We start from the raw sequence: 114,534 nt of genomic DNA, 5'->3' as shown, positions 1-114,534 counted from the left end.
GGCTGAGTAATAAAGAAAGTCCCGACTAAATGTGGAAAGGAAAATACAAATTCAAACAAAACTACAGAAATATAACAATTTTGAAAATGACAAAGTTACCAACATACAAACGGGAATACATCTTTTCCACAATAGTTTCTAAAAGGGTAGATCTCTTTAAAGCAATTTTGTTATCCGACATCACAGGCAATTATTTAATATATTTTAAAAAATATTAGCACAGTGTAAGAGATTAACTAGTGTAACTAATAGCTATGAGCAGTGACTCCCTGTAAACAACAGTGTGACATTGAAAAATGCGTTTCAGTTGTTCTGTATATCCGGAATATCGGTGCCATCTCGAAGTCTCTGCTTTTTAGGAAACGGGACATTTCCAGCTGACACGTATAATTCTGTTTTATACAATGGATTTTGTATTCAAACGCATTGGCTACTTTCCATTTGTTTTGTGTTTTTTACAATGAAAACAAGGAACAGGTGGAGTGAGTTTTGTTTCTAACGACAAGCGGAGAGCAGCAGAAAGTTACAGTAGGGACACGCCCATTGTTTTGATTTGAGAACGGGCCAAACCAAACTAATCACCGCCCTTTTCTCTATTTAATCTAAAAAAATGACTAAAATGTCACCATTTATTGCATTTACAGGTACATTTTGTGTCATAACACAGCCGAATATTAAAGTTTTTAATGATGTGTTTACATGTTAACAAAGTTTGTAGTTTTTAAGCTCCCCCCATATCTGAGTAGGAATGGTTTGGCCCAGGTTTGAACTTTTGGAGCTGGTTTTCAAACGGCACAAACAAACCGACCACTTAAATGTTTCGTCTGTTGAACTCAAAACAAAGTCATTAAAATACCAACACAAGGTAAGTTCAATTCTCAAACGTGACCTATTTTCATTATATTGCACGTTTACGCTTCTGTTGTTGTTGCTGTTTTAAAAAAAAATGTCATATTTAGGTGAGCATTTTTTTTTGCTAATTTTATGCATAGTAAATATAGTTTTTTTTTCTTTAGTGATGGAAAGTATTCCAGTACTGCACTAAAGTATAATTTTGATACACTACCTTTCAAAAGTGTGGGGTCACCCACGCAATTTCCATGTTTTCCATGAAAACTCACACTTTTATTCGTGTGCTAACATAATTGCTCAAAGGTTTTCTAATCATCAATTAGCCTTTCAGCACCATTAGCTAACACAATGTAGCATTAGAACACAGGAGTGATGGTTGCTGGAAATGTTCCTCTGTACCCCTATGGAGATATTCCATTAAAAATCTGCCGTTTACAGCTGGAATAGTTATTTACAATACTAACGATGTCTAGACTGCATTTCTGATGAATTTAATGTTATCTTCATTGAAAATAAGAATCTTTCCAAGTGACTCCAAACTTTTGAATGGTAGTTTATGTATTTCCATTTTCTGTTACTCCAGGTCACTTTAGTTGCAAATAGGTATAGCATCTTTTTTCTCTCTCTATCAATTTATATTAAAAGTAAAAGGTACTTTGCAAATTTAAATGTGCACCAAATGAATAAACTGATTTGTGGATTAAAATGGGCTTTATTGATCCAGGGGGATCTAACTAGCAGCATTTAAAGTCATTGAAATAATACTATAATCCAGTAATACACAGTATTCTGATATTGGCTATTCTGCATAATGAGTAATTTGACTTTTGATTCTTTAAATGTTCGTTTTGATCAGTTGTAACATTATTTATACATTTTAAATAACAATGTTATAGTAAATGTTGTTGTACTTGTATAATGACAATCAAGGCTTTTTATTGTAATATATAGCCGGTAAACGGTTATTTTAGACGGTAAAATTATCTTTTCTGGTCACTTTAATAAACTCGAATAGAGTGCTGGTTAATTCAGATTCCCTTCAATGCTACAAGTAATTATTTTCAACATTAGTTGGTCAACAGATTGTTTTCTCAATTATTTTTTTCCGTTCATTTAAAAAGTGGAAAATGCCTGTACCAGTTTAACCACTTTAATGAGTGATTTAAATGTCTTAGACTGTTGCTGAAATGCCAAATCAGAGAGAGGAGGCCACTGATGATTCCCCCGCTGACCTTCCCTGTCTGGAAAAACTCAACTCTCCTACAGGTATGGAGCTTTATTATGGCCGTTACTGTTTTCAGGCACGTTCAGGGACCACTAGTAATTGAATTATTACCACGGTGGCAGTTTTAATTATCTATGGGTGTGTGTGTCCTGTCTGTGGTGTCAGGGAGCCCACCCACTGCCTCATTATCCAGTCTGATGGAGCTGGAAAATTGTGTTTCCAACCTGAGCCTTGCGCATGAGATACTAGTGAACCGAGACTTCTGCTTCAAACCCAGGAGCCCTCCCACAGGCAGGCAAGAAAAACACCGGCACAGCTTAAAGTGACCTTGGTTATTCCTCAATTAAGTGAGAGTCTAGACTCTTTTGAGCTGTCTTTTAAAACATTTGTCCTCATTTAGCCTGGAAGACAGAGTGACAGAGGTCGTTCACCGGGCGTTTTGGGACAGTCTTCAGGAGCAGCTGAGCAGTGATCCTCCAAACTACAGTCATGCTGTCATACTGCTGCATGAGGTCAAAACTGTAAGTACTGATCCGATACCTCCACTTGGAAGATCAAAACTGAATAACAGAGTACTCATTTTCAGGGTTGAAATTATCCCTTATTTTATTTAGCAACTACACTACCTGTCAAAAGTTTGGACACACCTTCTCATTCAATGCTTTTTACTTATTTGTATTATTTTCTACATTGTGGATTATTACTGAAGATTAACACTTTTTTGTTTACAACATAATCCCATATGCATTCTTTTATAGCTTTAATGTCTTCAGTATCAATCTACAATGTAGAAAATAATTTTTAAAAAAGCATTGAATGAGAAGGTGTCTCCAAACTGTTGACTGGTAGTGTATGTTTTTTTTAATTTGCTACTTGGTTAAGAATTAGTCCTTAAATTGTCAGAAAATCTAAAATCCCAAATTCAGTTCTTCAAATACCTTTTATTCTAACAAAACAAAGCTCGAAGATAATTTGTTTACAGCAATATCAAACTGAGAAAAATCAGCACAACCTAAGATTTAATTTGGTATTTTTGTTTGATAAATGAGTAAAACGTTTTTTAAAATCATCGACATATTACCTAACTCTCTAGTTCAAAAATAATAATAAACCAAATCTCTAAATAAGAGGCAGAAAAATAAGTAAATTTAGCATTTTTTGTGTATGGATGTGGTAACTGGTCAAACTAGCCCAAATCCAATGATTGAACTGCAAATGGAGAAAACTGTGTGGTAAAAACGTCTAGTTTTTTTTTTTTTTAAACAAATGGTACAGTTTTTCCTGATGCTGATAATGAGATATGTCAAATATTATGGAGCTGAACTTCTATATATTTTTCATAACATGTAGATAAAAGGAAGGATAAAATAGAAATTTCCAAACACAAACTACAATAAACACAGCTTTTGTTTCCCGTTAGATGCTTCAATCCCTGCTCATGCCCGGTCATGTCCGACTACGGTCTCAGCTGGATGAGGTGCTGGACATGGAGCTGATCCAGCAGGAGGTCGATCACGGAGCTCTGGACCTCCACAGGCTGGCAGGATTCATCATCAACACCATGGCGTCTTTATGTGCTCCTGTGCGTGACCCAGAGGTCGGAGCACTGCGGGACCTTAAGGAACCTGTGGAGCTCCTGAGGTAGCGCCGCTTTTACAGATTAGGCTTATGTCCGACATGGGCTCAGTAAACCCAGTGACCCATGTATTTCGTTGTGCATTTTAAACAAGTCCAGAGTATGCAGCCAACTGCATTTCTGTATTAGTATCACTGCTTACCCACATTATTGCAACAAACGTCATGTAAATCAAATCTAAATTTGAGGAGTGACCAAGAAGTTCCAATACTGCGCCTATAAAAAAGGACAAAATATGGCCACCTTTGATAGAGGTCTCCTTGTGCACTCATGCACTGCTCCCAGTGCCCACAGTCTCCTAGACTGCAGGAAGGCATCAGGTCAGCAGTGTGACAAAGAGCATGCTTGTTATTTTGTTTGAATTTCATTTGGTTGTGAATTCATCTCCCAGGGTCAGACTGTCGGTGTATAGTTCATGTTCTTCTGTAACTTCTTGAAGTGCACCAATAATCATTGCTCTTCACCAAATGAGGCTGCCCTCTCTGATTTCGTTCCTCTTCCCCAGAATCAAATTCAGGTTGAAGGGTCGCCCCTTTGACACAATCAAGGAGACTGAGTGCACTTTTCACACTGTGCTGGACATGCTTACAGAAGGGGGCTTCCAGGGAGAGATCCAAATGTAGCAGTTGTGCCTGGGGTGGTGTATCGCTGCAGAAGAAAACTAGTTTGAAGGAGATGGCTGCGAAATATCAATCATATTTAGTTTTTGCTTGTTATAGGCAAGGAATCTGACCTTTTTGATTGCACCTCGTATACATTTGCTCATCAATTTTCTACTGAGAAGTGGAGTTTTAATCAAAGTTCAATGCATCTTTTGTTAGTGTGAAAATGGGATGTTCACTTTCTCATTCATACCTGCAGTTACTTCTGATTAAAACTGAACTAAGGATCATGCTTTTCTTATCGTTGCTGCTCAAATTCTGCAAAAACTCAGAGAGGCTAAATTAGTGCATATTTCATGAAACTTTTTAGATAATATAATAATAAAAGCTCTTCCCTCAGGGAGATCCTCCGTGTCCTGGGGCTCATGAAGACCGACATGGTTAACTTCACTATCCAGAGTCTGAGGCCTCATCTCATGCAGCAGGCTGTGCAGTATGAGAGAGCCAAATTCCAGCAGATCCTGGACAACCAGCCAGGTGAGGCGGTTTTAATTCCAGGGTGCTTCAGTCTCCAACTTTTTTTATAGTGTGAGAGTGATCAATGATAAAAGTGACTTTGAGAGTGTATCATTTATGTTCAGTGGATATTTCAGATTTCAATTAAATAAATTCTGACCCTTGTCACTCGAAAGCGCCATCCAACCATTTTTCAGCCTCTTGTATATTAGGTAAGGAGCAGGACAACCAATCACTGAACTCTGGCTTTTTTGGCTCAGGTATTCTTTCTAAGTAGAGCTGGCTAATCATAGTTACTGGCTCAGTGACAGGCCACTGGTCCTGACGTCGTCATGTTAGGTGGGGACACTAATTATCCTTATGAGAACTTCAGATAGTCTTTTTTACTGAAAAGTCACTGTCCTGAAATATGTATTTTGTTATCAGAATAATTAAGGAAATAAGTAGAGTTGGAAGGGCTGAAACCATTAATTACTTTTGTTAACAATTAATCTGCTAAGTATTTACTTGCTTCATTGTTTTGTCTTTTAAACATTTCTAGTTGTTTTGTTCAATCATGAGTCCAGAGTATAGAGATGTTCAATTTATAAATATTGACAATTTAAGAAGCTGAAACCAGAGAAGTTTCTGCTAAATAAAACTGTAGAATTGTTTGTTTCAAAAATTGCTTAAACATAATCAAATATCCATCCTGCTGCAGATAATTGTCTGTCACTGACTTATTGATTAACCATGTCTTCTAAGTTATTTGTCTGAACTTTGAACAAAACCTTTTAATTGCTGGAGTTAGAATCAATAAAGTATGCTGCAAACACCATTTAACTGGTTTTCTTCCTATATTCTTTCATCAGACTCTTAAACCCTCATTACTTATCTCTGTTGAAGAAAACACTGTGGCTCCTGTGGTAAATCCAGTGACACTCCTTCTATCTCATATGTATTTCTTCATAATTTCACAATTTTCCTCAGCTTCTCTGGACAATACTGCTGCTTGGCTCCAGGCAGCAGTGTCAGAAGAGGCGTCGGCATTCACAGCTCAGTCTGATTCCTCTGGTCCTGACAGCCGAGGTCCTCTCAGTGCCACCGCTGTCCTCAGCCGGGCCTACATGCATCTGCTCCACTGGGACCGGCAGGACCAGAAATATCCCGAGGTCAGCTGCAGCCTTAAAAATTACCTCTCCCTGCGCCTTTCATTACGCCAAGTGATATTTTATTGATTATGAGGGAATATTTAGTTTCCCTATGCACTCCTGCTCACCCTGCTGCATGTTAAAGCATCTGACAACACATTAGAGCTCTTGTAAAACAGCGGCTCCAAACCTTTTTTATCAGATGTACCCACACAGCCTTGTCACATGAACTCAAATACTCATTAATCCACATCTGATGTGCTTCAAACGTCTCCAGTTAAAGTGATTTTAAGCTTCACAGTACAGCAATGTTTTAACACCAGTGATTTGGTCAAGTTTGTATTCGTATGCAGCGCTTTGAAATGACTGAAGCTACATTTTTCAACTATTTATCCATTACTATAGTTATCTATTTTAACATTTTATCAACTCTGCTCTTTTGAGACATTGATTCAGCAGTTTATGTATGCATTTTGGTGAACTAAATCTACCAAATATCAATTTAGAAAGAAATTCAACAATTTAGCCATTAGGTTCAGCTAAGTATTTCAATGATTTATCCATTTCATTTGGCAACAAAAAACACAGATTTATCTATTAGAATTAACTGACTAAATAAGCCATTTATCCATTAGGTCTAGCATATTATTTTTGTGATTTTAGTAGGGGGGATATCTTTTACACATTGCTTTTAGCATGTTTTATCCTTTTATCCATTGCTTTTAGCTAACTGGTTAGACCTTTCAGCTGACTACATAAATTTTTTAATTTATAAAGCAAATTATAACTTGTATTTTTTCTATTTAGTTGAACTTCTCTGCCATCTTTCACATACCTTCTGCTACCTGCAGAATTATCCCATTTGCGAGTCACATATACAGTATCAAGAGGGGTGGCTGTGGCTCAGGTGGTAGAGCGGGTCGTCCAATGATCGAAGGGTCGGCGGTTCGGTTCCCGCTCTGTCCTAGTCATGTGCTGTTGTGTCCACTTCACCCACCTTGCCTCCAGTGCAGCTACTCACACTGGAGTATGAATGTTGGTGGTGGTCGGAGGCCGTAGGCGTGGATTGGCAGCCACGCTTCTGTCAGTCTGCCCCAGGGCAGCTGTGGCTACAAATGTAGTTTACCACCACCAGAGTGAGAATGTGTGAGTGAATGAATAATGGATTCATTGTACGTTCTTTGAGCATGCCTTAATAGAAAAGTGCTATATAAATCTAATCCATTATTATTATTATTAAGTGCAACTTTCAGCTGCTGGTTTTCTTTGGAAAGGTTCATTTTTAGGCTTTAAATTCCCAGTGATTATCCACATGACATATGACCCTGACCTGCCCTCCACAGACTGTGCTGATGGACCGAGCTCGCCTGGATGCTCTGGGCCAGCGGCTCCAGATGCTGGTTCTGGAGGCATCGGTGCTGCTCCTGACCAGCGCTCAGTGTGGAGGCATCGTTTTCACCATGCAGGGGTTTGTAGGTAAACTCAGGCAGTCCGTCACTGCCTTGCTGGAGGGCAGTCACACCAGGTAAGAGGAGGATGTGGTGATGCATGTACTGGCTGTCATGGGGAACAGGTATTGTATGAGAAGGAAACCAATGGAGGTGACAGCTGGCAACTAGCTTGTCAGAACAGATCCTGCTAACCTCATTCTTTCTGTTCAAGAGCAGCCCTGTCATGATTAGTGGATAAATGTGGAACAGTAGCTTGTGATATTCAAGGCCTGCTTACACTGTGGCCAAAGCTGCAATAAAATGTAGCACAGGCTGTTTCTTGCTTAATCACTGTTATTAAAATCTAATTTTAATCTAAATGCCTATTGAGACAACTACATGTCATTACTCCAGCGAGTCCCATGACTCTTTACTTAGCATTCTGTGTAAATGAATAAATTCATAGGACTGTGACCCAGTACACATCTGTGGAAGCCTGCTGTTAACTGGTGCATTCCTGGTTTCTGGTATTACAGTGATGCTGACCTGAAAGAGGCCCTGTCAGGTGTTGGGCAGACGGTAGTGCAGCAGGTGACTGAAGCTCTGAGCGCCCAGGGACCAGCAGCACTGCCTCAGGAGAACCAGGACCTGCTGAGAGGACAGATATCCGACCTGTGGAAGCAAAACAACCCTGTTCGCACGCTTACAGGTCAGCTATGAACCTAAGAGTAGATCAGTTATTAACAAAAGAACAGATAGGGAGGAATGATACAAATCCACATTCCACACATTAGATTTAGGTTTTCAAGTCTTTATTTGTGGATGCTGATGACTTTTTGTTTTAGGTGTGGTTTTAAAAAAATCTGATATTTACGGTTGACAAAAAAGCTACTTGGAAAAAGGAGTATATTTTAGGCTGTAAAAATGTCTTGTTTGGAGATCCACCATTTTCAGTGGATAAATGAAACATGACTTGCTGCAGATTATTTTCATTACCAATTAATTTCACCCTTTTTTCTTGAATAGAATATTTTATCATAGCTTCCCAAAGGTCATGTTAAAACCCTTTTTAACCCATTTTTTCCAACCAGCTCAAAAACAATAAAATGTTCTGCGATTAAATGTGACATCAAGGATGCAGATTATAGATTTGATGATTTGGGGGAAACAATGTAATGCATTCAATTTGAAATAATACTTCAATAATTGGTTATCAAAATCACACTATATATATTTGTATTTCTGTACGACTGCTTCGACTGCATATATTGTAATATTTATAATAGGGATCAACTAATTATTGGGCAAGCTGATTATCAGAGCTGACATTCTGCATTTTTATGATTATTGTTACTGTTATTTTGCTTTAGCCAATTCCCAACAAAATAAATTTATTTATCCCTTTGATGTACAACATGGGTCAAGAGATACCTATTTTCCATTGAATATGGGTCACTTTTGACCCATGTTGTGCATCAAAGGGTTAACAAAAAGTTACTCTGACTCTGATGTAGCCGCCTCTCTATCTATAATCACCACTCTGTGGTGTGGAACAATGTCCTGCCCATAGCATTATCTATTTGATTAGTTATACGTCACAAGTAACAGTTTATCACCACTGAAGGATAAATGATGAAAAGTCCTTTTTTAATTAAACGCATGTAAATAAAGATTTGTGTTGGAGTTTGTGTCATTCCAAATTCTGACAAACAGGAATTTCACTTCTTAATATCACATATTGGCCTTGCAAAGTAATACTGGTTGACCCCTTATTTATAATGTAATTTATGAACTGTTTAAGCTCTAAAACACAAATGGGAAAACGATTTTATGATCATGTTTTAGAGAATTTATTGCTGGATAATGTCACGTGCAACACCTAACCAAATCAGATAACATCGGGCAGATAAAAACAAATACCTTTCGAGTACAACCCAGAAAAATCTGTCAATTAAGAAAGGTTAGTATATTTTACTCTGTAGAATGGTGACATTTTGAGCATGCCACATTTCTATCCAACAGGAGAAAGGTGCATTCTGATGCCAATGAGTTTGGGTTATCTTTGTCCATGTGGATGCTTTTAAACTTGGATGTGTGCCGGTGCAGAGCGCTGACTTCTCTCCCTCCCTCTCTCCATCAAACATAGGAGAAAGAGTACAGGGCTTCCTTCGGGCCATGCTGCAGGGTGGCCCCGCTAAAAGGAGTCCAGAGTTGTCTGCTCCCCTCAGGCTGGTGAGTGCTGAGCTAGCTGAGCTGGGGACGGCCTTTGGGCGAATCGTCCATTTCAACCGAACAGTCTTTGGTCCCTTCTATGCACCCATCCTCAGGAAACTGTTGTTCCCACCAGGAGAGGCTGAGGCTGGGGAAGACTCACGCTGAGGGGGATCTAGACAGCCAATGGTCACCTGAACATAAGCTGCAATTTTATCTTAAATGGGTAGCTTTAAAATGTAAATACGGTGAATTAAAATGTTTAAGGGAAACTTAGCAATTGATGTTTACAGTCTCCAAAGAAAGTAATAATTTTTTGAGATGTTAGGACAAAAAGTCCAAATCAAAGCATTAGGCATGAATAAATATTAAAGTGCATCCTAACTACAAACCTGTGAATGCAAAACAGTAGAAAGTAGCCGTGTGGAAGAAACAAATAGTAGCTTCCACCTTTAATGAGAAAATCCAATATCAGTCCCATTTACCCCTAACAAGAGACTGACTGTGATTCTGAAATGTTTTTCATAAACAAAAAACAAAGAAAATATGCTAACAGTTTGTAAATAATTAAGCTTTAATAAGTTGGTTATCTTTATGTTGATAGATGTTTATGTGTAACTTACCAAAGACAGTGAGCACTTTTATATTGATTGCTTTTCCTTTTTTGTTGTTTTTTTTTTGCACCTTTGATTATAAAGCAAAAATGTGCTCCAGCGTTTTCCCTACAGCTGTTGGTGTTAGTGGGGAGGATAGGGCAGTATGCAGAACTCTGTTTGTAAAGCAATACCTAAGTGATTCATTTTCACTGTTCTCCAGCCACTAAAATATTACAGACCAAACCAATAAAAATAGATGGATTCAAAATTCTGAAAGGAATCACCTCTGTGAATTTCGATATTTTGGTATAACTGCAACAAGAAACACTTGACGTGGGCAGAGCTGTGTTGTTCCTACAGTTGACTTTGTTAAAAACCTGTATTTTAGTTTGTTTTAAGAAATTATTATTACCATGAATAATAAGGTTCAGATGACGCAGTTAACACGTGTTAAGCATCACATGTTATATTACTGAAAAAAAGAAGAGTCTATTTGGTTTTGGAGAAGAAATAGTTTTCAGTTTATTTACAAGCTGGGCTGAAGCTGCAGCTATGAAAGGACCTGCATGATAATGCCAGCGATGTGTTACGTTTGAATTATTGCTTGTACAGTTTCAGGAAGCCATTTGTGTCTTTATTTTCCACACATTCTAGCATCATTTATCAGTCTTACTCATGTTGTCTCATTTACTGCAGCGAACATCACATTTTGTCAGTGTTGCGTGGTAGTAACTGCATTACAAAAATAATTGAGAGTTATGCAAATAAGACATTCACTGTGATGGATCACTCAACACAAAGTTTCAAGAGTCAGCCGGCATACTGTCATGTATGGAATTATACTATATATATATATATCTATATCTATATATGTCTATATCTATCTCTCTCTCTCTCTCTCTCTCTCTCTCTCTCTCTCTCTCTCTCTCTATATATATATATATATATATATATATATATATATATATATATATATATATAGATAGATAGATAGATAGATAGATAGATAGATAGATAGATAGATAGATAGATAGATAGATAGATAGATAGATAGTGGGGTAGCATAATATTGGAAAACAAATTAAAATAAACAATAAAATTGTGCCCGGAGCACCTCACTTGCTAAACATTTGCTTATCTGTAGATATTAAAATGTAATGTAGCACCTCACATGCAGGCTGTGGTAGCAGTTAGCTAGGTAGTTGTGCACAGAGAAGCCTCTAGTCTCCACTCAGTTACTCCGACAGCTGTGCAACCAAAGTTGACAAAGAAAAATCTAAATAGGGTGTTCTAATAGCAGATTTACCAATGTTGAAACCCAGAGAGTTTATCTGGATGGGCTGTTTTCTATGAGCAGTGCCTGCATTTTAATATCACAGCTGATCGTTGTATTTTAATTGTCTGAAGCCAAAATCGTGATTATGATCATTATTCGAGTAATTGTGCAGTCCCACAAGTGATGTTGCATTTCCTTTTTGCACCCAAATCTTCCTTTCCGATGTGTCTCTCCTTTTCCTCGGTCATTTGTGTACCTGCAGAGCCTTCATGTCAACTAACTTCATGTCTTGTTAATAAAGTAAAAAAATTCGTGTATCCAAGGACCATCAAATCGGATTAAATAATTCACTATCAGACAGACTTCTCCTTTAGAGCAGTCATGGAAAATAAGACACGTGCATGTTTTCTTTGTTTCAGGCAGAAAAACAAGTCTTAGCATGAAGTGTGAAATATTCTTACTTTACATCAGACTTCCTACAGTGTGACTACTGCACATGTTCACACTGCAATGTCTGTGCTGAAACAATATAATGTGCTGCTCTAATGAATAGACACAAATGGTTACCTGGAATGTACCTAAAAGACTACATTTCTAACATGCTGTAACATAATTACTCTGCCAGGGAACACGGGGGAGTTATGTGACGACCAGCGTTGGTTTGTCTGTTTAACAACATTACTCAAAAACGGACTAACAGATTTATAGGAAATTTTTAGGGAAGGTCAGAAATGACACAAGGACCAAGTGATTAGATTTTGGCAGTGATGTGGCTTGTAGTCTGGATCCACGGATTTGTTAAAGATTTCTGTATCGCGAGATAGCGGCACAGTGTCACTGTAACTATGACAACGAGTGAACACTACGTCGCTGCCTTCTGATGATCATATTATTGCGATCCTACTACAAATCTCTTATCAGGACTTATCCATCAGAAATGATACATGGAACAATAGATTAAATTCTGGGGGTGTTTCCGAGTCCCATCAATTCCCGCCGCCCGCTAAATATTTAGGTCACGCAATCCGGTATCTGTACATAACATACGCATGCATAACACAAGCTTCTGCTTCAGACAATGTCATTTTGTTAGTGGGTATTAAATGGTCACATTCTATGTTGCTGTGATTTCTGATCAATAACTAATAAGCAAATGCTGCATTTCTAACCCAAAAAAAAAAAAAAAGACTGCATTTCTGACAATGCCATATGGGGGAATGAACAGCCTTGGTGGAGTACTGCGCTCTCTGAGTGCTTTTCTAGTTTTAAAATTTTTATTAATTATTGCTAAACCATGCAAAAACACTTGTGATGCTCCTTTAACTTTTAGTGGCTTTGCTACAGGTCCAAGGAGAACAGATGAGAAGTCACAGAGCTGCACATTTTGTAAAAGATCAATGTCCTGTGAGTTAAACAGCATAACAGCTGATGTCCTGATGTTTCCAGACTCTTCCAAAAACAAAAACACTGTAAAGATTTCAACTTGTTTTCCAAACTGTTGCTTAATCTAGGGAGTCAAAAATGTCATTTTACACTTAGTATGGCACAACAAAAATAACAACATGCTCCTGTGTATACAAGTGTAACATAATGTAAAGTATTCTTCTAAACAAATGAGTTTTTTTTGGTTTGTTTGTTTGAGATGTATTAATTAAGCGAGACTTTTCAGTTCCCACCACTCTTTTTGTTTGTTTAGAAGAGTTGCAGTTTGGAAAATGTGTTAAAAATCAGTTTTTAATCACAGATTAAACCAAAGTTTTCTTTTTTAGGCCCCTGGGAAATAACAATTACAGCACACTAACAGCGATGTGTGATTTTCAAACATCAACAGGCGCTCAGATGTTCAGCTCTGTGACTTAAAATGAATAAAATACATGAGAGGCACCAGCTAGTGCTGATCGTTTGTTTAGATTAGAGTTGAACCACCCACTAATCTCTTCAGCTGGGTAAACACTGAAAGTATAATTGTACAATAATTACCATGTTGTTATATTTATCACTTTAAATTTTAAACAGCTGGTGTAACGTTTGTGTTTTTAACTACTCAGCCATATAAAAAATCAATGCTGACAACAGACTTGAGAGGGATTCTTTAGTCTTTGTATTATTTAATTTCATTAATATAATATTGCTTTGAAATTTGAAACAGTATCACATTTTCATTGACAAACCATACTCTGTCCACAAACATGGGCAAAGCATTGTATGCTGGTACAGTTTTTCTTTTTTTTTCTCTACATTTTGTTACCCTTTAATAATTCCCACAGTTACTATCTTCAATAGACCTGAATCAATAGAAATGCTCATTAATGGTCTATATCATTAATGGTCTACAGTGCTATAACATTACAGTACCTACATGACAAGATCAGAAAGTCACATGGAGGCCAGGAAATAGACTTGACCTTTCTGACTGACCTTTCTCAAGACAGGAGTGAAACAGGTCCTGTTTAGCCAGTGATGTGGGTCCACAGGTTACCTTTTCGTCTGTGTGTTGGGATTCATCTCAGGGGCAGTGGAGGAGCAGGGGATATACAGAGTGAGATCTAAATGTCAGAGTAGCACTGGTTGGCCCTGCACATTGCATCAGGCTTACCTCTCAGTTTCTCTCTCTACCTCTTTTCCACTGCTCTGCCCACTAACTCAACACACGCAAATAAAGCCACTCACATCGGCTGCTCCCCTTCAACTCACAGCTTGGTATCCGGAAACTTGAACGCTGGGGCGAGCTACACAGGGAAAACACCAATGTTAAAAAGACTGGTACATGCACAGCCATATCATGCCACCAAAACTTGCTTTAAATAGCTGCTGCTCATTAAAGTGTAATGCTTTTATATTATGCATCCATTCTAGAGCAGGTTGTCTTGGTGACACACAAAATGGAAGAACATACGTGACAAAAATGTTGGAGGAATGACGACAATGGCAAAATGTCGGGATGGGGATGAATCGCTTGTATTGGCATGTAACGAAGAGGGGAGGGAACATAAAAAGCGAATGGCAGATGAATGAGAGGAGACGAGACACTGCTACAGTACATACAAAGACTGCTCAGGCCAAGTGCATCAAAGGGTACAGAACACAAAAAACACTGCCAACATGCATCGTCAGTGGAAGCTAACAGTTAACAGAACAGAGTGGCAACGACACAGCCACGGTACCGCACACAGACCAGTTACATCTTAACAGTCTCCAGACACACTCTTCTGGAGAGGAGCTCAATCCCTCACTTCTCCTGCAGCACACAGAAACAAGGACAGTGGCCAGTGATGTAACAGTAACAGTCCAAACTCCCATGAGGACAGACAGGAAGAAGGCGTACAGCACGCACGGTAGCTAGTGCACACAGAGGGGAGAACCCACAGATATGTGTCCACTCCACGGCGAGTATTTTTTTAATCACAGTGCAGAAGGAAAATCCTTTACAAAAAAAAAAAAAAAAAAATGGTGTCATGTTCTCAGCATAACAAATCCATTCGCATTAATACGACACCAGAGCAACGTTTAGATTTGGCTCTTTTAATGTAGTGGAATTAAATCTTTTCACCGCTGTTTATTTTCAAGTGACATACTTTGCGTGTACTGTACCTAATTCTAAATTGGTGCGAAACAGCATGGATACCTACCCATGTAATCATGATAATAAGATGCTATGTAGGGAAAGGTGCACTAAATTGTGCTCAGGGCTCATTAAAACACTCAAGTTAAATTAAATCTCTTTGAAAGTGTTTTTTTTTTTTAGGTTTATATTACCAAAATTGTGAAATGTGAAACCAATGCCAGTACACCTTTTATTGTTTTCTTTGCTTTTTTGCCTCTGGTTGTAATAATGTCGGGATACTTCATGATCCCTTCTCATTCTGTCCCAAAGTGTTTCAGTTTGCCCCGTCTATCAAAAAGTATCACAAAATGCACTAATGTCCCGTTTGCACCATAAGAAAAGAAAAGGTTTTAAAAGGGATAGTGCCATTTTTTTTTTAACACAGTGTTTCTTTTTTTTTCTTTAAATTGACAAGAAGATGTGATTTGCAGGCTCTCAGTGCTACCATGAATGCTGAGAGGCACTGGGCAGTACAAGGCCAGAGCAAAGACTCATCCTGACAAACCTGTACCATCTTTAGAACAACGTCATCCAGCCAGTCACAGTCAACTTAATACACCAGGAAATCAAAAGTGTTTCTCTCTCTTTTTTAAAAAGTCTTTTAGAAGCAGGGTGGAGGCGTGCAGTTGTTGGGTGTTTGTGTTCAGAAGAGGTCACGGGAAGGTGTTTTTTTTTCTTTTTTTAGTTGATTACAGATAACCGAAATGAAGTAGGGCTATTGTCCTCAGTAAAGTGTAGGAAAGTTGTCCTCCAGTGTGTGAGTGTACGAGGTCTCAGTTCTTGGTCCGTTTAGAGTTCAGACATCAGTGATTAGATTTGTGACCGATCCATTGTGGTCTTACTATGAGTACTGTACAAATGCGTAGAAAAAAAGGTTGTTTGCTGCATGTTGCTGTTTTGTCTTTCATTGATTAATTGTCCTTCTTGCATCCCATGCTAGCAAAGCAGCCTCCTCATAGTGCCTCACAGTGGTAGATGCCTGGTAAGACAGGACAGGCTACAGATGGAGAAAGAAAAAAATTAAAACTGTCTTGATGCAAAACAACCAAACAATTAAGTAAATTAAGAATAAAAAAAGATGTTTGAAAAAAATCCTGGTTTTGTATTTTACAGATTTGGAATCTTAAATTCGTTAAAGTTAAACATTTTGGGGAATAGGCTTATTTGATTATGAAGCTGCTGGCTGGCCTGGCTCCGTCTGAAGGCAACAAAACCAGCACCTTTAAAGCTCTCTGACTGACATATCTTGTTTGTTTATATGTTGTTTGTTTCATATCTTGTCACAGAAAACCAAAACATAAAAATGACAAATCGCACTTCAAGACATGGTTGTGGGCCAAACTAATCCAAAGTTGTCAATTTTAAGAAAAGGCCAGTAGCTGGAAAAATAATGAAGATGCAACTCTGGGAAACAGTGTAACAGTGATTTGATGGTTTTAGACTTGTTTGGGAGTTTAAGAGATGCCACTTGTCATATTTTGTCATTTCCATATTTAATACACAGACATGAGAGTGGTATCAACATTATGTAATATATGATATCTATCTATCTCTGCAAGAAATTTGACAAGCATATTTCCCAAAATGTCAAACTGGTCATTTAACATTTAACATACTGACACCTTCAGTATTACATAAAACTGTCGTTTACTCAATATAAATTAAATTTAACATTTCTGGAAGTACTTCAACTCGCTGTTAAGTCAAGCCAGTGTGGAATCTAGATACAGAGCAAAAAAAACAAACAAACAAAAAAAAAACATGCTTGTTTTGCCTGTGGAGAATCAATTTTACAAAATGGCTTGAAAGAGGAAGAATAATAAAGATGTAACCTCTGGGAGCTATCGGGGGATTTGGAGGCAGATGCAAGTTGTCAGGAAGAGGAGGATGAGGAGGAAGAGGCAGTTTGGTTGAGAGAGCAGGGCCACTGTAAAATGAGATCAGTCCGGGATCATCCGTTCCAGGGCTCCGCCATTGGCTGCAGCAGCAACAGGCGAGGGAGGCTGCCGGGGGGTGTTGGGGGAGGCACGGGGGAGCCGCAGGAGTGTTTGTCATGGCAGGTAGGAGGTTGGTGTGGGTCGCTGGGGCAGGGCAAAGGAGGGTGCAGGAGTAGGCAGCCCTGAGGGATGCTATACCATCACAGTGAGAAGGCACGGGGCTCACATGTATATATGTGTGAGTGTTTGTGTGTGAGAGAGATAAATAGAGAACCGGATGCAGAGTAGAGGGGGGCAGGAAAGTACTGAGGGGGGGTGCAGAGGGGCGGCTGTGGGGATCCGGCCTCAGAATATGGTGGTCTCGTACTTGGTGCTGACGGGGCGCCTGTTGGAGTCCCGCTGGTCCAAGAGCCAGGTGGTGCTGCCCAGGGAGTGCATGTCGGCGTCCATCTCCAGGGGGTCGATCTGCCGAGGGGGAGGGAGGGAGGAGGGACGAGAGGAGGGCGTGAGACGTGCGGCAGTGGAGGCCATTGTGCCACACTGACAAGTCCTCAGCTCACACACGTGCATGTGGATTAGAGGTACAGTCCAGTGATCATGTTATAATCACAGACACTCAGGGCTCAATCCACAGAATGGATGATGTCTGACAGAAAATACACTCTGAAAGCCGCAGCAGTAAACCAAAGATACCAACCTCTGGGAGTTAAAAGATAAAGCTGATTAGTAGTTCGACAGCAACATGTGCTCTACACCAGTGGCTAGTGTCATAGCATGAACACTCAAGATACACAGGTCTACTTACATTATCCTAAATAATTTACTTACAAATACAAAAATATGAATGTTAAGTAGCTAAAAAGGTGTTCAATTTTAAAATTCCCTGCTTATGGATGACACCTTCAGTTCAACATGTCTCAAAAGAAACATCAAAAAAAACATGAGAAGCTGTTAAAAACCATCCAACAGAGACGACTTCAACCATCATGTTAATGCCGCAATGGAATAAACCCTCACTGGCACAATTTAGCCAACAGTCTTCATATCGAGAAGGTCGATCCCATCAAGAAACCTTCTCTTCCTTAAATGAACTGGAGCTAGTTGCATTTTAAACTCTAAAATGGAAGATGACGATGCGCGATGGGAAAGTAAAAAGGGATGAGGAGAACGTTGATGGCTGAAATATTGAGAACCACAAAACAAGGAGACCAAGTGCACTGCGGCACGCCGGCGACAGGGAAAAAGAAATTGGGGGAGGGATCGGTGTGTAAGCAGATGTACGATGATTGAGGATTAAATAGAGGAAAGGAAAGAGAAGGACCTGGACTCCAGGGCTAACAGAGTGCAACGGGAGGAAGGAAGGACGGTGGGTGGTACAGGTGTGACAGTGACAGCAGCGGCATTCGAGCAGAGGGGCACCCTGGGGAGCAGGAGGACCAAGAAGACAAGAACAAAGATATGTTAAAAAAAGAAGAGAGGAGAGGGACAGAGCATTTCAATGCACTGAATGGACAGTGAGGAATTCCAGTAGGAGCAGTTCATTACCTGGTTTTAAAATTCAACACAAATTCTTTCACTTGTGTTGACTATTTACTAAACCTTTTCCCCAAATAGTGACAGATCATGACTCATCAGCTGCAGCTACGCAGGTATTTCAACATATGTTTGAAGTGGTGGTTGCAGTAATCATTTTGGAGGGTGAAGCCTGTAAAGAACTGGTTACACAATGTGTTAATTTGTGGTTAGCATGGCTGGCTAACTAGTTTATTAGCTACAATAACAACCTAACCTAATTCCAAAGCCAAGGAGCATAGTATACATATTGTGAGGCTGCAGGTTCCAAACAGTTCATGCATTTAAAAATATTTACTCCGCCAAGAGAAATGTGAACATTTGTCTGTATGCAACATTACTCAAAAACGAATAACAGATTTCGATGAAATTTTCAGGGAAGGTCAGGAATGGCACAAGTAGGGCCCGACTGAAATGGATTTTTTGAGGTCAATGTCGAATCCAGTATTTGGCAGAAAAAATATCCGATAACCGATTAATTGGCCGATTAATTTAAAAAATATATAACAAATAAAATAACTTTTTTTTTGGTCCCTTAACGCTTATAACAACAAAGATATGAATTACAAGCAGAACAGTTAACTGTTTTACAATACTTTGTCCTTCAGTGTTTGTTTAACTTTACAACAGAGAGGAATTTTCAAGTACAAAAACATGCAACAAAGCATTAAGCCTCTGAGAAATTATAGAACCTTAAAAAAAAGAAAAAAATATATATATATACATATATGCTGTATATAAGCAAAATAATGAGTGACATTACTGACAAAACATTATTTCTGCAGCCCTCTGATGCCCTTTAACCTTAAATCACCTTTTCTCTACTCCATTATTTTCTTTGCCATGAAATCATGACTCATATAAACCAAAATAAAAACCAGACGCCTTTCTCAGATGTCAATACATGTCATCTTTGTCAGAGTTGCATTTTAAATATAAAATGGTCACAAATAGTACAACACTAATGTTTCTCCATACCAACACACACAGTGAGTTGCTGTTACAGCCTGTGTCACGTTGTATTTTCTGACAAAGTAAAACTAAGAGTGACATGACATGATGGTTGCTGAAGACAGACAGTAATGTTAATCATTTGAACTGAATAAACCCCTTCCCCTCTGCATTCACATTGTTCCTCCTTTAATGCACCTCAACACGCAGCTGACAGAGTGATGAACAGTCATTCTGTACTCCTAAATATTTTGTACACTTGCGTTATTTCTGCAGTTACTTACAGACTTTTGAGCTGTTAGCTAACGCAATGCTAGGTTGGCATAACCACAGTGATGTTATTGCTAATATAAACAGACAGGGAGTAACTTAAGCTAGGTTAGCATAACTTTAGCAATGCAACGTAAATGAAAAGCACGACCGATGCAACGAAGCATGCGTCACTCGTCATGACACATAGCAAAGAAAGAAACTTAAACAGGAAACATGTTGAGCCATTGCTAATTTCACAATGTCGTTATAAATTTATCTGTCAGCAAGCTCCGCTCAGCCCACTCCTGTAATGTTGCCTGGCTGTAACTTACTCCTATACATTAGGATTGAATGGAGTCAGAGCTCCATGTATTGGACAAATGGCGCAAGGACATCATTCTGCGCGACTCCAACACTTAACAGCATTTGCTGTTTTATGAGAAATTAAGAATATATCGGCATTTAATCGGCAAAACTTTGGCCGATGATGATTATTTTGAAAAGGGCTATAATCATTCAATTTAATCGGCCAGCCGATAAATTGGTCGGGCCCTAGACACAAGAACCAACTGATTAGATTTTGGCAGTGATGCAGCTTATAGTCTGGATCCACGGATTCCTTAAAGATTTCTGTATCATTGCGAGATAGCGACACAGCGTCACTGTAACTATGACTACAAGTGAACACTACGTCAGCTGATGATCAAATGATTATCAGGACTTATCCGTCTGAAATTATACAACAACTGAGCAGTCTTGGTGGAGTACTGTGCTCTCTGAGTGCTTTTCTTGTTAAACATAGTACTCAAGAAGTGCATTTAGGTCTGACACTACCATAACAAGAAAAGTACTTAGCTATAGTTATAGTGACACCATGCTGCTATCTCGCAACGATACAGAAATCTTTAACAAATCCGTGGATCCAAACTACAAGCCGCATCACTGCCAAAATCTAATCACTTGGTCTTTGTGTCATTTCTGACCTTCCCTAAAAATTTTATCCAAATCCGTTATTCTGTTTTTGAGTAATGTTGTGCACGGACAAACAGACAAACAAACGTACGCTGATCGTCACATAACTCCTCCGCGTTCCTTGGCGGAGTAATAAGGGACACATGGAAAATATTTAGTTGTTGACCAAATCAAAGTAAAATCCAGAGAATTAATTGAATATACTCTGTGATAAATACGAGTAGCTTGGTCAGTTCTCTATTGGATACATTGCCAACAATCTAAACAAGACTTTGCAGCGAATAAGAACATAGAGAACAAGAACATTTGCACATACAACATTCCCACAGCTGAAAATCTACATCACTCATCAAGAATATCATCAGGACAAGAAATGTTGAAACGGTGGCGCTTCTTAGAGTCAAAGTAAATCCCAAACTCTGACCAGAACCTCCTCTGGAGTCGGTTAGCTGTGCAGCATAAGTTACCATGGTGATCTAGCAGATTACTGAAAATTCTGTTTTAAGCCTCACTTAAATAATAATTAATCTTATAAAAATCAATTCAGGGTTACATAAAAAGTTTATTATAAATGAGTACTCATGGTATACACCTACATGGCAGACATGATTGTGTTTACACTCTAGCCAAGGTACTCATGATAGTACTGAGTTAAAAAAAAAACCCACACCAATTAGTCATCAACATAAAAGCTTTTTCTCATTACGTTAGATCTGCAGTGCAGAACTGTAGTCTCCCCCTTCTGACAGAGTAATCACACAAACACTGTCAACACATGCTTGTAACGTGTCTTTTTTTTTTTAGACTGTCTTCCTCTAAACGCTCAGTTTCTTTTTAAAATCTATAAGCATCAGAACCATTTCTTGGATGCTTCTTAGGTCATTCTGCACTACAGCTGCTGTTCCCAACTCTCTCTCTGCCACCACAGTTGCGCCATTCTTCGCTTAGGTAAATCAATTATTGATGTAAAATACGACCGGTACAGGAATGTCACAGGCAGCAGATTTACCTGATGCTGCTCAGCTTAATTAGCATTGCATGAACTCATTTGGTAAGGGCTTGAATGTAATGGACATTTATTTATAAGTGAAAGGCCTGCTCTCTAGTTTTAAAACAAAAGAAGAGTCTGATTCTATTTTTTTTCATATCCCTACTTATGCTGTGCAATGTTACTGATTCGTGCTACACTGTTTGGAAATATGTGGTTTCTTTATTTCCACATCTTGTACACGGATCATCAGTTAGTGAAGCTGCTCACTTCTCCTTTCTGTCAGCATGACCACATGTATGTAGCCATCAAGTGCATATTAAAGACCCCATTGCAGCTTTTTTTGTTTAAAACGAGTCAGTTGAACCAATTAAAATGTCAGCCAGAGACAGCTTTTAAAAAACACAACTCTGGGGGCTAACATTCGCTTAATTAACTCGATAGCTACAGTTGATAAAATCTGCCTCAGTTGGCAAAATGGACCGTCGGCGGTTATAAATGAGAAGCCTGCATTTGTCTACTTCTGTCTGAAAGCAAGAACACGTTGGGTTTCTTTGTTTTTTGTTTTTTAATGGCACAAATCTGTCACTGCTATCCCTGTAAACGGCATGTGGGCCCTGAAAGAAGGGAAAATTTGACAGATATAACAACTGTAACTACAGGAGACAGGACTTAGCAAACTGTCAATCGCTCCTTGGGGAAAATGTATTTAAAAAAAAAAAACAAAAACGTGTGGCTGTCACAGTTCCTGTTTAAACCAACTACATTTTCTGGCAATGAATAGCATTAAAACAAATTGCAGTTGACAGAAATAACCCCCCTCTCATCTAAAACTTAAACAAGCAGCCAGGAACTCATTAGGCAGCTCTGTGATTACTCCATATATTATCCGTACAGGCCGGTAGTAAAACAAAGTGATTTGTGTCTGTGTAAGCATGTGGTCCAGCAGTGGTGTGTGTGTGCTGCCGGCTGTGCAGCTCTCTCAGGTGACAGTGATCACTGAACGCTTATTATACACAGCCTGAGAGGTCAACGCATCGCTCAGGGTGAACATTTATGCAACACACTCAATCAGAAGTGAGGAGGCAGCAGGTGGGTCTAACTGAGGCCTCAGAAACGTCCCAGAGGAAATCACACACACTCGCCTGGAAGCAACAAATAAAACTATGCATTCACCATGTTTCACATATGCACAAATGGAAAATCTCTCCTTTACCAGAGTGACTCACAGAGTTGAGGGGGCGGGCGAGATGAAATTGGTAGCAAAGTAATGACTCATCACTTTCTACCACACACATAGCAAATCTTCCTTTCGTAGGTGGTCCGCTGGGGCTTCAGCGGCGGAGAAAAAGTCGGTCACGAGGTCTGCGTACGTTTTCTGAATTATGACGGCACAACGGCGTGTTTCTACCCTCCCCGCACGCTCACATTCACCGTGTTATTGTGAGGGTTTGTAAGGTGGTACTCACTGCTGATCTTCGCATGCTGCTCCACGACTGAGACACAGGGCGGCTGGTTTTGGTTTCTATGACCTCTGAGGGAAGAGATGAAGCGGGGACGTACTGTCTCACCCTGGACTGAATCGCCATCTGATAAGCCACCTCAAATGCCTGTCCCAGTGTGAGGATGATCTCATATGTCTGTGTCTGTGTGGATTAAAAACAAAGAAAGAAAAGATTTAAAAAGTATTGATCAAATCAGTAGATACGAAGTAGATCTTAGCAATAAAAAACAAGTGACACAAAAAACCTCTCCTCAGAGGCTGTCTATCTTTTACAGTTGAACAGACACAATTACTGTGTATCGTGTGCCTAACAAACCATTTCATTTCTCCAACAAGCTTTAGGAAGAGCTTAAGGCTTGCACAAACATGACTAAACACCTGGTGTCAGTTGGATTATGTTGCTTGGACTATAAAAATCAATTGCACACAGTCACTTCTAATGACTTCTGAATCGGTTACAGTATTTGTTTTCAACAATCTGTTGCGCATCACACGGAAAACATTTTCTAGTGTGCAAAAGTGCTGCTCTTCACATTTTCAGGATAATTACTTTGTGTAATTGTCCACTGGCTCTTGTTTGAACATGACACATTCTCAACAAAGGGAATATTTAACTGACATTCTGTGCATGGAGCAGCTGTGTTAAATACAAATCATCAAGGATTAAATTGTGGTGCTCCGGCCCTGTCAAAGCCTCCATCAATAGAGTTCAGTTAAAATCGTTAATTCCCTGCAGTCAAAGGCGGCGCCACAGTGGTCCATCCACCAAACAGAAGAGATTGTTGTTGACCTTTTTTGCAGACGGTGAGACACAAATGACAATATAATCTATGCCTGTACATGGAAATACCATGCATAGCGGGAGGGAGACTTCAATCAAGCCATTAGATGAGCCAATCAAGAAAATAATGGCCACAGGATGCTGCATGTAGCTTTAGCTGCCGGATGCATGACATCCCACAAAGAACACTGCTGAAAAATCTGCAGAAATTGTCAATGAATATTTGTTAAAAAGCACATGGTGTAAGCTTTTTTTGTTCAGACTTTTTACGATAGAGTTGCATTACTCACCACTTCCACAGTGCTGAAGACGTGACAGAAGTGGTGGCCACTCTTCAGATCCTTGGTGATGTATGCAAACGTGCAGAGGTCATCTGGGTCTTGCGCGGCACATGAGATGTTCCTGATCTCGTGCTCTGCAACTATAGTCTGATGGAGGCAGGAATGAAGTGAGCGTAAACTGGAAATCAACCACGAATGGAGACTGAAAATGTGAACAGGCCAAAAACAACCACGTTACCTTCGTGGCTGCATCAATGAACTTGACTCCTCTGTAGGTAATGGAAAGTATGACAACTGGACCCTTTCTTGAATCCTTTGATTTCTGGAATGGATGCAATTTATTTGTTTTTAATGAGAGGTACGTATAAAAAAAACAAAAACAACAATAGTTCATTTGTGTGACAGTGACCATAGTGATTGTCAGGTGTGTTTTACAGATAAGTGTTTCCTCTTTAGCAGCGTTATTTAATGTCTGACATTTATTTTTGCTGAGATTTATTAATTTCTACAATCAACAAAACAGTTTTCAGCTGTTCCTTTAAAGGTCAGAGCAAATAACATGGGAAGAAAAGAAAGGTTTTCAGTCATGCTTACTCTAATTTTAGCACAGGCATCTTGTGTGGACTCAATCCCTCGTAGATCCCTGATTATCATTGATCCTAGGTACTGGGAGAGAGAACCAAAACACAATTTAGAGTACAATTTCAACATTAGTATTGACTGAACCAAATAGAACAGAAACAAGAAATACCGTAATTATAATGTCTTAATATTGTTGTAATTCAGTCCATCTGCATCACACACTACCGTTCAAAAGTTTGGGGTCACTTGGAAATGTCCTTGTTTTTGAAAGAAAAGCATTTTTTTCTATGAAGATAATATTAAATGAATCAGAAATCCAGTCTAGACATTGTTAATGTGGTAAATGACTATTGTAGCTGGAAACAGCTGATTTTTAATGGAATATCTCCATAGGGGTACAGAGGAACATTTCCAGCAACCATCACTCCTGTGTTCTAATGCTACATTGTGTTAGCTAATGGTGTTGAAAGACTAATTGATGATTAGAAAACCCTTGTGCAGTTATGTTAGCACATGGATAAAAGTGGGAGTTTTCATGGAAAACATGAAATTGCCTGGTTGACCCCAAACTTTTGAACGATAGTGTATGTAAACAGTATATTTCTGCAGAAGTGCTGAGGACAGTGGAAGTGACTTACTGTGGCCTCGTACCCGCAGGAGTCCAGGATGAGTTTCTCAGGCTGGTGATGCCAGGCGGACACCGTGGCGTAGGTAGCAGATTGGCTCGGTGGCCGGAGGTTCAATCGAGAATCTTTGTGTCGTTCACTGTGTCTGTCCTGCAGAGATACAAAAAGAAGAGACTAAACTAAGCTGTATGACATGAAACAATTAAAATCCTTCTGTACAGCAGTAAAAATACGGCTTGTGTTTGGCCCTTGCTTTTCCTACAATTCCACATTTCAGTCAGTATATACAATCAAGGTAAAACATTGTGTTTCATGCTATAATTTGTAACCACACAGACTCTGAGGACTAATTTGTGGTTTCTCAGTCAGGCTGCTGAGTTAAAAGACTTCTGACTGTTGTACATTAATAAGAAGGTAACCAAAGTCTGCCTGGTCAGCAATTTAATGTAAGTCCTTTTTGATATGCTGGTAGGCTTATAAATATTCATGCATGCCTTTCGGTCAACGTATGCCGGCCTCAGCTCTTTTAATAAATCATCTGTCAGAGTAAAATATCCTTATGATAACGATTCATAAGGTTTTAAGGAAATGACAAGTATTGATTTTACATATCACGGTCCCTCAGCGGTGCAATGTTTTCCTTATCTGCGGATGCTCCTTGGCATTTTCTCTTTGGCCTCAGTGAGTCAGAAACCAGGCATGCCAGCTTGACTGTTTGTGTCGTAGTTTGACCTTTAGTAAATGCTACAATTTGATCACTGAGTTATTCTTAGTCCATCCCCTTACAGAAAAAAAGAAGAAATTCAAGGAGGCCGAACTGAATTCATGACAGTCGACAAAGATCAAAAACAGCTGTAGGGCAGGGCAATAATTCAATAGGGTCATGTTTTGACTTTTTCAGTCCAAACAAATGATTCTGGGGGTGGGGGTGGAGGGGTGTTGTTCAAAAAATTACCATTCATGAACATATTTGCAATTTGCAGTTTGGTCACCAAATTGTGCCTGATGTTATGCAAGCCTTTGGACCAGTTCATTGAATAGAACATCTGTTTCACTGTTTTGCATGTATCAAGTGTATCAAGTTTGGAACTTGAATGAATTCATCCAAATCAAGCTGCCCTCATGGGTGTTTAGCTGAGCTTAGCTGGCCAAACTTGAGAAAATCTTAATTATATGTAATACACTGGAGTTTTCCATCCTGAAGAAGCAGTGCTCGGCTTCAAAATATTACTTTTCCGCATAGTATCTAAGAAACAAAATATTTTCTGCAAACTCAATTGAATAGTTCAGAAGAAACAGACAAAATATCTGAGGGAATTTTGTCTTTTTGGCAAACAATTAGAGTGATACACAAAATATATAAAATCCAATATTCCTATAGAGCAGTTTTATTCTAACATCACTCAACCTTAAATACTGCTTTTCTATTTCTGCTTTTTTTTTTTACTGGGATCAAATCAAATTCTACTTTCGTCAACTGACTCTGCATACTTCAATTTAATTCAGACTGTAGTTTTGCATCCAGATCAGCTCTGTATCTGAAAAACCAGACATCCTCAGACAGTGGTGTTAAACTCATTTTAGTTCAGGGGCCACATACACCGCAATTTGATCTCAACTGGGCCAGACTAGTAAAATCAAAGCATAATAACCAATAAATAACCACAACTCCAATTTTTTCCCTTTGTTTAAGTGCCAGAAAGTACAATTCTGAAAATATTCACATTTAATAAACTTTTATTACCAAACATTATGAATAACCTGAGATTAGAATATAATTAATAATAATATAATTATAAAATAAAATAAGTGAAATTTCAACAACATCATGTCTCAGTTTATCATTTACACATTACAGCTTTCAGATCGCAGTTTATCTACAAAAGCACAAAACATTAAGCATCAGGTATCTGAATCTGAGCGATATAGTATTTTGCTTTATGATCAAAACAACTTATCAAGCTGTAGAAATGCTTTAAAATTTTACTGTTTTACAAATTTACAGTGCACAGTTTATGTCTTCTCTGTAATTTTTAGACTTTCCAAAGTTGTCCAACATGCCAAACTGGACCCTGTGGCGGGCCGCTTTTGGCCCACGGGCCGTATGTTTGCACCACTGTCTTAAGGCATCTAAGTTTTTACAGCATCAAGTAAAAGCAGGTGCAACTCACTACAGAGCGCGGCCTCTCGCTATAAGAACGCAGAGATACGCTGCAGTCCTGGTCGACTCCTCTCCGTCTTCGGTCTGACTCCGTCAGGGGCAGGAGCATGTCCATGGAGCGACTGGTGTAGGGATCCATCTGACTGAGAGGAGACGTGGTCTGGGACAGGAGGTCATGGAACTGACACATGCGTGCACGCACACACACATACACACAGTCACACACACATAGAAACATGCCACAGATTAATGATTTGACAGCCCTGTCTACACGGGCTGGCTTCCCCTGATCTACATCCAAGCCTAATCCTCGACAAAAGGGCCTCTTCCGTGGAGATTCTCCATTCTTTTTAGCCCAGTTTAATCTGCCTGGGAAATCAGCCCTGAGTATTTAACTGTTGTGAACATAATGATATTGAAGAATCTCATTCCAAAATTAGACATCCGCTGCTGAAAGAAAAGGATCCATTTTCTCACAAAATGATGTTGGCATAGAACTACGGCTCGCCATGTCATGCTGGTTAGCTTTGCCCTTAGGCTCTGTTTTGACTGTTCAGTAAAAAAAATAACAGAGCGTAATCATGAATCTCTGCGAAAATATAACAACACATACAAACAAATGTGAACTAGTTTAAAAAAAACACATTTTGTTGAAGGGCATTAGTGACACTAAATATAGGTTATACAGTTTTTCTCAATTGATAAGACACTAAATTCCATTCACTGCACACAGCCACCAACTGACTGCACACATTTGTCAAAAACAGGACTCTGCTGTTCAAATTTTGGACACTATTCATGGTTTGCACACAGTTTCCAAAACTCTTGCACTCTTTTTGCTCATTTGAACACACTTTTCACTCATAGCACACATTCTTCAAACAGTGAACACTAGGAAGCAGAATTGGGACACTGTTCCAACACTGCTGTCACAATTAAGACACAACAGGTCAAAACTGAAAACACTTTTACCAATGAACTGCACACTATAAAACCTGCTGGGAAGCAGAATTAGCTGTTCAGAATGTAATCTGTTGTTGAGGTCAGCAGATGGTAAGGATGGTGCATAAAGTAAATGGTTTCAGGTTTACTGTGGTTTACTTTACATGGTGTGTAAATGTTGTGTGTCACTTCAGTGACATGTCTATACTGGAACAATACAAGCAGTCAGAAATGTTCTGAGAATACTGTAAAAAATCTAATGTATAATTCTGCTTCACAAGTGCTGGTAAAATTACAGAAAGTGTACATGACTGACTTTTTCTCTGTTTTGTGTGCGTTTGTTCTAGAGAGTTTTTCACTTGGATTCTGATGATAAACATGAATACATCTGGGACAATGTTAGTTTTCATAGAGGACTATTGATTCAGGAATGATTCAATATGAACCTCAAGTTATTGTGGTTTTTCTGCCACCATATTGTCCCTTTCTGAATCCTATAGAAGAATTCTTCTCTACATGGAGGTGGAAGGTTTATGAGCAGCAGCCATACTTTGGGAAAATCTCTACCAATCAGTGATCTTGGCATGTGGTGATGTTTCTGTTGATGCATGTCAGGGATGGATCAGACACACTAGGTCCTTCTTTCCAGAGAAAACATAGCTTGTGATGTTGATGAGGTCCTGAGGTCTGACCAGGCTGAAAGAATTGATGCAGATGTGGTGTAAATATCTGCAGACTGTACTGTGTACAATACAGTGCTGTATTTGTTGTCTAACATTATTTTTATTTTATAATGTACAGTCAGGCACTGCAATGACCCCTCTGAGTCATTTATAGGATGCATTTGTGTTTAAGTTGTCATTTTTGAGGACTGTATCATTTTTTACACTTCATGTGAAAACACAGTGAGAGAAGAGTGTTTTGTATTTAGCAGTGCAGTGTCCTACTTTTGCTTTGTGTGTCTTAATTTTGAAAACAAAGTTCAGATTTTGACAATAAAGTGTGCTTTTGACACAAGTGTGCAGTGCTTTATGAATTGTGTTCAAATAAAAGAAATACTGTGCAGTGTGTTGGGAAATATGTGCTATTTTTCAGGAACAGTGTCATCAAATGAGAAAAACTGTATTCAGGGCATGTGCAGAACCATCCTAATTGTGCACATTAAGCATATCTCATCTACTACCCAAATTAGCACTGACAGTATAGTACACTTCAGTGATTAAATAGTAGCTTTTAAAAACAACCTCCTTGGATTTTAGTGTATTTTACACACTGCTACTGTCACAAAACACTAAAGACATTATAATAAATGTGAACTGTATCAGTTTCTACACTTCCAGTCTTACCATAATTGGGGACAGACGCCGGGACTTAGATGGAGCCTCTTCATAGGGTCTCTCTGCTAAAGAGGCAATGATCCTCTTTCGGTGGCCCAGAGGACCAATCTTAATAACCTAGAGAGGACAACGTCAGAGCACAAGTTTGAGACTTTCCACCGTAGCCTCAAATCAGCATCTCACACATGAGGATGTATCTAGACTAAGCTAATATAGATACATCCAAAATACACTGACACGGAGTTGGTGGCATTGCACCCCCTCACTGGCAGGCATTCACAGGCAAACAGAAATGACTCTCGTCAATAATTCAACCTCAATCTGTTTTGCCGTAAGCTTAAAGTACAGCACTGTCTCCTTCTCAGGACACTCTATAATTCACATTCCATTTTTGGACATAGTGCTTAAGAAACACAGATGACTTTACCAATTTATGAGGCATTAAGATGTAATATGCAAACAAGCAAATGACTTTCAGGTATGGTAACTATGCGGCATTAATCCATTTCATTTGTCAAAATTTAAATGTGTTTGAAATTTACAGTATAGTAACACTGCAACAGGACTATCTACAGTGTCTCTGTGTCTCTTTACAAAGGATATTTCAGCTCTTGTGTCAAAAATACTCACAGGAGGAACCATAAGTTAATTTTATGTAGTTAAAACTCATTATCTTAACACTGTACATTTGCATAATTGGCTATTAACATTCATGCTCATCCAGTAAAGGTGGATGTTGAGTGATTAATGATACATCTGCAATTATGTTGCCGGCACAAAATATTCCATAACAGGCTCATATGATTCTTTGTCTGAGGGCATTAATTATTTATTCAGCGAGAGTCAGAGGCAGAAGAGGCAACTGGTCTGTTCGCTGGATCTCTGGTGCTGTTTAAATGATCATTTTGCCCAGAATCCCAGTGAGACCAGTATGCATGTGTAGGCATGTAAAATCAGAAAAAATTTAAATAGTAATAAAGGACCTTGGGAATATATGGGAATGTAAACCAGCTCATCGATCATCATGATGCTGTTTTCTATAAGAGGATGTAGGAAATGTAATGGACAGTGAGTCCTGCCAAGATGCTCGGAGGCTCCTGCTACTCTGCTCACTGAGAGGAATGCTTCCTGCACTCACACCCCTCTTCCTGCATCGCAGTCTTGTGGACACCGTCCCTCACACAGCTGTAGACGGGCAGCTTGGCTGCTGCTTTCCTGTTGCTGCTGCTACTGCAGCTGTTGCTGGTTTCTGCTGTTTTACCACCACTGTCTTGGCATTTATCACAACCAGAAGCCACACAGTCATAAGTGGGAAAAATATGAAGACGCGCTCATCCTCGGCTCCGACAGTGCTCCTCGTTACTTCTTATAAGTTATATTGGATGCTCTACTGCTGTTTTTAACAGTCTGTTGGAACTCTTCCACCAAGACTGATGAGATTTGCATTTAGTCAAAAACAGAAAATATGTGCACCATGAATTAATCAGGTATAAACATCAAATGGATGTTTGTGAAGTTGCTGTTGCTCAGTACTTTCCACCTAGTTTAACTTGTGACTCTTAGAAATAACATCACTGTCACAGTTTCTGGTCAATCACAGACAGATTTTCCTTCTTAGATTGTTCTATATTTTTCATTTTTAGCAGCCAGATGAATCTATTTGATCAAATATTTCACACTAAATTTAAAAAATTGTAAAATAAATAAATAAAAAGCCAAGGAAACAATTGTTTTTCAGCTGAGGATAATGTGTTTTTCTTCCCACACATCACCAGATCAACACCTGCACATATGTTGAAGAAGACCAGGACATGCATCTCCTGCAACAGTTTTTTGTTTAATATATTACTAATTATCATAAAATTTTACACTATTTCCATAATGATAAAACCAAATTACATATTTCCCTGTCATCAGTCACTACTTCTTAATTTACATTATCTGTCAGTTATCTATGAATTACTGAGTGATTTTCAAAATGCTTCCAGCACTTCACTGATATTTCAGCACTGCATTGTTAAGTTCTTCTTAACCTCAAACATGAGCCACAAATCAAGGTGGCCTTGTCATAGAGGAGAGCAGTCTGTGAGTTCAGGTTAACCTTGGAACTGAATTCAAAGCTGATGACTACATATATCCACACTAGATAGTAGCAATCAGGGGCTTCTTACGTTGACAATCTCCAGCTCCCACAGGTTTTTAACACACTCCAGTGTGCGGTAGCCACTTGAGAGGAAGTTGGGCAGATATTCATGCAGGCCGAGGCCATCCAGCCAGGAGGCGAGAGATGTGCTGCCATCACAGCCCAGCGCTTTTACCTGCAGAGACACACATATGTAAGTAGGCAAGGACTCTAACTTAAGCCTTAAACTCTCTGAACCCCAAGCGAGTAATATGGCATTTCTATCAATCAATCCAAAGCACATTTCTATTTTTAGCTCACCTGCCATTGTTTGTAAAGAAGCTGGATTCATGCTTTGTTTCTGAGACACTGTCAGTCACTGTTCTTTCTCGGTGCTGAGGATAACATGATGATAATTACCTTGGGCAAGCTGCGTGCTGCGTGGAGGATTTTCTTTCGGTGTCCTGGGTCAGTGATCCCGATGTCTCTGAGATCCTGGTCCTCCATCACGTTACTTCCCTGCATGGACACAGACACAAGAGAGACACACAAATAAACACATTCACACACAGGCACACACCCAGACATAGGCATCAGACAGACATGTGTGCAACAATCACATGCACGGAGACAAAGCACAATATGGGCATAGAGCACAATAGCATGGAATACAAAAAAATCTCATTCACACGCTCACAAAAACCTCACTTGGGTCAAGAAAAATATCACGACTTGTTCTACAATCTAACTGCCCGGGTGAAATTGTTGCTGTACAAATACACACTTGCTTTTATCACACACAACATGCACACATACGCAGAATACGCACATCTCTGACACAAGCAGTAACAACAGTGTGGGAGGACAATGAAGTCAAATAAATTGTGCATGCCAAGAGTAATCAATCTGATCTGGTGCGACTTAGAGGGAACAAAGCCTTCATAGCTGCAGCAGCATCTATGTGATCACTTTGCTGCTGTTGTTTCGTTGAGGGGCACTAAAGAAATTAAACTATTTCACCACAGTTTGCAGCTATTCTGCCATTTAGGACAAAGAAATGACTAACAACTACTGGTGTCTATATCCTGATATCTCGACCGAAAAGTCGATCCTTTCCTATTTCATGTCGATGTTCATACTCATTCACGGCTCCAGTTGCTTTGTCATCTTATTCAGGTTTACGGGCAGGAATAAAGACACGAGGAAAACCACGAAAATGTTGAGCTAAGCGTTTTCCCCTGTGGACTGCTGTAGATTGATTCTTCCTGGCCAAGAATGTTAAAATGTTCTGTAGTCTTTACTCAATCTGCTCTCACTGGAGCAGTTTCAGAGCACAATGCAGCAGTATTCTCAGGCCTGCATCAGGGTGCAGTTGGGAGATTACTCACTGATCGCTAGAATAAAGGTCAAAATGAAGCATGGTCTGATGTAAGGGAGGCCCAAAATAGATTCTCTACTTTTATTAACACAGTCTGAAGTTTGATGATGCCTCGGGAGACTCTGCAAACTTATTATTTCATGCTGCATTTGAAACATGTGACGGGAATGTATGGTTCAGTTCTTACATAGCTTATGAGCTATGGTAGTTTGATTTAATCTGATACGACTTGCAGATGTAGCCATGGTAGAAGTCCTTCATCTCACTAAATGCACTCAGTTAAGGCAACAGTGAATTAGAATTGCTCTATTGCTCTGCCCCTCAGAGGAATTGTTTATAAAAATCTAATTTTGTTCCTTTTTTCAAAAGTCAGTGGGCATAATAATGAACTGGCTGAGAGAAGAGAGAAAAAAAAAAGGTTCATGTGTTTCAATATGTATGTTCGGCTCCACATTATAACATATGAAAAAGAAGGGGCTGCAGAGTCTGATGCAATATTAATGCAGGGGAGATGCAATGTAAATGCATGATGGGAAATTTGTAAGATATTCTACACTAGACAATTTGCATCATTTCCACATTAGTTTGGACATCAGAGCAACAAAGCAGAACGCGATTAAAAAAATAAAGAAAAAATAAATTGTGTGTAATTTCTGACTGAAATAAAATGTGTGGGAATGAAGGCCAAAGAGAATGAAAGCTACGGGCGCCCCACTTCTGGTAGCATGAAAGAGCACAAAATGATAATCGTCGTGTAAAAATTATGAGAATGGGCACACAGCTGTTCATAATTTATGATCCCTCAAAAGCTGCATCTCAGAGCAATCATCTCATGAGGAGAGGCCTGCTGACTCCTGTGAGTTCCTGCTCTCCTGCTCTGGTGGGCGGCCCGAGGAAACTTTCCAAGCAGCACCGTACATCTTCAGCTGTGACAGCGGTGGTTTGTAGGTGCAGTACGGCTCGCATGCTGCCACTGCAGAATTAGACTGAGGAGGGTTTTCTGCAGATCTTACAAAGGACACAACCTGCTTTGGATTTGCTCCGAGCTTGTTTTCATGTGGAGTAAGTCGCCGACACGGTTAACTCCTCCGTACGCTGTAACATAAATGTATGCAGACATGACACTGAACTCGCAATGAGCCACAGCGCTGCCCTCTGTTCATTAGTTTACTCGTCTTCGGAATAAATCCCACAAATGAGTCGCGATATTCAAGTTCAGTCAGATTGATCACATGTGAAGCGAATCTGACACAATCTAAAAGGGCACAGTATTAAACATTCACAAAGCCTGCCTGACTACGCTGACCTTTCCCTTGTTTGCAACCTCCACATCCTTGTAAATATCCAAGGGTAATTTGCCTTGTGAAGCTAATGATTTATTTCCTTGATGTGTCAAGTCCATCAGACACATTAGCTGTGGCATGAAAATGAACATCAGAATGCCTGATGACCCACAGTCGTTATCACATTACATCCGGCAAAGCTTGATCAACATGGGTTCTTTAAACCCAGTCAGACAAGAAGGTTGCTTTATTGTCTTTATCACTACTCGAGATACCTGTACAGTTTGTGGCCATATAAACATTTATCATGAGGGAAGAGAAACTGATGTAGTCATTTGTTTCATCCCGCCAGATGTATCAGGCTGCTACTGATCATGTAACAAATCAACGGGAAGGACTGACTCATGGCAACATTTGATTTACAGGATTCCTTCATCAATTTAATGAAGCACTTTTTATATCACACATTTAATTTACTAGATTTGTTTAAAAAAAAAAACATAATTCCAATTTCTTCTTCTAATCTATTTCTTCATTACAATTAATGAAAATTGTATGTGTTCTGATATATATCATTATTGCAATACACTTGATATTTCACATACAATGATAAAATGAAATTTTGAAAAAATATAAGAAATGCTTTTTTTTTTTTACATAGATTAATTACATAACCACACATTTTCTATAACTTTGAAAAAAAATGTTAGAATAGTGACCACGATATGTACCGTGGATCAGGTAAATATGTTGTTCTAATAGTGGCTCTACACAGTGAGTCAGGTGTTGCTTGTGATGTGACCACTCACATTAAATCCAGTTTCTTTCAGTATAATTATAAAATTCAGTGTTTCAGCTTTGGGCTGGCTTCAATGAGTCATGGTGGACCACCAGCTAAGTTTTAGAGCCACACATCTCATGTTACTTTACATAAAAAGTCGATCTATGAGTCACAGGCAGTAACGTACAGGGATTTAAAATTTGGAAAATCAGAGAACTACTAAGGAACGGGAACTGACTTTTAACTGATACCTGAAGTTGAGGTATTTTGAGGGGAATAATTTTATCAACACTCCCAATATTTGCTGAGCAGAACCCTTTAGAGTTGAGAAATAACTTTCCCATAATTGGACAAATAGCATTTTTAAATCTCTATGTTTCTAAATGATCTCAAATTTATCTTTGAGATCATCTGCTTACTGCACTTTTCAATACATGAATACTATTGTATCGGCATTAATACTGGTAAATACATTCTAAATGATTTATTGGTCTACTGATAATCCGTATCACCCACTTCTACTGTCCTCCTTTGCTCGAAGCACATACATTACGACTCTTGTAGCCTCGGTGTCATCTCATGCACTAATATAAATTTGAGTCTAAAGCTTGTATCTGCAGCACATCTCATCATAGGAGCCATCAAATGCTCTTAAGTACTCCCATTATATTGTGATCTCATGCCACCCAGAAAGAAAAACAAAACTGGGAGCAGCACTTCTCAACTGGAACGCATTATGAATACAATCACTTTCTCTCTGAGTGTACTGGTCTCACTTAACTGAGCTCTGCTGTGACAAACAGATGTAACACACACACTGATCAGCCACAACATTAAAACCACTGACTAGTGAACTGAATAACATTGATTATCTCGTTACAATGGCACATTTCAGTGGGTGGGCTATAATAGGCAGCAAGTGAGCAGTAAATTCTTGATGTTCATGTGTTGGAAGCAGGGAAACTGGGCAACCGTGGCGATCTGAGTGACTCTGACAAGGGTCAAATTATGATGGATAGACAGCTGGGTCAGAGCATCTCCATAAAGGCAGATCTGGTGAAGTATTCCCAGTATGCAGTGGTTAGTACCCACCAAAAGTAGTCAAAGGAAGGACAACTATTGGACCGTAAACAGGGCCATAAACTCCTAAGGCTCACTGATGTGCATAGGGAGCGAAGGCTGGCACGTCTTTGGATTCTACAGAAAAGCTATTTAGCTAAAATTGCTTCAAAAATATATAGAATGATAGAAAGATATCAGATCACACAGAGCATCACAGCTGGCTGCGTACGGTGCTGCCATAGAACCATAGAACAGTCAGAGTTTCCCTGCTAAGCCCTGTCCTCTGCTGATAGCTCTTAGAAAATGCAGATGAGTATCAGCATGCCATGAAGCAACTGATGGAGGTGGCCTGGTCTGATTAATCACATTTTCTTTTACATATCTCTGGGATATATGTGTCATTTACCTGGGAAAAGATGGCAGAAGAATGCACTGTGAGAAGAAAGCACATCTCTGGAGGCAGTGTGATGCTCTGGGTGATTTTCTTGTGCTCCTTACATCAATAAGCATTTTAATTTAGCATGTACTGCCTTCCTAAATTGTTGCAGACCATATATACCCCTTCATGGCAACAGTATTCCATAATAGCAGTGTCCTATCTTAGCAGCATAATGCTCCCTGCCACTGCAGAAGTTGTTCAGTAATGGTTTTAGGAAGATGGCAAAGAGCTCAAGGTGTTGACTTGGCATCCAAATTCCCAGATCTCAATCTGATCAAGCATTTGTGGGATGCTGTGAAAAAAACAAGCCTGATCCAAGGAGGTCCCACCTGGCAACTCAATTCAATTCTATTTATATAGCACCAGTTCACAACATGAGTCATCTCAGGACAGGCTGTACTGCTAACGTCTTGGTGCTTGATTCCACACGACACTTTCAGTGGTCTGTGGAGTCCAGACATCACAGGGTCAGAGTGAGAACCACACAGTTTTGTTCTGTTGGTTTTAATGTTGTGGCTGATTGCTGCATAACCCATTGTGTTAATGCAGTTCAGTGGTCTGAGAAATGTCCACATTTACCCTTTGGGCCTACTTATTTACAGTGCACAGCCATGTTTTCAGAGAAACATGACCAGTGGATGGAAAATGTAATGTTCTACAATCACTGCCAAATGCAATCTCGTGTTTCCTTGCAATGTTCTTTACAGGATACATGATAACGCTTTTAGTCAGATTGTGGACGTATTTCGAGCTGCAGTTAAATTAATTTATTAATGTCTAATCAGACTGAGGCAATTCAAAAATGCAAAACACTGATTCTCTGTGATCATGTTTTTTAAACTCCATGGTGGGAAAATTCTGTGGATATATACTTACTGGCGAAATAATAAATTTATAACCAAAATAAACGCCTGCATGCAAACGTGTTATTAAATTTTTATATCCACGAGCATGCCGTATATAATTAGAGCATTAGAGCATGTTGCTGCAGTGTAACCATACTATGTGCAGTTATTGCAAGACTGTCTCATAAGCACCACAAACACAGTGCAGAGCATAACGGGAGAGGGATTTAGTGAGATTCTGCAAGCAACCATGCAAAGAGTATTTGGAGTAAATCACAGTGTGTTTAAATTGAGGGATGTTTTTTGGGGGTCATCTGACTGAATCTACACGGAGATTTAAGTCCAGGGTCTGTAAATCAGGAGGATTCAATATGGGGGGAGAGGAGGTAACTGCAGGACTGTACAGTAAATGAGATAACATGATTGGGAATACTGGGAAAAAAGTTAATGGGTTTTGGTTGTCATTTGTCTTGCTACTGGTGACAGGCCATACTCTTTAAAAGGATCCAGCGAGTGCCCATAAATCTTAGCGGGGTCATGCACTGCACCGAGGTGAAGAGGCTTCATGAAGGGGAGAAGAAAGTGTGGAAGGATGAGTGAGGAAGCAAAATAGGGGGATGAGGGTGGGGGAGGTGGAGCTACAAAGAGACAAGCAGAGGGTGAGAGAGCAGAGTGGTGACACAAAAAGACAAATGCAGCTAGGCTGACACAGGGAGAGACAGGGTGATGTAAAGTGGAAGCGACCCCTGAGATGACATGCTGCAGGTGACTCACCATGAATCGTAGGTCGTCAAAGCCATTGAGCAGGAACTTGCTCTCGTACTGCGGCAGCCCCACGTGCTCCAGCCACTCTCCCACCGGCTGGTCCAGGGCTTTACCACAGGCCCCATCTGCCGAGAGAGGGAAGCGCTTCAGCAGGGAGAAGCCGTTCAGCCGGTAGCAGCGGCACTCAGAGGACGACACATGGCATTGCCACATCATCCTCGGCCAGCAGAGGCAGAGCCGAGTGCAGCAGCACCAGGCGGGGTGGGGGGGAGACAGGGTCCAGGCCGGGGCTGAGGGGCTCCCACAATACAGGCGGGGGCCCGGCTAAACTCAAAACACAGGAGGAGGGTAGGAAGTGCTGCAGGCACCACTCGAGCCCTGCAGGGGACTGACTAGGCTAATATACACCCACTGGTGTTAGTGTGACTGACTGGAAATGTCAGGCGAGGGTGGAGGTAGTGCAGGGAAAGAAGCCCATCTGAAGCTTGGTATTGTTAGTTATGTTGGACTGAGCCACTACGGCATCTTCCAACAAACAGGGCTCACTAAACATTCCTTTAGTGAGCAGATGAGCAAGTGTAAAAGCAAATGTCTAGCTAGTCCAAAAAAACATAACAATACTGAACGTTAATTTTTCAGGCTGAGGGAAAATGGAAATTATTTATCACTAAATGAGACATTTTCATATATCACACATTATTTACTCTGCTAAAAAATATCCCCGTCATTTATTCTAAAATCAGTAATTACTCCATCAGGACGCAACACAGAAATATTCAGTTCCCCCAAAAATGAATTTGTCAGGGTTTTCACCACATACTTGTAAAGCTCTGGCTGAGTCCCATGGCTTCATTGGTCAACCTCTTTGAGAGCTAGGACAAGGCTCATACAATGAAGGTAGCAGCATTCTAAAGTACTGTTGAGGTACTCATGTTATTTTTGATCAAGGAATACACATTTGCTTAAATCATATTTCGTCCTTACTCCAGAGCCACACGGAGTATGGTCAGGTAGACATATTGTAAATCCTACATCAAAGAAACGTTGGCTTAGGATTTCCACAGTGTGCCAATTCCAAACTCCTCAATTCATAATCAAATCCAAGTATATATTCCTTGACAAAGCTCCAGGTAAGCTGTCTGCCAGTGGAAAAAGGCTGTGTGTCCTTGGTGGTGCCAGCGCTCCCTGTGCTGCCCAGCATTCACACTCTTCAGCAGGCTGCTGGCTGTGCGGCTCCGTCAGAGAACGTGCTTCTCATCTCTCAAAGCAGTAAAATCCAGGTTCAGATCCAGCAGACGGGCAGGTGAGCCTCTTGACTCTGAGAGCAAGGATCACTGCAAGACCTCAGCGGAGGTTAAGCTAGCTTCTTCCTAATGCAGACGCCCCCCGCTCCCACCCCAGCCCACCTGGCTCTTCTCCTCGCTGGGTACAGCTAGCAGCCTCTGTGCTCACGGCAGAGGTTTGCTGCATCCCCTGCCTGTCTGAGACATGCAGGCAGCGCAGATGCAGTCACAGCAGCTGCTGCTGGCTCACACGCGTTACCCCTCACTGCTCACAGGGCATAACGTCCTGACGCCGGCTACTTCAACACAGAAGACCACGGATGTGCCTCAGCCTCAGCCACTGCTGCCACATCCTTCCCGCATCCACGACAGGCAACAGACTCAGTGATCATCCCCCCCTTTTCATCTGAGCAAATCCCTCAAGCTCTTCTTTTTTAACTCCCCCCCACCCCTCTTCTTGCTCTCTCTGCTTTTCTTTCTCTCGCTCTCGATCTCATAGCCCCATTCCCATACAGTGTGATGGCACTGCAGGGCTGCCGTATGCTGCCTGATGAAGTGGGGTGCTGCTCCACGTAACCACCTCTCCCTCTTTCTCCCACTATATCAATTCCCCTCCCTCTGCTGCTCTCTCTCTCTCCCTCCCTGGCTCGCACTCTCTCTCACTCTGTCTCGCTCCTTTGCCTCTCAAACACACAGAAAAATGCAAACACTCCTTCTCCCTCTTCGTCTGCCTCTCTATCCCCTTTTCCCCTCCTGTCTCGCCCCCCTCTATTTCTGATACAAATGCACACATGCTCACCAGTACGGTGTCTCCTTAACCTACCTCTCCCCTTCTCTCCCTGCACTGCACTGATTAGAATTGCACAGAAACACTCTGATCTTGCCAGCGCAGAAAGGACACCACCATCAGAGCCGAGGAACAAGCACTGAGAGCCCAAAATCACAGTCTTTTTTTCCTATATGTGTCTGCGTGTAAAGAATGATTCGAAGATAAAGGGATAACGGAACCTCCATCCTGTTCTGCAGGAGTAATTGCAGGGTTTTTTTAATTTTTATTTTGGCTAACAAAGAGTCTCCTCAAACCTCTGCTTATTACCAGAAGGCTTTAATTCATTTACATCTTACTTTGATGATAGGACAAGGGGGGGCAGCATTGATTCAACTCAGCAGAGTCTGTAATGCACTTGTATAGGAGGAAAGAGAAGAGAAGAGAAGAGAAGAGAAGAGAAGAGAAGAGAAGAGAAGAGAAGAGAAGAGAAGAGAAGAGAAGAGAAGAGAAGAGAAGAGAAGAGAAGAGAAGAGAAGAGAAGAGAAGAGAAGAGAAGAGAAGAGAAGTCTTCCAGGCCTGTCTCTTCTCCATCTCGCCCAGTTATGCAGCATGACAGAAAAGAGGCAAATTCCATTATGTACTTCCAGATGCTCATGTCACGTCAACCATTTTCAGTGCACAACAGAAGCTACTTACAGGAAAAGCCTGGATAAGCAAGTGAGATGATATAAAATTCAGATAGACTCGGGCTAAGAGAAAAAAAACACTACACAGCACCATTTTACTCTTGCACCCACCTATGCAGTTCTGCTGCCTACTGCGTCCAACACTGGTGTTATCTGGGTACAGCTGCAGGCAGAGTGTGATTATGCAGCCTTTTCAAGTTGCTTGCAATCACCTCACACATTCCCAGACGGGTAGTCAGCTAGTCAGTGAGGCAGTCAGGGCAAGGAGAAGCAGCGACAACAGAAGAGAGGTAAAGTGAAGGGCTATTGATTGAACCTCTGTAATTGGCCACCTATACCCATGTTGCTCTGGCGTTAACAATCAGGTAAAAGGCCAGGTCAGATCTCTGTGACCCGTCAGTCATCCACAAGGACCGGTGCTCATCATTCGTTATCGGGAAGAGAGGCTGCTATCAGATTTGCTCTGACTGAGGAGAAGAATGATGGAAAGGGGGAAGGAGAGAATGAGCAAGAGACAGATAAGACACAGAAAAAGACTAATAGAGGAGGAGGCGATGAAACATACGGGCGAGATAAGATGGTAATAGGAAGTAAGAAGGATTGAAGTGGACTAATTATGATTCACTACGAGATCCCACAACTCCTCCTCGTCCTTCTTTATTCTTTCCTCCTGAGCCTCATAGCAAACTCAGCTTTTACGCCACAAGATTCAGACAAGGAGTGTTAAAAATACCAGCTACCCCACCCAATTACTTCCATTCATTTGGGACAGCAACACCTCCCACAATAGTAGGACCTAATTACAGACTGACAGAGTATCCAATGCTCCTTCCTTCGTGTTTTTTTTTTTTGGGGGGGGGGTGGGGGGTGGGGGGTGGGGGGTGGGGGGTGTGTCACTGTCTTATCTCCTGTTAAATAGGCCAAGCTGTCATATCTGTCCATGTGGGTTTCTGTTCTGTTTGAGCACTACAAGGTCTAGACTCAGCTCCATGATGTGCCCAGCGAGGTCTATTTACTAAGGAGCAAGGTTGAGGTTGTGCCCAGATAAAGCCGTACCTCTTTATCAGAGCAGGAGGAAAAGCAGTAGCTCCTTGTCAACACACCCAAGCACTGGAGAAAATGAGCCGCAAAGCTGAATTAATTCAGGGAAACTGAAGGCGGACTCTTTTCCTTTGAACGTCAGCGTGCCTGTACACAAACCGAGCCGATGCCTCCTGTGTGCTGTTAGCTGTGCTTGCTCTCTCCACTCCCTCTCTCGTTTTAAGCTCATTTACTCAGTTGCTCTCTTAGCACACAATCGACACACGCTTGACGGACACACAACACTAATAACCTCATCCTTGAGCGGGTGCAAAATTGCACGAAAATGTTTTTGATAGCCACAAACATCTGATGTTCTGAAATCTGAACCAGAAGATGAACTGACCATTCCTGACTTTCAATATGAGAGGGACTGTGGGGCTATACAAGGAAAACTCAAAATACACAAAATAGGGATAGAGGATAAGGTTTTCCCAGTTCTGTCACAATAAAAAGATAAAAGTAGGATGAAGATTTACAATTTAGGTTTCCATCTTTGTGTAATCCTTCTTCTACTGTGCATCTCCCTCCCTCTCCTGGTGATTATTCTGAAGGGTACCTGTTTGTTCCCTTTTATCACATTGTGGGAAAAAAGGAATATGACCTCTTTACTGAGAGACACATACAAAAACAGCAACAAAAGCATCCTCACAACCTCCGGAACTACTTGTGCACAATCTCCGATTAAAATCGGAGCAGCAACTGCATGACTCAGCTGAATCTGGGACACTTTCAGCATGCCATCCCTCAAATGGGGACTATAAATAGCACACACCTATAAGTGTGGAAAAAAAGGAAAACAAACACCATGTTTCCTCTTACGTAATGTGGAATAACTTCAGGTCTTAATTGTTTGGATAGCAATTAATCTAAGAATGCTCAGTGAGCTGGAAGTCCACTTACAATTAAAATCATAAATTAACGCTGCAGTGGACACCAGCTTTGTTTAAAATGTGGCTTCATTTGGTCTGAAACAGCATGAGTGAATATATTATTATGTAATATGGTGAAAGAGGTAATGATAGCTGACAATTCTTTTATTTCATGATTCTTTTTCATAATTTCTCAGTTTAGATATGATCCCTTCCTAAATGTATTTTAGTATTTTGAGTGTCTCTTTACATTTTGTAGGGTGATGTGCATTTTGTTTCTGAAAGGTGATATAATTAAAATTCTTTCTTTTTATCGTTAGTATGTATTTCTATGATACAACCTTTTGTTCTTGAGGTGAAAAGAAATCAGTTTTCTTCAGGCCTCTTCTTTACATGAAACTTGGTGAGTACAACAGAAATTTAAATTCAGATGACCTTTGGAAATAAAGAGATGCTAAAATATCAAAAGTGGTCATATAATTACATTTTTAAAATGTTGTCTTTGAAGAAAAAAAAAGATGAGAAGATGTGATGCCAGAAATTATACAGTAATTACCTGATGACACATGGAGAGTTAAATGGTGCTACAGCATTAAGTCCTAATTCATGTAAAGTCCGATGTCTTTTTTTTAAAAACCCCAGCACCCATCCTAACGTTTTTTTAATCACAATCATTTTACTGTTTCTGCACTGGCTGGTGTTACACCTTGCTGTGGTCAGCAGATGCGGGTAGTCCACGAAGCATGCTGCGCATAACTAATGAAAATTTTATCTAAATAAATGTGATTTGGCATGTAAAAAGCAGCCCTTTGCTTTGAAAAGCTATTCCACAGTCCTGTATGATGAACCTCCTTATGGCAGAGTATCTAATGGAGGTAGGTTTACACTGTATCAACTCAGGAGTGTTATCTAAACAAACCGAGCTGATGCCAGCTGGCTTCTCCCTCTGCACTGCCTGAAGGACACTTGATGAAGCGTACTATCAATTCAAGCCCTATTGAGATATACAGTAGCTAGAGTAAAAAATACGACAGCAAGGGGAATTTAGAATCAGATTTCCCATAAAGTGGAAACCTTGTGTGCAACAAATAGCACCAAGGATGTGCCAAACAAATGTCAGCTTGAATTTCTGGGAGATTTCTGTAAGAACAGAAAGACTAACCGCTAGATAGCAACTCTTAGAAAACAGTTGCACATTTGGTTGCTGCAAATGTTACATATAATTCCTGTTCAATAAACTCTAAAGGAGTGTCATCAATGCAGCACCAAGGGCAATTAAGAGTTAGATGAATGGATAATGGATGAAGATTCACTTAATCCCCAGAGCCAAATGTCAATTTGAATTATCCAAATAATAAATTACACACCACATAGTCACATCTTTGAGAAAAAAAAACACTCCATAGTGCACAAATAAAGTCTGTTACCATGACTTGAAAACAGATTTTAAAGCATTACCTGTGCTTGGTGTGGGCTGTCTGTTTTTGGATGTTTCAATCCCTGCTCCAATCAAGTTCATAATCTTCTCAATCTGTAAAGAGAACAAGCATGAAAAATCACCTTGCATTTTATTAACATATCAACACATTTTGCATTAAAGGAAAGCATCCATTAAATTCCCATCTAACCCTCCTTCATGCTGCCAAACCAATTATAAAACAGGACAACTGAGTGAGTGGAACTGGGCGAGGAGCTAGGAGTGTGTGCTGCTGCTGCTGCTGCTGCTGCTGCTGCTGCTGCTGCTGCTGCTGCTGCTGCTGCTGCTGGGAGCGTTGGGGAGAAGGTGGGCTGCTTTGCAGTGATGGATTACAAGCAACAGTCCAACGTGGACAGCAATTCAATGACTAATCCACCACTCAGCGAAAACACAGCTGGCTGATAAGGTGAATTACAATTTAGAATCTCCAGAAACTCTAAATTATTGCTGCCCACAGGACATCCTATAACCACGTCCAAGCTGTGCAAACTGCACCTCAGGAGATTGAGATCTGCTGCAGACTGTTCCATTGGGAGTATTTGATTTGTCCTCTCAGAACTGTATTATTTAGGTTTCACAGAATACAGCAACAGCTTACTGCAAGGTTAACTGTGCACAATGCTACATGCAGGAGATTACAGAGCAGCTCGGAGAACAGTTGTTTTGGGGCTTAGAGCCAAAACTGTTTATTTAAGAAAAAACTGTGACATTCCAGAGCCAAAATACATTTCCAGGTTGTTTGTTTGCTTTTGTTTATTAATAACTGAACAGCAGCTGAACATTGCAATAAAGTGCTTTCAGGGGCTAGATGTGGTATGTGCCATCGAATTCTCATAGGTGATACATGAAATGCAAGCAGAACCAGCTATAAACATAATAATATGTTTTTCATTCCACGAGGAATGGACATACACAGACAGACTAGATCGGTATCTGGCCCAGTGTTGACCTTATTATTATCTGAAGGGATTGGATGTTGGCAGGGGCATGACTGGTCCACAAGCAGTACTTCCACAATCTCACAAAAGTTACAATAAAATTCAAAACTAAAGCAACTGAGAGCGAAATATCCTGACTTGCTATGTTTCTCACAATGCATAATACTAGGGAATGCCTGAGTCTTCTAACCTCCACCCCCAGAGTTTGTAACGCAGGATTTCTGCTACCACCAATCAGCCAAAACATTAAAACACTACTGAGACACCGTGTAGGACATCCTGGTGCTGCCAAAACAGCTCATCCCAACCGATCACCACAAATGGTCTTTGTGCTAGAAGTTTCTTTATCTTAAAATAGAGATTTTTCTTCCCCCAGTCACTCAGTAATTGTTGGATTCCTCTCTATAATATAATATTGTAAAGTCTTTGGTATACTCCATAGATCTCACAGTTGTCTCCTCACATATATAGCTTGATAGGCAGCTGGGGACAGATCGCAGTCACACTGCAACATTCCTGGAGCAAAAAAGCATAAGAGCCTTGCTCAAGGGCCCAACAGTTGTGTTGCTGGGACTTGAACCCCTGACTTTTTGTAGCCAGTCAGTCTGTAGGCCAAAGTCTTATCTGCTGAAACACTACTATCTGCCTCTTACTATGTGAAACACCCTGAGATGACTTGTAGGGGGCCTCCACAGATCAGACTTGTTTTTCCAGCACATCCCACAGATGCTCAGATTGCATTGAGATCTGGGGGATTTGGAGGCCAAGTCAACACTCTGAGAGAGCATTATCCTACTAAGAGAGACCACTGCCATTAGGGAATACAATTACCATGAAGATGTGTACGTGGTCTGCAACACTGTTTATGTTGGGAGTACAAGACAAACTAACATGCACATGAACATCAGGACCCAAGGTTTCCCAGCAGAACTTTACCCAGAGCATCACACTGCCTCTGCCAGTTTGCCTTCTTCCCAGAGTGCATCCATCACCTGCAGGATGAACTAATAATCACTCTCATCACTGGTGTTAGCATTTGTCTACAGAGAACCACGCTATTTGCTGACACTTCATGCTTCAAGGACAATAAGACCTCATGTACAGAACAAATGTACCATTCACTCCGTTATACAGAAAACAGACTATACACATTAATAGCAATCAGTATTCTTTGGCTACAGAGCTGGGCCTGACCTCCCTGGGGCCCTGAGCAAAATTCTGCTAAGGGGCTCTACCTGATCAGTGAGACATGTAAACCATTTACCATTGCCACAACGTCACACCTGACACCCCAGTAGTCCCACTACAAACCTTTCTCCTTTGAAACAGCTTGCTTCATGTCTTGGTTAAAGAATACGTATACCTATATAGGACACAATGAGCTTTAAACTAACAATATGTAGTGTGTATAATATTTGTTTTATAGAATCTTAGGATACAATTTCTATAAAATGTAGCCACAATTCTTGAAAAAATTTCCTCCCTTGTTGCTTTTATCTACATTGAATCATGGTCTATTTAATTTGGCTTTTTTTGACAAGAATTTACAAAAAAGACTCTTTCATGTCAAAGTGAAAACAGATTCACTTAATTCAACACAAGTGCAGCCAATTGGTGTTGCAAGTTACATAACTAGTCAAAAGGAGATCATCTGAGTCCAGTGAATGGTGCCTCCAGTGATTGTAAGGATAGGGATAAACTTTATTGATCCCACAGTGGGGAAAGTTCACCGTTACAGCAGCTCCAAAGAAAAAGTATAAAAATATAAAGGCAGTGCAAGAATAAATAAGAAAAAAACACGGTGCAAAAATTACAGATAAATATACAGATTTTTTTTTAAATACTGTGCAGAAGACTACATACAGGAGGATGAGGTATCAGTTACTGCACATAAGTAGGTGGATGCATGTGTAAATTGGGGGAAGAAAAAAGTGCAGCAGTACACAGTGAAGTTTATAATGCAGCATTGTACAATCTAACAGATGCTGGAATAAACGACCTGTGGAAGTGTTCCTTCTTACACTTAGGGTGTACCAGTCTGTTGCTGAAGGAGCTTCTTAAGGAGTTCACAGTCTGATGCAGAGGGTGGGAGGAGTTTACGATGATAGAAGACAGTTTGGCCAGAGCCCTCCTCTCTCCCACCACCTCCATGGAGTCCAGGGATCAGCCACAGACTGAGCTGCTCTTTTTATCAGTCTGTTTAGTCTGTTCTTATCACACTCAGAGCATCCTCCTCCCCAGCACACCACTGCATAGAAGACCATGGATGCCACCACAGTGTCATAAAAGGTCTTCAGCAGAGGCCTGCTCACACCAAATGATGCGAGTCTCCTCAGCAGGTATAGACGACACTGACCCTTCTTATACAGAGAGTCAGTGTTATCTGTCCAGTCCAGTTTGTTATTTTGGTGAACACCCAGGTACTTGTAGGTCCTCACTCTCTCAATGTCAAGTCCCTGGATAATCAGCTGTGGAATGTATGAGGGTTTCCTGTGGAAATCGATCACCATCTCCTTTGTCTTGCTGGTGTTCATTTGGAGGTGGTTCTGTTCACACCAGTAGACAAAGTCCATGATGACCTTCCTGTACTCACAGTCGTTCCCCTCTGACACGCATCCTATGATGACAGTGTCATTGGAGAACTTCTGGAGATGACAACTGTCTGTAGAGTAGCGGAAGTCCAATGTGTAGAGGGTGAAGAGGAAAGGTGAGAGTACTGTACCCTGGGGGGCTCCTGTGTTGCAGACCACCACATCAGACACACAGTCCTGTAGCTTCACATACAGAGGTCTGTCTGTGAGGTAGTCCATGGTCCATGCAGCCAGCTGGTCACTGACCCCCACTCTCTCCATCTTCACCCTCAGCAGTGAGGGTTGGATTGTATTGTATAAAGACAATAACTTGAGACAGTCACTGGTGAGTTGGTACTCTGCTGCAACAACACCATGAAGACAAAAGACCACTCCTAGCATCTATGTGAAAAGAATATTGAAAAGCACAAGTCAGGGGATGAATACATGAAAATTTTGAAGTCACTGAATATCCCGTTGTGTGTTTGTAATAAATCTTAACTAGTCTTTGGCAGAATGCATGTGGGAGACACTATAGTCAATTGGAAGGGGGTTCTTTGATCTGATGAGACCAAAACTAAGCTCTTTGTCCATCAGATCAGATGCTTAGTTTGGTTTTCACCAAACATTGCGCATCATCACAAACACACCATTCTCCCCATGAAGCAAGGTGGTGGCAGCATCACAATGTGAAAAATACTTCTCAGCATCAGGCTCTAGAGGGCTTGCAAAGGTAGAGGATAAAATGAATGTATAGAAAAATCCTGGTGGACAACTGATACTGCAAGTGACCTGCAATTTGGTAGAAGATCTGCTTTCCAGCAAGACAATTAGCTGAAGCATACATGAAAGCTACACAGAAAGGGTTATATACAACAACTTGAATGTTCTGGAGTGGCCGAGTCAGAGACTAGACCTCAATCCAACTGACAATCTGTGGCTGAACTTGAAAAGGGCTGTTCACTTACAATCCCTATGCAACCTGACAGTAGTGCAAAGAAGACTAAGGTAAAACTGCAGTGTCTGGGTGTACTAGGCTGACTGAGACCTATCAGCTCAATGCTTTAATTTCGACTAAAGGTGCGTCAACTAAATATTAGCCTGAAGCAGGTATATACTAATGCAATCACTTATTTTAATTAATTGACATCACTTTATAGAAGTCTTTTTTTTCATTTTGATGTGAAAGAATCTTTTTTTTGTAAACCCTTTGTAAAGTCAAATTAAATGGACCTCAATTCAATGTTTCACAGCAACAAAAAGGAAAACTTCAGACAAGACTGAATACTTTTAATGGTAACTATAGGTGAATATTAGCATTAACATAAATAGGAAATTGCAGAAAATACTTTTTGTACTATGGCTTGACTGAATACTTGAAAGGTATTATTTACTGAGAGGTGGCATCCACATTGTGCACAATCATTGCATTGTTTTAAAAGTATGCATATCTACGAGGAGTGCTTCGCAGTCATATATTGTCTGAACTGGTGCCCACAGTGGTTAATGCACATACACTATATTGCCAAAAGTATTCGCTCACCTGCCTTGACTCGCATATGAACGTAAGTGACATCCCATTCCTAATCCATAGGGTTCAATATGACGTCGGTCCACCCTTTGCAGCTATAACAGCTTCAACTCTTCTGGGAAGGCTGTCCACAAGGTTTAGGAATGTGTTTATGGGAATTTTTGACCATTCTTCCAGAAGCGCATTTGTGAGGTCACACACTGATGTTGGACCAGAAGGCCTGGCTCTCAGTCTCTGCTCTAATTCATCCCAAAGGTGTTCTATGGGGTTGAGGTCAGGACTCTGTGCAGGCCAGTCAAGTTCATCCACACCAGACTCTGTCATCCATGTCTTTATGGACCTTGCTTTGTGCACTGGTGCACAGTCATGTTGGAAGAGGAAGGACCAGCTCCAAACTGTTCCCACAAAGTTGGGAGCATGGAATTGTCCAAAATGTCTTGGTATGCTGAAGCATTCAGAGCTCCTTTCACTGGAACTAAGGGGCCAAGTCCAGCTCCTGAAAAACAAGCCCACACCATAATCCCCCCTCCACCAAACTTTACACTTGGCACAATGCAGTCTGACAAGTATGGTTCTCCTGGCAACCTCCAAACCCAGACTCGTCCATCAGATTGCCAGATGGAGAAGCGTGATTGGTCACTCCAGAGAAGGCGTCTCCACTGCTCTAGAGTCCAGTGGTGGCTGCTTTACACCACTGCATCCCTCACTTTGCATTGCACTTGGTGATGTATGGCTTGGATGCAGCTGCTCGGCCATGGAAACCCATTCCATGAAGCTCTCTGCTGAAGCACTGTTCTTGAGCTAATCTGAAGGCCACATGAAGTTTGAAGGTCTATAGCCATTGACTCTGCAGAAAGTTGGCCACCTCTTGGCACTATGAGCCTCAGCATCCACTGACCCCACTCCATCAGTTTACGTGGCCTACCACTTGGTGACTGAGTTGCTGTCGTTCCCACACACTTCCACTTTGTTATAATACAGCTGACAGTTGACTGTGGAATATTTAGGAGCGAGGAAATGTCAGGACTGGATTTGTTGCACAGGTGGCATCCTATCACAGTTCCACGCTGGAATTCACTGAGCTCCTGAGAGCGAGCCATTCTTTCACAAATGTTTGTAAAAGCAGTCTGCATGCCTAGGTGCTTGATTTTATACACCTGTGGCCATGGAAGTGATTGGAACACCTGATTCCGATTATTTGGATGGGTGAGCGAATACTTTTGGCAATATAGTGTTTATATAAATGCCTATTCACACACAGAGCAGTTATCTTTTCCGATGTGCAGTTTATAAACACCACTGCCCGTTGGCATTGTTGTGTTTCACTCTCACTTTTGTCAAGCGCAAAGTCACAGAATGCAGCCCTGGAAGTGGCTGGCAAGCAAGACAGACACAGACAGACCAAGAGATGCAGAGCCCAGCTAGGTTAGGAGAAAGACAAATTAGTGAGAGATGCACTGCAAGCTTCCACATCAACTTAATGCTACTATTATTTGCTGACATCAAACTTGGAGAGGAGAGTTGTAAACACTGACACCCACTTTGACATGAGTGGGAGGCAAGGCCCTTGCATAATTTTCTGAGGCCTATGCAACTTGCCAAGAAAGTGTATAGAGCCACCCAGATCTGTTCAGACACTGCAGGGAAGAGTGTAACTCTAAGTACATGTTTTGACAACTTTAAGCAAGCCAATTAGCAGACTAGGGTCACCAAACTATTGCAGAACTAAATTTAGAATCGCTGGAGTAGTCTATTCACAATCAGCAATGAAAATTTTTGCAAGCCTGAAAAACTGATTCTGCTTTCACCAGTGACACCAGAGACACAGTCAGGCTTATTTGATGTAATATTTAGTGTTTGAAAAAGCCCTATGCACTTTGCTAGTGGCATCAACACTGTGGAAAAGCCTTGATTCATTTGGAAGTCAGGCACATGGGACACATGGCATATGCCTCCAGCAATACAGACCTCACATTACTCTTTGAATTAACCCAGTTACATTCTATATCACCCCCCCCCCCCCCCACACACACACGGACAGCATTACGTCTACATTTAAGTATACCTTTAATAAAACCTGTCTTCAAAAATGCTTCTGAGAAAAACAGCTTCATCATAGTTAAACTGCCATAATGTTCCACAACTTCATGCACATATTTCTGTCATGATCCCTGCTCCAGCTCCTGTTTCTCTCCTTCATTCTCCCTCCTGGTCTCTCCTTCTTCCTCCTGTTCTCTCTGTATCTGTCTATCTCTTTTGATCTGTCTCTCTTTGGTTCCCTCTGTCTGTCTGTTATCTCTCCCTCCTGTCACTCACCCTCTGTCTCTCCCTGCTTCACCCTTCTGCACTCAGCTGATTACTGCAGGTGACACGCATTGCAGTAATCAGCTCACCTGCCCACAATATCACCTGCTCACTATTTAAGCCTTGTTCATTCACATACACTCTGCTGGATCATAAAGAGCCACATCCCTTCAGAGACTTTGCTCTCCTTTGGGATCCTGTTCTCCCCACTGAGCCCTGCTACCTCTCGACTTCTTCATCCCCCATGGACTCTGCTCCTCTCCCCCCCTGGATTCACTGAGTTTGCTTCCCTGTCCCTTCCGCCTTGTTTTTCCCCTGGTTTGTGAGTACTCTGTTTGTTTAGTGTAGTTGTTAGTGTTTAGGTTTTTTTTGCCTTTGGACTTTGGTGTTGGATTTGATGGTTTTTTTTAGTTTTGCATATTTATATTTAACTAGATTAATTTTCCCCTCAATCTTAGTTCCCTTTGTGTTGTCTTAGCTCTTGTTTAGTTTAAATAAAGTTCTTCCCAATAATCCTCCTGTCTCCCTGTATCTGTGTCTGTGCCTGGGTTCTCTGACACCCCCTCTGCATAACAATTTCTTTTTTTAAAAAAAAAAAGTAAAGTTGCCGTCAAACATACAGAACTGTGCGAAAGTTGTAGGCACTAAAAAAGAGAGTAGTTTCTCAATTCATTTCATACAAAGTGCGCTAAAAAAAGAAATCTGTATTTGCTATGATCACACATTGACTTGAAAACCGCATTCATTCTCCTAAGTACATTTATACACTGTTCTATTTAGCAGGCAGGTTGTTCCAAGATTCTTGGAGAACTTGCCACAGTTCTGTTGTGGATTTAGTCTGACTCAGCTACTCCTGTCCCTTCATGTAATCCTAGACTGACTCATTGATAAGATCAGGACTTTAATCTTTTTGACTCTGGCTCAATATTTGGTGTTGGAATGAATTTGGCACTGATTATACTCTTCTCTGATGATGCTGCATGAAGTACTAGTCTCACATAGCCAGACTGATTCAGTACAGCCTTTGCATAATAAAGATGCCTTTCATGAAACTGTCATCATTTGAGAGTCATTTATTTCTTGGTGATGTAAAATGCCAAGTCTACATTAGCCTTAAAGTTTGCATCAGACTTCATTTTAAGGTATTATTGGTAATGATACTTTGGAGTTTGTCATTCCCTGGAAGAATAATGTTGATGACTGCTTGTGTATGACCTACGGGCTACCCAGCAAACATGGGTTGTCACTGTTTTTTGGTTGTGCTACTATCTCCCACATGTTTCCCCTTCGATCCCAAACTGATAATTTGAAAGTTTTCTAATAGTAGTTCTATGAGTTACTTATCCATAGAGTCCTGCTAATAAATATCGGAGGGGATCAGGAGCAAAATACACAGATTTTAGCTGCATTAAACCGTCACTTTAAGCGTATGCCATGTTGAGAACACTTTCACCACTTGACCTTGACAGTAGACAGTTCTTTCTGTTAGAGAACTGACGCTGGCCATCGCTGTCTACAGCCACCAGACTACATTGACAAAAACTATAATTTTACCGTCCAGAACGCAGAAGTTGTTAGTCTATTTCTGCCCAAGTTAAGTTGTTTGTGTTACTGTGTGACTTTGGTATTTTAACACACAAGTGAAAGCATCAAAGTCACAATTACTGTGTTCTGCGAGGTTAAATGACTGCTTTTGTGAGTGGAGTCAGGTGGCTTTGAAGAGTGTGAGGTAGCGGTTTGCCATCTGTGATCTACAGCAAGTAATACACTGACTATGGATAACTACCTCATGCAGCCACACTTTAAATATTCCCAACTAACACTTTGACTGTAGGTTAAGAAGAAAAGGGCTGAAGTTCACACATTTTGAAACCTGCTGACCAATCAGAGCAGATTGGGCTTTTTGAGAGAGAGGCAACTAGTTACCACTTTTCTTTAATCTAAGCTAAAAAAATAATGTATGAAGGAGTAAATCCACAAAACTATGCTTTGGTTTTTGTACAGAATAAACAAACAAGATATAATACATCAGCTGGTGAGCTTTAGACACACTGGTACGCAGATTTTATGCAGACTACGCTAAGTGGCTGTGGCTCTAGCTTCAGACTGAATGTACATCTATACATTGAGAGAAACATAAATCTAAACACAGGGAAAATGAACAGGCTCATTTAAGAAAAATGCCAAACTATTCACTGACATCCATTTAGTACCTGCTGTTCACATCACTGCACTTCTGCAACAATTGGGAGCTACACAGACATGCACAAACTAGACCAAATGGGTAAACAACATAGTAACTGTAATTTCACTATATATAAATGAAACTGAGTTAAGCATTGTTCTGTCCTTCCTGGTATTGTATTAAAAATGAAAAGGTCCAGTTACCCTGACCTGGTAGTCTGCTCTCAGTGAGAATTCATTTGATTCAAAGTGCACTTTTTAGAAAATGTCTGAGAGCAGGATGGAAATAATCATGTAAGAAGATCTATTCACACAGAGATGTAATTGATAATGCTGTTATGAAGTGCATGGGGCTCTGAGTGGACTGTATCATTAAATCAGCAGCGCTCAACTGAGGACTTAGTACTACATCCTGCAATGATTTACATGTTAATAGAGGTTGATCTGCTTAATTCCTGCGCATACTGCAAAACTTATCCAATTTATATCACCTTTTCATGCTCAAGTGTTGCAGTGAAACGATCTGACAGTGAAGGTGAAATCGTTTTGCTTCTTTCCAATGCAAATCAACCAGCTGACAGAATTTTTGTGATCCGTTCATGTCCTTGGCACTTGTCTTATTCTGCATTGCCTCTAGACATTATTGCTTCATCCTCTCAAACTTGAAACAAGCATGTATCTAAAGAAACACTAAATTCCTTTAAATATGAATTATTTAAAAAGAGGCAAGTTAAGGCAGTGGACATTCCCTGGAGTGCATATGTTTTGTCCAGGAGCCTGATAACAGCTTTTCTCAAGACTGGACTTCATTTAATCTTAGAGCACAGGTCAGATCACTTCATTTACATCATTCATACTCTCCTCTAACTTCATCTCTGATATGAGGAAAGGGACTGTTGGTACAAAGGCAAACAATATATAATTTGTGTTCATTTGTAGGTTGATGGTAAGAAATCACATGACCATACCTGTGAGTGCAGAGGAAACAGTCAATACAACACATTTCTCCAAGTTTATTTTCTGCTTGTTCAACAGGTGTTTAAAACTCAACTTGAGAAAGATACTGAGTAAAAACAATCAAATAATCTCAAGTCTGTGTTAGGCCTGCCTCTGCAGGCTCTGGCTAGGGCCGTTCCTTCCCCTTGTGTGTGTTTCCTTTTTGGGAAGGAGTGACAGTGAGACAGCAGTGGCAGGTGTGGACGATCCTCATCAGAGCAATCAGCAGATGTGCAGAGCCAATCAGTCCACCACTCCGTCACAATATAACCTGACTCTTCTCTTCATTCAATGTCGGATTGTAGAAGCAACTAGTCAGTGCTGACCCGGTAATTCTTGCTGCGTTATTTTTGTTTACTTCAGTAACGTGCATCCGTTCTCCTCTCAGCCTGGACCGCTCCCATTCGTCTTCATCTGCTCCCGGATTCGGACTCATCAGACCCACCAGCCTACCGGCCTTCCCCACCTTCAGCATTAGTCACCTGGTTCATCTCCAACCATTCCTCTGCCGTCGAGCAACAGCTTTAGTCCTCACCTGCCGTCTCCACCGCAGATGTACGTCCATGCCTCCGCTCCTCCTTCGAGCCTCAGCCCTCAGCTGAGGACCCGTCTGAGCAGGCTCCGTTTAGAGTTTTTAGTTTTCTTAGAGAGTAAATTGCCATAGTAGTCTTTTGTTTACAGAATTCCTGCTCGTAGTTAAAGTAATTGTAGTCGTAGTTTACAAAGTTTCCTAGTTTGTCAGAATATCCACTCTAGTGTTAGAGTTTTCTGGTTTGCGTGTTTTGTTGAACACTCGTGTTATTGTGGCTTTTTTCAGTCATAAGTGCACCAACTAGTGTATGTTCTGGTTGATAATAAAGTGGCTATTCTATTAAATAGAGCTTTTCAGTTTTCTGTACTCTTTCATGTGATTTGTGCAAGCGTAAAAGCTCTTTCTGAGCGTAGTAATTTGTATTTTTTTGAATCCTAGAGTTGATCTTCAGAGTTTTGAGCATTCTTGTTCCTAGTGTAGATCTCCTGCCCAGGTATTACCTGCAGTGGGTCAGCTATAGCAGGTTTCTTGTTTAGTCCGCCAGGCACTTGAGGCACTAATGCATTCTCGTTGAAGTCATTATCTAGTCGTTCCGGTATTTTGAGTTTCCTTGGGATTTGTAGTTCTGTAATCCTTTCTCGTTGTGAATAAATGATTTTTGCTGTATTAGTCTGACTCCATCTCTTTCCTGAGCCTCAAAGAGAGAAATCGTGTGTCCGTCCGTGAAAATCACTCTAAAATCAGGATTTGAGCAGCGTCCCTGCTCTGCATCATGCTACACGTAAGTAGATGTAATTAGTGTCTGAGATTATCAAAACAGTAGCAATAATAAATAGTCTTACCAGCAAAAGGGATATATTGTGCATCCCAGTGACTTTTATCATTTTGCAGACAAACTATAAGACTGAATCGCTGACTTGAATCAATGTGGCGTCGACATGTGGGAGACTGTGCTTGTCACTTTTGAGGGAGCTCCATATTAGCCAGGAGTCGGCCAATTTTATTCAGAATGAGTCAGCTGGAGTGAGTTCCTCTACGATCCTTATTATACCTACCCTCATTATGTGCATCACTGCCCCTGAAAAATATACAGAATGTATACATATGTGGCACCATTCCAGGAGAAAAAAAATCCCCAAATACTGACTACAAAGCAAGAGAGGATATTTTAATGTAATTAGAATTAATTGGGCTTATAGCTTGTGCCTATAAGGGTCTGGCTGCTGTTAGATTGAATTGCTGTCGGACCTGCTCAGCTTTTGGTTCTGAGGATTTACTCTTCAGTTCTACACATATCCTTTAATTTAAACGCCAAAATTTCCCTGTAAGGTGAAATGTTTGCTGTTACGAAACAGCCCAAAGAAGAGATCAAGTCCAATGACTCCAACGCAATTAAACATTAAAATAACTGCATGAGACGGTTAATAGGACAAAAAATCCCAGTGTACAGCACCAACAAGTGACTTATGGGGCTAAAACTTGTAGAACAGCTCCCTCAGCTATAGGCTTTGAAGAACACAACTGCAAAACAGATTAATAAAATAAGCACATACAGTAGAAGCCTGTGGTAAAGAGGATGGGATAGCCATATATTGCTCTGAGGTACTCCAATGCATGTGTAGAAACTATTCCATAATAAATACTAATATACACAGTAGAGACATCCTACTAATGTGGTGTGCTTGGTTGTCTGTCTCTCTGTGTGGCTCTGTGATAAACTGGTAACCTGTCCAGGGTGTCTCCTGCCTTCACCCCGAGTCAGCTGGGATAGACTCCAGCCCCCGCAACCCTACAGAGGATACACTGGTCTATAGAAAATGGATGGATGGATGGAGATGTTCTAAGCCCATCTCAAGGGTTGGTATTGGATCAGCTAAAATAAAGCTTCCATGTGCAGTGTTCACCTCAGCTCTCTTGAATGACAGCTGCGCTCTACACTATATACAGTGACTTGTAAAAGTATTCATACCCCTTGAACTTTTCCACATTTTGTCATGTTACGACCACAAACATAAATATATTTTATTGGAATTTTATTTTAAAGACCAACATAAAGTGGCATACAATTGTGGAGTAGAAAGAAAATTATACATGATTTTAATTTTTTTTAACAAATGAAAAACTGAAAAGTGTGGTGTGCAAAAGTATTCTGTCCCCTTTTCTCTGAGTGCATCCAATTGCCTTCAGAAGTTGCCTGATGATTGCTGAATGATCGAATGTTGACCTAATGACTAAATAGAGTCCACCTGTGTGTAATTTAATCTCAGTACAAATACAGCTGTTCTGTGACAGCCTTGGTGGTTTGTTAAAAGAGTATTGGGGGGCAAACAGCATCATGAAGTCAAAGGAACAGACCTGACAGGTCAGGAATAAAGTTGTGGAGAAATTTAAAGCAGGGTTAGGCTATAAAAAGATTTCCCAAGCTTTGAACATCTCACGGAGCACTGTTCAGTCCATCATCCAGAAATGGAAAGAGCATGGCACAACTGAAAACCTACCAAGACACGGTCGTCCACCTAAACTTACAGGCCGGACAAGGAGAGCACTGATCAGAGATGCAGCCAAGAGGCCCATGGTGACTCTGGATGAACTGCAGAGATCCACAGCTCAGGTGGGGGAATCTGTCCACAGGACAACTATTAGTCGTGCACTGCACAAATCTGGCCTTTATGGAAGAGTGGTAAGAAGAAAGCCATTGTTAAAAGAAAACCACAAGAAGTCCCGTTTGCAGTTTGCCAGAAGTCATGTGAGGGACACAGCAAACATGTGGAAGAAGGTGCTCTGGTCAGATGAGACCAAAATAGAACTTTTTGGCCTAAATGCAAAACGCTTTGTGTGGCTTAAAACTAACACAGCACATCACTCTGACCACCCCATCCCCACTGTCAAACATGGTGGTGGCAGCATCATGCTCTGGGGGTTCTTCTCTTCAGCAGGGACAGGGAAGATGGATGGAGCCAAATACAGGGCAATCTTGGAAGAAAACCTCTTGGAGTCTGCAAAAGACTTGAGACTGGGGCAGAGATTCACCTTCCAGCAATACAATGACCCTAAACATAAAGCCAGGGCTACAATGGAATGGTTTAAAATGAAACATATTCATGTGTTAGAATGGCCCAGTCAAAGTCCAGACCTAAATCCAATCGAGAATCTGTAGCAAGATCTAAAAACTGCCGTTCACAAACGCTCTCCATCTAATCTGACTGAGCTTGAGCTGTTTTGCAAAGAAGAATGGGCAAAAATTTCAGTCTCCAGATGTGCAAACCTGGTAGAGACATACCCCAAAAGACTTGCAGCTGTAATTGCAGCAAAAGGTGGTTCCACGAAGTATTGACTCAGGGGGGCTGAATACTTTTGCACACTGCACTTTTCAGTTTTTTATTTGTAAAAAAAAAAAAAAAAAAAAAAAAATTAAAATCGTGTATGATTTTCTTTCTACTTCACAATTGTATGCCACTTCATGATGGTCTTTCACATAAAATTCCAATAAAATATATTTAGGTTTGTGGTTGTAATGTGACAAAATGTGGAAAAGTTCAAGGGGTATGAATACTTTTGCAAGCCACTGTATGTGATTGAATATTATAGTGTGTGAATTGGAAGAACTACAGTTGTGGTCAAAAGTTTACCAAAAGTTTATCATATCTCTTGATGATGCAGTTCCCTGTGGCTGCCATGCAGGTCTCCTGAGGTACGTTATTCCGTACCCGAAGACCTCCTCTTATTACAGCCCTGTGTTTGTCACTACCTCCACCTAAGCAATGTTTGCTCACTGGCCTCCACACAAACCTCAGCAAGACCCTGATACCTCCTTCCGGCCGGTCACTCAGAGCCTTTATCCCAACACAGTGCAGCAACTTTACTTGCTTTCTTTATATAACATGAATGAAAGAGAAATCATTCTTTTATCCTCATTTCTTTTCATTTATATGTGTAAATTTAAATACTGTTGTGTTGTATATGTCTTTTGTTTTTGTGTTAACAGTAGTCTGATTTGCTGGATGTAGGATGCAGGTATAAGCCCCCCATTGGCAGCTCATGTCGCTGTATCCCTCTCCTGCTGCTATCTGCATCCAGCAACCTGTCACACTGAAAATGAAAGTAATGCCAAGGATTTGTATCATGCAGTAAGGCAGCTCTCCTAGTTTGTTTTTTTCCAGTGGATTATCTATTTTAATCACTGTGCCCTACCTGCATGCAATTCCATCATCACTATTTTTAAGCAAGCACCAAAGCTGGATCCTTTGATGAGCCTCCATGATGAATGTGATTGTTTTAAAGAAATATGAACAAGCCAAAGTGTTTAGCTTCTTCTAGCAAAAAGATAGCGAGGTGCAGCCAGAGCATTATGTTCTACAGAATATACTGGCAATGTGAGACTATGATAACATTAAAAGCATTGAACGTGTACCTTGATAAATATGCTAAAGTGGTTAACTTCAAATTAAACCTTTTTTTCCCCTGGGTCTGTATGAAAAATAGGTCATTACACATGATCAATAATTACCAATATTGACGGAGGTGAAGGGCTGCACAGTGGCGTAGTGGTTAGCACTTTCGCCTTGCAGCAAGAAGATCCCTGGTTCGCGTCCCGGCTTTCCCGGGATCTTTCTGCATGGAGTTTGCATGTTCTCCCTGTGCATGCGTGGGTTTTCTCCGGGTACTCCGGCTTCCTCCCACAGTCCAAAAATATGCTGAGGTTAATTGATCATTCTAAATTGCCCGTAGGTGTGAATGTGTGAGTGATTGTTTGTCTTTGTATGTAGCCCTGCGACAGACTGGCGACCTGTCCAGGGTGTCCCCTGCCTTCACCTGAGTCAGCTGGGATAGACTCCAGCTCCCCCATGACCCTAGTGAGGATTAAGCAGTCTATAGATAATGGATGGATGGATGGATGACGGAGGTGAAGCGTTTTATTCTGATAAATTTTTCATCGTCCAGCCCTTGTTTGCGTGCTCTCTGCCATCTCTACTCTACCAAAGACTGTGTTTGTGGTAAAAGAAACATGACTTTGTTCAACAGCATGTCTATAGTCATAACAACTACAACAAAATGATAAATGCTCGTCACATTATGTCATTTTCCAAAGTCAAATTCTTCTTGTATAACTTTAATCATAACTTATCAATTTTAATTAAGTCTATAAATTTAACAGTTTTGAACCAAGTCATCAAAGTAGTTTGAATAAGTGGCTTATAAAAAAATAAAGTGTCAAATTTAGAACATTACAGTTTACTTTTGGCATTTAAATGAAGTATCAAATCAATCTGCGTATAGGAGATAACAAACATCCCAAAAAAATTTAATAGAGACATCGCTACCATTCTGTTTGCTTGTCTTCATCATATATTTTTTGACAGAATATTCTGAATGGCTATACATTCTGGACAAACATGACTCAATTAAGTTTCACAGACACATGGCAAACAATTAATGTTCTTTTCTGTCTTACAGTTTTTTTCTGACACTGTTAACATCCACAAATTTGCAAGCTTTGAGCTGCTTTTTATAATTCATTGAGGACTGTGTTAGTACTAATATATGTGACAATACTGAATTTTGTCACTTTTCCAGTGTGGAAAAAGCACTAAAGTACGGAATTAGGGCATAGGATATGTTTTTGGGATGCTTACTAATTCAGCAAATATGTGATAAATTCATGTTGTGTGCGTTTTTAATTCAGCTTTTAATCTTTCTTTTGCATGTCATTACTTCTCTTCGTCACTTTCCTGTCTAGTAAATTACATGCTAGCTAATACGATAGAGATAATTTGAAATAATCTTAAACAATGTGCTTTAGAGATACAGAGTACATTATTGTTCATTGAGTCAGCGAGTACTGCGCATAAGTGATGGCTGTGAGCCCAAAACAGAAGAGATAATGGAAATGATGGCTGAGTATAATAAACTAACCAAAAAGGCTGCCTGCTTCACTGGCGCTGGTCTGGAAACAGGATTATCGCCTCAGTATCACTGTCAATAAAGACAGATGGGCCAGTAGCTCCACAATATACAAGACCCAGATCACATAATACTATCCAGCAGTGCTCATGATTTGGATTGATTTTTATTTATTTGACAGCTTTGGAGCCACACGGCATAAATAAAGCCAACAAGAATGGTAACAGACAAGTCAGGAGGGCTTTCAAGGAGTAGGCTATTTGAAATGAAGGGAGGTATTCTGACATGTGAATAGCTTTCTTTTATGCATGATTTTGTGGATGTTACAGGAAGCTCGGCAGGACAAATTTAGAATTTTGTTATCATGCAAAGAAGTGTGCAAGATCAAAAAGTTAATCTGAGAAAAACAGCATTTATTTAGTACTTCTATAAAGACTTTGTTATTGACTCATGGTGTAGTCATGGATTTTGGTCACGATGTGACAGTCGTGCATTCCAGTATCCATACTACTGTATTATATAGTATGTCAGAAAAAATGTCCCAATACATAGTTTGTCAAATGCAGAATGAGGAAAATACCAGTCGAATTTTGCAGCGTCCAGTTTGCATGTTTTTTCTGGCCATTTACTTACAGTGTCTCACTTGAGTAAAGGCAAGCTTGAGTAACTGAAAGCCTGCGGACAGATGACGTCTCATTTTGCACTACAGACTGTAGCAGTCAAAGGTTAGGACACAATAACATGAAATAATATGCCCCAAGTGTACACATACTGCATGAGTACAGTACTTTGTATGGTTTTGCTGTAGTATGCACTGGTGTGTAATTTTCTGGATACTCTGTCCATGACCACATAAGGATGTAAAACTGGTCTTATTATTGACATGACATTTTGAAATGTCAATCTATGTATTTTTGTTACCTATCTATAAATATGTAGCATGCAACTGATTTTCATTGGCAGAACATTCAAACTGTATGCATCTATATTACAAAAGAAGAAGGAAGGTTAGACAATGACCAGTGATAGCCATTGCTAATTAATAAAAATGTCGACACCGTCTCATATGAGTATTGTCATGGTTTATGGGTTTTGGTTTGTAGTTTTGTTTTGTTTGATTCACTCCTGCCTTTTCTTTATCTGTGTCTCCTGTAATTCCTTGTTTGTGTCTCCCTCTCTTTGTTTATGTGTAGGCTTCATGTCCCTTTTCACTTAATTCCCGTTTGATTTTAAAATAGCTGTTCCTTCTTTTGATTTTTCTAATGAGTTTCACCTCTGTCTCATGAGCCACCTGTGTCTTGTCTCCCCAATCAGTTATGAATGTATAAAAAACTTCGTCTTTTCCTTTGTCTTTGCCAGTTCGTCCTGTTTAGTCACTGGTTTTCTACCCTCGTGTTGCCAGGTTTTCCTCATGTTCCTCATCTGACTTTGGTTTCTGCATTTCCTTTTTCTGAAACCTGATGTGTTATTTTATTTCGTGCTTCAGTGTGCTCCTGTGCCTTAGTTGCTTTTGATGTTTACCAGATCATTGTATTTTTTTGATTAATTTGAATTTTAGTTACCATTTGTGCCATTTTTTGGATTAAAGCTCGCCTTCTGATTTCTACATCCTGTTTCTGTTGTCTGCATTTGATTCCTCTGCCAGCAACCTCCCTAAAAATTATAAAGTGATGCTACAATTACCTGAGATGCATACACCAAAGCAGACCAAACCTCTCTTTCTCTGTTTAACTAAATAAGCCAAACTTCTAAAATATATCAGTTTAATGAGCCAAAACATATTTTCATCAAGACTGCACAAATGACTAGAATTGTGACTCATAATAGGAAATATTTGACCAAGAAAGTAGCAAGAAAGCCAAAATATCTTTCCAAGCACTTGATGACAGTACTTGACAGTGGTATAGATGCGTTTTAATCACCACTCTAGGTTCAATACTCAGCCCCAGACATTATCCTAGGACACCAGTGTTTAAATTTGAATGTCCTCTATTTATTGTCAAAACAATACAAGGCTGACAATAACTAACTGCTGTTACGCAAATGTGTTCCATATTAATATTTTTCCAGTGTCTGTGTAGTTTCTCATTCATCCAGGTCATGGTTATCCAAAGTTGTTTAAATCAATCCAACTGGACTTTAAGAAGGTTCCTTGAAGATGTTTCACCTCTCATCCAAGAGGCTTCTTCAGTTCTGGTGGTGGTTGATGTTGCCTCGGCTCTTCAAGAAGAGCAACCTGGTGTATGCAGTTAAATGCAGCGAGGAATGCTCAGATCTCTACATAGGGGAAACCAAACAGCCACTTAACAAGCGTATGGCTCAACACAGAAGAGCCAGTTCCTCAGGACAGGATTCGGCGGTCTTCCTTCATCTCAAGGAAGAGGGACACTCATTTCAGGACACCAATGTTCAGATTTTGGACAGGGAGGACAGATGGTTTGAGAGAGGCGTGAAAGAAGCCATCCATGTCAAAGTGGAGAAGCCATCTCTGAAGAGGGGGGTGGTCTGCGACATCATCTTTTGCCATTTTACAATCAGGTCCTTTCAAAACTCCCCAAAAGAACTACTCGGCAGAATGACTCAGGTGAGGTGGCTCATGCTAATGACCACCATTAGCATACGAGGGCTCGGTGAAACTCGCATTTCAACGACCCCCTTTGTGTCACTCCCTGGCTCCCAACGACCATCGTTGAGGAGCCAGGTGGGCCTTGGCAATGGTCGTCGGAATGTGAATAACACTGACCACGCCTCACAGGGGTTATAAGCCGAGGCAACATCAACCACCACCAGAACTGAAGAAGCCTCTTGGATGAGAGGTGAAACGTCTTCAAGGAACCTTCTTAAAGTCCAGTTGGATTGATTTAAACAACTTTGGATATTTTTCCAGTGACATTTCCAAATTAGACTGGCTCCATTTTCTAGAAAGTAGACATTCCAAGGCATTTCTCTTCAGCTTATGGCATATTGCATTTTTTGGACGTTTATGGTGTGCTTAACTGATTTCATGAATATGCGGAGCTAAATTTTGCCTAAGTTGCCCTTGGCAACGGACGTAAAAACATGTCTGACGGATCGAATGCAACTGTAGCACCCAACGGTATTACGACATAAATAAAACATTTTTGTACAGTAGTCCAAAATTGTAAAATTATCATTAAAAATATATATCCACGCAGCAGCAGTAATACGAAAAGATCCGAGGGAGCTCTGGTGGGAAATGGGTGTGGTCATACAAGAATTACTGAAAATTCATTGTGATCGATTAACATTCTGAGACCCATGGTTGCGAAATTGCAACATTTATTTAAAGATGTTTAGTGATAGACAACTCAAATTATTCATTTTAAAGTATAATGCATGTGATTTTGAGGGATTTCTTTCAGTATTGCAAAATACAACACTGGGCTTTAATGGGTGCTACTTATTTACATAGAAGGCCCCATCAATAAGTCATGAGTAAATTCATCAACTGTGCCATCTATGGCAATATACAGTGTCTATACTGTGTATATATAGGTTATGGGGTTAAGGTTAAAGCTTAACTCTATTCATTTTGTATATGATTAACAGTATATTAACAGGTACACTACCAGTCAGAAGTTTGGATATACCTTCAATGCTTATGGGTCAATCCCCCATGACCTTATCCAAGAAGGACTTGACCACTATTACGTCCCAGTAGCGATCCGAGACATGATCACCAGCTATCTTGCTGGGTTCAAACTCAGATTTACATCAGTCCTTTTCACCACCAGTTGGCTGGACCTCCAAAAGTGGATTCCAACAGGGTGTACCATCTCCCCCATCTTGTTCATTATGGGAATGAACCTACTGATATCTGCAGCAGAGGGCATAACCCGGGGCCCTAAATCGGAGTTGAGCATTGTCCAGCCAGCGCTGCGAGCGTTCATGGACGATATCACAATAACAACAGTGACTCACGTCCAAGCAAGATGGGTATTGGAAACTGTTGGCAGCGTCACTTCGTGGGTAGGGATGTTGTTCGAAGCTAGGAAGTCCAGGCGCTTGATTATTGAGAAGGGCAGAGTTACCAGCAAGTTCAGTCTCCAAGTTCAGGGCGAGGTCATTCCATCCATTGATAACAATTCAATAAAGTGCCTGGGAAAATGGTTCAACATGTCACTGACAGATGGCGCCAATGTTGCTCAGGCAGTGAAGCAGACTGAGGAGTGACTGAAGAGGATCGATACATCTTTACTTCCGGGCATGTTGAAGACATGGCTTAACCAACATGGCCTCTTGCACAGGCTCCTTTGGCTCTTTACTGTCTATGAGTTCCCCATGACGGTCGTAAGTCATTGAGAGGAAGACCAACAAGCATCTATGAAGATGATTGGACATTCCCCCAAATTTCCCCTCAGTGGGCCTTTACATCTGGTCTGGGCAACTGCAACTTCCCATGTCATTGGTTGTGGAGGAGTACAAGGTGGAAAAGTGCAGAGTCTTGTTAAGCCTGAGAGATTCCACCAACGACCTGGTTCAACAAGCAGGTATCACAAGTGGGCTGCCAACGCAGCTGTGGAGCAGGCAGTGAAGTCTCTGAAGCTGTGAGACATCTTCGGCAACCAATGCGTCCATCGGCAAGGCCTCGTCTCCACTCATTCCCGGTCTTGGGGAGATGCAAATGCAAGATCCAGATGAAACATGGTGCAGGTCACGTGGCCAGAGCTGTGGCGACTGGAGCCTTACCGTATCTCCTTCCTCTTGAGGTCTGTATATGACACTCTTCTTTCACCATCACATCTGCACACATGGGGCTGAGAGAAGATCCACTCTGCAAGCTCTGTAGCCAGAAGGGGACTCTGGCACACATACTGTCTGGGTGCAAAACAGCTTTAACCCAAGTATGGTATAGATGGCGCCACAACAAATTTCTCCTCTCACTTGCTGATACTATAGAGCGGGAGAGAGGCAAAAAGAGGTCAGCTGGCACAGTCACAAGGAGAGCAATCTTTTTCCTTAAGGAAGGAGCTAGGCCTATTAAGACCACAAGAACAAAGCCCAACATCCCTCAAACAGCAAGCTCTTGGGAGATTAGTACTGATGTACGTAGGAAGGAGGCTGCAGTTCCCGGAGGTGGTTCAAACAACCCTCTGGCCAGACATTGTGCAGAAGATAATTGTGGTCAAACTGATGGTGCCATGGGAGAAAGGCTGTGAAGAGGTCCACGAGAGGAAGGCCTCAAAGTACCAGCCTCTTATCCAAGAGTGCAGAGACAAGGGCTGGCAGGTGTCGTTGTTCCCAGTGGAGATTGGGTGCCGGGGCTTCCCAGCCAAGTCAGCATGGCGTTTGCTGTCAGCTCTGGGCCTGGACGAGCAAGACAAGCTGTTCATAGGATGGGGGAGGAGGCGGAATGCACCTCATGTTGGATTTGGAGTAAAGCTTGTTTTATGCTTGCCACTCCGCGCAGACGAAATCCATCATTTTAGCAGCTACGCCCTCTCACACTGTCCTTCTCAAGCGGAAAATTTCCATGTCGTGCACCTCCGAATTTTTCTAACTATGCGGATGGAGACACTCGGAAAACTGGCAGAAAAATAGGCGCTCCTAGGAGCAGAAGTTCAGAAATACAGGCATTTATGTGATTCATCACACAGAGATTACTGTGGTAACCGTGTTATGAACAATTCCTGGTGTGAAAATAAAACTAACTGCTGAAATGCAGCTATTCGGTAAAAAGCCATGTTGTAAGTGGTGTAAACAATGGCAAACTTCTACTCTACTCTAGCACTAGAGTAGACTAGGTAGACATGTGTTTGCTATACACTGCCCCCTGCAGTTTGGGAGCAGACACCGCATGGAGTATAAAGTCACACACAGTCTCTTGAGCAGACTTCCAAGTGTTTCATTTCCGCACGGCTCATTCGTGTGGAAAGCATAACCCAGCCTTAAGTGAAAGGAGGAAGGCTGAAGGCCAGGAGCAGGTGGGCAGTGAGCTGGCCGTTCACTGCCGGCCCACCAACTGGAGAGTGTTGTGGTTGAGGACCGAAACACTCAGTGAAGGCTGTGCACCACCTGCTGACATCTGCTTCTGGCCAAAGGCTACAGCTATCTGCTAAGGTAGCTGAGGAAGGCACCCACAATTGTATGCAAAATGTCATTTAATGTTTTTCCTTCATTTTCATGACTATTTACATTGTAGATTCTCACAGAAGGCATCAAAACTATGAATGAACACATATGGACTACCTCATGACGCTCATCTAGAGAATGCCAAGAGTGTGCAAAGCAGTAATCAAAGCAAATAATCTAAAATATAAAACATGTTTTGACTTAGATGGATTATGTTCATTTTGTCGTTAATTATTATAGGATAACGTTACTTTTTACACCGACAAATCAGTAAAGAAAGGATGGTTTTACCTTGCTAACATGTTTCGACTGCATCTGCAGTCTTCTTCAGAGCGTCATCCGACGTGTAATGACGTCCTTTTTATCAGGTGACCGGTCTGACAGATCTGTCAGAATCTGGGGGAGCTGCTCCATGAACTGGGACGAGGGGGCCTACACCCTCTCATATACCTGGGATTCCATCCTCCAGAGACCACTGGACGGCAGGGGGCGTGGCCTATCTGACAGATCTGACAGATCTGTCAGACCGGTCACCTGATAAAAAGGACACGTCAGCACACATCAGATGACGCTCTGAGGAAGACTGCAGATGCAGTCGAAACATGTCAGCAAGGTAAAACCATCCTTTCTTTACTGATTTGTGGGTGTAAAAAGTAACGTTATCCTATGTTTTGACTTATTTCACATTTTTTTGGTTACTACATAATTTCATATTTCATAATATGGGGAAACTATTAAATGAGAAGGTGTGTCCAAACTTTTGACTGGTACTGTACATCAACTGCATGCAACAAGTGTGATGCTCGTTTGTGCTTCACAGATCAAAAAAACTGCTTCCTTCAGTTTCACATATAAGAAGATGCAAAGGAGAATGCCATCCACCAATTAAGAGTCCTCAGACCAGAAATCATTATGATTTTCAAGCAAAGTCCAAAATGTAAATATGAACAAGCTGAAGAGGACTGATGTAATAAAATTCCACTTTTTCAAGTAAAAAATAATAAATTGTAATAACATCATTTTCTTACAGTTGTTTATTGTGTGGAAGTGCATTCTAGCATGGACTGCAATTACAGTTTTGACTTGTTAAATTAATTTGCATTTTATTATGCCATATTCAACAATTTCACATCAACAAAATTCATTTGAAGATAAGACAACATTTTAATTTTATTGAATCATTGCCTAACCATCTATGGACTTTGTTAAAAATTAAGGGGTAATATTTGTTTACACCAAGACCATCTGTTGCAATTTTGTAACGCTTTCACAAAATCCTGAAAAATCTAAAAAATGAAAAATTCAAATTATTTTCTTGAAATATGTGGGTTTTTGTTTGGATGTGAATAACTTTACTCAGAATTGTTGAATTAATGGGTGGTTCTTGGATCATTATTGTTGTATTAAAGCCTTATTGTTCGCACAGCTGCCATTTTGAATATTTAATTGTAACTCACAAACAACACAAAAATTCATCCAGCATATTCCAAAAATGGATTCTGCATACCCAAATCCTCCAGGAACAGTCATTGGAACATTGCTGAAGAGAAATACGTTACACTTTTAAAGTAAGCCCTTTTCTGGGAAATGGAACCAGTCTAAATGCAAAGCAGCGAACGTTTCATAATAATTCACAAAAGAGAAGCAGCTGCTATTTTATCGTCAAGTTACTTATTAACTGAAATTTACTTAATGAAAAGCATCAGTTAGTCTGACAACAGCTGGTGATTACAAAAAAACAGATATCTTTGAAATTAAGCAAACATTTTAAAAAATATGCTCCTTCACTGAGAAACACATACAATCATTTATAAGTGATGAAACTACAAAACCACCAAGACTGTCCCTTAAAATTTAATCCCCCAAATTGCTATTTTTAAAGAGGCAAACCCACATTTTTGCAAGCACACAATAGATTTAGTCCTTGCACATTTGGAATAAAGAAGTTTAAAGCACTAAAGAGTCTCTTGTGTTCCACCTGTTGAGAAATTTTCCAGACAACACGGCAGGTGAAGCAGGACTGTGCCTCCTCTACCCAGCCCCCACCAGCAGCCCCACTCTCATATTCATGTACCACATCTGTCTAACCAGATCTTGGGATGTGTTCACTCTGCTGTAGCTTTCTATATGAATTATGAACCAGCTTACACATACTTTAAAAATAGTCCCTTTTTATCAGGTGAAATAACCAACAAGAAAATACTTTCGTACGTTAATTCTTTTCCATTTTAAGTGCAGCCAATTCAATTTCACATATATAGCTTATCAGTCATATTAGGTGCTACGGTATATCTTTTTTCACACTATATGTACATATGTACAAATACTCAAATAAAAAAGAATTGCAATAGATAAGATTAAACGTAATTGACATACAGGTATTTTAACTAAACATCAAAATCTACCTGTTATGTAAAACCACAGCCATTGGCAAATGGAGAAGAGCTGAAAATCTTGCATGTGTAAAGACCTCAAGAGTACCGCTGGGAAATTCAAAGTACGCACACAAATCAAACCACTCAAGCATCTGTAACGTGGCTGTGTTAACCTTTGCCTTTTGAGTACTGAACAGATGCAGTGAAGATGTCAATCACCTTTATTATAAATGCCATTTCTGTCCTGAGTAACACACGTAATGGCCACCGAAATGCAAATTCTTATGTAATGATAAGCTATTTCTGGCATTGCTCAAAGAGGAAAAGGAGGAATCCACATTAAAATACATGAACTTACATGTGATGTGAGAGTAGTGTTGGCATAACTTCCATCCATGGATCCACTTTGTTGTTTGGCGCTAGCATATACTGTATGGGTCCTGTTTCTGTAGGTAAGTGCCCAAATGTTGATGGCAGCTATAAAATATTTTGATTGGGGAAATAGCTACATTTATAAGTCTACTATTGATAATAACATTTTGATTTAAAGGCAAAATTGAGAATTTGGCTTAATATTTTTACATGTGTGCTACTGTAACATTAAATAGTTAATCTTTTGGTGGACTCACAGTCTTTGAATGGAATGCATTATTAATGTCTGCAAGATGCAGTGAACTAATCCACACTTTTATAGTGTTTCAATTTCCAGGTTATTTGCTATGATGTGTGGTGTGTCATTTTCTAGATGCTCTGATCAGTTCATTAACATAAACCCTTTTAAAAGTATAATTTAAAACAGAAAAACATAGCAATCTGATTGGTTTAAGCAACAGCTTTATTACAAACTATTTTAAGCTACAGACACATGCACTTTTGTGTTCTGAACATAGACTGTATATAAAGATATATATATATATATATATATATATATATATATATATAATACTTTATATACAGTCTATGGTTCTGAAGGCTTCTGTGCAGATTTCTTTGACCCTGGCAACATACAGTATGATGGCTGAAATATGATTGGAGAAAAGCATTAATATAAACGTACACTGCTGGAAGCGCCACAGCCCAGAGACATACTGTGAAATGCAGACGATAGACTATTGGAAATAATGTAAATAGATTAATGGGAAAATATTAAAATGTAAGTCATTGATTCTGATAGCATTTAGGCCAGTGGAGAAGGCCCTGCTGGCCATGACAGCCCACCACTGAAACTTACAAAGTCGGTTTGTTCAACAGCTGTTTCCATCTATGTTTCCATTTATGTTTCCATGCATTTGAAACAATTATCTAATTTATATACAAAACACGTATTTTAAATCATTGTACTAATGCAATAATTTTGCACTAATTAGGTATTTGTTTGTTTATCATCATGTTACCTCAAAAATCTTTCAAAAATGGTAATATTAAACTTACTTTAGAAAGTAGGTGCTCAAACTGCATTTAAAGAATTATATTCTAATAGATAATAGATGTGCCCCCAGGGACAAACAGTTTTTGGCAAGTCCCTACCGGTCTCACTTAAACATGTCAGTTTCATCATTTCTTTGGATAACCTACCAGTACTCTAGTTGAAATACAGTCCCTGACAAAAGTCTTGTCACTTATCTTAGGTTGTAGGAACAACAAATAACAATTTGACTTATAGTTGATCAACTAGAATCAGAAATGGTTCATATGAATGGCAAAGCCCTCTAGATTATATTTATTATACTAAAATAAAGTTTTGTATCATTCATTGAGTTTTATCATTTAATTAGGACAGAAAGGTCAGATTTTGCTTGGACAAAAGTCTTGTCGCATATAAAAATAATGTAGAAATTATACATATACTTTGTTTTGAATACACATATGCTACAAAAACATCAGAACATAAAGTCATGGTGCTTTGCAAAAAATAATTAATATTGTGTATGACTCCCATGAGCTTGAAGGACTGCATCCATACATCTCACCAATGACTCAAATAACTTATTGATGAAGTCATCTGGAATGGCAAAGAAAGCAGTCTTGCGTAACTTTAGGAGTTCATCAAGATTCTTTGGTTTCATCTTCCAAGCCTCCTCCTTCATCTTACGCCAGGCATGCTCAATAATGTTCCTGTCTGGTGACTGGGCTGGCCAGTCCTGGATCCCCTTGACAGTCTTTGCATTCAGGAACTTCGATGTGGAGGCTAAGTATGAGAAGGAGTGCCATCCTGCTGCAGAACTTGCCCTTTCTTGTAGTTTGGAACATAAGGGGCAGCAAGAATTTCTTGATACTTCAGGCTGTTGATGTTGCCATCCACTCTGCAGATCTCTCGTACGCCCCCTTACTGGATGTAACCCCAAACCATGATTATTTCTCCACCAAACTTGACCGTTTTCTTGGTGAATCTTGGGTCCATGCAGGTTCCAACAGGTCTTCTGCAGTATTTGCGTCGATTGGGATGCAGTTCAATGGATGATTCATCAGAAAATCACCCTTCTGCCACTTTTCCATTGTCCATCCTTCCTGCAGGCTGTGGCCTTGGCAAATGCGACACAATTTTTTTTTGTCTTCTGTTCAATGCTAGTCACTGAGCACTAATTTGGCCATGGAGACCACTGCGTGAGAGAATTCAACAAACTGTTCTTGTAGGGGTTTCTGGTGACCAGTTTACATGTAGCTCTGCTGCAGTTGAAAAGGGGCTGGCCCTGGACTGTTGAAGCAATAAACGATCTTCTCTAACAGTTGTCTTAGAGGGTCTGCCTGACCTGGGTTTGTCATGAATGTCACCAGTTTCTTCAAGTCTTTTTCTTATCCTCTCCGCTTGAAGTTTGGATACATTAAAGCTGTCTGCCACCTCAGCAGCAGACTTGATCTTCAGGTTCATGATGATCAGCCCTTTGGTCTGTGGTTGAATCTTTGGCATGTTGTCAGAGGTCAGGTTGCACTTCACATGAGGGTCTGGTGTGCTGGGGTTCTTTTTATACACACCTGGGAATGTGTTAATTACCGTATTTGTCACAGGTGAAGCTCTAATCTGTGATTGGTTCAATCATTTACAGACAGGACAAGATGTTTGTTCTTGCAAAAACAGATGTTATGGGCTTTACCAAGATGTGAACTTCAGGACACTTTTTGACGGTTTCATTTTGCACCCAGTTGTTAATGAAAGTTGTTAGTGAAAGCCCTTGACATTAAAAGGAACCATTTTTTGTGACAGCTGATTGTTTAGAAATAAAGTTATATGCCACTTGAAGTTACTATGTCCTTATGCGACTTTTGTCAGGTACTGTATTCTAAAAATGAAATATACTCCATTGATAGAAAATGATTTTGCAAAAATTTCGAAAGGGTGTTTTCCTTGCCACTGTCACCTTGGGGGCTTGCTCTGGGGATCAGGCATATGGGCTCTGTAAAGCGTCTCTGACTGTAATTGGCGCTATATAAATAAAATTGAATTGAATTGAATTGAATACTGTTTCAGTGTTAGCTATTGAAAATGTAGTCAGTAATATAAACTAACTACACTTTTTGGATGGTAAACTGCATATCTTTTTGGAGATGGCATTTGATTGTTGGCCGGACAAAAAAGAAAAGAAAAAAAAAGGAAATTAGAATATATTAATTTCAGCATTAGGACATTGTTCGGTATGTTCTGACATTTTGTACACTGAACAAATGCTTTATTGTGAACAAAACAGTTAGATGTATTGATAATAAAAAATAATTGTTGACTGCAGGCTTACAGTTCTCCTGTGATGAAATACAATAACATTTTAGTATTTATTTATATTTATTAACTACTTTACAGAAAATGTGCTGAATACACACTGAACGGGTTCCAGCTTAAATTCTGAATTTGGCACAGAGACTTCCCACTAGACCAGAACTAAAAGACGGAGGATGGAGACACCGTTACAGTCAAATATCTAATAAATGTATGATTAATCAAATTACCCAGATGACATATCTCAATTCGAAATCCAGCCTTGCTTTCACGAGCATACATTAAACGGTAATGCAGGAGGCACATCCAGGTCCCAGTCATGTGTCAAAAGAATGATTTACTAATCCAACAAAAGCTGACAGGACAGATAGAGGACATCATAATGCACCATCATAAATTTGAACCAGCAGACAGGCATCAGCACTCATCATGCAGACATGCTGAGGGTGAATGTGGTATAACTCTCTGAGGTTTCCCACTGAGCATTTTCCTAAATTAAAGTTTTATTTAATTACACCAAAGACAAATCCAGAAGGATTCAAATAAGTTTGAGCAACCCATAGTAATGTTCCATATTCACTCCTTTTTACAGGAAACACATTTAATAATATAAAGTCCTGTCCAAATAGTCCATCTGACCATTTTTGCTCTGCATTCAGCAGTGTCAGAAAAAAGAAATCAACTGAGGCTGTCTCTTCACATCAGCCAGCTCTTCTCTTTGTTTTAAATAGTTTTAAATAGAATACCAAGTGCTTTCACTGCAATAGGAAACTAAAACACGGTGAGCAGTTATATAAGCTGCCACACGTAATAAAACCTAAAATGTATATGTACCACTGAAAATGTCAGTGGGGTTTAAAGGTTATACTTCAACTCATACATTCCTTTTCATAATAACATCATCTGAATGCCAGCATTTGCGTTGAGTAGTTGGGCTGTCTGTGTGTTCATGTCCTGATATAAGAGTGTTTTTATGTATGTGACCTGAAGCCCAGCCTCCCTCCGAGCCTCGTGTGTTGTTTTAATGTTTTAATGTTTAATGTTTAATGTTGGGGTTGAACGCTGCAGGAGATACGGTGGCTCCAAAAAGTATTTGGACAGTTAAAGAGGCATAAAACAAGCCTGAGGTGTTTGAGGTTATTTCAAAAATCTTATGTGAACATTTGGGTAACTGATTTTATACCTTTTGGAAGTGGTTAGTTGAAAGCAGCTGCTAAAATGGCAAAGACGGATGAAATGAGTTCAGCGAAAAGGCCAAGCATTGCCACTCAGTTCAATAAAGGAGCAAAAACTCAATCCGTCATTCTCCACAGTAGGATGTATAGTCAAAAACTAGAAAAAGACCTAAAACAAATCGGACTACATGATTGTGAATGAAACTAAGAAAAACAGATAAGAAACAGCAGCAAATATTGGCGAGAACTGAAATGCAACTCAAAACAGCTGAGGGACAGTAATATGACAGAACTTATTAGCCTTTAAGAATGAGACAGCTTGGATTAAATTTTCAAAAGAATGTGTGAAGAAAGACAAAAGCTTTTGGAAGCATGTTATTTTCATAACATCAGCCTATGTGGATCTAATAGCAGAAAGCCAAAGGAAAATTTTCAGTCAGACTGCGCTAAGAGTACAGTAAAGCAGCAAGGTGGCTGTAGGACAGGACTGTTTGTCTAAAAGTGGTGGAAGTCAACTCATATTTACTGGTAAAAACATGAATCTTGAGGTGTACAAGAAACACATTTGCATTGAGAAAAGTCTGAGCTTTCTCAATGCAAAACTGTCTCACTGCAAAACATTTCACCTCTCATTCAAGCAACTTCATCAGAAGTGAAACGTTTCCTCAGTTTCCTGATCTCTGAGGAAAATTCCTTGATTAAGTTTCATTTTGACATCATATTTTCTAATGCAAAAAGATTATATTCATTGTCAAGTGTGGCTCGAGGGTCTAAAATATGCTTTGAGGTCACTGGATACACACAAGTGGAGTCAGTTTTTGCCTTCACCCATATACCCACACCCACATCCCCAACCCAAACAAATCCCTTGAAATGTGGAAGAGAAACAGACACTCAGGAACAGCTGCAAAACAGGATGCCCTTGAGAACAGGACACCCCACCCAACATGGCCTGAATAAACAGTCCTGTCAGAGAGCAGAGGGTGGAGCAAAGAGCAGCCACAGGGCACTGAGAGGTGACAAACACAGCTACGCAAATCCCAAGTACAAGTTCAAGATGTCTAAGTTCTCTGAGGTGACACACTGATGCCCCTGTTGTAAGTGAACATGCTCATAACATACTGTATGAGCCTCTTATGTGAACATACACTGAGCAGGGCTATGGTCAAGATTACATAAGTGTAGTCCTGTATAAGTCCAAATTTCGAGATGCATACTACCAGTCAAAAGTTTGGACACACCTTCTCATTTAACGGTTTTCCTTTATTTTCATGACTATTTACATTGTAGATTCTCACTGAAGACATCAAAACTAGGAATGAACACATATGGAATTATGTAGTAAACAAAAAAAGTGTGAAATAAGTCAAACATATTATATTGTTTTAATTTTTCAAAATAGCCATCCTTTGCTTTGATTGCTGCTTTGTACACTCTTGGCATTCTCTCCATGAGCTTCATGGGGTAGTCACCTGAAATGGTTTTCCAACAGCCTTGAAGGAGTTCCCAGAGATGCTGAGCACTTGTTGGCCCTTTTGTCTTCACTCTGTGGTCCAAATCATCCCAGGTCAGGTGACTGTGGAGGTCAGGTCATCTGACACAGCACTCCATCACTCTCCTTCTTGGTCAGATAGGCCTTACACAGCCTGGAGGTGTGTTTGGGGTCATTGTCCTGTTGCAAAATACATGATGATCCAACTAAATGCGAAGCGGATGGGATGGTATGTTGCTGCAGGATGCTGTGGTAGCCATGCTGGTTCAGTGTGCCTTCAGTCTTGAATAAAACCCCAACAGTGTCACCATCAAAGCACCCCCACACCATCACACCTCCTCCTCTATGCTTCATGGTGGGAACCATTCATGTAGAGACCATCCGTTCACCTTTTCTCCATCGCACCAAGACACGGCAGGTGGAACCAAAGATCTCAAATTTGGACTCATCAGACCAAACCACAGAGAATCTACAAGGTAAATAGTCATGAAAATAAAGAAAAAAACATTAAATAGAAGGTGTGCCCAAACTTTTGACTGGTAGTATCGTTGAGTCCAAGCAGGCTTGAAACTGAATCAAGATGATGACAAATAAAGCAAAGTAATGTCGTCCTAGTGTGAGATGCAGTTAGTGAACCTGGATAGAATTTCTTTTTCTGTTCCTTGCATAGAACCAAGATATAAAAGGGACAAAAATCAAAGCACATGCTGAAGTACAAAAAGTCAAAAAGCCTTTAGTATTGAGCTCAGTTGACATGCTGTGAACTTTTTCTGAGTCAGGTATCCACAACTTTAAAGGCTTTTGAATTTTGAGGAAGTAGTGGTGATTTTTTGGTAGCTTGTTTGTTTTATGGAGGAGGGGTAGAATCCACTCCCTTTTTAATTAATTAATTTAATCGGTAACGGGCCATGTACAACATTAAACATACATGTTACTGTTTGATGCATTGAACCTGAGTGAGCCTAAGGCTAATTCTAATCTGCTGTCCCCTGGTAAGTCACAATTAAAACAGCACTGAGCAAACTAGACAGACAAGACAAAACATGTTATACAAATTATACACAGTCATACATCAAATACACAGATGCACACATGCACACACACACACTTTGTCAGCACCATGAGTATGTTAGAGAAATGAAACACCAGGATATCTAAGCCTAGAGCAAAATAAACAGCAACAATTAAAACATATAGATTATAACGTATGTGTATTTGACAAGAATCGAGAAGATCAGTGTCACTGTAATATCCTAAAAAAATACAATTTTCTTAGTTTGGGCAAATTTCTCTTTTGCTTTTATGCTTGTCTGATATTTAAAGGAATTCATCATCCTGCCTGCCCTCTTCTTAGAGGATGCCTGGTCCACTCATGCAGTGGCAGTGCAGGTGGAACTGGAGCATCTAATAGAGGTGACTGGGTACCACAGTTCACAAAGGCAGCTTTTGGTCAATCTGCTTTCTCAGTTCAAGCTCTGATGAAATGGAATTCATAACCACAAACATCAGAGTCTCAGGAAGCTTTGCCTCAGAATTTGGTTGAAGTCAGCACAAAATTCTCACCACCAATGATATACCAACTGATATTGTTGGTATATAAATGTTGGTTGTGTCTTGCCCAGTGACAACAGATGTGAATTAGCTGCTAGCTAGCGATTACTTTTAGTTGTGTGCTGCCCCTGTAAACTGTAAAATGAGAGACAAATGCAGAGTCACTGGGAACACAGAAGCATTTTGTGTATCTCACATCTATCTCAGCACTTGGTTTGTGCTACTTTGTTTTATGATTGAAGTAATGTTTTACTGCTTGTTTGCTGTATTGCAAGAATTAGCATACATTTTTATGAAGTTGCATTATTTACAACCTTGAAAACAGAATATTTATATTCAACTAAGAAAACAATGAAAACAAATTGTCCACATATTGTGCATGTTGCAACTTCCAAAGCAGCCAGTGTCACTGAGGAGGAAAGACATCCCATAAAAGCCTCGGTTGAGGCCAACAGAGCCAAAGCCAGAATTTTAGAAAGACTGAGATCCACTTTCATCTATCATCAACATACTTTCATAAAATGCATGAAACAAGTGATGGCACTGACCAGTCAAGTTCTCGGCTTGAGGGAGTCAAGCTGAATAATGAATGAATACAAGAATAGATGATCTTTGGTTGCACTGGCAGCTAAATATTCATTCAAGTACAAAGTTAAAATAAATAAGATCTTTTTTTTTTTTTTTTTTTTTTTGCTTCTACAGAAATCAGTTGCTAGCAAAGATATCTGTTGAGTCTGGTGAGATATTGCACTGTGCCAAAGTTTAGCCTGATATCTGAAGAAGATTCTGTGAATGTTATGATTTTGACTGGGATTAGCACTAGGCACAAAGTGTCAGAAATGTTTCATGTGGCTGTGGGCATTTAAAAAAAACTGCCTTGTTTTGCTTTCAAGCTGTATAATTTAATAATATGCTATCAACCACTGTCTCCATTGTCTACAACTATTTAAGTTGTGCTAACAAAGAATTATTCATTTCGGTGTCTTTGCAGTGCTTTAGGGTGTAGGCTACTGCACTGACACTCCAAAATGCTCAGAAATCACAAGTTAAGGCTTTTGGGGATAAGGGAGGGGGTGAGGGGTGGAGAATTGCTCACAGTGGTAGATGGCGCAAGACGGAGCAAAGGAGCCAGAAGAGTGCAGGAGGAGACAGTAGAAGCGTGGGTTGGCCCCAGAGACATGTACTGAGTGGATGTGGAATGACAGCACAAGCCCAATTAGTCTTGGATGCCAGGGCTGCTACAGGGAGGTCGGTGCAAGTGATCAAGCCATTCATGCATTCAAGCACTCGCCCGCAGGCATTCTCAGCCGACAGCCTGGGTAAAGTTACTCTATCACTGCTTCTGCTGGACTCCTGATCACTCTCATACTGCTGCCTCTACCACCCCCACCCTCCTGAAATGTGCTGCCTCGCCCGCTCCCATTAGTCTTTTTTTCACACTAATCCTGAGTTGCTTCTCTTATCCGTCTGCCTTTCTTTTTCTCGCACATTCACACTCGCTAACACACTCTCTCTTAAGGATATTAACACACTCCACCTGAAAGCCTGGCCATGTTTTAACAGTGACAGTGCACTCCCTCCGTCCTCCACACCCTCCCACTTGTTTCCCATCCCCAGAGTTCAAGTATTACCTCATCCCACTCAGAGGCGAAGGAAGGCATGTGCTCCATGGATGGTTGCCCAGAGCTGCAGTTAGACACAGATCCACGGCGGCCAGCCAGACTTCCATCCTCCTCCCCAAGTGGTGACGCCAACAAGTCAGAGTCCGACTTGGACAAGCTTCGAATCAGTCCAAGGTCTATAGGTCTGACTTTGACCACTGCTGCTGATGCAGACTCAGCTGAAACTCCACTCAAGTCCATCGTGTCAGGCTTTGGATTCTGGATCACCTTGGCAGGGTTGGCATCCGGCGTGCACTCTGCCATTGTTTTGGAGCTGCCAAATACAGCTCAGAGTCCTCCGTCTCCTGCAGTGTTCTGACTTGTTCAGTCAGTCAGTCCAAAGAGCGATCCAGAGTCTTTGTGGAGCTTTTAAACTTGTAGTTGTGGAACAGTTGTACTGAAAGATACAGATTTATGAAATATGAAAGTCACACAAAGTTCGCCTGTTTGGGTGGGAATTGCAGCATGTAAATGAGAGGCTTGGTGTGCACAGAAACAATCATCACGGTCCACCCACTAGTTGTATCCTGTTGCCCTCCCCTTAGTGACTGGCTGCCTTCTTTGATACTCCTGCACTTTCTCCTGTCCACAGAGTCGGGTTTTGTTGTCAGGTCAAGTATGTCGTGTTCTCATACAAAGTCTAATAAAGAATATTCCCAGAGGAATTTGAGAATGTAAACCATGACTTGATGGAGCAAGAAGATAAATGCTTGAATGCACGTGCACATACACACTCATAGATACACTGAATTTCATCTTAAGAGTGCCTGGTGCCTAATAATTGAGAAACTCATCACTATTAGCCAAAAAAAGTCTTCATCACTGCATGCGCTTACCTGCTGTCCTGGTTCTTTCCCTCCTTCCCTGTGTTTGTCTGTCCTGCTCTGAGGTTGTTTTCAGAGTCTTCAGGAGTACTGGTTTATCCCGTAGTGAGAATCAGAGGACGGGAGGATCCCAAAGCCTGGCCTTATTCAGACTGACAGCTGGGGTAATCAGGTTACTGACGCACTGGGTGGCTGCTCCATTTTAAAGGAGGGAGAGTCGGGATTCCTCCTTTGCTGTCTGTGTCTATGTTGTGTGTATGTGTGTGTGCAGGAGTCTTACTGAGTTGAGCTTACTTTTGTTATTGTAAAGCAGACAGGGCAACAATTTTATTTTTAGACCTTTATGGAACCAGTTTGCACTGCCAGCGAAATTTCTGTCATCAATTAGATCAGTGTGACTTTGGATGATACAGAGATTTATATGCATTTATATCTAAAACACTCTTGGCCAGACATTGCATCGTGATCTTGAAGACGTTGCTATGGATGCCTATTTTTCTCATCGGAGAAATCTCCTTATCTCTACTAGATTTCATAGGGCACACCGTGGACAGGTGACCAGTCTATCGGAGGGCTACATATAGAGACAAACTAGCACTCTCACATTCACACCTATGGTCGATTAAGAATTACCAAACAAAAGTATGATTTTGGACTGTGGGAGGAAGCTGGAGTACCAGGAGAAAACCCACGCATGCACAGGGAGAACATGCAAACTCCATGCAGAAAGATCCCTGGTTCAGGCCGGGGATGGAAACTGGGGATCTTCTAGCCGCTCGGCTAACCACCAAGCCCCTGTGCAGCCCTTTGTGATACATTTGAGTAAAAACATCCGAATGAAATCGTTTACCAAAAAATAAATGCCATTGTGTTTTTATTTTGTTCTGTGACTTAAGGTGCATGTATCAGAGGTTTAAAAAAATCAAGATAAGAAATGTTGATGATATGGCAGGAATGTAGAAAAGATCTCATACACTCTATGCTCTTTATGTCTCCTCTCAATGGGAGCTGACGCTGACAAAAGGGTCTCTTGTGAGGCATCCTTAGTATTCACAGGCAACTGTAGCCGTGCACACCGCCTCTGTGCCCTCAATCAGCCAAGTTCCTTGCATGCTCACCTCTTCCCTGTGGGCAGTGCTGGTATATGTGCATGACAGAAAAGATAACATCCTTGGCTCACCAAGTAGGGCTCAAACCGCCACACACTGCTTAGGCTGGCAGTAACAAAAGCCACAACTAATGAAACACGCTGAATTGCACATTTAATGATCTCTATGATGGTGATTAGGATATAACAGTTTAAGTTATCCACATTTTCTCTGCCATTTTAAACAATGGAGGCTCTGGAATACAACATGTTTCAAGATAATGATGTCTTCACGGCATATTAGAGCGACTAAAATAAAACATGCATCCCCTCCTTCAGCTGGCTGGATGCTGAGCCTCAGGCTGAAGACAGTGGTGACTCATGAACACTCTTCTCTAACAAAGACATGCACACTGTGCAAGTCACAGAGAGACAGCGCATACAGTAAACACACATGCTGGGGTGCAATGTTTTCCTGCACACAGAGTTTGTGTTTGTGTGCACAGGTTTCGTGGCACTAAATTGTTTGGGCTCACTGACACATGAATGTTTTTTCAGGATTTTTCTGTCTGTGATGTCCACTCCATCTGCCGTATGTGTCTCCAGGTAACTGACATTTTAATAACTGCGCAAGTTCTAATAACACTTTTCTCACCACTCCAGCTTATAAATCATCATTCTTCTCTGCAATTGGTGCCCTGCAGTTCTCACCTAATCAGCCGACATTACAGAGACAGAGAATGAGGCCACTGGGTAAAGATCTAACGAAGTTAATCAGCCTCGGAAGCTATTACCTTCAGATTGGCTTCAAAACAAGTAGTGCAAATCAGCCTCTCACGAATGGCATAAAATGTGCAGTACAGTCGTCTATATGTCTGAGAATCTACAGACCCAAGTGACAGATCCTTCACTGAAATCCCACTGCACTGTGTTCAGCTTGTTCTCTTTGGAGAGTTTCACAGGACATTAACCCGAGAGTCACGGACAAGAATGCTCTGATGCTGACCTTTGAGGTCATCTGTTCCCCGAGGCAGTAGGGGTGTCGTTCATCCATTTTCAGAGCCCCAAAATGTGGAAATACATACTGTTTATGACTGGACTAGCAGAGCAACCAAAGAAATAACACTAGATCAAGTTCTGTTCAGGAGACTACATAAAAGAGGTCATATACAGGTCAACACAACAACACAGTGCGTATACATTTCAAAATAATCACAAATTAAGATCTTCACCAAGGGAGCTACAGTCGTGTTTTTGGCCGTTATTGTAGAGCTACCGAGAACAGGTGTCTCCCTTTGAAACAACGCTGTTCAAATATTTCTTCACTGTAAAAGACACTTCAAAGTCAAGGGATGAGATGAATCACTTCAAATAGAGGCAACAGCAAAACTACCTGCTGTTAGCTCAGAATGGCTAAAGATGTGGCTTCTGTGAAAGCTTTCCAGCAGACAAGAACAGAGCTGACCTCTCAGCAGGGAAATGGGAGGGCAAGTGTGCATGGCTGAGTGAAGACGTAGTGCTGGATATCCATCAGCATTAGGGAAGGAGAGGGAGCGAAAGGGAGACTGGAGGGTAGAGGCACAATCTTTTCTCAGCGTCTAACTGGGTTTAGTCGGTAATCTCATTGGGTTATTCTGAGAATTTACTCAAATACATATCAGTAGCACCTGAAACATCTGTAGAATATAGGAAAATTGACAAGAGGTTCCCCACAGTAAAATGAGCCAACAGTTTTCTACTGGCATACAGTGGTTTACTGACATTTTAGCCAGAGTAACTGCATGGCTCAGCAAAAAGCGTTTGTATTTCCATAAAATCTGATACAGATTCAACCATGATTGACATTTATCAGCAGGACAAGCCAGTTTTCTCTTGTTATCTCAATACCTAGAAGACATTCATTGTCCTGTGGTGATGAACCAAAAAAAAATTGATCTTCCCAGCTCTTATAGCAGCACAACCATTAGGTGCATTTGTGCGGTTGTAAGTTGACAGCTTTTGAAGTGACAGCTTTGTTTATCTATTTTGACTCAAAAATAAATTTGCCCAGTATATTGGTATATCTTCCATTTTTTCCCAAACTAATGACATTCCCATTAACATCAGTTGTAGATAAAGGTCTATGCAATTTACAAACATTAGCATGTTAGCATGCTGAACTAAAATTGTGAACATGTTGCTGTTGGCATGCTAGCATGCTAAGCATGCGACTCTATGCATTTTCTTCTGCTTATACGGGAATGGATCATGAACACACCCGTGTAACCAAGTTTCTCCTGGGGGATCCCGAGGCGTTCCCAGGCCAGATGAGATATATAATCCCACCAGGGAGTTTCAGGAGTGCCCAGAGGTCCCAGCTGGATGTGCCCAGAGAACTGCTAAAGGAAGTCACCCAGGAGGCTTCCTAATCAGACACCCAGAGACTTCACTTGGCTCCTTTCAATGCAAAGGAGCAGTGACTCTACTCTAAGCTCCCTCTGGATGTCTGAGCTCCTCACCCTATCTCTGAGGCTAAGCCCAGCCACCCCATGGAGGAAACTAAATTCGGCTGCTAGTATCTGCAATATCAGTCTTTTGGTCATTACCCAGAGCTCACGGTCAACAGCGATGTAATCAGAATCTAAAGGCTCAGAAATGTATCGATAGGCAGCAAATTCCTTTGAATAAGATGCATTGCTGTGACAATGTAAAACACTGAGAGAAATCCATCCTGAGCAGGATAGCCGTGTTGCCATGAATTCTCACCTCCACAAAATTCACTGATGTTATTACAGCATTCATACGGCATCCTTTTCAAAAGCAAAAGTATATTTTTGGTCTGGTGCGATAAGGGATTCATTCTTTTCCATTACACTGCACAGCATCACATGCCACAACAAACGCTGCCAGCCACATAAGGACAAAGATAAAATTAACAGATAAATTTAACATGCTGGAAAGATCAGAATCAAAGCACACCACGGAATCCAACTGTAGTTCCTTCATTCGTATATAAGATGAGAAATGATGTCATGATACCCTGGGTGAAAGGGGGAGGGGTGTGTGGATGCAGATGTGTGTTCACCTGCAGTGCATTCACGTATGGATGCATGCACATGTGTCTATGGCTGCACATGTGAGTGTGTGTGTGTTTGCATGCAGGAATAGATGTTTGTGTTGAAGCCAGAGGCACGCAGCGCTTCCTGTGTTAGGTGAATGCTCTCAGTGAAAACAATGGGCACAGCTCCATGTTTCTGAATCTCCCATCAGGGGGTTGATGATGACAATGGCCACTGACAGATTAAACACATTCCCTGTTTTATTGCAGTTGACTCAGAATACCATGGTTAAAAAAGAAAAGAAACACCACAGATTTTCAATTATATCCAATGGCTAGCAATCCACCATGTCTTATCAAAGGTGAATGGTGAGAGAATGAAAGAAAGACACATTTAAATTCAGAGGGAACAAAGGACAAAGGGAAAATTGAGGATGTGGGGGGGATGCAAAGAGACACAGAGGAGAGCAGGTAGAGCGAAAATGAGAAGCAGGGTAATTAATCCACAGATAATGCTGACGGTTCACAGCCAGGTCACTTTCAGTGTAACACCACCATAATAGCTGCCCTTGACAAGCTCAATATCCTACGAGCACCGGAGATGTATGTCCAAATGATAGTAATGATATTGGCAGTCATGAATCAATCAGACATGCTCAATATATTCAACTCGGCATCAAGAAATTTATTCTCAGGGAAGTGATAATGTAAGACAATCTGCTTCCATTATGAGCTGACTCACACAGCACTTTAAGAAAGATTAAGCATGCAAGTTCACAATAGAGACATGATAGTTGAAGAAAAATCAATTTATTAAATAAGAGTTTCCACATGCTCAAGGCACAAAATAATACAGGAGCATCTTTCTGCTGTCACATCCCTTCTGGATGAACCCTAGTCTAGACCTGGCCTGAAAAACTATAGTGCTTTTGCTAAATCTGCCCTCATCTTTAGATACACAGTGCTCACCCAAAGGCTTTTAGCCTTTTTTAACTTCTGAACATCAAAGATTTTTAGAGAGTAGAAGAATTTTCCCCTTCCTTAAAAATAGAATCTGCCCTTGACTCTATATTGAGCACATTTTTAGAAGCAATTTTACTTGTTGCTGGAGTAAAAGGCAACACAGCACTCTCATTCAGCCCTAGCTTGCTGTCATGATGTTTTTTGGCAGATTTTAAAGATGACATTACAGGATTTTTTTCTGCCTAAACCTTGATTCACCTCATTGTTTTATTTTTAGAAAGAGAAAATGCTCTTATTCTATTGTGCTCATGAAATCCTTTATCCTCTTGGAAAGCTTAGTCAGTAATAACTGCAAATGCAGAAATTAACAATTCCTCAGAGAAGCCTGTCTCGACAACATGAACACTGTAAAGGCAGTAAAAACTCAGCAATTCCCACAAAATGTATAAAGCGGTATCTAGAAATCGTTCGACTTTTCTTCTAAAGGATGGAATATGTTCATTTGGCAGTGAGCTGATTATCCAATACAAATTGTCAGCAAAAGACAGAAGGAAGCAAAGCAAGAACAATACTCCAGAGTGCAGAGCAGTCTCTCATCTACTTTGATAAAGACAGGTTTTGTTCATTTCTAACAAGAGCTGAGTCCTTGTATTAAACACCATTATATGCATGAGTGAGATGGCATCACATGATGGGTTTTTCAATTCCACCTTGGGCGCATATTGACTGACAGAAGGGAACAACAGAAATTTCTATAGCGGAGATAAGCAGACAGACACTAGATTGCAAAGACAGCTTCCCGATAGAAACAATTTGGGATACTTCAGGCAGTTGTGTGTGAGCCTCCGAGGCTGGAAAAGAAGCGATTTGTGAAATTTCTCTCTTCTTTGCTGGTAATCTTCCATAATCACTATGGGAAAAAAGTGCAGATTTGGCAGCTTCATTTTTGGCTGTTTCATCTTGTGCGTTCATGTACAAGTGAAAAGGACTGTACTGGAGGGTTTTAAGATTGTTCATGCTCCAGATGAGAAAGAAGATGAGCAGGAGGGCCTTTATGTGTGCACAGTGCACACGCATGACTGTTGAAACTCACAAGTCCATGTTATGACTCTTTCTATTGCTCATTGTCATTTCCAGCATGTTGGTAGAGAGCAGTAACTACACAGGAAAAAGGGTTTTGAGATTTCAGGCGGCCTGGCAAACTTAATAACAGATAGAGCATTTGCATTGTTTTGTGCATCTGACAGCTATTTTAAGGTTTCTCTCTCTCTCTCTCTCTCTTTATTAGCTTACATACACAATAAATAACAGTTTTGTTAGGACAGTTGCATCACAACTTGCTACATTAGCTTACCCAGAAATGTACTGACAGAATTTAGGCACTGTCTCATTTAGCAATATAAAATAACAAAAATAATCACCAAGATGCGATTTCATTGACACTGATGTTTTTTTCAATCACTTCATTACAGATAATACCTAGGAAAAAAACAAACAAGTTTGACATTTTGCTAAGGCTAGCGGGTAAAGCTAATTTTCACATGATGAAGCTAGAGTACAGCAGTTTTGCTTCGTTTATAGCTTTGTTTTGCAGTTACTACAAATTTTACACAACATTTTCACAGAAATTAGCCATTTGCATGGAACAGTATATTTTACAAGGGAAAAAAGCTATTTCAACCAAATATATAGCTAGTGCTTTTTGACTTTTTAGGGCCCACAACATGTTACATAAAGTTGTTTTTTCTTTTTAAATAATGGGTAGTTTTCATTTATTACTCTAGTAGTTGTTTTATTACTGAAACAAATAATCAACCTACAGTCAGTGGTACTTTCCATCTTAACAAAATTGTACATGCATATTGTTCTGGAGTATACACTACCGTTCAAGAGTTTGGGGTCACCCAGACAACTTCATGTTTTCCATGAAAACACACACTTTTATCCATGTGCTAACATAACTGCACAAGGGTTTTCTAATCATCAATTAGCCTTTCTACACCATTAGCTAACACAATGTAGCATTAGAACACAGGAGTGATGGTTGCTGGAAATGTTCCTCTGTACCCCTATGGAGATATTCCATTAAAAATCAGTCGCTTCCAGCTAGAATAGTCATTTACTACATTAACAATGTCTAGACTGTATTTCTGATTAATTTAATGTTATCTTCATTGAAATTTTTTTTTCTTTCAAAAATAAGAACATTTCTAAGTGACCCCAAACTTTTGAACAGTAATATAAAGCTAAGAAAACTGGGCCAGGGCAAAAGTGTGATAGCACAAAAAAAGGTGAGATAAGTGAGAACATAATATGAACACAGGGGCAGATTGTGCTTTGGAAAAAAAAATTAAGCCAGAAAATAAGATTTTCTTGCAACAAAAGTGGTAAAATATAATCTTGTGACAGCACATCAACTATGAACCAGGGACACTCTACAGAGGCAGACATTTGCAACTACTTTTATATGCATGTATGGATAAGAACCATATGTTTGAGGTGATGAGGACCGTGATAAAAAATTCAAGTCCTTTAGTTGGAGGAGAGGTTATATGAAAAATTTATAAAGTGAAGTTATTCCAAATTTAGACTTTCTGAATTGGGGAAAACAAAAACACTGCACAAGAGAATATCTCCCTTTGTGTGCTTTTGTTTTACATTTTCATCAGCTTTTGAAAACTAACTTTTGCTGTCAGAGATGTTGGTGATAGATACCTGGGATAGACGGTGTTTATTTTAACAATTAATCATGGTAATAACATTGAGTGTTCTCTAAAATGATTTAACAAGTAAAAATTATTATTTTATTATCATAACAATACTGTAACAATGGAGTAGTGAAGAATGCAAATTTTTAACCACACACAGATCTCTGTTTAAGAAACAACCTTCTTAAACAATGAGGCAAAACTATTATTACCTACATTAAAAACAATGGCTAATTTAGATGGTAATCATTTTGTAAATCAAGCATTTGATCAACAAATAATCTAACCTCAAGCTCCATTTAGTAGCTGCTTTCAACTCCATCTAAAGTATCGTTATCTGCTGCAGATACATAATTGTACATGTTTACATTCCCATGTTTTATAAGAACTTAGTACAACAGTTACTTAAAACTGAGCATCAAAGTTCAGCCAAGGACACAGAGACTGACAGAGATCGGGTGATGTAATCTAAAGCCCCAGAACAGCTTTTGCTGCCATTTGTGAGAAGAGCTTTTAAGCTCACATATGATTTGTGTATAGAAATTTTAAGAGGCTGGAATCATGCCAGCCACCTGCAGATGTGATGAAGCTGGAGGCTAGAAACAAGACAGAGTGCAAGGTCTAATTTCAGTGTAATTATAATTTTAATATTGGCCAATGCATTTAAAAGTTATTTTAGTTATGCTGCTAAATAAGAGCTTCCTTTGGGCCTGACATTACTGAGTGAAATCAAAAATGTCTGACAGATCAGCTGGGTGGTTTTTCATGCATTTAAAGTTTAAAATTCATTAAAATTAAAATGATGCTCTGACTTATTAGTAAGAAATTTCCTTTTATTCTCACAAATAGTTGTAACTGTGTCAATGCACTGTTGAGTGTCCAGTAGTGGCCTGTCCCTTTGACTTTATGAAACTCAACTTTAAAGTACAAAATACTCTGTATGCAAATGGTGAGAGATGAATATTTAACATGGTTATTTATAAAACATGGCAACGGCCAGCACAGTGGAGCAGGTGAAGGAGAATCACTGTCACTGTCCACAGTGTACAGCTGGCCGGTGGCAGAGCTGCCGTGGGGCTGGCTAAAGACAGTTCATACTGAAGTAGGGCAGCTAACAATGTTATGTGCGCTCAAAATGTTCACCCAATGGCAGCCAGTGACTAGTTCTTACAGTCACATTTAGAAATTTCGTTGATGGCGTGCTGTCATTTTGCTCAAGGACACCTTGGCAGGACACATAGGCTGTTAGCAGTTATTGGATATTTTCAATACAGTGGAGTAAAACTAACCACTCTTCATCTGCCACCCGAGAGTGCTACATTGTGCCATCAGTAAATCAATCCTGGAGGGAAAAGAAATAATAATTCTATCCTTTTCCTGGTCACTGACAAGACCCACTAATCAAATTAGTCATAATTGAATCTGATTTGATGTCATTCATTTGCTAACCACCCAGGCATTGCATTTCAGCATCTCCGTGGAATAGAAGAATTCACTGTGATCTGGAAGTGAGCCTTTGAAGTGCAGCAAAAAGTTGGCAGAAAATGTGACCGTACACGTAAAGGTAGAACAGCTGTGTTTTCTACAACAGGTTAGTGAGAAATCTCTATGCAGGCATTGCTTTGTTTTCTTGGGTGTTGTGGTGTAGTAAGTCTGTATCAGGCCGTAGGCCCATGGGAGCCCCTGCTGGCCAACACAACCACTGTTTGAAACAAGCAGATTCAAGAGGCTCTCCCTACGGCCAAGGAAAATGGATATTGATCTGGAGCCATGACTAAATGGATTAAATTACAGAGTAGTGTTGGTAGCAGGGAAGCAGAGAGAAAGAGACAAGAGGGAGGAAAAGGAGAGGATGTAGCAGAGATGGGAGGGAGAGACAAAAGGGAGGAGGAAAGGAAGAGACGGGGTATTGAGAGAGTCAACCAAAATCTTTTCCTTGCAGACTGCTTTTCTTTCTTCCTGATTCCCTTAATCAATAGGCCACCCAGCAGCCCTGTGCAATCATCCGCTGCATGCCATACTCCTGAGCATCCTCCTGGTCTTCATGCAGTTATGAGCCAATTGGCTTTGGAGGAATTGCTAGTCAGGGGATTATCATTTTCCATTCAACCAAGGCTGTTGAGTGGTAAGAATGCCAACTGCATGCTGGAAGCAAAAGAAGATCCATCATCATGAATACAGAACTCAAATGATCCTGCAGAGAGTGTAAGTCTGGGCGGATCCAGCCAGCCGTCAGTCACAGTCAGACCAGTTTGGTCTAAACAGTTAATCAATCAGCAGTCTTTAGTGAGCCCCTCTGCTTCAGCCTTGCTGATGGGTCTGGGAGGTGGGGGGGAGGGGGGCGAGAATAGCTTTCTGAGTGAATCTCCTGTGAGCTCTGTGTGCTGATATTTGTGACATTAATGCATCCATTTGTGAGAGCAATATCAAAGACGTGAGTTGTGAACCGCACTGTAAAAATTAAAAAGTTCGGAAAACCTGCAATTTTGCTGCGATGAATTTCAACTGAATTTTATATGTCAAAATTTTTACTCCGCCAAGGAATGCGGCGAAGTTATGTGACGATTGGGGTACGTTTGTCCTTCTGTGAATCCGTCTATCTGTGCACAACATTACTCAAAAACGGAGTAACGGATTTGGATGACATTTCCAGGGAAGGTGAGAAAGTACACAAAGACCACCTAATTACATTTTGGTAGTGATGCGGCTTGTGGTCTGGATACACGGATTTGTTAAGGATTTCTGCATCATTGCGAGATTACTGTAACTATGACTACAAGTGAAAACTACATGATCTGTGCTCAGTGCGAGGTCATTTTTTATTAAAGATTTCATCTGTCGAAAATGATACAAAGACCAAGCAGCCTTGGTGGAGTCAATTTACAGTCCGGGGGCCAAATCAGGTCAGCGATAAGGTGCTGGCTGACCCACTGACCACTACAGGCCTTTAATGTTCATTCAGTTTATCTGATGAATATTACTGTTTGTTTATGAACTGGCCCCTGGCTGTCTGTCTTTTTGCAAAAGTGGCCCCTAGGCAAAATGAATTGACTATCCCTGGCTTAGTGACTTGAAGAAACTAGAATATATGTCCTCATATTAACCAGCTTGTAGTAATGAACCCACAGAGATTTTAAACCCTGACTCTGCACCTCCCCTCAGTTCTACAGAGCTTCATAGCAGCTTTTAGCTAATAACTTTACTATACCTCATTGTTTTCAGCTGCTTTCAGCTTTAAAAAGCTCTATAAACCCACTGTGAACTACTACTGCTTAGCACCAAATGCCAAATTTAGTAAGGAAAATCTTCATTTTCACCCTGAAGGTAATTTCTTGGTTATCAGTGATGTTAAACATGCCATGTGTTATTATTTATTATTTTTTAAAGGCACTGCTAGCCTAGCGCTGAAATTGATATCACATATGGGTATTACAATATTGATCATAATAACCATTTATTGTGCAATTAATGCATGAGTTATGCTTGATTTTTCAAGGCAGAGATATGGATTCAGGTCTTAACCCTAAATGTCCACACACACGCACGCACGCACGCACGCACGCACGCGCGCACGCACGCACACACACACACACACACACACCACAACATGGAGTGGTTCTACACATACACATTCCAAGGACACACAGAGGTTTTGCTATGCCTCACGGTATACTCCTATTCCCTTATAAGGTAACAGCAAGCTACACTGAAACTGTTTATTTAAGGTGGGAAACCATAAAAATCCTTTGTATGGGACACCACCAGTAGCTGCATCACATCACAGCTAACAAAGGGGAAGAAATGACAGGTAGAGCACAGGAAGTGTTAGAAAGGAGGGTTCTTTTTACAGGGTGCGGCTCTTGTGGATTGGATGAATCGTGTCCCACGAGAGATGGACATATCTGTGCACCAGCCATAGGGAGAACTGAGTCTAAACCATGGTTCATCCCCACCTTCTAGCCATTCACATTTCATCATTTGAATTATATGTGTATGTCCTATAGCCAATCACATTGCACCATGTAGAATAAAATGTTATGTTCACATTCAGATTTCATCCTTTTCTGGAAAGCTGTTCCAAACGGAGGAGATCCTTGTACAAGATTTTTTGAGACACTGAGATTAGAAAATAAACAGCTTAATTAGAGAGAAGTAGTTTGTCTTCTGTCTCAAATAACAAACACATGATCCCACACATGCATATGTTAAATATGTAAAATCAGAACTGTAAGGAGCTTCTCTCCATGACAGATCTAGTATTTGCTGTGTAATTTACATGCTGCACTGTCAGTACTTCTACATACTAAATAGGACTACTACAAATGGATAGAACTATGGTCAATGTGGTTTGTTTTCATTTCAGTAAGTGTGCAGATTATGTTTATCATCCGATGGAAACATATTAAAACGATCTAACATGTAAAAGTCTTCAAATTAGAAAAAGCGTGCTAGGAAGTACATTCTTGAAATATATTCTTGGCATTTACCAAGTGCCAAACACAAATTAACAGATCTTTCTGACTTGTAATGAATTCCAGCTAAAGACTGTAAGTCATCAGATTTTTACCCACTTGTGTCCATTTGAAAATGCAGCTCAAGCTCTTATTCATCCTACAAGACAATAAGTCAGTGCTTTCAGTGTATGAAATAGTCCCAGTAATGGAAGCAGCAAGGAAATGCTGTTTCCCCAAAGGTCATTTCTTACACAATTGTTGAAAATATCTGAGAATAACAGCTTTTGTAGATTCTAATTCTACTCATTTAACTTTTAAAATCTCTCTCTAAACCCTGTAGTGGATGTTCACGAGCAGTTTCCCGTCCTGTAAGATTCATTATAATACAGATTTCTCATGATTTCCTCAACTCCTGAGCTCTAATCATAAACACTTTTCACCACTGCACTTCATTCCCTTCAGGGCAACGCTCCACTTCATGGCTAGATTGAATATTCATAAAGACTCTTCAGATTTCAGATGACACACAGGCATCTGCCTATGCTCGACATATGCATAAAATGTGCATTAACATGGTTTTATTTCTGTCTCACTGACGTGGAGAGTGGATGTTTATAGGACCTTTAATGGAATCCATCCCTTAGAGTGGCCATCAGATTGCATGTATCTACCAAAGTCTCTTTGAAGATCATAGTTTACAGCATGCATGACTGACAGCTCCAAAAACTTATCTGATGTGGTGCACAGCACTGTAACAGTTTGTATTGTCTTTGCAGTGCTTTCCCTCCCGTACGCAAGTATATAAATTGGCAAACACAGCGTGAAGCATATGGCTATTGCACCCAACACATTTGTTTCTTTTTTATATGTGGCCTACAAATTTCCTAAACCATAAAGCCACAAAAATGTCCTCTGGGAGCAGGAGATACAAAGAAATTTGACAGTCCATGGAAGCACATAATCAGTCACTGCACATCATTCCAGTGTCTTGGTTCTAATTGCGAAGCATTCTAACTCTCTAGCTCCATCTGTTGAGACGTTTTCATAACTGTCGGCAGACGCTTGTGATTACAGACACAGAAGTTACAGGCCAGCTAGAGGAGAGCAGTGAATTCTTGCAAGGCACTGTAGATACAAATGTCAGCTGAGATAATGATTCACTAGCTGCTGCAGATTCTTATGTAAGAGCTGCAGTCCTTCAAACATGCTTGACTGAGTAAACTAATGAGGGCCAGGTCAACTTTCTCATTTGTCTAGTGGAACAATATTAGAAATCTCCATCTGGTTTCTGTACCTGCTTGTAATATTCAGGGTCATCCGGGGTCATACCAGATGAGGTTACACGCTGCACAAGTCATACGTCTATCACGGCTCACACTCCTAACAAACACATTACCACCTGCAGGCTGAGAGGACATGTCACTTCCACTCAGGGACACTCTGGGTGGCAGGACTGGGTTCAAACCAAGGACCTTCATGCCATCCTGTGACAGTGCCAACTCCAAAACACTCAACTTGTTTCACAGCTTCAGTCTTGTGTTTACTCATTCTGTTTAAAAATATCAGGGAACATTTTCTGGATTTCATGGGATTTAACTCTGAATTTCAAAAGCAGAACAGGTACAATTCTGAGCGCATTTTGTTCACATAGACTGTACTCCACTTACAAAGTTATAGTTTGCTTTTATTTTCTCTTTCTTGGGGCTCAAATATATTTTTGAGCGATGCGTGTAGGTTTAAAGACATATCTAACATGCTAGAATACAGTCAACAGCATAAAATTGCATTCAACTACCAGCTACAAGCTTTAATTTCAAAACTGCAGCAGCCTAATGGCCTCCAGAAATCCATGTCTAAGCAGATAAGCTATCACTTAAACGAGCTAAAAACTGGTAGCAGAAAGTTGCATTTAACAACATTAATGCGGAGCAGTGTTATTTGCCAATCACTAATGTTCTAGCTCCTCTAACTCCTAGTGGGCTCTTAAGCTACAAAATGCTCTACTCTGGTCAACAGCTAGTTGCTAATTTTGCTGCACAGTGAAGTTTTCAAGCTTTTACATACAAAAAACAACCAGCTAAAGACATTTAAATGCTGTGTAGAGCTGATGGAATCTGTAATGAAGTAATGTAGTGTGTCTGTGGGTTTGTCAATGCTTTGCCCTGTTTATATATTTTAAAGGGGATTATTAAGGAACATTACTGTTACAAACTGTATTTATTAAAACAGAAAAACTATAAAATTCTGTGGAAAAATTAGGAAAACTGAAACACAGACTCAACTGAATTCTCCAATGATTTTGTCAACTCATAATTTTCAGTTCCACTGCCTGATTAGAGCTCTTCTTAGGACTGTGTGCATGCGTGTATAGACTGGGTTGGATTAAAATCCTCTTCTCTCCAAGTGATAACTTACCCTGTAATCACTGTTATTGGTACATTAGGTTTATGACTTCACATAATTTAAAGCTGTGCTCCAGAGAGCTTCAGTCTGACTAGAGGTCTAATCAGCCAGAATAATTAAAAACGCCACTGTTAGCGCAGAGCCTGAAACCTTAAATAAGCCGTTGATATGAACTGAAATCCAAATTAAACCAGTTTAAATCACCGTTTTATTTTTTTCGAACCAATGCAATGAAATACAAAAAAACCCAAAACATTTTAAACCTAAAAACAAAGCAAAAACATAGCAACAAATATCGTCAAATCAAACACGCTCTTTCAGTGTTTTGGCTGAACAGTATGCTAGAAAAGACATAGGGGATCTGAAATGAATTCAAATGAGGTGAAGAGTAATAAATACCAGAACATACAAGTAATTATACAAAAATGGCATAATTACAATCAGGGACTTATGTTCGAGGTTGGCGAGAAGTTGACTAGACATTAAAAACTTGCACTGATAAATCCAAGACTTTAACAAATTGTCTTCACTAGACAGTGTCTGTCCATGGCAATTAAAAAAAAAAAAAAAAAAAACACGCAGAGCTTCCACTTCGCCTTATCTGTCCGGTCGCATCATGCCCGGCCTCACTGGCATCATCATCGGTCGAGGGTGACGCATCATGTGTGGCGGTCCTGGCATCATCTGCATGGGTCCTCCCATTGGTGGCCTCATGCCTCCTAAATGTCAGAGTGATGGGAGACGCAAGTTAGGTATTGATTTATGACAACAGCTTTACATCAAGAAACACATGAGTATATTTAGAACATTAAAGCTGGGTGGAAACTTACAGTTTTATCAGATATCAACTGTTCCTGTGCACACTGATTTGTTTTCTTATGGTAATTAGGGTTTCAACTAACAATGAGCAGCAGGTAACAGTAAATTCTATACTTTTTCTCTAATGGATTTCAACAATTTGCTAAACTGTATACTATTTATTACTCTGCCAAGGAATGGCAGAGTTATGTGATGATCAGCGTATGTTTGTCCGTCTGTTTGAAACATTACTCTAAACGGACCAATGGATTTGGATGAAATTTTCAGAGAAGGTCAGAAATGACACAAGGACCAAGTGATTAGATTTTGGCAGTGATGTGGTTTATAGTCTGAATCCATGGGTTTGTTAAAGATTTCTGTATCATTGCAAGATAGCGGCATGGTGTCACTGTAACTATGACTACAAGTGAACACTACGTCAGTTTCCTGCTGACAATCACGATTGCGATCCAACTACAAATCCACCGCTGTGGACTTATCGGGACTTACCTGTTGGAAACGAGACAAGGAACAATTGATTAAATTGTGGGGGTGTTTCAGAGTCCCATCATTTTCCGCCACCCGCTACAAATTTAGGTCATGCGATTGGTATCCGTTCATAACGTACACATGCAGAACACACGCCTGTGCTCAGTGCAAGGTCACTTTGTTTGTGGGTACATCTCTATTAAATGGCCACATTCTATTGTGCCGTGATTTCTACCACAAATTTTTCCAAGATTGCAGCCATCGGAAATGATACAACCGAGCAGCTTTGGCAGAGTACTGCGCTCTCTGAGTGCTTTTCTTGTTGACTAATAATGTCACAACAAGAACACAATACGATATAAACAAAAAATATATTACTTTAAGAAACCTTAGGAAATGAAGGTAGCAACTACTGTCGCTTTCTAGACTATTTCATCCAAGAGAAAGACAAATGGGGAACAGAATTATTCTTTTAATCACATTACTAGGGATAGCGAGGAGAATTAAAGGACACAAAAAACTGCAAACAAATCAAAACCCTGAGGTCAACAGCCTGCTCTTTACATGTGACCACTGCTGACTGAATTAACACAAACTTGTCTAATGTGAGACTATATATCTGAAATATCTAAAATAAAAACATTCAGTTTCTACAAGCAATTTCATTCATGTTCCAGTTACACAAAATAGGGATCAGTGAGGCTTCATGTGTCTTACCAGGCCCACCGGGCATCATCCCATGAGGTGGAGGTCCCATCATGGGCATCATTGGAGGACCTCCCATGGGGGGTGTTGGCAGCATACCTGGACGAGGAGGACCACCTGTAGTACAAACAGCAAATATTAGTGTGCAGGTCTAACTATGTACATTAATTATCAGGTTCATGTGCATCACAGTGAACTATAATATTTTGAGAGCTCAATAAGCAGTTATTTCTGACAGAAATAACTGTGTAAATTGTCAATTGTCAACAAAATCACATAAACACCAAGTAGGCTACCTTTGCTAACACTACCACAGCCTCTTAGCATTTTTTGCCCGATACATCTCAGTGCTCTACTTGTTGTCCAACTTAGAAACTCAAAGTGCCAGAAGCAAGGACTCTTACATAACTTACAATTGCTGCTAATCTGCATCCAGTGGACACGCTGAACACAACTTAAATTTCTTCTTTGTATTAGTTAATGACATATTACAGCACAGATGGTTGCTACATCATCCTGCAGCAATGTAAAGTTTCACATTTTTCTTGGCTTATTGTTATGAAATGTACTTCAATGGAGCTTTAAATACGGAAATAGTCTGACTGTATTTCCTATATACGCTACCATTCAAGAGTTTGGGGTCACTTAGAAATGTCCTTGTTTCTGAAAGAAAAGCAGTTCTTTTCAATGAAGATAACGTGAAATGAATCATAAATCCAGTCTAGACATTGCTAATGTGGTAAATGACTATTCTAGCTGGAAACGGCTGATTTTTAATGGAATATCTCCATAGGGGTACAGAGGAACATTTCCAGCAACCATCACTCCTGTGTTCTAATGCTACATTGTGCTAGCTAACCATGTTGAATGGCTAATTGATAATTAGAAAACACTTGTGCAATTATGTTAGCACATGAATAAAAGTGTGAGTTTTCATCGGAAAACATGAAACTGTCTGGGTGACTCCAAACTTTAGAACGGTAGCGTAAAAATAAATGTAACTATAAAAAGCCAGGACTCATGTTATGGTTGGCTAATTAAATTACTACAGAGCTGAAAGACGATGGACTCACCTGGGGGAGGGCCACCAGGGAATGGTGTGGGAGGAATCTTTCCCTGCTGAAACGCAGCCGCTGTTGGGAGAAAAGACAACATATTAACACAAAATCAAGCAAATATTTCAGAGTATGAATCACATACAGAACAGAATCTTGTCATTGCTGTTTGTTAAGAACTGACTGAAGCCTGTTTCATACTCAGTACATGAAATGCAAACAACATATTGGGTCTTTAACATTTCTGAACAGCAAAATCACAACATTGCAAAAAAAAAAAAAAATTATTATTTTTTTGTTGCAAAGGATAATTTACACTGTAATACAACACATACCTCCACAGTGGACAACGATACACATTAGCTTTGCATCTCATATGTGGATTAGTGGTTTGTAATCTCAGAGGGGGCCCAAGTAAGCTGGTGTATACAGTGCACTGTTTGAGCAGAGAGCTTGCGTATCCCACACACGTGCAAAAGCATGCCTTGTGTGGGATATGCAACTGGCTTTTACTCTCCGCATCTAACAGGCTACTAAAAATGGAAAAGAAAAAAAGCTTGTAGTGCCCACATTCAGAGTGTGAACGGTTGACTGCACAACCAAACAAATCATCAGTGTGATACTGCCACGACAGATTGCATTCATGAAAGGGTGGGCAATCTGATGATCTTCGAATCTTACAATCTAGTATATGATCTGCTTTTCAGAGGAATCGAGCAGATCATTTCATTAAATAAATAACAGCACTCTCCAAACTTCACTACTCCCCATGAAGTAAGCAAAAGCTTGATTGGTTGTGACACAATTAGGACAATGCTCATTGGATGCACTTTGCATCTTGGATATGTAATTTATTTTGTAAACAGAAGGGAGCAAAGCAGACAAAGAGTATCATTGAGCAGCTCAACATCCCCAAATAAGATGCACCATAGCGACAGAGATGGGAACTGTGATTCAAAATGTGAAACGTTATTTTACCCAAAAGATCATACAATGATTATACAATGATCTTTTGGGCCAAGTTGCCCAACCCTACTTTGACATTTAAGTTAACCATACTGCTCACATGAACTTTATGTCTTGTACTCTTATACATCTAGACTTTTCCCAAATCTTCCAGGTATTAAGATATCGATAAACAGGCCAAGACACCCCTACACCTAACCATGCAGTAATTTTAATCTTTACACAAGACACCAAGACGGACTTTTACTTACTTGTTTTATCAATCAGGCTCTGGGCCTGCTCCTCCATCCATTTCTGGTAGTAATCTTTCACATTTTCTTTGTGTTTTCGGCCACTGCAGTGGGTCTTCCTCACTGACGGCTTAAACAGAAACAGAATAAAATTACAGACATTTAACAGTACTAAATAAAAGAGATTTTTTTCATACTTTTAAACAATTTGATTTGATACATACAAACACAACTTACCGAATCATGTGTAAGATATGTGTCACAGTAGTCACAGTAAAACCTGTGAAATGTTAAGACCGAGGTTAACACAAAAAAATCCAGATCCACAGCTGCAGAGGTTTTCAAACAACAACAATGCTTTAAAACAAACAAAATATAATACAAATGAGTAAAGCCATCATTACCTCCTGACTAAATATTCTCTTCAAAATACTCAGAGAAATGCATTTTAGTTAGGAAAGAGTTCTATGTAAGTACACCTACATTGTGCCAAACATTCAGCAGACAATTCATTGTCTGTTTTGAGTTTTATATCTCATACAGAAAAGTTTACTCTTCCGTAGAAAATATTTACCCATGACAATGCACAATCCTAGAAGTTTTAGTTGCACACCTGTTTAATCGTGATTAATTTTCAGTAAAATGTCACTTGTGACTTTTTGACTCACGTACAGTTAACAACTAGTGAAAAGTAATAATTAAATGACTACATTTTACATTAAAAAACAAAGCAAAACAATGCATGATGTTATTAGCATCACGTTCATCATGTCTCTGATCTTCTCACTTTCTTTGCTACTTATTTTATTGGGATGCGTTGATCTTGGCAGCTGCAGCCATTTAACATTTTGGTTCCAGTTAGAACGCTGAACCTGGAGGTAAAATGGTGTTACTGTGAGTTAAGAAACAAAACTGCTTATGCATGTATGCATTTATGACTAAATACCACTAAAATACACTCTTGTCCTATTCAGAGAAAATGCTGAGCGCACACAGCAATTACTTCGAACCAAAAAGGGTGACAATGTTGGTTAGACGTGGATAAGAGGTCTTAAAATCCTGAAATAAAAGACATTTTCAACAAACTGTAACAGAGAAAACTCAATCTGCTGAAAAAGACCATGCGTTACGGTCGGAAATTCCCGAACAAACGATCACTTTAAATTGGAATTTAAGTTGTTTGATCAACTACATTATAATTCAAATCATAAAATGTTACATTACCCCTGGTTAATTAACTCTAGATAACAAAAACTGTGAATATCAACGAGCTACGATTGCCCTGTGTGCCAGTCTGAGGTGGTAAACGTTTAAATCGAGTTTCGCTCCAGTGAATAGACAGAGCCCAAACAAAGCTCCCAGCGCTCATTTGAAAACGACTCGGTTTAATACATTTGTTTCCAGATTTTAACCGTCCGCCCGTCGTCACTTAATACAACTATAAACGATTATTAACGTTATTGAAATAACAGAGTGAAAGATTTAGCAATACGAACAAATACACCTGAACTTACTTAGGCATGTTTCACAGCGACCCCAGCCGAGAAAGCGCGATTCCGGTGTTCCCAATGAAGGTTCCGACCAGATATGAAGAGTAACTCAGAGATAGTTCCGCCTCACCGTGAGGCTGAACATAGGACGAAAAAAAGATGGGTTTTTTTGTTGCTGTTTTTTTTTTTTTTGATCGTTTTAATCTTTTTCTGAATATTCTTTGATAAGTAAGCCACTTAGCAAATAAAAAAAAAAAGTTAAGTAAGAGCAGATTTTCAATTGTTGACCCATTTTCACATTTTACCAGCGAAGCATGATAATAATGTTAAGAACGTATTGCTTGAATATTTTAGTCCCTGCAAATCTCAAATGACAGTTTAAAGTGAAATTTTGCTTTGGTCAAATTAAAAACATCAACCACTTTAGGTAAACTTTTCATGATTACTTCATTTGTTGTTTCAATAGTCCAAAATTTTAAAGAAAATGGTGCAGTTTGCAATACCTCAGTACAACAATAATCAACAACTATATGACAACATTTTTAGATATTATTTTTAAAAGTAATCTATCTTTGCAACTATTGCATGTTTTTTTAATATATATTTAAAAAAAAAAAAATATATATATATATATATATATAAATAAATAAAAATAATATGTATAACATATTAATATATATAATATCTAAAAATGTCGTCATATAGTTGTTGATTATTGTTGTACTGAGGTATTGCATGAAAAAAAAAAAAAAAATATATATATATATATATATATATATATATATATACATTTTAATGTTGTAGCTAGTTGAAGTGAATTTCATTTTAATTTACAGTTTTATAGATGTTTAACCATATATAGGGTTCACTCATTCCTCAAAGTCACTAAATATGTCAATACAAGTACAATATCTCATACTATTAGGTGGTAAATATACATCACCTTATTAAATCATGAAAATTAACAATTATCCATAGCAATTAACTAATTCAGCAACATGACGATCCAGGTCCAATAATAAACAAATATGTACCTGTACTTGAACACACTTCTTCATCTATGCATGTCCACTGTAAAACATATACTAACAAAAAGTATCCTAGACCAATTCATGTCCAATTCCTTTGACAATAAATTACTGTAAATAGAAAATGCATCAAAAATGGTTGTCATAAGCACACAGTTGATAATTCCAACAGTAGTCTACATTTCTTTAAAAAACAAAAAACAAAAACACAATTCATTTAAGTCTGCCTATACAATAATAAAAAAAATTGATAAAAATGAAAAATACAGTTTTAGCTCTTTTTTTCTGTTATATACAACATTTAAAACAGACATCTTCGAACATGACACTAACCAGTTGCAATAATTTAGTAATTTTGAGAATATGAATGATTTTTTTTAAGTTAATTACATCAAGAAACTGTGAGAAAGCATTAGTCATTACTGAAATATTCCTTTTTTCCTACAGCTATAAAGCCTTTAATTTCCAGTTATAGTCATGGGAGCATAGTGGTCTAAAAAAAGCACATCTATAAAAATGCATTTTAATAATTCAGTATCAGGTTTACAAGTTGTGCAAATAATACATTCAATACTGTATATTAGCAAATCCATATAATACTAAACTGCAAAATGCAACTTGGATGTCATTCATTAACAAAAACATTAATTATCTGAATCCTAGGCTGAAGGCTGTGAATCTGCAACACGTCATATACTGTATATCTTAAGAAAAGCATACTAATATACAGCACATATGCATGTCATGTGCAGTTGTCAGTTTGTTAGGTAGAGTGTAATAAATAAGCTTGCAAAGAAATCCTACCTTCATAAGGATCATACTTTGTAGTTTTTTTGTTTTGTTTTTAAGATCATAGCAAATCTAACAAATCAACAAGTTGATTTGTTAGGTGTGTTACTCACTGTTTAAGTGACACAAGTTCAGGGACTCTCAGACTGTGAGTACATCCATCCATCCATCCATCCATCCATCCATCCATCCATCCATCCATCCATCCATCCATCCATTGTCTATACACCACTTAGTACTCATTAGGGTCATGGGAGGATGGAGTCTATCCCAGCTGACTTAAGGCGAAGGCAGGGGACACCCTGGACAGGTCACCAGTCTTTCACAGGGCTACACAGAGAAAAAATCACACTCACGTTCACATCTACTGACAATTTAGAGAATTCTGCCAATAGAACAGATAAATCAACCTGAATGCTAGGCCATTTGATTAAAATCAGCAATTTTTTAGAACAGTTTCTGCTCCGACCATCTCTGATTTGATTATTTTATAGCCTAAAATATGGATATTTATAAAGATATTTGTAATGTTAGCTTGATATATCAAATACTTTCTGAGATATATATTTTTTCAAACTATCCTTCAACATGCTTTGAGCAAATTAAAATGAGTTGGAATGAGAATATCTCAGAAACTGTTAAAGATAAAATCCTGAAATTTTCGCTGTTATTTCTCATCATGTGGCTGAATTAGGATCTACAATTTCTGACGAGTAAACCAAATAGTCTTTGATTATGAGTGAGTTGAAATATCTCTGAAAGTTCTTGATATACTGATCTAAAATTTTATAGATATCATTTTTAATATTCATAGTTTATGATTCAAAAGTTTCAAGGAAATCAGAGATGGCTGAGGAGAAAGTCTGATAATCTGAGATTTAAGAACCCTGCTGTGTCACTGAAACATTCAAATAATATTTGTATTTATATTTTATGATTTAGATTAAATTAACATAATTTAAAGGGTGTAGTTTATGCTACTCTTTATTTTTTATGTTTATTGTGAGGCAGTACAATATTCTATTTAAACAGTGTGGAATGATATAAATTCACAAAATATTTGAAACGCTCACTATTTGCTTGCAGTAGCTCTGTGATTATAAACATTATAAACGGACACCTGAATTTATCACTGTAGTGCTTTCTGTTCTAAATAATATACCATGGTTCAAATACCAATAAATTAATTTTTAAATGAGATACTAGAAATTTTATTGGTTAAATACTGTCTATAAATAATGTATAATTATTGGATCCGGTGTTAGTATTGTGATTTATGTGTTGGTACTGGGCTGAAATATGAGCAACATGAACCTCATTGATAAACCAATGAAAAGGAGGCTACAAATAGCAACAGATGACGTCGACGCCCACTAAGTGATTGGCGAAGGTGACGCGCGCGCTGTTGCAACGTCAAACATCGTCCCCCTGGTTGTGCCATGCGCACTGGCGCTTGTTGTTGTTGAGCTGGTTGTTATGGCTGGACAAGGCCTCGGACTCTACTGAGAGAGGACCCCCCTCCCCTCCCCGGACCACCCCGTCTCCGTTACGGGACACCCGCCACCCATGGAGGGCACAGACATGGACGTGGACGCGGAGCTCATGCAGAAGTTCAGCTGCATGGGCACCACGGACAAGGACGTCCTCATTTCGGAGTTCCAGAGGCTGCTGGGTTTCCAGCTCAACCCAGCCGGCTGCGCCTTCTTCCTGGACATGACCAACTGGTGAGTGCGGGGACTGGAGGGCCTGTTGTCGGGCAGCAACATGACGCGGAGCTAGCTTTATAATTAGCTAGTTAGCATACGTGAAACTGCTAAGAAACATGGAAGCAGACACACACGGTGCTAAGTTGGTGGTGTTCACAGCCGAGGCGATTATTTCATCATTCCCACACGGGAAATGGTAGTTAACTCCTAACGATCTCTCGGTAGCAAACGGAAGTGAAACGGTGAAGTTTTTCCTGACTGTTAGTTTTAATAAGGTGGTAGAACTGATATAAAAACAAAGAGCATGCTAGCTAATGAGCTAGCAGGCTAATTTAAGCGCAAGAAACTCGGTGTATATTGTCTGCCATGTTATATAATAGTGAACACAGCCAGTTAAACAGCACTCCTCGGGAAGCCACAACTCAAGGCAGCGCCAGTCACTTCACGTTCGTCTCATGACGTAACCAGTTGTGATCTATCAACGGCCGACAACAAGTAGTCCTGATCAAAGCATATTTGTGCTGCTGATTTACCAGTCTCATGCTCTTAGTTGATCTGCAATCGGTGGGTTTGATTGTCTTGCATTTAAAAATAAAATCCGCCGCCTCCTTCGGATATTGAAAACAGTTTCTGTTTTGGAGCATGAAATTAAGTCTGGGAATCTGCATGGCAAACTGGATAGATAACATTATCACGTGGCAGATGCTGGAATTTTCCCACTACAACTAGTTGTAGGAGTTATTCCGGAATCCAGAGTTTACAGCAATACATGAGCAGTATTGTAGAAGTACTTATACGTCTATATGTGTTATGTTTCTTGATAAGATAGGTAGGAGATTGGTCACATTTATTCAAGAATGACTCCACTGTATTTCCACATAAATATCAGTCTGACTGTCAGGTAGTCATGATAATGATTCTCTGTCTGATAAATACATGTGGAGACCTGAGACCATGCCAGTAATATCATCACAGGTGCCTCAACTCATAGAGTAGCAATGTATATGAAAAAGTCTTTCTTACAAACTAGAGGCGTGCAGTGTTGCAGTTGTAAACCAGCCAGTAGTCTGACTCACTGATGATTGGCCACACATTTCAGCAGTTTTCTCTTCCCCTTGAATTACCTACACATCATCATTTTTAAAATCCCTTTCCCTTCAGGAAACAACCTCTAGAGCTAATACACCTAACGCAATGAATTTTTAAACTTGGTATCACCAGTGTAGACCTGTCGGCCCCATCTGTACCCTGATGTCAAATCTGTCTGATTTTGGAACCAGCCACTGGGAGTAGGTTTCTTAGGTGTAGGTGGTGTTGGACACGGAATTAGGGATGTTAAACTGCAAAACTTGTCTTGCATTGTCAATGACCAGTTCTCACCAGAGGGTGCCTGCAGGGGGTGGACAAGGGTGACTAGATGTCCAGTCTGGTGTGGAGTACAGTGGAGTTCTGCATGGGAGACACAGCAAGAACGATAGAGGGGAATGGACTCCAATATCAAAGCATATGATGCACTGTCGGGACCCAGAGAGGACGCACGCTTAGCGTTTATTCATGCAACCGAAATCTATGGGGTTTGCATCTGATGCATTTAGATAGATAGATTAAACCTTTATTGATCCCACAGCGGGGAAATTTACAGTGCAACAGCAGCAAATAGAAGAACAGTTTGAATAAAAAAGGGAACAGCACACAATGCACACAGTGCTTAGATATAAATATTTTCTCCTTCTAAAAAAAAAATACAATATTTACAGCAAAATTCCTATGAAAAAATAACACTGAATGAAAATGAAATGAAATGAATAAATGAAACTGTTGAGCAATTTTCTGATTTGTATTGTTGAAGTATATTTTAATGGTGGATATTGCCTATTGTTAAGGCCAATTTATGTTTTCTGCAGCTGCAAGGGTACATGCTATGTATATTTTGTCATCCCCCCAGATCCTTAAGAGACACCTTTATGGATGTCTGTATGCAGCCCAAAATTTGTGAGAGTGCAGCTGCAGATTGTCTGCACCACAGGCACCCCAACTGCACATGTGCAAATAAAATAAGTGGTGGTCAAAACAAATCCTTGTTTGTAGGAGAGACTGTGTGATGAGATTCTCTGGTATGCACAGTTTTATAATTCATCACTGAAACAGTTGTAATACAAGTAGTCTCTGTAGGGCTTTTGAGAAGCTTTGATTTGTACATGCTTTCCATCAAACCTGCCCAAACACAGTGGGAAGTCTGAAATTCTCTAGAAATTCTGTGTTATGTCCATCTGCTATGTTCAACATACCCCGGGAATAATCACTGACACAGTGCTACAGTCTGTAAATAGCTGCTATATCCTGTAAAAATTGCCATATGTTTCTTGTGGTCGATATGAGGGGCCATACAACTGTTATCTTAGACCTGTGCAAACTATGAAAATATGAACAGAACTGCATGTGTATCAGCAGCCAGCTTTAAAAGTCTACATTTGTCTGCATGCACAGATGTGGAAAGCATGATTTTTCCCTTTTTGTCCAGGCCTAGCCAGAAACCCTTTGCCTCCATACTTTTTGGACATTGTAGGGTTGCATAGGTGAGAAAGTGCGTAATTTTTCTTAGTAGCTCTTCAATGATCTGCCATTTACTGCAAAACAGCGTCTGTGACCTTATTTCCTCGAGGATAAAAATACATTTTACGAGTTATTAAAAAAATGTTACAAACAGTTTGCCAGAGCCTATGCCGATCATTTAAGCACTTTGTTCAGCAGTCCAAACTCCAATCATTTTTAGTCTTTTAGAAGTATAACAAAATAACTACAGTAATATATTTCAGAAGCTCTACCTAATGAAAATTGGCATTTTTGCTTGCCAAGTTATGCAATACTGCAGACAAACACAAAAACCAAAGCTTTTTATTTTTTTTTTTAATCCTCATTGAAATATGAACATGCACAATAAAACTGTTGTAACACACTGCCTGACAGAAAAGTGATTTTATTTTCACGTGCCACACGTTCACACCGCATTCACACCATTTGGCCAATCAGATCAAGTCCCAGGTGGCCATCTGCTACCTTCGGCTTAATTGGTGTCAATTTAGTGGCAACTGTGAGGACAGCAAGAGTGATGGCTTTGGAAGACCAAGGGAAGAGTCAACAGATGTTTTGGTTGAGTTCAGAAGAAAATGTTTTAAAGGGATCAGGAAAAATTCAACTTCAGTTTCTTGTAGTTTTAAAGTTTTATTTAAATGTAAGTTTTGTTTGATTTATTTGGTATCCAGGTGCAGTTTGTTTAATGAAAGAATGTTTAAAATGATTTTATTTCATTATTGAGTGTGCATAACCTATTCATTGTTTGTGGTTAATGTTAACAATGCTCATGTAAAGACAGATACGGGAACTGTACAGCTAATGTCACTCAAGTATTTGTTGATTTATCACAGGTTGAATCATCACTGCAGTACTAAACAGTGTTATTTTACATTGCAGATTTTCCTCATATCCTGCAGGCCAATTACATAATTACAGATTTGTTTTTTTATTGATCAGTGTCTATACCTCTTAAGTGTTATTTGAATGTACTGCACATATAGATGGGAAAAAACTGTCAATAAAAGAAGCTAAGACATATGTTATTTCCTTAATAAAAAGTTGCTCTTTTCACTCTGTTAACAGAATGAAACTGAGAGACGGTATATAATTTATGTGAAGCTTTTTATCTGGTGGATTTTCAGTCAATATCAGAAGAGCAGGTTGGAGTGTGTTGCCACCAGCTCTCTAACCAACAAAGTGCTCAAATAGCAAGGAACCAAAAGTAAAATAAACTGCTTGGCAACAATAGCTGCCTAACTGGAAATTTCAGAAGAGTGGAGTGTGTCTATGATGAAATAGTCAAATAGTTTATGAGGAGAGACCAGAGTTCAAACTCCCTGTCCTGGCAAATATCTGTTATTTATATTGTGAAATATAATTGTAAATGCAGGACGGGACGGTCTTTACAAAAAAAAAACAAAAAAACAAAACAAAGGCTTGTTCTTCTTGATGCTAGTTTCATTGCCAGGACCATTCAGGTAATGTCGACCCTTAACAACACCATGTCCCTTGTTTTATGTTGGAACAGGAATCTACAGGCTGCTATTGGCGCATATTATGACTTTGAAAGTCCCAATGTCAACACGCCATCCATGTCCTTTGTCGAAGATGTGACGATTGGCGAAGGAGAGTCTGTCCCTCCAGACACACCGTTCACAAAGACCTGGAGGATACAAAACACAGGTGCATGTCTCTATATTTGAACGCATGGCTTATATAGGCAGCCTTTCTCAATCTGTATGTAACAGGCATCAAATCACATTCCTGGCTTTGTGGTTGATCTGTGACTGAATTCATATTTGTATTTTGTAGGTGCAGAGTCGTGGCCACCTGGGGTTTGTCTCAAGTATATTGGTGGGGATCAGTTTGGGCATGTAAACACAGTAATGGTGAAGTCTCTAGATCCCCAGGAAATATCAGATGTGAGTGTGCAGATGCGAAGTCCCACAAATCCTGGCATGTACCAAGGCCAGTGGAGGATGTGTACAGCCACTGGGTTATTCTACGGAGGTAGGAAAGCAAGATGATTTCATTCATCTCTAACAAGTCAATTTATTAGACCTACAACTAACTTTTATGTTTATTATATATTCCACTGAAGTTTCTGTAAGCCTAAGGTTGCTTTGTTTGACCCACCAAACCAAAATTATTCCGATTAAAGCCGTATAACAGAGAGAACATTAGTAAATTGGTATCTTGACTCAGTCATCTATAGTGAGCCCACATCAGTGCATATTTCTTTTCCCACAGATGTAATCTGGGTGATTCTTAGTGTTGAAGTTGGAGGTCTCCTCGGTGTGACCCAACAGCTGTCCTCCTTTGAGACAGAATTTAACACCCAACCCCAGCGCAGTGTCCAGGGAGACTTCAACCCCTTTGCCTCGCCACAGAAGAACAAGCATGATGCCACTGACAACAGCTTCAGAGATCCTGGTGGAGCCTGGGAACGCACACAAGAGCCAATCCAGCAAGATCAGAATGGACTGTCTCATAATGCTGTAAATAGGGCATCAAATGGTCTCCAAACCAATCTTTCCGTGGTGACTTATGGCCAGGTATGCGTACATAAAACCATAAGTTTTTAACATTGCAAATACTTTCTCAACTTTGAACCTACATCACCACATTCACTTTATATACGCTCACTACTCGACAGCCACTCTGTAATGTTAATTATAGTAATGATACCATAAAGACATTCAAATTCACCCAAATGACTTTCTTTTTGTTCCTCCAGAACCACATTGCTCATCAAATCTACGTGTCTATCCATTAACGCGACAGCATGCTGTTCAGACTTCTGCTGTGTTGAAAGTCATATCTAAATGTTGCTGAGTTCCATGCAGTAGGATTGTATATGACCAGGGTGCTCACACTGACATGATGAAGACACACTGAGATGCAATCAGATTGACAGAAAGGAGTGCATGTCTGAAAGTGGCTTTAGATTTAGAATAATGTAGCATAACCAATAGGATAAATGTTGCATTATTTCCCAAGCTAGTCATAAGAAGAAAAAGACCAAAGACATTTCCTCATTTCTTGTGAGTTCCTTTGTTTTGTTTTGAGTGTAGTTAGTGCTAATGTGGCTGAAAATCTTGATAAAATCAATATGAGCGATGATAGATGCTGTGACCATCACGTGAGTATTGTTACAATTTAGCTAATTGCTAATTCTTTGTGATATGTGTAACAGATTTTACCTACAGCTTATTTCCCCTAAGTTTATGATATTTGTTGAGGAGAAGTTGTCACTGAATTTATCTGTCAGTGCAGTGACTCACCTATGCGACTCAATCACCTGATTCTCTCAGATGGATTTTTAGTATCGTCTCATACTTTCATAGCTGAGCCCTTATGCACTATTTGACCTCAGAAGCTCTCCTGGGCTAGTAAAGTGGACTGTAGAGAAGCATTTGGCTTTGTTTGCTAGTTGGAGCATTTAAATGAGCCATTAAATCAAAAGCAGATTGACTGAGCGGCTTCCTGTAAGTACTGAAGATTCTGTTACAGCCCTGAAACTAAATTCAACAATTCACAGAGGTGCTGCTCTCACATACATGTCGCATTCTGAATTTTTTACATCTATCATCAATGTTGGATTAAAAAAAACAATTCAGAAACTATAACTTATAACATTTCTTAATTTTTCACAGGGTATTCACGGACCCTATCCATTTGGACAGAGCTAGAAGGACAAAGACACCCCCCCCTCCCCCCATGGTGTAGACGAGTTTAACACCCTGGGAGTCCTTAAATGCAGAGGAGTCTGAGGGGGGTGGAGGAACAGTTGTTTTATACTGACTCATGACAACCCTCTCCCCAAGAAACCCATGGCCCTTTTCACAGAAACACAAACAACAGTGAGGTGATGGATAACATCTGCTACAGTGAAACATCCCACCTGACATCAACACCCGGATTCGCATGTGTGAATGCTTGATTTAAGAGTGCTATAAACCCTTGAAAACATACATGAACACAACTATTTTTATTTCCACTGTAAAACACGCCTAATTAAAGGGAAAATCACCCTAAACAATGTGCAAACTATTTGGTAATCCCATGGGCAATTGAATACTTTCTCTCTTTGGGGTTCCTACCAAGGTCTGACATATTTTGAAAAACACAGAACAGTATAAAAATGAATGGTGGTTATTGATCATTTTGAGGCCTTGATAAATGTTTAAAAGAAGACAGAAAAACTGAACCGAAGTCTGATTTTATTTTTAATTGTTTTTGTTCACCATGCCAAGCTGTTTTTATTTTAGGCGCATGGAGAAGTTCCACACTCCTTTAGATGACAGCCTTGCACTAGTTTCACCACAAACCAGGGGAATGATGAGATGGTTAAAACAGATATGACCTGTTTTACCAGACTACTCTTCATGGATAAATTCCAAAGATTGGCAGACATGAAAGACAGTCATTCAGTTGTTGAAATCTGCCTTTGAGTTGTATTCACATGTATGATGGCAGGTGGATTATGGGAAAGACTGCTAAGTACACATCTTGTTCACATCAGCCGACAAACAGAAATGGATGATTTTGTTTACAGTACGACACTTCATCCATTAAATTTGTCTTAATTTGAATGTGTGATTTGACTGAAATGAGGCATCCACATTTGTTTATTTTCAGACATTTCTGTAATCAAATGCTGCGTGAGAAATATTGAAGTTTTCAGAGAAGTCAGAACTTTCCACTTGTGGTTCCGATTTGGATTGTAATGAGGTTTACAAGTTGAAAATTGGGAATTCTACAAGAAAAATTGATTGGCTGATCTGTTGTGTTTAAGTGGCAGGAGCAGTTGTTGGAATTTTCCTTTCACCGTTTCAGGTCCTCCAATCTGGTTTAATAGACTTAATTGTCTTCATTCTGTCTTTTTTCACAGTTAACATCAAACTGAGTGCAATCTCAAACATAATCTGAAATTGTTTGTTCTTCTGTTTATTTTTGTAATTGATAATAGAGTTTTTGACTGAGATGACATGGAAATTGACGCAAATATCTACTGTATTACACATTTAACTCTAAAGGTATCAGTGTTCGTGTTTTCAGGCTCAAACTGAGCAGTGTTGGACTTTTCTGGAGTCCAGGTCTTTGAGTCAGGTCAGATAACACACATTGAAACGCCAATACCTTAAATAACTAAGTTGCGACATTTAAATTTTGTCACACAACCACATTACACGTAGGAATCCTACATTTCTGTCCAGAAAAATCACATCTGAAGAAGTCTATACATCCAAGACTGATTGGATAGATGATCCTCAGCACCAAGATGAGGAAAGAATTTCCTGCACCTTTGCATAGAAAATATTGTTGATTCTTGTGTAGGAGCCCCGTTTTTCTCCCAAAGATAAAACCCAGAGAGCCAAGACACTAATCTGTGCTGTCATCAAGCCACACAATCTGCAGGTGCCTGGTTCAGACTGCATGGGACATGGTGTGTGTTTTTTAGGGTGGGTTTTTGCTTTAAATAGATGCTGAAGCGCAAAAAGGATGTGAGTGAGTTTGAGTAAGTGAGGTGTGAGGAAGGGTTGAAAAAGCCATTTAAATCTATTTTGCCTGGTGAGTGACTGTAGTTTCTGAGTCCATGTCTACAGTATGTGTACTAAATATATATATATATATATATATATATATGTATGTGTGCGTGCCTGTTAGGTGTGCATGTATGTTAATGGTTTCTGTTTGGATTTAACTGACATAAAATAGTGTATACTACTTGGGCAAAGGATGACTTGACATGTACACATCAATATGGAGAGAGCTTTAATAGGCATGTACCTCAGAAGTATTTTTGAGTGATTCTTCTACGCTTGGATGAACTGATTCAATAATTACCCTGTTGTTATTTATTTGCTGTCTTTATGTGCACTGCAGATTCAAAAGGTCCCATTTGTAGCCAGCAGGTGGTGCTAAAAATCAGTCGACCAACTCAAACTTTACTTGACACCATGCTACACTGTAAACACAAATACGTAATGAACTTGTAGTTTGACCCTGGTAGATGATCGAGATATGAAATTTGATGGTTTGCATCTGCCTTATTAGTACCGGTGTTCTGTTACTGCTATTTGCACAGCGCTGCCTGTCACCTCCGACGAGGAAAAGAAGAGATTTTTGGCTTATTGTGGATTGTGACACCAGCATTTTCATTTGTTTCATCACAGCTTCAAGTTTTGTTTTCAAAGTATTGAACGTACACATTTTCACCCATTTCATCACTGCACTAGTGTCTGGTGTTTAAAATACATATGTTGTTTTGATGACATGAATGAGTTTGACTGTTGTTACCCCTGATTTTTTTACTTCAGCTTCAGTCATTATGTCCAAAAGTGGTTTTCATGTATTTTTGGCTTAAAAAATAAAATGGAAAAAGTTGTTAAGAGAAATCTGTGATACTGGTACGGTTTATTTCGCAAGGAGGAATTCAAACAGAATTTTTTGTATTTGTTTTGATACTTCAATTGATCAAAATTACTCCAAGTTGTTAATATGAACATATGAATGTCATTAAAAACATTTAAAGTTTGTTGTTATAACATGTACCATCTGTAAATTCACCAGCATTCTGTGTTGCAGCTCTGCTTTTTCTGTATTCAAGAATCATCTGAGAGTCCTCCTCCCAAACAGTATACACTGTTGAATCTGTTAGTCACGTCAGGTTTTTTTTTTGTTGTTGTTTTATGTGTGTGTGCGCTTCCTTCTTGTGGGGTTGCTTGTGTGTGTTTGTGAGTGTGAGAGACAGATGGTGAGGAGGTCTGAAATTTGCTGGATTCATTCTCTAGTTTTAGTTTATGACTATGTATGGACTTGAGCTAGGCGGCATGGTGAGTGGATGGGATGAAAGTTTACATAGTCCTAAGATAGCACATTTATCTGAAGAGAAATTGTCAGAGCTTTTTTTCCCCCCTGTATCTATAATTAAGCATTTGTATGATTAAATTAACACAAACAGTGACTAATCGTCTTCTTTGATGGAGTCAAACACCAACTGATTGTTCTACACTACCATTCAAAGGTTTGGGGTCACCCACACAATTTCATATTTTCCATGAAAACTCACACTTTTATTCATGTGCTAACATAATTGCACAAGGGTTTTCTAACCATCAATTAGCCTTTCAACACCATTAGCTAACACAATGTAGCATGTAGTATCTTCATTGAAAATGCTTTTCTTTCAAAAATAAGGACATTTCTAAGTGACCCCAAACTTTAGAACGGTAGTGTATGTTACACTTCCTCGCCATTTTCACCTTAAACTCCATAACCAGTCATTGATTAAACTGCTGAACACTCATTTCTGTGTATCAAAGTAAATATTTAGAAGGTTTTTAAAAATGTAACTTTCTATTTATTGATTTAGAAGGTTTTTTTTAATCTTGAAAATAATGTTTT

At 39.9% G+C, this 114,534-nt stretch overlaps 4 protein-coding genes across 9 annotated transcripts; 2 read left to right on the top strand and 2 right to left on the bottom strand.

Annotated features, from left to right (window-relative positions):
• The first annotated feature begins 728 nt into the window (after nt 1-728).
• LOC111580043 (T-complex protein 11-like protein 1) lies at nt 729-10,474 on the top strand. The gene is made up of 10 exons (XM_023287601.3): nt 729-865; nt 2,028-2,118; nt 2,243-2,372; nt 2,478-2,598; nt 3,498-3,718; nt 4,716-4,852; nt 5,801-5,982; nt 7,305-7,486; nt 7,928-8,100; nt 9,538-10,474. Exons 1-10 carry the CDS (start codon nt 749-751, stop codon nt 9,768-9,770), a joined length of 1,587 nt encoding a protein of 528 aa, XP_023143369.3. The 5' UTR covers nt 729-748; the 3' UTR covers nt 9,771-10,474.
• Nucleotides 10,475-13,552: 3,078 nt separating this feature from the next.
• anks1ab (ankyrin repeat and sterile alpha motif domain containing 1Ab) lies at nt 13,553-80,803 on the bottom strand. Of its 6 annotated transcripts, none has more exons than XR_008601799.1 (16): nt 80,655-80,803; nt 79,789-80,215; nt 44,788-44,860; nt 38,649-38,764; nt 32,507-32,605; nt 32,136-32,282; nt 29,974-30,081; nt 27,696-27,866; nt 25,537-25,674; nt 24,911-24,982; nt 24,555-24,638; nt 24,326-24,463; nt 23,220-23,396; nt 18,337-18,435; nt 16,911-17,480; nt 13,553-16,075 (listed from the first exon to the last, which is right to left on the bottom strand). XR_008601799.1 is itself a non-coding variant. In XM_055010943.1 (16 exons), exons 2-16 carry the CDS (start codon nt 80,080-80,082, stop codon nt 16,042-16,044), a joined length of 1,848 nt encoding a protein of 615 aa, XP_054866918.1. In that variant the 5' UTR covers nt 80,083-80,215; nt 80,655-80,803; the 3' UTR covers nt 13,553-16,041. The 6 variants fall into 6 exon arrangements, 5 of the variants coding, with proteins under 5 accessions (XP_054866918.1, XP_054866919.1, XP_054866920.1 ...); XM_055010943.1 differs by having other exon boundaries at nt 17,383-17,480; XM_055010944.1 differs by lacking the exon at nt 16,911-17,480 and having other exon boundaries at nt 13,553-14,203.
• A 14,681-nt stretch (nt 80,804-95,484) lies between these two features.
• snrpc (small nuclear ribonucleoprotein polypeptide C) lies at nt 95,485-101,142 on the bottom strand. The gene is made up of 6 exons (XM_023272140.2): nt 101,052-101,142; nt 99,775-99,817; nt 99,559-99,667; nt 98,360-98,419; nt 97,299-97,403; nt 95,485-96,013 (listed from the first exon to the last, which is right to left on the bottom strand). The coding sequence occupies exons 1-6, from the start codon at nt 101,057-101,059 to the stop codon at nt 95,892-95,894; spliced, it is 447 nt and encodes a 148-aa protein (XP_023127908.1). The 5' UTR covers nt 101,060-101,142; the 3' UTR covers nt 95,485-95,891.
• Nucleotides 101,143-104,269: 3,127 nt separating this feature from the next.
• Nucleotides 104,270-114,094, top strand: ilrun (inflammation and lipid regulator with UBA-like and NBR1-like domains). Its single transcript, XM_023272131.3, has 5 exons — nt 104,270-104,568; nt 108,653-108,807; nt 108,937-109,134; nt 109,375-109,679; nt 110,781-114,094. The coding sequence occupies exons 1-5, from the start codon at nt 104,411-104,413 to the stop codon at nt 110,814-110,816; spliced, it is 852 nt and encodes a 283-aa protein (XP_023127899.1). The 5' UTR covers nt 104,270-104,410; the 3' UTR covers nt 110,817-114,094.
• The last annotated feature ends 440 nt before the right edge of the window (nt 114,095-114,534 follow it).

Source organism: Amphiprion ocellaris, chromosome 5 (assembly GCF_022539595.1).
Source record: "Amphiprion ocellaris isolate individual 3 ecotype Okinawa chromosome 5, ASM2253959v1, whole genome shotgun sequence".
In the NCBI taxonomy this organism is placed as follows: Eukaryota; Metazoa; Chordata; class Actinopteri; family Pomacentridae; genus Amphiprion; species Amphiprion ocellaris.
The sequence above is the reverse complement of the archived record's forward strand: the minus strand, read 5'-3'. Positions and strand labels throughout refer to the sequence as shown.

What these genes read in the sequence shown, in the direction of transcription:
- anks1ab (XM_055010943.1), bottom strand. Translation starts at nt 80,082, where the DNA reads ATGGCAGAGTGCACGCCGGATGCCAACCCTGCCAAGGTGATCCAGAAT. An exon ending in CAGCACGCAGCTTGCCCAAG is followed by an intron (nt 32,283 to 32,506) that starts GTAATTATCATC and finishes GTGTCTCTGCAG; the next exon opens with GTAAAAGCGCTGGGCTGTGA. An exon ending in CCTGCGGGTACGAGGCCACA is followed by an intron (nt 24,983 to 25,536) that starts GTAAGTCACTTC and finishes TCTCTCTCCCAG; the next exon opens with TACCTAGGATCAATGATAAT.
- snrpc (XM_023272140.2), bottom strand. An exon ending in CATATCTTACACATGATTCG is followed by an intron (nt 99,668 to 99,774) that starts GTAAGTTGTGTT and finishes TTTCTGTTTAAG; the next exon opens with CCGTCAGTGAGGAAGACCCA. An exon ending in GATGATGCCCGGTGGGCCTG is followed by an intron (nt 96,014 to 97,298) that starts GTAAGACACATG and finishes TCTGACATTTAG; the next exon opens with GAGGCATGAGGCCACCAATG.
- LOC111580043 (XM_023287601.3), top strand. Translation starts at nt 749, where the DNA reads ATGGTTTGGCCCAGGTTTGAACTTTTGGAGCTGGTTTTCAAACGGCAC. An exon ending in GAACCTGTGGAGCTCCTGAG is followed by an intron (nt 3,719 to 4,715) that starts GTAGCGCCGCTT and finishes CTCTTCCCTCAG; the next exon opens with GGAGATCCTCCGTGTCCTGG. An exon ending in CTGGAGGGCAGTCACACCAG is followed by an intron (nt 7,487 to 7,927) that starts GTAAGAGGAGGA and finishes CTGGTATTACAG; the next exon opens with TGATGCTGACCTGAAAGAGG.
- ilrun (XM_023272131.3), top strand. Translation starts at nt 104,411, where the DNA reads ATGGAGGGCACAGACATGGACGTGGACGCGGAGCTCATGCAGAAGTTC. An exon ending in TTCCTGGACATGACCAACTG is followed by an intron (nt 104,569 to 108,652) that starts GTGAGTGCGGGG and finishes ATGTTGGAACAG; the next exon opens with GAATCTACAGGCTGCTATTG. An exon ending in CACTGGGTTATTCTACGGAG is followed by an intron (nt 109,135 to 109,374) that starts GTAGGAAAGCAA and finishes CTTTTCCCACAG; the next exon opens with ATGTAATCTGGGTGATTCTT.